The 144,179-nt window shown below is 38.1% G+C and overlaps 8 protein-coding genes and 2 pseudogenes across 9 annotated transcripts; 5 read left to right on the top strand and 5 right to left on the bottom strand.

Annotated features, from left to right (window-relative positions):
• The first annotated feature begins 10,038 nt into the window (after positions 1–10,038).
• Positions 10,039–12,502, top strand: LOC110710137 (annotated as a pseudogene).
• A 56-nt stretch (positions 12,503–12,558) lies between these two features.
• On the bottom strand, positions 12,559–17,630 carry LOC110710135 (protein KINESIN LIGHT CHAIN-RELATED 2-like). The gene is made up of 3 exons (XM_021888389.1): positions 17,176–17,630; positions 14,582–16,499; positions 12,559–13,269 (listed from the first exon to the last, which is right to left on the bottom strand). The coding sequence occupies exons 2-3, from the start codon at positions 16,495–16,497 to the stop codon at positions 13,047–13,049; spliced, it is 2,139 nt and encodes a 712-aa protein (XP_021744081.1). The 5' UTR covers positions 16,498–16,499; positions 17,176–17,630; the 3' UTR covers positions 12,559–13,046.
• Positions 17,631–27,599: 9,969 nt separating this feature from the next.
• LOC110710343 lies at positions 27,600–45,079 on the bottom strand (annotated as a pseudogene).
• Positions 45,080–53,535: 8,456 nt separating this feature from the next.
• On the bottom strand, positions 53,536–58,855 carry LOC110710410. Its single transcript, XM_021888703.1, has 2 exons — positions 58,413–58,855; positions 53,536–53,614 (listed from the first exon to the last, which is right to left on the bottom strand). The coding sequence occupies exons 1-2, from the start codon at positions 58,853–58,855 to the stop codon at positions 53,536–53,538; spliced, it is 522 nt and encodes a 173-aa protein (XP_021744395.1).
• A 12-nt stretch (positions 58,856–58,867) lies between these two features.
• LOC110710412 lies at positions 58,868–61,417 on the bottom strand. Its single transcript, XM_021888704.1, has 4 exons — positions 60,467–61,417; positions 60,103–60,345; positions 59,958–60,013; positions 58,868–59,858 (listed from the first exon to the last, which is right to left on the bottom strand). The coding sequence occupies exons 1-4, from the start codon at positions 61,415–61,417 to the stop codon at positions 58,868–58,870; spliced, it is 2,241 nt and encodes a 746-aa protein (XP_021744396.1).
• An 18,113-nt stretch (positions 61,418–79,530) lies between these two features.
• On the bottom strand, positions 79,531–89,384 carry LOC110710476 (auxin response factor 19-like). Of its 2 annotated transcripts, XM_021888783.1 has the most exons (14): positions 88,607–89,384; positions 88,074–88,186; positions 85,769–85,867; positions 85,591–85,647; positions 84,957–85,112; positions 84,797–84,881; positions 84,495–84,585; positions 83,846–84,010; positions 83,653–83,775; positions 83,403–83,478; positions 83,181–83,319; positions 80,795–82,548; positions 80,527–80,717; positions 79,531–80,423 (listed from the first exon to the last, which is right to left on the bottom strand). In XM_021888783.1, the coding sequence occupies exons 1-14, from the start codon at positions 88,674–88,676 to the stop codon at positions 80,288–80,290; spliced, it is 3,255 nt and encodes a 1,084-aa protein (XP_021744475.1). In that variant the 5' UTR covers positions 88,677–89,384; the 3' UTR covers positions 79,531–80,287. The 2 variants fall into 2 exon arrangements, with proteins under 2 accessions (XP_021744475.1, XP_021744476.1); XM_021888784.1 differs by lacking the exons at positions 88,074–88,186; positions 88,607–89,384 and having other exon boundaries at positions 79,532–80,423; positions 85,591–85,643; positions 85,769–85,863.
• A 46,876-nt stretch (positions 89,385–136,260) lies between these two features.
• On the top strand, positions 136,261–136,998 carry LOC110710413 (glutathione S-transferase T3-like). The gene has a single exon (XM_021888705.1). It carries the CDS (start codon positions 136,261–136,263, stop codon positions 136,996–136,998), a length of 738 nt encoding a protein of 245 aa, XP_021744397.1.
• A 2,308-nt stretch (positions 136,999–139,306) lies between these two features.
• On the top strand, positions 139,307–140,044 carry LOC110710414 (glutathione S-transferase T3-like). The gene has a single exon (XM_021888706.1). It carries the CDS (start codon positions 139,307–139,309, stop codon positions 140,042–140,044), a length of 738 nt encoding a protein of 245 aa, XP_021744398.1.
• A 2,340-nt stretch (positions 140,045–142,384) lies between these two features.
• On the top strand, positions 142,385–143,377 carry LOC110710415 (glutathione S-transferase T2-like). The gene has a single exon (XM_021888708.1). It carries the CDS (start codon positions 142,385–142,387, stop codon positions 143,375–143,377), a length of 993 nt encoding a protein of 330 aa, XP_021744400.1.
• A 293-nt stretch (positions 143,378–143,670) lies between these two features.
• LOC110710416 lies at positions 143,671–144,135 on the top strand. The gene has a single exon (XM_021888709.1). It carries the CDS (start codon positions 143,671–143,673, stop codon positions 144,133–144,135), a length of 465 nt encoding a protein of 154 aa, XP_021744401.1.
• Positions 144,136–144,179: the final 44 nt, after the last annotated feature.

A 144,179-nucleotide genomic window follows, 5' to 3' on the forward strand; every position in this document is an offset into this window, starting at 1 on the left:
TTGAGCTACTCAAGATCCAGTTTGTTCACATTTGATGAATACAGTCATATTCTTTAATTTCAAATTCTTGTGAAAACGTTGAAGTAATGAAATCCTCTTTAGCTTTCGGAGTCAATTGTCTATACCAAGCACAATACCTCCTTTCTTTGTCAATTTCAACAAGTATGACTTGCTTGCCTTTGAACAATTCCAAATTGATTAACTTTCAAGATTCTATCTAATAGAAACTTGAGTACGTTCTTGTCGATGTGACATTGCTAAAGATGTTTGGAACACAAATCATATCCATGACTTGAACCTTGTGAGTTTATATGTTAGGGAAATGTTTGTTTATAATCAAGCATTCTTAACTCATGGCCTAAACAACCTGGCCATTCAAATAAAACCAACAACTATTGTTCTTTTACTTTGAATGTGAGTCTTTCTGTGTGTAAACAGAACATTTGCTGATTATGGAACATAATAATTGTTATATGTTCCAGCCTTACTTTTAAAAGGTCTTTAAACAAAGCAGATGACCTTACAGCTGATGTAGCACCTACTTGCTTCATTCCAAGCTCGTAAGTCAATAACTTAGCTTAACTTCATTGGTTTGAGGTTACTTTAAAATGGAACACTCAAGCAGTATCTGATACTTGTGAAGATAATGAGTTGCTAAGTTAACTACAATAACATGAACTCATAGGTAGAATTGGAATCTCGTAATCCCCTTCTATGTTCCTTTGTTTCCTATATTTCTTATCATACATCATCTCATAACTTTAAAAACCACTTCTTTAAGTGTATTGACTTTTACACTTTGTTAGGAATATGTAAGCATCTAATGCGCCATAAAACAAAGTTCCATCTTTTCCAATAAATTCGTACTTGAATTACTACATCAATGAGTTCTACTCATTAGTGTATAAAGCGAAAAGATATGTTGGTTGTCAACTATTGACAATTTGAGTTTTCAACTCAATACTTCATATTTATCAAAACTACCTAGTATTTTGAATACATGATGTCCAACCGTCCTTTCGGACTTAGCCATAAAAGTCATTTATGAGAAGTTGTATTTTAGAAATGTCTTTTCTATCTTTGAGAACCATTCTCAAAAGATTTCTATAACCAATCGTTGAAACAATATAATTTGATTTAGAATTCTACAAATATAAGTGCAAAGTATAACCATTTATCAAGATAATAACATAATAATAAGCTTTGAAATACATGCAAAACTAGTAATTTCAATCAACTTATTAATGTTTTATTCAATTTAAAATTTGTCCCATACGATTAAATAAAACGATTCCAAGATCCCAAATATCAAAAAGTGATTAAGCATGTTTTGGCTTGTCGTAACACTTAATATTTTAAGGTAAGCAATCTAATTTCTAATAGCTCTAAGTAATTCTTGGTTCGATAAATCGTCGCATCCAATTCTTCCTTTGCCACGACATATAAGGACTCCTTACTGATATCATTGAGTTTAACCAAAACTAACGTGTATATGATGTCTTGCTTTAGCAAACCCATCAACAGACCTTACTTCCCTAGGAAAGTAGTGATGCCTTGCTTTGGCATAGCCCATTACTATTCTCATTAGTTCCATAATTGTCATTTTGGAATGGCAATTTTAACTCAATATTCTTTGGGACTTAGAGTTCTATGTTGGTTGATTTAAGTGAACTAAATTAATCATTCAACATTCGAAATCCTAAACATGCATCTAATATCGCAATTATATATAAGACATAAATAAAGATGCATTTGGCAACTAGTATGACCCCTTGAAACTTGAATCTTCAAATCTTCAAGGGCCTTCATTGCAGCTTCTTGGCTTCGTTTACTTAGAAACACTGTCGTTTAGACATCTCCACCAATTATGCAACTACTAGAAAATCTAGGACTAATCTAAATAATTTAAGTACAAAAAATACTTAACAGCACGCAGTCCATATTTAGATTTACAAAAATACAAAATGGAACGCAGTCCATATTACGATCCTAGTTGGGGCCCACTAGTTGCCATTTTGTAAAACCTACATTAGAATATCAATTCCATTCATCCATTCACTTCTAAAGTGAATGGCCCATGCATTTTACAAATAATTCAAACAACAATTCAAAACGAGCGCAAAAGAGAAACTAACTTTAGGTGGTTAATCCAATTAACACGCCTTATTAAAACTGGTCAAAGTAATTATTCGATTATGTGAATTAACACAATAATAATAGCTCAAAACTATTAATGAAGCTCCCACTAAATTCCACATCCAACTTAATTAAAATAAATCCAATTAAAATTAATTAAGCCGGTTAACCTAAAATTTTGCCAAATAATTTTGCAAGTTCCGGGAAAAACCGAGGCCTAACCTCATGTTATTTAAAACAAAAAACCACAAAATAAAACGAGAAAAATATGCCACGAGTCGCTCAAGCCTAGCAACCCCCAGCCCTTGTACGCACGCAAGTGCTGGGTGCTGCCTAGCAGCCCCGGCCTTGCGTGTCGAGCTACTGTCGGGCGTTGCCTGGCAACCTACACGCCCATGGTGCTCTCCTAGCTGCTGCTACACCATGGTGTTATCTCGCACGCCCACCCACACCAAGCTACTGCTCATTCGCATACACTCATGCTCACAGCCACACGCACACTCGCACATGCCTTGGCTCGGTAGAAACATGTGGGCTACCGCAAGTAGCCCAGCTAGCCGATCTTAGATGCTCGAAGCATCGGCTTTGATTTTGCGCTTGTTGTGCATCCGGATTTTATTCCGAATTTTTTGTGTGACATAAAAATTAGGAAAAATTCATGGCAATAATCCGACCTTTAGCCCATTCTTTTTTAATAATCCGACCTTTGGGGTCTTTAATTTTTATTGGTCCCAACCGGTCATGTAACCTGTTATAATAGGTTACATGACACGTGGTGGCCTGTGATTGGTAAAAAAAAAAAAAAAAAAATCAAAAAAACAAAAAAAAAAAAAAAAAAAAAATTAAACCAACCCCCCACCCCTGGCAGCAGCCCCTGGCAGCCACTCCCCTTCTCAACCCCACCTACAAAACCACCTTCTCAGCCACTCCCCTTCCCTCTCCCCCTGCTCTTGCCCTACCATCACTAGCAGCACTGAACCACCCTCGCATCTCCCTCACTCACAACCCTGCTCCCTCACTGCCACCACAGCAGCCACAATCAGCACCACCTCACGCCACCCAGCAAACAATCGCAGCAGCTCACTTTGCTGCTCTCACACACACCACCAGGCAGCAATTAAAGCCACCGATGCACCGTCACTTCACGACCACCACTGCACCCCTTTTCCGGGTTTCGAGTTTTCTGAGTTAAACCGATTTTTTGGTGGTGTTAGGTGGGGGAATAGGGTTTATGGGGGCCGAAAAACATGGTAAGGGATGGTTTCGGGGCTGCGATGGTCAGGAAGGGGTGGAATCAGATGTTCGTGAAGGTGGAGGTTGGTTGCGGTTCTCGCGGGTTAGGGTTCGTTTGGATGGGTGGGGCGACGGTTAAGGGGAGGTCGGAGTAATAGGGGGTGGGTCGGCCGGCGGTGGGTGAGCTGGACGCCGGCCGGCCGATTTGTGGGCTGGGGGAGCTGGAAGCTGACATGGGTGGAGGCTGGATCGCTGAATTGGATGGGGTTTCGTGGGCAAGGCCGCATCGTGTGGGGTGGCTAAGGGTTTGGCGGGCAGAGGAAGGGTTGGGTGGGGTTCGTCGGCCAGAAGTGGTGACTGGGTGGGGTTTTTCCGGCAGGGGTGGGTCTAGCTAGGCCGGGTTCGCCAGGAAGGGTGGAGTTGCGTGAAAGGGAGGAGGAGAGGGAATGGTGGCAGGGGTGGTGGGGAAGGTCCGTGGTGGTAGGGGTGATGGTTTTTTTTTAATTTTTTTTTTTAATTTTGGACAAATCAAATTGTGACACATGTAAATTAAACTTAAAAAAAATAAAAAATTTACCTCTTCAACCGGTTTCTGGTCAAATGGGACCAATAAAAATTAAAGACCCCCAAAGGTCGGATTATTAAAAAAGAATGAGCTAAAGGTCGGATTATTGCCATGAATTTTTCCTAAAAATTAATTCTAAATTGATTTTAGAACTAATATTGAGCAATATTGAAAATAAAACAAGTCCAACTTAATTAAATTCAATTTTAGTGCACAAACCAAAATTAATTCAAAAACCATTCTTTAAATTATTTTTGGCTCAACTTGATGCTACAAAAATTGAGGGCTATTCTCACAATTAATTTAACCAACATAAATTAAAAATGAGATTTGACAAAAATAGTTGAATAAATAATCAATCATCCAATGAAATAATTTATCCAACACTTACTTATGCACATTTAAATATTGTAACCTTCCAATATGAAGAACAATAATATTTCAAGCACAAGTATGAACATTTAAGATTTTAATCAACTTCCAAAATGATTAAAACCAAAAATTTGTTCATTATGGACTTTAGTAAGCTAAGTTCCAACCAAATAAACAATTAAAGATTGAATCTTTAACATTTTAGGGCTTCAAAAATCATCTTCGCCATAAACTTTCATACTACAAGCAATTTACACTAGGCGAAAAAGGCAAATAAGCACCGGTTCAAACCCCCCCTTTGGCACCGGTTTTGAACCGGTCCAGATTTGAGGGATGCTAAAAATAAAAAAATTAGCACCGGTTCAAAACCGGTAGGAAAAGTAAGAATTAGCACCGGTTAACCGGTGCTAAAAGTGAGTCCTGCGATTTTTATTTTTTGGTTTACACCTTAAAAAAAAAAAAAAAGTTGCGACTTTTTCCCTCAATTTGAAGGAAGCAGACAATGCAATGAAACAAAACACCAAAATCCATCAAAAATAAAACACCAAATCGTATCATACATTAATCACACACACACACACATATATATATATATATATTCATCAAATTAATTGTTATTTTACAATTTTTTTTTTTAAAAAAAAGCAACAATGAACAACAAAACATGTTAATCTGAATCTTAAATCCGTAGCTTCTTCATTCTATGTGGAATCTTTGTAATTTTTTTTTGAAGTAATAATACTACCTGCATCATAAAACACCAAAATTAATAAAACCAAAAACCAGAGAAGAGATGAGAAAGAAGAATCAGACATAAAAAAAATAATAAAAGAAAAAGAGAAAAGAAAAGAAAAAACCCTGAAAAAACCAAGAAACCCAGATCGAAAAACCCAGAAAATTAATAAAACCAAAAACTAGAGAAGAGATGAGAAAGAAGAATGAGACATCAAAAAAACAAAAAAAAAACCCGAAAAAACCAAGAAACCCAGATCGAAAAACTCAGAAAAAAAAAAACCAAAAAAAAACCCAAGAAAAACCTAATAATCCAAGAAACCTAGAAAAACCATAAAAACCCGAAAAAAACCCACAAAACCCAGAAATTTTGAACCCAAAAAAAACCTAAAAATGTCGAACCGAGAAACTTTGAACAAAAAAAACCCAAAAAAATTCTGATTTTCTAATAATTGACTGAGAGAACATGAATAATTAACGGAAAAAACCCAGAATCAAGGCAATTTAACATAAATAATTGAACCAAAACGCAAAACTAAAGAAACCAGAAACCCTAACCTCAAATTATTTATTTTCTATAATTAATGGAGAGAAGAACGGCGGCTGGTGATTGCATGAACGGCGGCGGCTGATGGTTGCATGAACGGCGAAGGCGATGGTTTCGAAACGTCGAATAAGGTTTCGAAAATGAGGAAGAAATAAAGAAGAGAGAACAGATGAGGAAGAAGAAGATGAGAGATCTGAGAACGAGAAATGAGAGAGATCTGAGAATGAGAGATGAGAGAGATAAGATAGAACGAGAGATCGGAAGAACGAGAGATGAGAGAGAATATGAGAAAGGCGGATTATGATAAAGAGAGGGTCTGAGGGAGTATAAAGGGTAGGTTTAGAGAATATAAGGGTTTTTGGCACTGGTTAACCGGTGCCTTTTCTTATTTTTTTTTTTTTTTTGGTTTTCATTTTCTAAAACAAAGGCATCGGTTAACCGGTGCCAACACATTTTTTCCCACCAGTTTTTAAGAACCAGTGCGAATTCCTCGGTGCCCATTTGCTTTTTTCTACTAGTATTATCTGCAAGAATGTGAAATTTCAAGTTTATATGAAATTAAGAGCTCACCAAATTAAGCACCAATATGACTTCATAAACATGCTTAATAAGGTGTAAAATTGAAGAAGATTAATGGTATAATCAAACACATAATCCAACAATTGCATGCCATAATTAATCAAGGTTTAAAGATTTAAAAAATTTCGTTCCAAACGAAAAACCCCTAAAAAACACTTTCTGGGTGGATTTTTGCTTCTGGAAGGTCATTTTTAAGCACTTTGTGAGTAAAGAATGATTTAGAACGTCGATTCCACCCAAAAATCACTATTTTTGAGTCGAAATCGGGGTTCGTAAGCCAAAATTAGCATAAATATGATTTTAATCTAATTAAAAACGAGCACCTAATCTAATTAGGATGCTAAACCAGAAATTTAAATCCATTTAAATCACCTTAATTAATTTTTAGTTGTAAAAATTAAATGCAAGAGGCTCTTATACCGCTGTTGGGTTTTGCGATGTCCGACACCGCGCGGAAACAAAACCCGAAAACCGGATCGCATGCATAATAATTACAACATAAACAAAAGCATGCAAATGAACAAAACACGAACACATAAAGAGGAGAAAGAAAGAAACTCACCCTAGACGCGTGCTTCGCTCACTCAATGAGCTTGGACTTGAAAGCTTCAAGCTCTACAAGTGCGAAACCTCTGACGGCTCACACCCTCGTTCACCGAACCAGAACCGGCCCCTACTCGTAGCTTAGACGGGGCTAGAGCAAAAATAACTTAGAGTTTACGAACTAAGGTTTTTTCGCTTTTGGAGATCCCTTAGAGTTCACCAACTCAAGTTAGTATTCCCAATACCCAAGGTGGGTATTTATAAGAAAATACTCCCAAGAGTTTCCATCAACTTTCCATGTGTGAGAGTTAGTGAAATAAAAAAACAAGCAATTAATTTAATTCCAAATTAAATTAAATAAGCTATGCAATAGTCAAATGACAAGTGTCAACATGAGGGAGGGAGTAGGTAAGGACCACAAACCCATCCTTGGAGAGCTAGCATAAACCCACCAACCCCATGTGCATGGCACACCCCAAGCCTTGGGCCTCAAGGCATGTTGCGTTGGCATCCTTGGCCCTCGGGTGGGCCTACCTCGCAAGCCCAGCTAGTTGTTGGCGCTTGCAATATGGCGTGCTAGCCTCGCTGGCTGGCAGCGCACGCAAGCGTGCTGGGCCAGCAGCCTTGCTGCACGCAATGGCGTGCTAGCCTGGCGCACTTGCTATGTGCTTGCGGGCTGGCATTGCTAGCTAGCCTGCCTGACCAGCTCGCCCAGCCAGCACACAAGCGTGGCTGCTGGGCTTGCGGTCGAGGCTAGCGCAGAGCTAGCAGCTTTGCTAGCCTTGCACGCCTAGCCCTCGCTTGGCTAGGCCAACGCGAGGCTAGGTCTTTGCACGTTGACTTATCGTTTGACTTATTTTCTCGTCTTCTTGATTCGTTGAATCGACTTGACGTTCGACGCTCGGCTTCAACGCTCTAAGCTCGGAATCCAACGTCTTAGTTCGTAAAATCTCTATCGACTTTTTTAATCCTCCGGATTAATTCGTCGCCTTGGTTCGGTTACATGATTGGGTGTGACCCAAAGGGTTCAGTGAAGAGCAAGCTGTAATGTTAATTATTCATTATTATTACTGATTTGAAGCAGCCTCCAGCTAGGCATTCCGATCACTTGAACTCACTGAATAATTAGCTTTCCTAATTAATTCTGAACCCTCTATCGGAATAATACACTTTTTCAAAGGACACCATCCCTTTCACTTTTCTTATTTCTTTTACTCATTTTTATTTTTGAGTTCACCCAAATCTATTCTACATTGATTCCCCCACCCCCCTAGCCTTTTCCATTCCCTTTCCTTAGCCAACACTACACCACCACCTTCCTACATTCCCACACTACCGAAGAACCCAGCCACCGCATCGCCCCTCTTCCCCCACCCTTCGCCGCACCGCCCCCGCCCCTCGTCGCCGCCCTGCCCCCCCCCCCCTCATGCAAAGCTCTCCTTCCCTAGAAAAACTTCCCCGTAGCCACAAAAAACCCTAAAAATGCTAGGGTTTCCAAGGTGGGGGGGGGGGGAGGCGCGCCTGATTGTTTTACGAGGAGAGGAAGGGTTTTTTAGGGTTTTTCGGGGCTGGGGGAAGTTTTTCGAGGGAGGGAGAGCTTTGCGAGGGGGAGTGGCGACGAGGGGTGGGGGAAGTGCAGCGAGGGGCGACGAGTGGTGGGGGAGGTGCGACGAGGAGTGGTAAGTTGGCTGGGTGGTGGCTGGAAAAGGTAGGAAGTGAAGGAAATAGGTGGTTGTGTAGTGGTGGGACTGGTGCTTGTTTCCCTTTTTTTTTCAAAACAAACAACAAGTAAATGCAAGGGTTTTTCATTCCATTCTCTTTATTTCCTTTAGTTCATTCTATTCCGTTTACCCCGTGCAAACCAAACGACCTCTTATTGTTTTATTGTAAGATTTTGTTTTTCAATGTTATTTTCATCACATTGCACATCCAAAAAAAGATGGTGGTAGACATGTTACTCATATATATTCAGTTTGATTAGGACCAAGTTGTCTAGTTCGTATATTGGTGATGATATCATTTTTCCAATTTGATCTGTGTGTGTGTGTGTTTTGGTGAGGAGGATGATCGTATTAGGAGTGAGAATGTTAGAAAAATGCATCATAGAATGAGCTTAGTGAGATTTGACCTTTAGCCATACGTTTGAAAGTCCAATATTACTAGGATAACCTGAAATCTGGAAGGAAGCTCTAACCATTTGAGCTATCCCTAACTCTCATGTTTGAGAATATTTATAATTAGTAAATCAATTGTAGACTGGGTGCGGTAAAACTATTTATATGAGTAAAACTAATTAACTTGTTTAAACTTTTTTTTTTACGAAAAACTTGTTCAAACTTGCATCAAAGAATAAAAGGGGGTATGACTGACCTATGACCCTAATATTACTAGGCTTATAAGTGGTTAAATTCTTCTTTGACGTGGGGTTGGTTTAGCCCAATGAAGAGTTTCATGAACCAGAGCAAGTTATGCTCCTAGCCATTATGTTAGTCCCAAATAGGAACCGTAGAGATTTTGAAGATTAGTTTGGAAGTAAACACCAACATAATTGATCTTATTTATGGAACTTGGAAGTATATAAGAAGGTTCAATGAAGGTGAAAATAAAAGGGAAGGTAATTGTTCATAATGTCCTAATCCAACAGTTAAATTGAATAGGGATATTAAGGTAATTATAGGTGGATACCAAGATCTCTCCCTTGGCTAGTTGGCTTATACTTTCTATAATAGAGATTTGTAGTCTGTTAATCTGTAATACTCTCTATAAGCATTGAATTTATTTATGTTAATTTTACCCTAAGATATTAAATGTTACTCCCCTCGTTCCTAAATGTTTACCCTATTTTTCTTCTTAACCCATCCCTTTGATCTTGTCCCATACTACGTTAGTAATAAAGGACCATCACTTTACTCTCACACCAACTACAATTGGTAATGCAATTTTATCTCTCATCCATTTTCGCTAGATTTGAGAGTGAAGGATAGCTCAAGTGGTTAGAGCTTCCTTTTTTATTTCAAGGGATCTTGGGATCGTTTCTCATCATCCGCGCTTGTGGCTTTATAAACACCAAAAGAAAAAAAATCCGCCAGATCTCTCAACTCGGCTAAAAAAAATGCCCAAGTTTAGGTAGAAATTTTTTTGGCCCGAAATTTAGTTTCGGGCTAGCTCAACCCAAATTTTTAATTTTATATTTATGGTTTTGCGCAGCCTAAAATTAAATTATTAATGTATTTATAATTTCGGCAAAAAATAGCCTGGAAAGTGCGCTATTTTTTGCACGAACTTGAGCCCTGCCTAAAATGAGTCAACTTTTTTCACCGAAGCCGGCCGACCCAGTGGTCCCAGCCCCTTAACATAACCCCACAACTCCACAAGGCCACAACCACAGGCCATAGGATACGGGGCTCTGGGAAACAGATTGATAAGAAAGCGACCTTGCTTATCTAACACAAAGGTGCTGCAATGGCTACCACTTCCTCGCCTTTCCCCCACTTCGTAAGCCTTCTCTTTCCCTCTTTCTCTCTCCATTGATTTGCTGCTTTTAGTTTCTTATATTCATTTTCTCAACAGAATTTCTCTTTCAAATTCTGCTCCAACAACTCTTCAGCAAGCCGTTCAACTGTAAGAATACATTCTAATTCCAAGGCAAGTTTTCATTTTTCATCCTTTTCAATGCTTCAATCGCGTCAAATTCTTATCTCAGTATTTGAATTTGGGCTCTGTAATTTGTGGGTATAAAACTATAAATTATTGTGTTCTGGGTATTAAAATAATATATTTTTTTTTTTTAAAAAAAAATTATTGGAATTGATTAGAATTTTTGCTTTATTGGTACCATTACACTTATTTTTTTAGTCAATTGTACCAAAAACACACTAATTAGTACCGAGTCTATTTTAGACTTCTTGTGTTGCATTTTGGGTGTATAGACTAATAAGCATTTTTAATCTGTCAAGTATGAATTTAACATACTCAGTATTAGTTTATAATATGAAATATTGAGTTTATTTTTCAATTGTGTAACAACAATTCAGTCTTTGAGGCTTGTGACATTAGCATGATCTGGAAATGTGGTTTTAGGCTTTTAGCTTAGGTTGTTGATATAATACTTACAATAGTACCCATGTTCTATGTATATTGGCTGTAACAACTACTCGTACTCGTGAACACTTTGGTTTAACAACTATTTCAGCCCATGTTCTATGTATAGTACCCATGTTCTACTTACAATTGTGACATTAACAACTATTTCAGCCCTCCAACAAGGTGCTGATCTGGCTGTTCAATCCACTCATAAAGTGTTGTGCTCTCTTACTCAGTCATCAATGTTACATCTATCTGGAAAACTTGTCGATAGGGAAAAACTTTGCAGATGCCTCCAGACCCTTCAGAGTACTAGCCCAAGTTACCTGCTTTTAGCCTCACTGAGTCACTGGGTGCTGCTGCAGGTCAACTTAGAGAGAACCCATCAACGATTTTTGAAAATGCAATCCATCTGGCAATGGAGGCCAAGAAAACGATGGAACAGATCCCGGGCATCTCGATCCTTAATTTTCCTAATTACGATGAGTTTCCTGCCATCGATCCGTTACGGTTGACTCTTGGCTTCTATGATCTTGGTCTCAGTGGCTATGAAGCTGATGACTTCTTATTCAAGGATCAAAGAGTAATTTCTGAGCTCACTGGGTCTCATTCCATTACATTTCCATTTACTCCAGGAACTTGTAATGAGCATGTCAACAGGCTAGTCTTAGGGGTCAAGAATTTGTCTTCATCTTCCTTCCTGCGTTGGAGGAAGAAGCAGGGAATGAAGCACGCTGATCTGAAGCCCTTAAATGATATCAGCATGCTACTGAATCCACGTGAAGCCTTCTTTGCCAAGAAAAAACGGGTGAGTATCAAGGACACTGTCGGAAAGATATGTGGAGAGTTGATATGCCCATATCCACCTGGTATTCCAATAATGATTCCTGGTGAACTGGTCTCAGAAGGAGCTTTAAATATCCTACTGCAAGCTAAAGCCTTAGGTGCTACATTAAGTGGAGCCTCTGACTCTGGTCTTACATCAATGGTTATATGTGATGTTTAAAACAGGCCTGGACTCACTTGTTAGATGCAAAATTAAGTCAAAAATTCTACCGTTACAGTGGACAAAGTCCAGTTCAAAGTGAGTTGTTTTAGAGTCTTCTGCGAAGTAGAAAGCTGTGCAATTATGCATAGTTGTACAAATAGAGGTTATATCGTGCATTGGAGCAACTGGATGGAACTTACAGCTCGAGAAGCAAATTGAGTCCCTGTAGTTATCAGCTGCGTAGATTGTAGACAAAGTATGCGTTAATTATCTGGACCGGCATCTAGCAGGGTTACATCAAAGTGATCAAGATGATCTGGTATGGTAATGTCGCTTATTGCTTACAGTACCTATTTGGACAAGCATCTGTACACTCTCCATCAGGGACAATCATATGGCGAGTTTTCTAAAGGTCAAATGTAGTAATCAGAGGTCAGAACTGTTTTTCAAGTTAAGTTGATTTACAAGATTATTTCAATCCTTGCTAAAGCTCTCTCTATGTTGTATAATTCTATAGAGTTGGTTATGTGCACAAGATGCATATGAATCTTCTCTTAGATCTTCCCTTAGCTAGACTTGGCAAAACTAACTTGTATCCATTTACTGGACCTAAACCAAACTGTACCTAAATCCGAAATGTATTTGGAGGTTCATGATTTGAATTTGTCCTGTACCAATCTTGGCCATGTGACCTACATTGTCATTATAGTAAAAGTTTTGAATACTCCTTATTTAACTTTTTTTGGCTGTTTTTTCTGTTACCTTGATTAATATTGACATAGAAAACTCCCGTATCTGTTTTAATCATAAAATCATCTCAAGTAAGGATTACTCTAGTCTATAACTGGTTGTAGTTGCCTATAGCTAATTTTAACATCATAGAAACATATTCATGTCAGTTTCAGGTTTATCCGAGTATGCAAGAATGCCGACAGTAATCTGAACACAAATTTAAAAAAAAAAGACATTTCCATATCTACCTTCCCTTTATACATTTTACAAACCTCTCCTCGTGAGAAAAACATTCCATTTCGACCGTTAGTTTTAATACAAATATTACTATACATGAGCGGAACAAACCGACAGAAAACTTATGAACTCTGTTAAGCATTTCATGGCTAATATACAGTCGTAACTTGAGAAGCAGCAAGCTTTTAAAATACTCATTGGAGTTAGGCTCATTGCTGCTCTGAGATACGAAGTCTACAACTGGGGCAGAACAAAATCTTCTCCTGAGCTGGAAAAAGAATGGAATGTAGACAAGAAGTCTACATCCCAGACAGTTGTTTTTTTGTACCTATCAGACCACTCTGCATATTTTTGTCTAGGAGTGTTTCTAGTGACCTAGAATATCTTCTTCTCGCTTTCCCTGCTTCGTTTAGTAATTCTGCCAACCTCCTCTTTTCCTCATCCACAATAGGATCAGCTGTTCCGAGCTTCTCTTCTCTCATCACCACCACGAATTCCAATAGCTCAATTGCATCATCCCATCTGTTTTACATACAGGGTAATGTCAGAGAAATTACATAATGAAGTTTAAATCAAATGTAGATAGAAGCTATTGATGAAAAGAATGTTTTTGTCTAATAATAATAAGTTCCTTAGAGATGAGAAAGCCATTATCATCCTTCAATACTGATCTTGATCCCAAATAATCACTTCTTTTTGTGGTGCTTTATAAACTAGAAGTCCTTGACAAATTAATGTAGTAGTTACCTGCTGTTTCAATCCAATAGTTTAAAGATACGTCTACTACAAGGATTGTGAACCATATAATGGCTGATAACTTGTTTCATTCTTGCTAATTCTAGTGTCAGGGGCCGTTTGGTTGGGGTTAATAATCAAAGGGAATCGGAATGAACTGATATCATTCCCTTTGTTGTTGTTTGTTTGACACTTTTTTGATTCCCTTTACCCATTTTTATTTTTGAGTTCACCCATTTTTAGTCTACATTGATTCCCCACCCCCCCAGACTTTCCCATTCCCTTTCCCTAGCCACCATACCCACCACCATTGTACTTGCCGGAACTAGCCCAACCACCTCGCCACGGACCTAGTCCCCACCGCCGGACTCGCCGCACTTCCCCCACAACTCGCCGGAGCCCGCGCACCTCCCCCACCTCTCCCCTCGAAAACACCTCCCCTCCCCGGAAAAACTTCCACCACCAAGCAAAAACCCTAGAAAACACCATCCCTCCCCTTAAAAACGCCGGCCGACCTTCCCCCCACCCTCGAAACCCTAGCGGCTAGGGTTTCGAGGGCGGGGGAAGGTTGGCCGGCGTTTTTAAGGGGAGGGATGGTGTTTTCTAGGGTTTTTGCGTGGTGGTGGAAGTTTTTTCCGGGGAGGTTAGGGGCTGCGAGGGGTGGGGGAGGTGCGCCCAGGGCTGCCGATTTCCGTCGACGTTGTGGCTGGGCGATGGGGTGGCTCCTGGTGGCTGGAAAAGTGAAGAAAGGGGATGTGTGGTGGTGATGGTGATTCCCTTTGTTTATTGAAAACCAAACAACACAGTACTTGGAAAGGGTTTCATTCCATTCTCCTACATTCCCTTTGTTCATTCCATTCCGATTCCCCCGCGCGAACCAAACGGCCCCTCAGTATAATTGACATGTCATTTTTAGACGGAAAGTTCAATGACATTCAAGGATGATTGCCAAGGTGAAACTACTTTTACAATCACAGAACACTAAAGTGAAGAAAGTACAGGTTACTAGAGTGGAATTTGTCATACCTATGGGCTCTTGCCACTATAAGTGAAGAACCAATGTGGTATATTATGCAAGAGTGGGAGGATGGATACATACCTACCAAGGGCGTCATAAGTGCCTGCAAGATTACTGTAAACCCCTAGAGTATCAGGGTGAAACAATCCATATTCTTGCTCTAAAATACTCCTGGCTTTGTCGAAGAGCTCAGCAGCCTCAGAAATTAGACAGAGCTGTACACAGGTAAGGCCTAGTTGATTCAAAGTGATCGCGTAAAGGGAAGACTTCTTTTCCCCTGAAACCTCAAACTTCAAAACAGAACTCTTAAGGAAGGTATATGAATCAGAGTAATTCCCTAGCATAAAATTTAACACCCCCATTTGAGCTTCGATTCCAGCAATCTTGCTCTTCTGTGATGCCTCATCACTGTGTAGTTCAAGTGCCTTGTTCAGTAGATTAATGGACATGTCAAGCTCATTCATTGACTCATAAATAGCAGAAAGATCAGTCAAACCATTTGCAATATCCTCCACATTGGTACCCTTGGGTGGTGGCTTACAATAGATCTCAAGGGCTCTTTCACAATATGATACTGACTCGCTGAATTTCCCTATCTTGCTGTAAAGCTCACCCAAACGAACAAAGACTGAAGCAACGGTTGGATGGTTCTTGCCTTTACTAGACGTGAAAGCATTGAGTGCTTTTTTGTAAGTGAAAATTGCATCATCATATCGAGCCAAGGCTAAATATGCATCTCCAATGTTACAATCAACAGCTGCAACATCTGATTCCTGCCCATTGCAATGCATGGCCACGCTTGCTAATACATAATGTTCAAGGGCAGCTTCATAATCGCCCTTTGAATCACAAATTAAGCCCATCAATCTTCTGTCTGCAGCTTCTTTGATTGAAGGGGGACAGCCATTTTCTTTATGGATATCCAGAGCCATTTTACAAAGCTTCTCGGCCTCATCAAATTCAAGTATTTGAAGATAAGCCTCTGCTACATACCGACAGGTCTCTCCAAAACGGGGGTCCTTTACTCCGAGAACAGCTCTTTGGATCTCTAAACCAACTTTATAGAGATTAATTGCCTCCTCTATTTGACCCATCATTGCATAAATGTCACCCAACTGCATGCACCCCACAAATTTCGCAAGGGCATAGCTTTGGCCTAGCTCTATGTTTGGAATTTCTATGGAATGTTCTAGAAGAGGAATGGCTTCCTTGTGTTTTCCTGCAGCACAATGCATTGAAGCCAACAGGTGCAAACAACTTACATAATCTAAATTTGGCCTCTTGTCAGAATTAGCACAACTCTCAAATGATTTCTTTGCTCGAAGGGCAAACTCAAATGCCCTTTTCGGGTTGTCTCCCAATGTATTTATATCCCGTGCTTTCTTAAGTAAATATGGCCCTAAGTCCGGGTTGTCAATTCCTTTCTCCACACCTCCTCTACCAGTTGCATTATGGTTCTTAAAAAACTTATCTTCACATGAAGAACCTGATATCGATCTTCTTGAGGCATTCCTTTTGCCACTAGGAGGCTTCTCACTAATCATTTCAACATCATTATCCTTCCACTCCACTTTTCTTCCCTTATTAATCTTCCTCGACTTCTTCTTTTTCTTCTTCACACTTTGTGGTGTTTTATCATGTTGCTCTTCCACAACAACCTCCTTTATATCCTCCTCAGTATCCACAACATTATCAGCTCCCACAAGATGTCGGAGCTCAGAATCAATCCTCGATTCATTACCATAGCTTGTCACGCTATGAGTTGATTGGGATTCATCAGAGCTTTCCATATCACAGATATTTTGGTACAATTGTTCGATTGAGTTGTCAACAACATTAAGGACTGCTAGATCAATTGAACCAATACTAGCAGAACCAGGACTCAGAGGACTTATTGGTGATGCATGTTGGTTCTTATGGCTTCTTTTGAAGTTATATAAGCTCCCATTATGGCTTGAATTCCTCTCTATATCATCATTCATATCCGATCCAGGCATTCCTATTTTGAAAAATCGTGTCAATCCACATTCTAATATACAATGTGCAATTAAATTCAAGAAATACCGAAACACTTACCTTAAAAATGAAAATGAAAATTCTACCCACATTTTGTTCCTAAATAAAAGTCTTGCTTTACTCAAAAGTCATAATCCTAATCAAAATCTCATATAATTTCTTCTTCATTCACTTATACTTTATCAAACATGGTTTTTATATCATTCATTTAATCAATCAAACCTCACTTATATTAAAAATTTAATTCGCCATTAACCAACCGAACCCACTAATTTCATATTTTATACACCTTTCGTAAATGTTTCCAAAAGACAAATGAAATTTTATTAGATATCAAAGGGAGTACAGCATTTCTCTTTTCTCCTATCAAAACAGGAAATCAATGAAACAGAATACAGGCAGAGTGTAATTTAGCAAAATCCAATAATACAAATTTTTATCCATCAAAACATCTAAAATTAACACAAAATCCACAATGGCAAAGTTCCAACATCATATGAAAATGTATATAATTTATTTAAACAAACAATGAACCAACACAAATTCAATAAAAACCTGCAAATATAAACAGAACAACAAAAAATCATGTACATTATGCAAATATAACAAACAACACCCACATTGCTTAAACAAACACGAAAACTAGAGAAATTACACACCTTAATTAATAAGAAATCTTCCAAAAGCTTCCCTCGAATGCAAGAATGAATCTTTTTTCTGGGTTTAACACCCAGAAAAAAAATAAAATGAAATAATTTGAGGAGGAAATGTAGGTATGAAAAATGAACCAAAAAAATTAAAATTTTGAAAATAGAAATTTAATGGGTATTTATATTATTATTTAAAAAGGGGGTTAGCAGAAGAAAGGGATGGAACGGTAATTAATTTTGAAGCAAAATAAAGAAGGTGACCTTTCTCCCACCACCATTTGCCAAATTTTTTTGTTAATTTAATTTCCTATTTTGAAGGAAATAAAATGAATATTTTGGGTGGTTTGCTTAGTTTACAGGTTGGCGCGAATAACGAATTAGGAAAAATGGAAGGACATTCATTCTTGTTGAGTGTATGAGAGTTTCTAAGTCTCTGTATGTGCGCTTGTATGCACATGGACGGACATTACTTGTAGATTTTATTATCTCTTTGAGGCTTATTTTGCTATGTATTCAGTTCGCCCATGTGTCATCCACTTGGATTTGCTTCGTCTTGGGACTTGTGAGTTCGAGGTGAATATTTAATGCAAAAATTCGAGAAGATAGAAGAGTACTCCCTCGAAGAGTACTCTATTCTCTCTTGATATTTGGCCCACATTTTTTTAAAGTCCGTTTTTTCAAATTTGTTTTATAATAGTTTTGGTTGTTGGGTTCATATCTTACTCTCACAATGTTCTATTAACCCCACAATATTTGATATGAAACAACCAAAATAGAGGGGAAAATCAACTAACAACAATTTCAAATAAACAACACAAAATAAACTTATCTCAAAAACACCAAGATTTATGAAATACGGGTTTTTAATCAAAGCCACCACCAAGTAAGGCTATGATTAAGATGTAACCACAAAGATTACAAAGTAGCAATCACAAAGAAAGCAAATAATCACTGAGATTAAAAAGAAAGAAAATCTCATTGATTTCAAAATTAAGCAACACTTGTTCCTCAAAGCAAGCTTAGCATTATTTAAAGACTTTACAAACAAACTTAGAGTTCTTGAATTACACCCCTTGGATTACAAATAAAAGGCCAAGATTAAAAAGCAAGTTAAGAAAAACAAAAAGAAAAAAAGCTGCTACGAAATAGGGGCTCTAGTGCGGTCGCTCCGCTCGAGCAGAGTGGTCGCTCCATAGAGGGGAGCGATCGCTCCAAACCTTCGGCCAAAAATCCCAATTCCAGATGGAGCGGGCGCTCTAAAAGGTGGAGTGGGTGCTTCAGCGGTTCTGTCTGGACAGCTAAATTTCAAACGCTCATAACTTCTTCATTTCTCCCTCAATTGGGCATGTGACCTGTCATTAGAAAGCTCTTGTACTCTACTTTCATCTCTAAATTGAATCATCTGAAAATTCCTTGTAGTTAAGAAGAGCTGATTGAATTTGAGTTATCCATTTTTGGTTAAGTACAAGCCTTTCTTTTTTCATCCTTGATTCCATGCTTGATCTTCAACCATCAATTGTAAAATTACGACACAATGATCACTTTTATTCACCTAAGCCACGTCATAACGTAGAGAATTTATTCAAAAAGTAGATTGAGCTATAAATGCCACTAAACGAATCATATAGCCATACAATCTGTAGGTTTCAAGGATGCTCCCCCATCAATGTTTCTCCCCCATTAATTTCTTTCAACCAAAAATTAAAAAAGTAATCATCCCTCAATGGCGCTAACAAGGAGGACGGAGTGAGTATGGGTCAATCGCTGACTTAATTCGAAATAAAATGAATGAATCTAAAGTGGCTTGACGCAAATTTTAAGTTGGTCCTGTGACCAGCCATAGTTGGTTGGTCCTCCCCAACAAAAAGCAAGCCCCACTTTATAACATAGATAAAGAAATTATGTTTATCAAATGACATTTTTGTAAATAAGTTGCATTGAAAATTGTGTTTTTTGATTAAAAAAAATATATTTTTATTGTTTGTAGGCCACAATGACAAGTTGGACACATTTTTAGAGTTAACACCGTTAACTCACCGTTTGCTACTATTCATCATCTTATTCCTCCCACCATCTTCTTCCTCGTGTTCATCTTCTTCCTCCCCTTCATATTTTTTCTTCCCACCCACCTTAATCTTCTTCCTCCAATCTCTGCCCACTTTCACCTTCTCTTTTAAGTCCGTTCGACACTATTTCCGTCGGCTTTGTGGGGGAAATTAAACGAAAACCCGAATAACAAAACAAGCATGGTTAACCCTAAAGGGTAGATAAACTATTCTTCCTCCATAGATGTCACTTGTTCGATGTCATAGTGAAAAGGTGTACTTTCCACCATTGAAATTGAAGGTTGAAGGAGGAGAGAGAAAACAACAAAAGGTTGAAGGAGGAGAGAGAAAACAACAAAAGGTTGAAGGAGGAGAGAGAAAATCAGAAAATACCAAAAGGTTGAAGGAGGAGAGAGAAAATAATAGTTAACCAAAGTTAGATGTAATTTACGTATACACCCCTTGATAAACAATTTTTGTTTATCAAGGTTATAAAGTTGTATTTTTTCATGAACATTTACTAAAAAAAAAAATGAACATTTAGTAACTGAACATATTTGAAAAGTAATAATAAAATTGCAAATGCAAATCAGAAAATTGAAATGATCATTTTCATTAAATAACAATAAGCATTTTTTTTTTTTATGGAAAAAGAACTCCAAATCAAAAGAAAGAAATATCTAAAACTTTTAATTAACATTGCAATATATAAAAATGAACATTTTTAATATAAGGGTAAAATAAAGAGACTTAAAAACTAAAAAAAGATTGTAAATCTATTGTTATATAATTGAACATTTCAATGTAAATAAAAATGAACATCTAATGTTGTTGCTTATTGGTAAACATTTTTACAAGCTTCAAGTGCATGCTACTTCTTCTTCAACAATATTTTGTTGTTGAGCCACGCACTTCAACTGATGCCGCTTCTTTGGTAGTCTTTTGTTCATTATCCTTCTTTTTCAGCATCTTTATCTATTGAAGTTTTCTTTTTGAACTCGTTCGTTTTTTGTTGTTGCTTTTTGAATATGTTTAGAATCACTCAATGCCTTAAAATTCTCCTGTAAAAAAATTAAAAAAAAAAATCTTGGCATTGTATCGAATAAGATTAGAATGTATTAATAAACATATAATACAATAAATATGAACATTTTTATTTAAAGAAATATAACATTTTATAGGAAAACAAATTAAACTTTATTAGAATAGAACTTATACTGTGAACGGAGTACTTGAAAATCAACAAAAGATATTGTACTTTTTTAGTGCACATATACATTTTAGATAGCATTAGAAGTGAAAATGTAATCTAATGATTATGAACATGTAATTATTTGAATTGTTTTCTTTTGTCAACTCCTAATTATTGAAAGGAAATTTTGTATAAAACCACCTTTTTAAAACTTGTTTTTGTAAAAAACCACCTTTTAAAAAAAATGTTGTGAAAGACCACCTTGTTTAAAAATTTTGTTGCAAAATAACGCCACTTGCCGGAAAGTTGCCGTTGACCATTAAATTCCGGCGTTGACCCAGTCACATGCGAAGCACGTGACTTTTAATTACCCAGTTTTTTTTTTTTTTTTCTTTGAAGCAGAATTTTTAAACAAGGTGATCTTTCACAACATTTTTTTTAAAAGGTGGTTTTTTACAAAAACAAGTTTTAAAAAGGTGGTTTTATACAAAATTGCCTTATTGAAATGATAATGAAATAAGATTACATAATGTATGTAATGAAAATGCACATATAATATTAACGAAATTACATAAATTTCACATAAACAATAAAGGAAAACTATCTAAAATTGCAATATGTTGAAATGAACATTCACAATTATGACTATGAACAATATTTTTACTGAAAATTAAACATTTAATTCTCATACATGGTTAGTTACTGAACATTTATAGAATACATATATGAGCATAATAAAAATGAACATTTATTATTGTGATTGTGAATATATTACAATATAAAATTTGAACATCCCAATTAATTTCTCTCTAACAGTAAGTAGTTGCCAAAAAAAAATTATACTCCCTCCGTTTCCATATGATAGTCTCATATAGAATCGATCACATAAATTAAGAAAATGAGAATATTTGAAATATAACATTAAAGTACAAAAACAATACATAATTAGTTTTGTCTTATTTAATTTTTTTTTTATTTTTGTGGTAAAGCATCAGCCATAATTGCATGATTCAAGGGAGGAATTTTCTTACTTAGAGTCATGTCATCAATACATAATCAGTTAATTTAACAAATCAGAATTTAATATGTATAAAATAGGAAATAAAAAAAAAGTACAAAATGGTATACATTCAATATGGGTATTTTTTTTTTAAATACCCAAAATAGTACATGGGACTAATAAATAAAAACGGAAGGAGTACATTTTTTTTATAAGGGTGATAAAAATGAACATCCAATTTCATGATACAAACTTTTATTAGCGTGATACAAAAATAAACACACACTTTATGAGCATAATACAAAAATGAACATCTCCTTCTACAATTTCAAACAACTATTAATATTTATTTTGAACACCACTAAACTACTATTAAATAGTAAATCAATGAAAAATGAACATCCAAATATATAGGAATGAACATTTATTTATTGGTGTTTAGTGAACCATATGCTTTTTTTAATCTATTATAGGACTCTGCTTTTTATATAATGAACCAAAAAAATCTTTCTAATACTAAATTAACATACATTGAATAATACTTGTATGTGCATAATACGAAAACAAATATATATATTTGTGCTTATGAACATCTAATCTAATTATAAAAAATGAACATTTATTATAAAAAATGAACATCTATAATATGTGAATATAAATATGAAAATCAAAATGGAAGTGAGCATTTATCAGAATGAACATCCTATCAAATGAAAATATTTAATTACTAAGAATGAACATCCTATAACATGTGAATAAGTTAAAAAAAAAAAAATTAGAATAGAAGTAAACATGTATCAGAACGAATATCCTATCATTTGAAAATGAACAACCAATGTCACGAATTATAGACATCTAACAAATGATGTCCAGAACATCCTTCAACCAAAAAAAAGTTAGGGTTTCAATTTTTTTGGCATCAAACAATATAATTAGTAATAAATAACTTACAATTGTATAATTTCTTCATTTGTTATCGTGCATTCTGAAACCGATGTTGAAAATTTTGCTCTAAACAAAATGTAGTGCAAAATTCAACCAAAATAGAATACATTCAAAGTCTTAAATAAGTCAAGCAAATTTTTAAAATTATGGAATACATGATCAATTAAAATTTCTACATAAGATCTAGTTTGTAATTGAACAAATTTACACTATTAGTATGAAGTTTAGAAACAAATTGTAAAATTAAATTACTTTTTTTTTTTTTTTTTGAGACCGTCTTTCATTTTCTTCTAGTGCACCTTGAATATTTCTTCTCTAATATTCATGTTTATGCAATTCTAAGCTATGAAAGAGTGATAATAGTGGTTTTGAGAGAAAATAGAGAAAGTAGAGGTTAATTTTAGTGAGAGAAAATGGGTTTAGTGGTATTGGAAAATGAAAAAAATAGAGATTTTTGGTTTTATAATCTATATTATGTACATGGTGACGTCACGTGTTAATGTCACATGTGTTTCTATTCAGTTTATTAGCATTAAATGTGTCGTTTAATAGCGAGACTATACTATAATAATAGTCTCGTGACTAGCTAATAATAATTGGTGACTTGATTTAGAATTTGTTTTGCATAGGATATAGATGGCTAGTTGGTCGGATTGCACGTGACCCACCTTAACCCGCACACTGGTGACCACCGGGTTTGGCCCCGACTCGACTTGGCACAACTAGGGGTCATGTATGGTTGTTTTATGGGTTCAATTTTTCCATACCAACTCACTTCGATCCAAACCACATAACCCGGCACAAACTACCACAATCCACCAAACCCACAAACCCACCACCCATACGACCCACTGAACACACAATACACAACTTAGTAGAGTACGGGGTATTTTATTTATAAGTATCAACATTGTTGCAGGGCTTTTTGTCATGATAGACTTTTTTTTCTTCGATGGCCCAATCCTTTTTGTTAAGCATATTCACTTTTTATGGCTGTTTCAATTAGAGCTCAAACCGGAAAGCCATTTTTGCACCACTACCTTAAAATTCCAAATTGAAAATAAATGACAATACATATAGACTGTTATTGGCTAGGCCATAAATTTAATCTCATGGAAAGTTAATCTAAAACAATAAAGATAGGGTACCCTGAATCGGAAATGGTTCCGGTTCTCAATTTCCAGGAACCTGTTCAATAAGTTTCGATTTCGGTTTCAGTTCCTATTTTGAGGAACTTGTTGCAATAGGTTCTAGTTCTGGTTCCACGAATTTTAACAGGATACCTTGTTATGCTCACCCCTAGGACGAACTACTCTGTGGTATTTAAGGGCCCCTTATCTATTGTTAAAATACATCTTTTGATTAATTTAATGGAAAAATACACTTTATTTTAATAATTTCAACTTTGCCTAAAATACTTTCAATAATCCATACTTTCGATTATTCTACAATAATCTCAACTTTCACAAGTGTTTTCTTTCTTCAATCCCGATTATTGGTAACCTGGAGATTGAAAAGGTTAAATTTTTTGTAAAAAAATATAATTGCCACGTGTCGCTTGTTAATTGGTTCAAAAAATTTTAATTAATTTTCTTAAAAAATGAAAATTAAAAAAAAAAAAAAAATTTAAAGCCTAGGCCTGCCATGATCATCGTTGGTGGCCACGGCCTCCCAAGCAAAGCCCTATTTCCGACCCTGATTTTCGATTTTCTGCACCCACCATCAAGTATCAACCATGGTTAGGATTCAACCTAAATCTAGAAATTGGGAACTACTCACACCTATTAACAAATTAAAGCAAGGACAATAAATAATAAAGAAAACATTATTAACAATTAAAAGGAAATTAAAGAGACGAGAAAAATACCAAATCTTGAACTAATAAGACAGCATAAAATGTCCAAAATACAATATAGTAAAGCTAGAAAGAAAAATAGGGTTTTAAACCTGAGTAATTAGGATAACTAAGGAAATAAACAGCTCAAAAACTGCCTAAGTTTGACCAAGCACACGGACGTGCCACCATGAGGGCACAGACGTGACGTGCCTTGCCACCATGAGGCATAGACGTGACGTGCCTTGCTGATGACTCGCATAGCTCATCTTAAATCGGTCATAACTTGAGTTTCGGAGCTTTGTTTGAGGCATGTAATATATCATTCGAAACCTCTTGAGTCTTGAAGTCTACTTTCCAACCCAATTAGAATCACTCCATTGTCATTTGTAAATTTAAATTTATGAGTAAAATGGTGGACGAGACTCATATTCGTCATGTCTTTCATCAAGGTTTTACTTCATTATATCTCAATTTCATCCCGAATATATGAGTTGAAATCCTCGAGCGAGATAGCTTCATATTCCATGATTATTATACTCAAATTTAGCCAACCATTATCCATTCTCATCTAAATCACCTAAAAATCATCAAAACACACAAACGGAGCGTAGTAGAGCACATACAACTAAAGCAAATAATATAAGTATGCACCCAAGACCTCTAAATTTATAAGCAATTGAGAATAGATATGCACCTAAAATGTATATAAATTAGGACTTATCAACTTATTTAATTTTAAAATAAGTAGAAATTAGTCCAACAAAATTAGACTTCATCATTATAGAGGCTTTAGGAGAAAAAAATATTAGGTACAATAATAAAATATTAGTAATTATGTATTGTTAACTACATTAATAAGTATGCTTCATCCATTCTTTAACTATTACAACATTTTATTTATTTAATTTTTTTTTTGACAAAACAGAGGAAATCTTATTAATTGGGCAAAGCAGCCAGATCAGTTACAAGAGCCTCATGACATTCGTGAGGATAATCTTTAAGCCATAAACGCATTTCCTCATGATAACTACTCAACTTAGCTAAACAATGAGCTACTTGATTTCCTGTTCTTTTGACAAAAGAGTAGCTAAGAATATTGTATTATTTCCCTACTTAACTTAACTATTACAACAATCACTTTTTAAGAAGTTTTACAAATATTGTATTTTTTCCCTTTATTATTTTTAACACACTTAAAATACCTAATATATCCATACTTACATTTCTCACGTTTCTTATTCACAAGAAAAATATTATTAACATATCAACTTATTAGCTATAGCTACGGAGATTTTATTTATAGTATCTATTATTTTTGTAGGGCTATTTGTTATGACAGCCTTATACTCTTTATAGGCCCAATCAGCATTGTCTAGATAGATGTTTTCACTTTGATGGCCCAATCCTTTTTGTCAAGCATATTCACCTTTTATGGCTATTTTAATAAGAGCTCAAAAATGAATATACTTCTCTAGCCTCTCTCCTCTCAACCCTAACCTCCATTGTTGATTTTTGAAGGGGCTTTCATCAGTTTTTATTAGTGGAAAGCCCCATCTTTGTTTTTTGTGTGCCTTTCACTACTAGAAAATAACTCATTTTCGATGGAAAAATTCCGTTGGAAACACCTTGTTTTCAGTCAGGAAACCCTTTTCCGACGGAATTTCTGTCGGAACCAGTTTTCGAAAACGTTTTTGTAGGAAAAACAACCTTTTTCGATGAAAATTTCGTCATAAACACTTTACTAACAAAATTCAGTCGTCGGAAGAGATTTTTCGGCTCCGAATAAGTCCGTCGAAAAATTCCGACGGACTGTATTCCGACGGAAATTCCGTCTGAAATTCCTACCCAAGAAAAAAAAAACACCCCCACCCTTCACCACCACTACCCCCCACGGCCTCACCTCACACCAGCCCCAACCTCCACTATCCCCCAACACTCCACCAGCCCTAAACGCACACCATGACCACCACCAGCCAAAACGTCACAACTACCGTCCACCAAAAAATAAATCGAAATATACCACAAATAATACGAAATTAGCACCAAACCAAATGGAAACCAGTAGATGTAATTTCGAATTTAATTAAAAAAAAATTGAAATAGGGGAAACAAATCGAATTGCAGTAAAATACAATAAAAAAAAGATGAAAATTAAATTAAATAAATATACAATTATCTCATAAAATTTATATCCTAATATTACAATTACTTCAAAAATTAAACATAATCAGAAATTTATTAAAAAATAAAACTAGATCTACAATCTAACCTAAATTAAAACAAGATCTACAATACTTGTGCAGTTGACGATTCTCGCGACGGTGGCTGTGCAATTGATGTTGTTGCGCGTTGCCGGTGTTGTTGTGGTCGTCGTTGTTGTTGCACGGTGGTTGTGGTGTTGTGGTCTCCCTTGTTGTTGTTGGTTACGTTGTTGGTGATGGCGGTGGTGTTGGTGATGTTGGTTGTTGTTGTTGTTGGTCATGAATAGAAGAAAGAGGGGAAGAAGAGGAAAGAAGCAAGAGGCGGACAGAGAAGAGAGGAAAGAAGGAGAAGAAAAGAGAGGAAAGAGAAGAGGCGGACCAGGAGGAGAGAGAAAGAGAAGAGAGGAAAGAAGGAGAAGAAAAGAGAGGAAAGAGAAGAGGCGGACCAGGAGGAGAGAGAAAGAGAAGAGAGGAAAGAGGGAGAAGAGAAGAGGCTGACCAGAGAAGAGAGGGAAAAAATAAAAGGGGCGGAAGAGAAAAGGGGGTTAGGGTTAGGGTTTAAAGAAAGATCCTGTTTTTCTTTTTTTTTTTTAAGTTATTTTCCGACGGAAATTATATTTTTCTGTCAGAAATGACCTTTTCCGACGGAATATTTCGTCGGAAAGTACAAATATTCCGATCGGAAATTTCCGACGGGTTGTTTGAATTTGTCGGAAATATACGATGAAAAAAATTCGTCGAAAATTTCAAATATTCCGACGGAATTACGTGTCCGTCGGAAATGGGCTGTTTTCTTGTAGTGTTTTCTCTTTATTTTTGTTTGTTATAACCTTATAGGTTTATAATAACTCTTCCTCTTCCACGAGGAACATTTCTCCCTCGAAAGAAAAGACTTTTCTTTTTCTTGAGGAGGATTTTTCTCCTTCAAAATAAAAGATTTTTATTCTCTCTTTTAAGGGAGGATTTTCTTTTATGTTTTGATGGATTGATGTAGAGTTGTTTCATGGGTAAAGATTTGTGCGGGATAAAAAAAGAGGTTAATCTTTCGATTACAACCAAACGAATCAGGCAAACAATTTCTTCGCGGCTACAACAGATCGATAGACCCCCTTGTAAATCATATAGCGATGTGAAAGAGGGTATAAAAAATGTATGATTTGTGAATGTGACAACGATCGTAGCTTTTCTGAAAGGTTGTTTTTATTTGATTCAATTGTCATGTATTTGTTATATATAAATCTCTTTGTAGATATCGTATGACTTTTTATTTATGAATCAATCTTTATTAAAAAAAATATAAAAAAAATAATAAGAGCTCAAAATGGAAAGCCAATTTTGCACCAAAACAAACCAAATTGTCAAGTTGAAAATAAATGATAATACTTGTAAATTATAAATATATATGCCATAAATTTGATCCTATGGAAAGTTAGACCTAAAATAATTATAAAATCATGTCCACAAAATCTTGTTTCACTTATTGATAAAATACCATGGGATTATTGTTATTGCTATATGATTTTAGGATAGAATCTTCTTTGATATTGTGAAGTAAATAAACATCGTTTATCTCGGTGACGGATGCAACCCAAGCACATATTTAAATAACATGTTTAAACGTCACATATAAGTATTGAAGACAGAAGAGGATCAAAACTCCCTATTACTTTAGCACCATCAACTATAGATTGTTGCAAAGTATCTATAACTCTGTCTGATATAACTTCACCAAGAGATAGAATGGGAAATCCAGGTGAGAATGGACATATCAACTCACCACATATTTTTCCAATAGCATCTTTTATATCTACCTTTTTTTTCTTTGCAAAGAACGCCTCTCTTGGTGTAAGTTTCATCTTGATATCACTCCATGGTTCGAGATCAACACCTGCCCTTCCATTGTTCTTTGTATTATGTTGGATGAACGACGATGATGACAAGTGCTTAAACGCCAAGATTAGCCTATTAACATGTTCTTTACATGTTCCGGGAGAAAATGGAAGCGTGACAAAACGCGATCCAGAGAGCTCGGACACTACCCTTTGATCCATATATATGAAGTCATCAGCTTCATATCCTGAAACGCCAAGATCATAAACTCCAACAGTGACTCGTAAAGGGTCCATGTAAGGATGATCCAAGATGGCGATGCCAAGAATTTGAGTGTGTTTTTAGCCTCATTTGCTAGATTTATTGCGTTGTCAAAAGCACTTAAAGGGTTTTCCTTCAATTGAGTTGTAGAAGCATCTAATGAAGCTAAAAGAAGTGAACTTGGACTAGTTGTTTGAAGGGTTTGAAGGCATTTACTGATTTTATCCTCGTCAATAATGTTATCTCTAGATGAATGTAACATAGAGGATTGTGTAAGAGAGAGTAGCACTTTATGTGTGGATTGAACCACCAAATCGGCCCCCTGCTGGAGGGCCGGTAAAGGAAGGGATGGATGAAATCCGAAGTGAGCACCGTGAGCCTCGTCTACAATAAGAGGGATGTTGTGTAGGTGACATAGTGTAGAGATCTCTTTTATGTTGCTGCATATACCTTGATAAGTAGGGGAAGTAATGAAAACTGCACCTGGTTTGATGCCTTCTACTTCTAATTCTTCAATTGCCTTTTTTACCTGAGATTGAGTTAAATTATACTTCGTATTAGCAAACAATTATCCAATCATGAACAAAAGTTAAGCGTAATTAATTATAGCATATTGTGATACATCAAATGATCAAATTTCACCTCCTTAAAAAATTAAAATATGGGTTTATATTAAATGATTTTTTATTTTTTATTTTTTTTATTTTTTTCTCCATATATCTACCATCTTTAGAAAACATAGTTTTGACTGTCAACAAAAAAAAAAAGCAAACATAGTTTTGAGTTTAACTACTAGTAATTGAAATTATTCTTCATCTAATTTATCACTTTAATTATTATTTTAATTTCATTTTATTTTGCACCACTTAACAAATTCATCATACATGGACGGAAGCTGTCTAGTGGTGGTTGTTTGGGGTAAAAATACCCTAAACACGTGGCCCAATGGCCTAGTGACACGTGGCATCCAGCCGTTGGTCAGCAGGGCTCCAATCCTCTGCTGACACGTGTCCTCTAAACCCTAAAAGGGGAACCATCCCTTCCCCACTATAAATAGTGGAAGGACCCTCATTAATGGGGGCTGGAACATTTGTTGATCACATTGAATACTCCTCAAAAAGAAACACACTTACCCCGAGCAATATTAATTGCGGAATTCTCCCATTACGCGAGAAGTAACTTTCACATTACGTGCATTCTACCTCCCGTATCTTTACTAACTTGATCGTCGGAGGCGGAGCTCCTACCCCCAGGAGTCTTCGTGATTTTGCAGGCACAGGCGTCGAAGGGCATTCTCGGAATTGTAACTCTCCCGCAGGACACATCAAAAAACCCCGAAACATTTGGCGCCGTCTGTGGGGAGAGTACTTCTAAGATGACTTCTGATACTGTGTCACCGAATCAGGGCAAACGGCCTGTGGTCGAGCCTGAGGTCCAGACGGACCATGAAAGTGGCGACGAAATTGAAACATATGTGGCCCCGGATGGGTCTTTCAGAACGAAGCACCCTCGTGCTAAAGATAGAAGAGAACGGGAAATCAGCCAAGCTGCTCCCAACAACCCAGCCGGGCAATCGGCTGGAATTGCCCAAACGGTGGAAGGCTCAGCCCCCGTTACAAGAAACGAACTCATGTCTTTCATGAATAGTTTCAAGGGTGAGATCAAGAGCCTCATCCGGTCAGCTACTCCAAAGAAGGGTCAGCTGGCCAAGAAGCCTTCTGGAAAGAAGGCGGTCAAAGAACGAGTTCCTACCCCTCATCCCAAGCCAAAGGAGGGGGAGGGCTTAAGGTTTGATCCAAGCAGACTCCGTTTTCCTCAAGGGGAGCTGCGAAAGGCCATCCGGCACGTACAGCCGGATGGCTCCAAGAAAACATTCTCAGACGCCCGCACATTTCTCCAAGAGAAGCGAGGTCAGGCGTCTGCGTCGGCCTCAACGTCGACCTTCCCGGACAGTTTCCATGACGTCTCACACAGGCGTGCGGGAACGAACCTTAGGAGCCAGACGGGCGAAGCTTCTGCCCGGTCTGGACCCAAAGTGATCCAGCCTGGCCTATTCGGCACACCGAATGGGTTGGGTGGATCCCCTTTCATGTCACCGGGTCTTTTCGGTGGGCAAGCGCAACATCCGTTCCAACCCACGGACTGGCAGCTGCGCCTGCTAAATTTGGGGGAACAGCCAACGGCGTTCTCACCAGAGATAACCCAGGCGGCACAGCCGCCTAAGATCAAGAATGTTTTGGTGGGGGCCTATGATGGCACCACCAACCCAGAAGACCATCTAATGGCCTACTCTAACCTCATGTACCTCCAGGGGTTAGATGATGCCGTCTGGTGTCGATGCTTCCCGGCTACCCTCAAGGGCATAGCTCAGCGGTGGTTTGGTAACCTACCAGCCGGTTGCATCAACAGCTTTCGAACTTTGGCGTACTTGTTTACGTCAAATTTCTCAATGAATATTCCTGCCAAAAAGACTAGCCTCGACCTAGGGGCAATACAACAGGGCGACCGGGAGGGCCTCCGGTCGTACGTCAGACGGTTCAATCTGATGAGGATTCAGATTCCAGGACTATCAGACGAAGTGGCCTATATAGACTTCTTTCGAGGTCTGAAGGATGGGTCGACCTTTAAGTTTGACCTCGTCCGGAAGAGGGTTGCTACCCTCCAAGAGGCGTTAATTGAAGCTGAAGCCTATATACAGGCGACGGAGCTTTGTGCTGTCAAGCAGCCGTCAGATTATAAAAAGTCTGACAAAAAAGAGAGCCGGCAACAGCATCAGCCGGCAAGAAAGGAAGAAAAGAGAAAAGGGGTCTGGGCAGCTGACCGATCAGGACAGCCGGCCCAGAAGATCAGGCGGAAGTCAGAACCATATGTCCCCAAATACGAGTTCACAAAAGATTGCTCCACCATCCTCTTGGAAATCAAAGACCGGATGTCTCTCGACAAACCGGCTGAAATGAAAAGCCCCGTGAATAAACGGGACAAGAGCAAGTATTGCCAATACCACGAGGATGTTGGCCACGACACCAATGGCTGCTATAGCCTCAGGCGGCTATTGGACCGTCTGGCAGATGAGGGGGCCCTAAAATCCTATCTACCCAAGGCTAAGGGTAATACCCAGGCCAAGAAAGGGCAGGCGGCAAAAACCGGCCCAGTAAACTCCGAGACGGATGAAGAGACCATCTTCACCATAGCAGGCGGTTTTGCCGGAGGGGGTCCCACCATCCGGGGCACCAAAGACAACATCAGGAAGCTGGTCAACTCAGTGGATGAGGGCCAGGCGTCGAAAGACATCTTCCCTGAGGTCCTTATTTCTGAAAAGGACCGGGGCAAGGTCAGGCGGCCTCATGATGACCCCATCGTCATCGAATGCAAGGTTGCCAACCAGAAGGTTGGCCGGATCCTAATAGACACCGGGAGCTCGTCTGACCTAATCAGTTATCAGTGCTTGACCAAGCTCAAGTACACATCCGGTAACATGCACCAGGCTCCTCACCCACTAGTCGGTTTTGGGGGTGGAGTAGTGCATCCGGTCGGAAGCATAGATCTTCCGATCCGGCTGGGTGAAAAGGGGCAAGGACGCCACATGATAGTCAAGTTTTTAGTTGTGGAGGAGCTGTCCGCCTACAACATGATATTTGGCCGTCCTACCCTCAACGCATCTAAGGCTGTCATCATCCTGTCCCTCATGTTGGTCAAATTTCAGAAGGATGATGGTACAGTCGGTGCCCTAAGCGGGGACCAGAAGACGGCAAGAGAGTGCTATCTCTCTGACGTCAAGACAACTGTGGGTGCAGCCGGCCAGGGCGAGCCCATAGATATCGATAACTGCGACCCAGCAGTCCCGACTCCAAGGGCAGCCGGTATGAAAAGAAAGGCGGACCAACTGGCACCCGTCAAAAAGGAGAAATAGCAATCACTAGCCGGGGAAAGGTCAGATGACCAACGACCTCAGCCGGCTGGTGACTGCCTTGATGTCATCCTAGATGACAGCCGTCCTGAAAGAACAGTCAAGGTCGGGACGGTAGCCTTCGAACGGTTGGGAGAAGGCTTGCTCCAGCTGCTAAAGGAATTCAAAGACATCTTTGCCTTTGAAGTGGAAGAGATGCCAGGCGTCAGCCCGGATCTTGCTGTCCACAAGCTAGCCGTAGATCCCAAAAAGCAGCCGGTTAGGCAGAAAAAGAGGGATCATGGTGGAGAAAGATCTCAAGCGGCAGCGGCTGAGGTCAAAAAGCTGTTGGATGCTGGATTCATTAGGCAATGCTACTACCCGGATTGGGTGGCAAATGTCGTTCTAGTAAAGAAGCCGAACGGCACTTGGCGGATGTGTGTGGATTACACAGATCTGAACAAAGCATGCCCAAAAGATAGCTACCCGCTTCCAAAGATTGACAGCCTAGTCGACTCAACAGCCGGCCATGCGTTAATGAGCTTTATGGATGCTTATTCCGGCTTCCATCAAATACCTCTCTAGAAGAAAGATCAGGAGAAGACGGCTTTTGTCACTGATCAGGGGTTATTCTGCTATACGGTGATGCCGTTTGGGTTGAAGAATGCACCGGCTACATTCCAGCGCATGATAAACACCGTTTTTATCAACCAGATTGGCAGGAATGTAGAGGCGTATATCGATGACATGATAGTCAAATCCAAGCTACAGACGGATCACCTAGCAGACCTGCGAGAAACCTTCACCACACTCAGGCGGCACCGGGTCATGCTTAACCCAAAGAAATGCGTATTTGGTGTTGAGTCTGGGAAGTTTCTCGGATTCTTGATTGACCAAAGAGGCATCGAAGCTAATCCGGACAAAATACAGGCGGTAATTGACATGAATTCTCCCCGCACTGTAAAAGAAGTCCAGAAGTTGACCGGTTGTCTGGCGGCATTGGGGAGGTTCCTCAGCCGGTCAGGTGACAAGTGCCTCTACTTCTTTCAGGCAATCAGGAAAAGGTCAAGGTTTGAATGGGGTGAAGAAGCAGAGGCGACATTCCAGAGGCTTAAGCAGCACTTGCATTCTTTGCCAAGGCTAGTGATCCCCCTACCCCGGGAGGTTCTGTACATGTACCTAGCCGTCTCTGATCACGCCCTTAGTGTCGTTCTCCTCGCTGAGAGAGACGGCATTCAGCTGCCGGTGTACTTCATCAGCCATGTCTTAAAAAATGCTGAGCTCCGGTACCCCATGATCGAAAAATTTGGGTTGACCTTATTCGTAGCAGTCAAGCGGTTGAAGCCTTACTTTTTGGCACATCCGGTTGTGGTATACACAGATCAGCCGCTCAAGCGTACGATGACTGCTATAGAGTCATCCGGTAGAATGATCAAGTGGGCTGTTGAAATACAAGGCCTTGAGATAACTTTTGAACCCAGGCGGGCAGTGAAAGGTCAGGCGTTTGCCGACTTTATTGTCGAGATGACTAGGCCGGTGCACCCGGAAAACCCTGATCAGGTCTGGAAGTTATTTGTAGACGGCAGCTCTACGATGAACGGCTGTGGTGCAGGTGTTATCTGTCATTCCCCGGAAGGGGATAAGTTTGAATATGCACTACGGTTTAAGTTCCAAGCCTCCAACAATGAGGCAGAGTATGAAGCCCTGCTAGCCGGATTGCGCATGTGTAAGGCAGCCGGTGCAAGAAAGGTCGACGCCTGCTCAGATTCACAGCTGATCGTTAGCCAATACCTTGGTGACTACGAAGCCACCCATCCGGCTATGATCAAATATTTGCAGGCGGTCAAAGAGGAGGCTGGGTCCTTCGATGAATTTCATCTGCGACAGGTGCCCCGGTCTGAAAACAATCAGGCGGATGCCCTCTCAAAGTTGGCATCATCAGCCTCCGGTGATGCTCCTAAGACGGTCTTTTGGGAAGTCATTGAAAAACGAAGTATTCAGAATGATCCCATTGGAGTCTTGGACAGAACTGCTACTTGGATGGATCCCATCCGGTCCTTTTTGACGGATGGTACCTTGCCGGATGACCCTTCAGAAGCATCAGCGCTCAAGAAGCGTGCTTCAAGTTTTGTTATGCATCAAGGGGAACTCCTCCGGAAGGGATACCTGCAGCCGTTTTTGAAATGTGTAACCCCGGATAGGGGGAGAGAAGTTTTGGAAGATCTGCACGCGGGGTTTTGTGCCTCGCATATTGGCGGCAGGTCCCTGGCCAGAAGAACCAGACGGCAAGGGTACTTCTGGCCCACTCTTGAAGCGGATGCCATGGATCTAGTAAAGAGATGCGACAAGTGCCAAAAATTCGCTAAGTTGATACATCAACCGGCAACAGAACTCACGGCAATCCATAGTCCGGTTCCGTTTGCTAAATGGGGCATGGACATTTTGGGACCTTATACGCCTGCATCAGGCGGCCGCCGCTACATTCTTGTAGCAGTAGACTACTTCACCAAATGGGTTGAGGCAGAGGCAGTGAAAGGGATTAAAACGAAAGATGTGATTTCTTTCATCTGGAGAAACGTCATCACCCGGTTCGGGGTTCCAATGTCCATGGTTTTCGACAACGGACCGCAGTTCGAAACGCCTGTCCTGAAGACCTGGTTGGGAGACCAAGGAATTTCCCATTGTTTTGCATCCGTTGGCCGTCCTCAGGCAAACGGTCAAGTTGAGGCTTTTAACAAGTTGATCTCAGACGGGATAAAGAAGAAAGTAGAAAGAGCCGGTGGACTATGGGCAGAGGAATTACCTCATGTCCTTTGGGCTATCCGGACAACCGAAAAGGGGGCAACCGGTGAGACCCCATTTCTCATGACATACGGCACTGAAGCAGTTCTTCCCATTGAACATTATGAGCCTACTCTACGCATTATGTTATATGATGAGGAGGCTAACTGGGAAGCCATGCGGTTGGCATTAGACGCTCTTCCAGAGCGAAGGGGGAATGCTGCCTTGCGTCATGAGATCTACCGTCTGCGTATGACTAGAGCCTACAACAAGCGGGTTCGTAAAAGACCTTTGAAAGAAGGAGATTTTGTGCTTCGCAAAATGGAGGCAACCGGTAGGGCCAATGAACAAGGCAAATTAACCCAAAATTGGGAGGGACCCTACCGGATCTTTGAAGAAGTACGAGACGGCACTTACCGCCTGGAAACTCCAGACGGAAGAAAGTTGCCTAGAACTTGGAATGTAGATAACCTCAAAAAATACTACTTCTAAGCATTGTACATCTTTTGAAAATTTTCAAATGATTAATGAGAATTACATTCAATTTTGTATACAGCCGCCATGTCTTGTGCCTACCACAAGCGGCACCAGTAACTAATTTTTTCATCCGGTGACACCCATACGGGTGAATTCATCGAAGAGAAAATCTCCCATTTGGGTGGTAAATTGTTCTAAGCGATCACACAGGCGGACAAATCCGCCTGACGATCCTACGCACCAAAAAAGGGCAGGCTAGCAACCCCAAACTTGCAGCCGGCTCACTTTTTGGACAAATCCGCCTGACTCTCTAAGAGCAGGCCTAAAATCATCCGGTGACACCCCTACGGGTGAATTCATCGAAGAGAACATCTCCCATTTGGGTGGTAAATTGTTCTAAGCGATCACACAGGCGGTCAAATCCGCCTGACGATCCTTCGCACCAAAAAAGGCAAGCTAGCAACCCCAAATTTGCAGCCGGCTCACTTTTTGGAAGGACAGCCGGTACTCAGTACCGCCGCCTGACTCTCTAAGAGCAGGCCTAAACATTTGGTCTAGGCCATAATTCATTCAGGGGTATGCTTGCAAAAGCCCAACCGGTGAATGGACATCCTAATCTGGCGTGATTCTTTTGCGAAGTCCCGACCGGTAATTCAGTATAAACCGACTGGCTCCCGAATCTAATGTTGGCACTTAGTGTATATTCGAGCTATATCATATGGATAGTCGCCTGGCTTGCAAAGACCCAGACCACTATCCAGGGGCAATTACCCAGACGCCATCCGGTTTGGTTTTGGGTCGAAATTTCTTCGCCTAGTTTGCGAAGACCCAGACGGCAGTGTTACCGGTGGGGTCTTCTTGGCAACCCTTGCAAATTTCTTCGCCTAGTTTGCGAAGACCCAGACGGCAGTGTTACCGGTGGGGTCTTCTTGGCAACCCTTGCAAATTTCTTCGCCTAGTTTGCGAAGACCCAGACGGCGGTGTTACCGGTGGGGTCTTCTTGGCAACCCTTGCAAATTTCTTCGCCTAGTTTGCGAAGACCCAGACGGCAGTGTTACCGGTGGGGTCTTCTTGGCAACCCTTGCAAATTTCTTCGCCTAGTTTGCGAAGACCCAGACGGCAGTGTTACCGGTGGGGTCTTCTTGGCAACCCTTGCAAATTTCTTCGCCTAGTTTGCGAAGACCCAGACGGCGGTGTTACCGGTGGGGTCTTCTTGGCAACCCTTGCAAATTTCTTCGCCTAGTTTGCGAAGACCCAGACGGCAGTGTTACCGGTGGGGTCTTCTTGGCAACCCTTGCAAATTTCTTCGCCTAGTTTGCGAAGACCCAGACGGCAGTGTTACCGGTGGGGTCTTCTTGGCAACCCTTGCAAATTTCTTCGCCTAGTTTGCGAAGACCCAGACGGCAGTGTTACCGGTGGGATCTTCTTGGCAACCCTTGCAAATTTCTTCGCCTAGTTTGCGAAGACCCAGACGGCAGTGTTACCGTTGGGTCTTCTTGGCAACCCTTGCAAATTTCTTCGCCTAGTTTGCGAAGACCCAGACGGCAGTGTTACCGTTGGGGTCTTCTTGGCAACCCTTGCAAATTTCTTCGCCTAGTTTGCGAAGACCCAGACGGCAGTGTTACCGGTGGGGTCTTCTTGGCAACCCCTACAAATTTCTTCGCCTAGTTTGTAAAGACCCAGACGGCAGTGTTACCGGTGGGGTCTTCTTGGCAACCTTTGCAAATTTCTTTGCTGTTTGCGCAGACCCAAGCGGTAGTGTTACCGGCGGGGTTCTTTTGGTTATCCTCGCAGAAATATGTATAAAAAATAACAAGAATTCTAATATTGGAGTGCAGAAACATAAAAAGCATTCAAAAGCCGGCTCAGCCGGTGAAAATGTTTATATTCAAAATAAAAATTATTACAGCCTAGCCCATCTCATCCGGCGCTATTACAAGATAATGCTAGGCTCGCAGGCCGGGAAGTAGTTGCTACTCCAGGCGAACAATGAGCCGGTCCTATTCCGGTTGGTTCTGGGTTGGATCAGGGTGAGTGGCTGCGTCGGCTTCAGGAACGACTTCTTCCTCTTCAGCAGCCTCCGCCTGCCGTCGCGCAATCTCCTCCCTAACCCAAGCGTCATAGGGTCCGGGCCCCGGCTCGTTCGCCTCCTCGGCCAGAATGGCAAGATCAGAATATTTGAAGGCGAGTTCCCAGACGGTGAAGTCCGCCTCCGGGTGGATGAGGGAAAACGCCCGTTGCATCCGGTTTGCACAGTCATGCTCATTCTCTTCAATGAGCCTCTCCTGCTCCGACACCAAGGTGGCCTTGAAGTTCTCATTGGCAGCAGCCGCCTCTTTGCGCAGGCGCTCATTCTCTTTGGCAAGGCGGCCATTTTCAGTCTCCGCCTTGCTTAGCCGTTGGAGGGGCTCAGTCTGTTCCTCCAACTTTTTATTGGCATCATCCAGGGACGCCTGCAGTTGGTCAACTTGGTTTTTCAGCTGATCAATCTGCTGTTGGAGGGCTTTGGTCTTCTCCGCCTGTTCCATGCGTATAGATTTAGATTCTAAGCCATGCATGTACAAAGAGTAGTCAGCAACATTATGGGCGTCATCAACAACCCGTTTGCTTCTCCTTACCTCCTCAGACTTGCGGGTATAAGCTCGTTTGAGCCCCTCTACGCGCAGCATAGCCTGCAAAAATACAGCCGGTTAATACTGCATACTTAAAAATGCACGTCAAGAAAATTACCGCATGGTTGTTGGAGCATACGTCGGCCAGGTCGACCAGCACCCGGTCGGCATTAAAGGAGTTGATCCCAGGGATCGCCTCCTTCTCGTCCCTGGGGACGGCTTTCAGCATGGCCCGGGCATATTGTGCCCCGTCTGGCCAGCGGGGAGAATTATCTGCACCAGAAACAGACGGTGAGAAACTCGCATATGCTCTGCCTATAGATTGCCGGCTGATTGGAGAATCCCCCGGCTGCGATCGAGACTGTGAATAAGACTTGACCCGCATGGGCAGATCAAGCAGTGTAAGGTCGAAGTTACCTTGGCGGCCCGAACGGCCTTCAGAGGGACCGGTTGCGGTCCTCAATGGGATGGCAGAAAGCACATCCGCAGATCCGAGCCCGTCTGGGACCCTTATTGATTTACCGCCGGTAGTTTGCCGGTCGGCTGTCTTCTGCACCTTGGATGCAGACTCTTGTTGGGTCGGCGGAGGCCTGACCTGTTTTTGAAGGGACCGGGGCATCTGCTTCCCGTCCTGTAAACGAGAAAAATATAAGTTATGGGATAAAAGGATTGACATAAACGAGAAGGATCAGACGGTTATACCTTCTTCGCCGCCTGGGCAGCAAGTTTTTTCTCGAGATTGGCTTTCCGGATGTCGGCAGCCGACCTAGCCGGTGTCTTCTCGGTGGGCAGCATTCTCTTGGCTTCTTCTGCAGAGGAAGGCACACGGTTAGGATAATAAATAAGCAAGGAAATAAAAGCATCCGGTTCGAAAGAAACCGGCTGAGTTCCGAATACATACGTTTTTTAAACATGCTGCTTAGGCCACAAGCGGACAAGAAACATTCGTCCCTAAAAAATTCATGTTTGGGCACCCAGTTTCTAGGTACCCTTACTATCTCTCCGGATGAGAGGGTGTCAGGAACTAACTCAAAAAACCCGGAGTCAAGGATGGTCTCTCTATCATCCTCCGGGACAGGGGGCAGGCAGCACTTGGTCCCCAAGAGTTCTGGTTTCCGGTTGTAGATCCGGAATTCTCTGTTCTCTGCCGTAGTTGGGGCCTTAACCAGGTAGAACCGGTGCTTCCAGTCCGACCATTTGGATGGCTTGTCCAAGGTCATAAGGTATTTGGGCTGGGTGGTCAAGGTATACCAGGCTCTCCAGCCGCCTGGGCTCCTACTCAAGTAATGCATGTGGGCAAACGCCTCCCAGCCGGGGTTGAGGCCCTGCATCTCGCAGGCGGCGATATACCCTAAAATATTTACCCATGAGTTGGGGGTTAGTTGCCAGAGACCTAGGCCATACCCCCTAAGTATGGCTTTTATTGTGTCGTGGAGAGGGAAGCGGACTCCGGCCACGAAGGCCGCCTCGTAGCACCCGAACCAAGCGTTCGCGTTCGGTTGTCCATCCTCCCACCATATTGTTCCCAGAGCAGCCGGGACTTTTATTGTATAGTCACCACCCAGCGGCCGCCGTTTGATAAAATCTGGCAGCGCAGCCCGCATGAGCTCGCGGTCCTTGGAGGAGACGGCGATCATGAGAGGATCGTTCCTATTATCCCAAGAAGGCCTCTCCGCCTCCTTGCTATCCTCAGATTCGGTTAAGTAGCTGCTACTGCTACTTTGAACGTGACCGGCATCAGAGCCGGCTTGGGAGTTGGAGACCTCCTTATCAGAGCCTACCTGCTCTCTGGTCTCCTGGAGGGGAGCACTCTCTTCGTTTAAAATGCTATCACCCGGGGTGCTAGGAGCGCCCCCGGGTGAGCCTCTCTGCTCTACCTCTCCATGCTCTACTTCACCGCCTGAAGCTGGGACCTCAGGCGGCTGCTCATCTGAGCTCCCACTTCTGTAGTTGGGATCTCTGGCAGTAGACCGGATTCTGGCCATTGTGTCCTGCACAGACACAAAGTCGGTCGATATGGGTGTTGAAAAAGGGTTGTCCCAAAGAACAGAGGCGGCAGACCCAGTTCTAGACTCAGCCGTACTAATAAACCGGCTGAGTTCACAGCTAGGTTCCGGGTATGGGTATAAGGGGTCCATCTACTTATGGGACCAATGAACAAAAATGCGAGTAAAAGACTCAAACGGAAATACATGAAAAAGCTAGAAAGTATAGAGACGGTACCTAGAAGAAAATCTGGAAATTCTCTGGGATGCTTGCGAAGACGCAGGCGGTTCAAAATCCGGGTGGGTTTCTCTGGTTACCCTCTCGAAAACCTTTGGCTAGCTTGCAACGACCCAGACGGTCTGTAGACCGGTTGCTCTCAACGAATCTCAACTCCGAATGCTCTCAACTCTCAAATTGCTGGTTGCTCTCAAATCTTCAGAAATTTGGCAAAGTTTGTAAATGAGAGCTCGGGGGACACCTTCTCCTATTTATAGAATTTGTCCCAGAAGGTGAAAAGTCGTGACTCTTCGCCTTCTGCTTTTCCATCCTTCAAAAGGAATCTGAAGAGTAAAAAAAAAAAAAAAAAAAAAAAAACCTTTCACCGGCGCCACGTGGCACCCTGCCACGTCAGCACCAGTGAGGGGCAAATGTTTGGGGTAAAAATACCCTAAACACGTGGCCCAATGGCCTAGTGACACGTGGCATCCAGCCGTTGGTCAGCAGGGCTCCAATCCTCTGCTGACACGTGTCCTCTAAACCCTAAAAGGGGAACCATCCCTTCCCGACTATAAATAGTGGAAGGACCCTCATTAATGGGGGCTGGAACATTTGTTGATCACATTGAATACTCCTCAAAAAGAAACACACTTACCCCGAGCAATATTAATTGCGGAATTCTCCCATTACGCGAGAAGTAACTTCCACATTACGTGCATTCTACCTCCCGTATCTTTACTAACTTGATCGTCGGAGGCGGAGCTCCTACCCCCAGGAGTCTTCGTGATTTTGCAGGCACAGGCGTCGAAGGGCATTCTCGGAATTGTAACTCTCCCGCAGGACACATCAAAAAACCCCGAAACAGTGGTAAATTTTTTTTTTTTTTTTTTAATTTTTTTTATGCTAACACTTTACGGGTTAATGACAAAATTTGTGCGGATTAAATCTAATTATTTCTTTTTTCATTTTTTAAGATTGTAAAAAAAAATATAAAAATTGAATAGAGATTTTACGGGTTATATAAAAAAATCCAAATCTAAGTTCATATCATATCACTAATATATAAAGCCGGTCTCGCAGCCAGGCTATGAGACAACGACACGTAGGCGAAATATAAGTATTATTGTGTCACGTAAGATGCTAAGTAAGCGAATTTTGGATAAATTTTTCTAAGATAAAAATATTTTATAGTGTTTAATTATCGATATACTTCTAATATTTCATATATACAGAATTAATTATAACTTTTAATCTTAGTACTATTTTCATCATTATATTCGTTTTTAAAAGTTCTTTAAAACGAGATCCATTTATAATATATTTTAATAGAAAAATAGAAAATACGTAAAAATAAGTTTTAATCAAAAAAAATAATTTTAGTTTGGTAAAAATACTTTTAATTCATTAGAAATAATTTAAGTTCAATAAAAAAAATATCAAATTAATAATAACATAGATATTTATTTACAAATAAAACTACAAAAACTACAATATTATATAAATATAAGCGATATGATATCGTATGCCTTAATACTTTATATTATCAAAAGGGGTTATTATTAATCGTATTTAAGCTAAAAAGTTTAGGACAATTCGTGCATCGCCAAGGCAAAAAACTAGTATATATATATAAAGGGGGAGTTATTTCCCAATATTTTAGAGAGCCACCTAAGATTTTGATTTTAAAAAATTAATTAGAGCTCCATGTAGGATTAGTACTTTTAGAGCATTACCTATAGGATTATGCCACGATTGTATTTTAATGCGCCATGTAAGATTAAAATTAAAATTTTAAATTTATTATAAAATAAAATGCTATCTTTTTAAATTGGAAATTTTATCTAAGAGAAAATAAACAATTTATTTTATTTATATATAAAAAAATACTATTAAACTAAAAAAATAAAATTTATGTTCAATTGATATTTTAAAAAATTGGATTAGATAAAAAAAATGAAAATATGACAAGTGATTATAATAATATATTTTATAAAAAATATACTAATAAAAATATGAAATCACGTTCAATTAGGAATAGTATTTTTAGAGCATTACCTATAGGATTATGTCACGTAGCATTGTTATTTTAAAGCGCCACGTAAGATTAAAATTAAATATATATCTAAAAAAATAAAATACTGCCTTTTTAAATTGGAAATTTTATCTAAGAGAAAAGAAACAATTTATTAAATTTTGTATATATAAAAAAAATACTATTAAACTAAAAAAAATAAAATTCACGTTTAATTGATATTTAAAAAACAAATTGGATTAGATAAAAAAAATAATGAAAATATGACAAGTGATTATAATAATATATTTTATAAAAACATACTAATAAAAAAATGAAATCACGTTCAATTATATAAAGGAGAGTTTTTTGCCAAGATTTTAGAGAGCCACCTAGAATTTTGATTTTTTAAAAATTATTAGAGCGCCGTGTAGGTTTAGTATTTTTAGAGCTTTACGTATAGGATTATGCCACGTAGGATTTTTATTTTAAAGCGCCAAGTAAGATTAAAAATTAAAAATTTAAATTTATTATAAAAATAAAATAAAATCTTTTAAAATTGGAAAATTTATCTAAGAAAAAAAAACAATTTATTTTATTTCGTAAACATAAAAAAAATACTATTAAAATTTTTTTTTAAAAAAAAAAGAAAAAAGAAATTCACGTTCAATAGATATTTAATAAAAAATGGATTAGATGAAAAAAAATTGAAAGTATGACAAGTGATTATAATAAAATATTTTATGGAAATATACTAATAAAGAAAATGAAATCACGTTCAATTAAAAAAAAATATAGTTGTTTCTAAAAAAAAAAAAGGTTTTAAATTAGATACAAAAATGAGAAAAAATCATTGAAATTAAAAACATATCCTTTCTCTTTTTCTAGCCAAAAAACAAAAAAAAAAAAAATTCATCATTTATCATTTATTCATGTCAAAGATTAAGTTTTACGTTAATAAAATTTATCATATCTTATAATAAACTTTATTATGAATTTATTTCATCTAATGATTTGTTATTATTATAAATAGGCATTAATTCCAATTAGATAAGAGATTTGTGATTTCTTTTAGAATTAAATAATTCAAATTCCATAAGTAAAATTGGCGAATGAGATTTTAAAGTTTAAATTAAATAAATATAAAATATCATCTTTTGATATTAGGAATTTGTGAAAGTTTAGACAAGACAAAGAGAATATACCTTACAAAATTATGATACATTCTCAAGTTATTTTAAAATAAATAAAATAAAAATATTAAATGATAACATGATATACTACGTACAACGAATAAATAAAGTAACAAATTTTATTACAAACATACGAAAAAATAAGTTGTAAGAAAATACAAATAAACCGTGCATCGCACAAGTTTCATGTAGTGTATAACTAATACTAAAACAAAAGCCGCTACATTATTATTGTTCAAAGTACGTGACAGCTTTTCATTAATTTTTAATTTTCCATTTAAAAAATTATACTCTATTTTACTCTGTATTATTCAAAATACTTATGATTCTACACTTTTTCACACACATTTATTGCAAAAGTTCTACGAGTAATTTCCAAACACTCTCAATTGATTTTGCTTATTTTATCAATACATACTTCTTATTCAGTAAATTATATATAGCTGCTAAATAAATTCAATTTGTAAACAGAATTTAATTTTTTCAGTAATTCCAATCCACTTCAGTAGTAGACAAGATTTAGCTTAAAGAGTAACAAAATGAAAAGACATCAAAAAGTACACAAAACTATATGAACTCATTTTAATGTTCATTAAAAAGATGTGAAACTTACCTGAAATGGAGAGACAATTGTAGGTAAATCCCAATCAAAATCATACTCAGGAAATATATACTTCGGAACCAATCCAGATAAAACCATTGCAGAGGTAGCCGATTTATGAGAATTGCGAGGAATAATCATGGTGTCTCCAGGATTACAAGCACCCATTATAGCAGCATGAATTCCACAAGTTGTACCTCCTACAAGAAACCATGTTTTCGACGCCCCGAAAACCTCGGCTGCTTGCTTTTGTGCTTCGAAAAACGGGCCTTCCGGGTTACTAAGGTTGTCTAACTCGACTAAGTCATGGAGGAAGGGTTTCGCCAATGAGTTTAGTTATTGATGATGGTGTTGCTTGACCTCTGTTGTGTCCTGGGAAAGTAAAAGTTGCAAGATCTTGTTCTACCGCGTTTTTTAAACCATTTACTATCGTAGGGGGTTTTCGCCATTTAGAAGGCTCGATACGATAGTACTGTTTAATTGTGAGGATCAAAATTGTGTGTTAACAAGCATGTAATGTAAAAATAAAACGAGTAAATAATTCACGAATTAAGTTGTTCTTACGTACCCCTCCTTTTAGGAAACCGTTTTGTTGATTCCTTGTCTCATGATTGTTATGTTCCTGCAAGAAAATACAGATTTTAGGCTCAAATAATGTGATTTTAAAGCAAAGTATATTCATTTAAGCTAATCGATTTCGATTTCTTACCTCCATACAAGTCGATATCTTTTTGAAGCAATATGCGGAAAATGAACAGAATAAAAATAAAACGTGCAGCAAATAAAAAGGAATGGAAATAGATTGGAGAAATTATTCAATAGACGAATTATAAGTACAACTTACCTACTACTACTACTACTAATAATAATAATAATAATAATAATAATAATAATAATAATAATAAAACTGAATTTAAAGCATTAAAAGGACATGGAGGGTTGAGGAGCTTCAAATTTCAGCTAAATCTCCAACCACTTGCAGTCTTGCAGATATGGAGGGTCCCAAATCTAATTTAGCACATTAAAAACTTGCTACATAGACTCTGTGTGCGGTGTGCCTGTGTGGTCATGAGGTGTCACTGGTGTGTCCATCCCAGACCCAATCCCAGCACTTTAAATTCTTTATTAATCTTCTACTGCCCCTGAAATTGTTGTCAGAGATAATTAATAAAAATTTTAAATTACTCCCTCCGTTACATAATACTTGGAACGTTGGGGTGGACACGTAGTTTAAGAAAACTACATGTGGATTTATTTAAAATATTTGTTTATTATATAAAAAATTATCTTTTGTATTTTTATCTTACAAGAAAACAACAAGTGGGGTGACAGTGGGGTAGGTGAGGAGAGATAAAATGTGGGCAAATATTTTTTATTAGTGGTTCTATTCCATATTTAGTAACATGTCAGGTATTGTGGGACGAACAAAAATGGGAACTGTGTCAAGTATATGGGACGGAGGAAATATTTATTTATTGATTGACATCTATCACGTATTTCACAAATTCTTATATGTGATTGGACACACGGTGTGACTAGTCATCGTGAGATTAATTCATTAGTGTTATAGGGGTTACTCGGTCAATATTATAAGAGTTCCTTTGTAAGTATAACAAGGGTTACTTAGTATTTTAAGGGTTACTCGATAAGTATTATAGAGATTACTCGATCAGTGTTATAGGGGTTACATTGTTCTTTTATAAGCGGTTACATGGTGTCGCTAGCCGCACACAAAATGCGCTGTACATATTTTATAGGTGACCAACTATTTATTTGTTTTTATTTAATGATTGTCTATCACTTTAGGTTATCACCTAACATCATTTAGGTCATTACCTTACAGACAAAAATGTTCGTAAAAACTAGTTTAACTAATGATTTATGGATCAAAACTAGGTTGTGAAAAAATTTGAACTGTTGTCTTCTCTTATTGTCCAGTCGAAAAAACACCACTAAATGAGACCAAATCTCTATAACGCCAGCCACCACGAAGTATTCAAAGACTAATTCTTCCTTATCATTGTTATTGAAATATTGAATGAACTCCGTAATCATCGAAAATTGAAAAAAAAAATGGACACAATTAGTCTTCTAATCATTAGTGTCCTAATCTTGTTTGGAAACTTGTATGTCAATATATGACAATGTGTCAAACTAATCATAAGATTTCAAAGTTTCTCATTCATCTTCCACATATATTTATACAAGAGTATAGCTTGGGGAATAATCAACCTATCAAAAGATAATATCACACAATATCACAATATTTCCTAAAATATTATCATATAAGATATATTCTATCTTAACATCCTTCCTTAAGTTGGAACATGTAATCACTGTAACAGAGAAGGGCATGATGAAGCAGGTTGTTTTCAGCATATTGGGTACCCCGAGTGGTGGGGTGATCATGGCCGTGGTGGACCTGGTCGTGGACGAGGAGGGGGACGTGGCAGTGGGGGTTGTGGAGCACGTAACAGTGGTAGCAGCTCCACACCGTCATCATCGTCCTCCCAGCAGAGCCCAGTCCGTGCAAATAAGGTGGCTGGGGGCTCTTCGAATGGGCAGCAACCCAAGCTAGCCTACCTCGACTGATGATGCAGCCAGGGGCGGACCCACCTTTAGTCATAGTGGGTCCGGTGACACAGTATTTTTTTTTTAAAATAAAATATCAAAGAGACCCCTTATTATAGATAGGCGATCTCTTTAATGCTGCTAACATCAAAGAGACCTCTTATTAAGGTAGGCGATCTCTTTAATGCTGCTATTGCTACTTAAATATTAAAGAGACCTGTTATTTATATAAGAGGTCTCTTTGATGCTGCTATTGCATTTCGCAATTTCTTTGCGCTACTTTTTTTTTCATTAAAGAGTCCAGTTATATTTAATAACTGGTCTCTTAAGTTATCTCACTTTTTTTTGTATAATTTTTTAATAATTTTTTTTCCCTTTTTATATCTTATATTTGTATAACCGATTTTAATATTTCCCCATAAAGCTTATCAATTAACTAAAAAATCATAAAGTTAATTCAATATAATAATTTTATTGTACCATTTGTTTATAACATGTTATTTGTAGTATTTTCGACTTGTAAAATTGAATTCTTAAGTACTGTATTTGGTTGTGGTATGTATTTTTGTGTCCTATTTTTGGATTGAAATCAATTTGGTGAAATATGGAAAAAAAATTGTACTTTCACAAATGATCAATAATTGATGGTGACACACTATCTCGGAAATCTTGGATCCGCCACTGGATGCAGCAAGTTTGGTTGGTGTGAATGCTACCCAAATTCAGCAAATTTTGGATATTTTTATTAAATCCAAAAACGAGGCAATTGCATGGTAAGGAAAATACTATACCTTGGATTGTAGATATGGGGGCATCAAATCATGTAACATGTGATTTTTCGATGCTCAAGACTGTGAAGCGTGTTTAAAATTTCCCCGTGGGTTTACCTGATAGGAAGTCGGCTAATGCGGATCAATTAGGAACAGTGATATTGTCGGGCGGCTTACAACTTGATAATATTCTTTATGTGCCTCAATTAACTTGCAATTTAATATCTGTAACTCAATTGAGTGATGAGTTTAAATTTGTGATGCAATTTACTAACAAAATATGTGTTATACAGGACCTGCAAAAGAGGAGGGTAATTGGTGTGGCTGAAAGTGAAGATGGACTGTACCTTTTCTGTGGTGTTCCTCAAGTGAAGGTTTTAGCAGTAGATGGAGAGTCTTCGTTCGATTTATGGCATCAACGGATGGTCACCCTTCAGATGTTGAATATGATTTCAATTGTGAGTAGTTCTTCTAGGCGACATAATAATAAAGCATGTGATGTTTGTCCTCGTGCTAAACAAACAAGATGTAGTTTTCCAATTAGTGAGTAAAGATCAAACGAAGCAAAAGCATGAAATTAAACAATACTTAAAATTCACAAACCTACGAATTTCTTCTACGATAATATTAGTTGTTATTATTATTACCAAGGTACGTATAATACATAACAGTGATAATACTGCAAAAACAAAAACAAGCAAACAAAAAATTAAAAAATAAAAAACATAATCCCATCTAGGGTCGCATTTTGCCACTAAGAAAAAGAACTGATAGAGAGGAATAGTAGCAATGAACTTCCTATTTATTAAATGTATATTTTACCGTAATAACTTTACATTATGTTAATGCTGAACACCAATTATTAATTAGGTCAAAAATATATATGTTTTTAGGCCAAATTTAAAAATAACACCCGCAAAAACACCCAATTTTGATTATAACGCCAAAACATTTCGAAATTTTATTACAACACCACTTAAAATCCCAAAATTTTGGTTTCACCACCCACTAACGGATTTTTGGATGGAAACCGTTAGTGGGACCCACTAGGGACACGTGTCAATTGTTTATTGGCTTAAAAAGAAAAATTAATAAAAAAAAAGAAAAATTAATAAAAAAAAAAGAAAAACTCCTAAACTCTAACCCAGCCACCAGCCCCACCACCGCCGACCGTCACTACACCGTCGGAGACCCCCACTGCCGTCGGATTCCTTTCCTCCACCGGCGAAACCACCGGCCGTCACCCCCACCAATATCAGCCCCCCCGTAAATCCCCTTCCCCCTTCCTTCTCCCCGAAAAATCACCCCCACCCACCACAACCCTCCGCGAAAACCACCTAGCCCCTTCGCCTCCTTCAGACCCACAACCAAACCCCAAGACCCGACGCGGACCACCACTCCTCCTCTTACCCACGACCCATGACCCTCCTTTTCTATCTCCTCTGAATCTCCGAATCAGAAAGTGATTTCGGTTCTGGTGCGTGGGGGCTAGGTGGTTTTCGCGGAGGGTTGTGGTGGGTGGGGGTGATTTTTCGGGGAGAAGGAAGGGGATTTACGGGGGGGCTGATGTTGGTGGGGGTAACGGCCGGTGGTTTCGCCGGTGAAGGAAGGGAATCCGACGGCAGTGGGGGTCTCCGGCGGTGTAGTGACAGTCGGCGGTGGTGGGACTGGTGGTTGGATTAGAGTGTTGGGGTTTTTCTTTTTTTTATTAATTTTTCTTTTTTTATTAATTTTTATTTTTAAGCCAATAAACAACTGACACGTGTCCCTAGTGGGTCCCACTAACGGTTTCCATCCAAAAATCCGTTAATGGTTGGTGAAACCAAAATTTTGGGATTTTAAGTGGTGTTATAATAAAATTTCGAAATGTTTTGGTGTTATAATCAAAATTGGGTGTTTTTGCAAGTGTTATTTTCAAATTTGGTCATGTTTTTATTGATAAATAATTATGACACAAATTATTAAGAATAATTTATGAATTTGACAAGAACTTATATGGTTATTATTCTTTAATTACAAACAAAAAAAGACCATACTAAAAGGATGTGAATATTGAGAAAGTATTTTGGACATTTATGATGTAACATTGTAAATTTGTAATCTCTTATTAACTTACCCTTCACTTTTACAAACAAGGGGTATCCGGTTTTTTTTTTTTTACTTATCATTATCTCACTTATCAAATCAAGAATAATAAATGTCATACATGTTCTAAAATAATTTATCGCTAACTATATAAAATTAGCTTAACTAAATTACACACATAACAATAATTAAATGATAGACAATATATGCAGAATACTCGATCTCTATCATGAGATTGAATCAATGTTTAGGTGCAATAACGCAAGCAAATACTTTTGTTAAAGAATTACTTCATTTGATTTCTATATTGCCTGCACAAATTCATGCATATAATTCATTGTCTACATCACCACATGCATCACGTTATAGTAAATATTGATGATACTATTGACTCTTAGAAATATTAGTACAATAGTATCTGTCTCTAGTCGATTTCAAATTAATGATGTCTGATCTACGTAACTAACTAACGTTAATAATTGAAAAATAAAATTAATACAAAAAAATAAAAATAAAGAAAGAAAGAAGATCTACGTAAACTAAGGTAAGGAATGAAATCAACAAAATTAAATGTCAAAAACTAACTACAGTAAAATCTAGAATTTTTGAAAAAACCACCTAATAATAGATGTTGTAAGAAACTATCCAATAAATTAGTGGCGGATTTTGACGACTTTATTTTGAGGGGCCGAAATAAAGTTCAATTCCTAAACTTTCTTTGATTTTATACTGTTCACATATTACCTTGACGTACATATTGTTTTTACTAATATATATAAATGTTATCAATATATTATGTTGTTGGATTATTTATAACTTTTTTAAAAAAAAATATTAATTAATAATTATTACTAGTCGTAATACCCAATTAAAGATAATGATAGTCAAAGTTGTGTCTTGGCACATGTGTAACAAAGGAATTACTACTAAACAATAAGCTGATACATAGAATGCCATTAAATATTTAGAAATGCAAGTATTTTTAATTGTTTGTATGTATACTCGTACTAATTTTATAACACAGATTTTTATATAAGTAACTCCTATAAGTAACCCCGACCACACAGAAAAAGCACCGATTTTATAAAAGAGAAAGAATATAGAATTTGATGTAATTGTCTGACAAGTTTCATTGAAGACACTAACTAGTAAAGTAGTCTAAGTAGATAATAGATAAATTTTGGATCAAAATCTAAGGGGGGTCAAGCCCAGCCTTGCCCCTTAGAAGATCTGCCAGTGAATAAATGGTAAAATAATGTTCAAAATACTATCACTAGCCGATTTTCAATTTTTGATGACCTAATTTCTGGAATTGTCCCACCTCAAACACCCTTGAAACCACCCGTTTCATCTCCAAAACCAACAAAACCCGCTTGAAACTGCCTCCACAATGTCGAAACTACCCTCTAGCCCCCAAACCACCACCTCTTACCCCGTATACCACCATTCCCTCATTAGGTCAATGCCAAAAAATTGCTCAACGATGGTAATCCGGCTAGCTAGAGACAGTCTTTTGCAGCATTTTACGTTTTATTAGGTATTTCTCACAAATTTTAGGTTTAATTAGGTAGTTTCTGACAAAAAATCCTATTAAAAATTGTTTGCTAAATTTATACTAAATATGTTAATTTATTAGTATTTCTCATTTGTTTTTTAGTATTGTCATTATTGCATATCTTTGGGCTTTGGCTAACAATATATTTAGCTTTGATAGATATTATATTATGATAATATTTGTCATAGCTTAGATTTAGGATATATTTTGTATCCTTTTGTAGTAGGTTTCGTAACCTGATTAGAACTACGTAAACATTAAATATATTGATCAATAGTACACACTCCAAATTGAGGAGTTTTCAAGCTTGACACCTACAATTTAAAATAATAAAATAAAAAAATGTATTTATATATCAAGATAAATCTAACAAGCTCTCATTATATATATATATATATATATATATATATATATATATATATATATATATATATATTTATATATATATATATATATTCTAATTTAAATTTCTCTAATCAATTTAATTGTCAATCACCTTTGCAAAACTTTCAACTTATTACTATATAACCCTTAAGATAAAAAAAATTACTTTTTATGATATACCATCTATAAGATTCGTATTGATGTATACTTTTGAATTTGACATTTTTAATGTTTTAACTACGAAATTAAACATATTTAATGATAAGGAAAGCTAATTGAACCTATACCAAGGTTTAGAAGATCTATATCCTATTCGTTAGACTATGCATGGATGCTTTAGGTTCCGATTTTTTTTTTCGCATTTTTACTTTAACACATTATTTGTATTGGAAAAACATACGTAAGATGGGACAAGTTAAACTGCATATTCAACTTCGTAATGCACTAATTAATACTCCCTCTATTCCTAGATAATTCACACGTTTGACTTTTTTTTCATTATTCATATACTAACTTTGACCCTCGTTTTTTAGTAACATATAAAACACAAATTGTATCATGAAATATATTATTAAATATGTATTAATATTAAGCTTCGTGATATCAAGTTTTTATTTAGTTGATTCGTTCAATTTAGGCACTGATAGAGGGTTTTAACACGTCATTAAATGCTTAAATCCCTATCAACAAAATTTGTAAACACTCAACTAACCCTAATAAGAGTATAGAGGTAAGTCAAGAGTGATCCATGAGGAATGGGAGAGAGGTTACAAGAGCCTAAGGTCAAGCTACTTTGAAGCAAGAAAGGTGTTGAGTGTGGAAGCTATGGTATTAAAACAACTAAATCACTAAAGAAATTAAATATCAAAAGTATTAGGGATTAGGATCCATAAGATAGAGATGCTAATTGAGAGGAATCGATCAACCAAATAACGTTGCAAGGGAAAATAGTAATCGCAATCGAAAGAACTCAAAAGATTATCTCCTAGAAGTCAAGCTAGGTTTCCTCTATGAATGGCTAACAAGAAGAATCACAATTCAAATTCAATCAACAAATGCAATCCATAAATCAAGTAGTCATCTCATTAAGAATCACAGTGCAATCTAGCTTGAAAATCAATGTTAGCTACTCCTATCAATCCAAACACATGCACAATTCTATCAACCAATTAATTACAACATTCAATCAATCAAATTCCTTCAATTAGCAATGATCCATCATTCATGCATGCTTCACCATCACCCTAGCAAAACAAACTTATCACTAATCATTGTGAATTGAAGAAGCAAAACTAAGCTAATCACCATTAACATCATCATAATTGCAATGCAAACTAATCAAGATCAAATCAACCAACAAACTTGAAATTGCAACAACTAACAAAATCAAAAGCAAAGAGATTGAATTAAGAAGAAGAAGAACCTTAAAAACTTTTATCAAGTTTAAGAAATTGTGCTTGCATTCAAAGTAGAAGAAGATCAAAAGTAGAAATCACCAATTTCTCTCTCTAAAATCTAATATAAAATTATGGAAATTGAAGTCTAACTCTAGTTGTTCATCAAAAATAGAAGGACATAACTATGTATAGTATAACTAATTAGGGAGGAATAAGGAAGAATTCCAAAAATAGACCCGTCCGGGCGCGCCCTCTCACGAGTAAGCGCGCCCGTGACGATCTGGGTACGGAGTAGGAAACCCAGGTGGTGCGCCCGCACGGAGGAGAAGCGTGCCCGCGCTGGTGGGATTCGCGCACACGCCACTGGAGCAGGGGACTTTCCTTGTGCGCTCGTGATGTAGGTGGTGCGCTCCTCTTGATCGTCACTAGATATGGCAGTCCCGAAATGGAGTTACGGTGGGTTCAACACCATATTTTCATGCGAGCGCAATCACCAAATCTTGAAGCTAGCCACTCCTTGCCTTTTGAGCTAATTAAAAGCTTCTACCTTGCACTTTGAGCATCCTCCAACCCGAGAAATCATCATGAGGGGTCTCGGGATTCACCTTATACCTACAAACAAGGAAAGCAGAACAAATAAAAGAGAAAACACAATAAAATCTACAAAAGTAGAAGAAAAGGTAAAATAACCAAGAAAAAGATAAACTAGAGAGTAAAAGGTCAAAACTAAGAGAAAAGATAGAAAGAAAGCTATAAAAGCCATAAAAAAAAACATTCTAAAACAACACCATTTGAGTTCCATAAATGACACTCATCAAATTCCCCCAACCTAAACTTTTGCTCGTCCTCAAGCAAAATAAAAGCAAGTAAGGAAAATGAATGGCTTATTCAAATAAAGAAAAGAGAGAAAAGGGGATTGGAATATACACTAACTCACTATCGTAGGAATCACGATTGTTTTTAGCTACAACAAGCCCTTAAAACCCCGTCCCAAAGTCGCCAATGAGGATGAGTGAGGTCTCGTAAGGGTTTCCAAAAGAGCTTAACCCATAACTCTCAAAACAAAAATGAGGCAAAGCATGAAAATTAAATGAAAAAGAAGTAAAAGGAAAAGCACATGCTAATGAAATGGACTTTTGCAAATGACCAAGCACAAATGGATGCAAAACTTCCTAAACAAATAAGGGAATGCACGTTCCAAAATATCCAAGCTTGGTGAAACATAAAATATGCTAAGCATAGAGAACTAATGAAACACAATTCACCTTTATCCCAAACAACCTTACTGCGCTCTCCCTACTAGTTTCAAATCCACCTCTAGTGAGCATCTCAATGATTCCTCGAAGGAACCGGAAAAGAAGAGATTTTAGGGCTACCCAATATCTAGACTATGCAAACCCGCTCCATAGGCTTGACTCTTATCTCCCTCCACCGACTTGTGACTCAACCATAAAGGTCAAAAGGTCTTGAAGGGTTGTAATGTAAGGGCGGAAAGGATAAAGGTAGGCTAAAATTTGAAATTTGGTGGTATACCTAATTTGTGAAGCAAGGGTGATTAATCCTCAACACCATAATCAAGTTATTACCAAAACTCAAACAAAAATACCAACACCCCCAAACTTATTCAAAGAAAAATCACAAACATATATACAAAAAGCGTAGACACGCTTCCCCCCAAGCCTAAATGAAGCATTGTCATCAATGTTTTAAATTAGGGAGATCACACCTACATCAAAATATTTTTGTGCTTTTCATTTTCCTCTTTTTTTAATGCATATGCTTTTGCTTTCTTTCTTCTTTTTATACTTTACTTCTTTGTCCTCGCCTCTTGTAACTATGGACGGCATTTTCAACTTGCAATTGCCTTTATTCACACACTATATACAACACATGCTTGCTAATCAAATGAACCAAATATCCATACTTTAAATCCAATAATCACCAACAAACTAAGGACCATAACCTTCACAAAAATCAAAGATGGAAACAAAAATGAAACAAATGGCTAGAGAGTTAGAAATTTGGCTAGAAATGAAGGTATAGGGCTCAAATGGTTAGCAAGTAGGCAAATGTAAACCCAAAAACCAAAAATATATGAACGAAACCTAGAAAAAGAAAAATAACCACCCCGTAAAGATGTCTTTGTCCTTCCCAAATGGTTCAATCGCGATCTCAGGATAAGTCAAGTTCTAGATAAAGTAAGCGATAGTTAAGGATCCATGTGCCGCTCAAGAAAAGTAGGTTGAAGGCTAGAAGAAAGAACCTCACATAGTTGTAGCAAAAACTCACTATAAGCTTCAAATCAACTATAGGAAGCAACACCTTCTTACCACAAGCAAGTAGACTAGAGCTTCAAGATCCCAAAAGTTCTAAACACACAACCTTAGCATAGACTATCCTAGAATCAACCGAGCATACTCTCAAAACGTGCTTACCGTTAACATTTAGGAAGACATACATTCAAATATACAAGTCCAAATGGTATTATGTCCAAAACAAAAGCAATTATAACATGAAACACAAAACTTAGCCTCAAACAAAAATCTTTTGGAATTTTCATATTCAACAAAAAATAAAGAAAGAAAGGAAAAGAAAATGAAATGAAGAGTTTAAAGGTGCATGCAAGATCATATATATATATATATATATATATCCTAATCGACTAACAAGTGGTCATTCGACTACAACACCAATGGCCCCAAACACCCTCAAGGTGTTGAAAGCAAAAATTCTCGAACCGTTCAACTCTTCCTAATCAAAACCTACCTAAACTATACAAACAAGAAATAAAATAAGAGGGACAATAGAAATATCTCACCGAGCGGTACAAGCTAAGCTAAGAGAAGAAGCATAAAGAAGTTTATGTTGGGTTTTGCGGTGTAAGACACCACGTGGAAACAAAACCCGCAAAGGATCGCATGCATAATTAATACAACTAAACAACCTAACATGCATTTATTAAAAGCAATAAACACATAAACACATAAAGAGGGAGAGAGAGAAAGTAAGGAAAAGATTTCCTTACCCTTGAAGCGTGCTTCTTACGAACCCCGAGCACGAACACGAAAAGCTCTAGACACGTAAGTGCAAATCCTCCTTCTTTGAACACCCACGTGCCCGAATGGGTCCCTACTTCGTAGCTTAGACAAGGCTAGACCAAAAGAAACTAGAGTATTACGAACTTAAAGGCTTTCTCACGTATTTGGGAGATACCTTATTGAGTTCAACTCAAGTAAATAATCCCAACTACTCCCAAGGTTGGTATTTATAGGCAAAGGCTCCCAAAAACTTAAATCATCTTTCCATGTGGGAGAAATGATAAGTGAGAAAAAGTAAGAAATTAATTTAATTCTAAATTAAATTAAATAGCATAAACAATAAGCAATTGACAAGTGGCAATGCAAGGGAGAGGTTAGGTAAAGACCACAAACCCTCTCCTTAAGGAGCAAGCAAAACCGACAACTCACCCTTGGTCAACACAAGGATGACCTACCTCAAGGCTTGGGCTCCAAGGCACGCCTAGCTGGCGGCCTTGCCCTTGGCTGGGCCTGCTAGTACACCGCAAGCCCACGCGAGATGAGGACACTAGCGGGCTGCCGCTAGGCCTGCTTGCGTGCTTGCGGGCTGATGCTAGCGCTGCTAGCTCGCCCAACATAGCCATGCTTACAAGGCCATGCATTGCCCACAGCTAGCTAGCTCGGCTTGCATGTCCGGCCAGTACACATGCGTGGCTGCTGGGCTTGCGGACGAGGCTAATGCATGGCTAGCAGCCTTGCTAGCTTATGTTAGCTAGTCCTCGATTGGCTAGGCCAATCCGAGGCCGGTCTGTGCGCGATGACTTGTCATTTGACTTATTTTCTCGTCTTCTCAATTCGTTGAATCTTCTTTACGTTCGACACTCTAAGCTCGGAATCCGACGTCCGAGTTCGTAAAATCTCTATCGACTCATTTAATCCTTCAAATTAATTCGCCGCCTTTGATTCAGTTATACGATTGGGTGTGACCTGAAGGGTTTAGTCAAGAGCAAGCTGTAATATTAATTGTACATTACTATTACTGATCGGAAGCGGCCTCCAGCTAGGCATTCCAATCACTTGACCTCACTAAATAATTAGTAATCCTAATTATTTCCGAACCCTCTATCGGAATAATACATTTGTTCGAAGGACATCATTCCTTTCAATCTCCCACTTATCCTTCCGAACAAGTGTGATGTATGTGTATAGCCTTTTCCTATGTCACTTAATGCCTCTTCATGAACTATAAAATAAGATTTATCGTCATCCTTATTACGTCTAAAAGTGTTCCTCGATTTCCGAGTTTGACTATCAAGAAAAGATGATTTCTAAAATCCATCTGAGCACGGCCATGCATTTTCACAGTCTCGCTCTTCAAGAGGCCTTGTAAACAACAAAGACATGTTCCTTACTGTTAATAGGAGGACATTCACAGTCTTGCATTATTAGCTTCCCTTACTAAGAGACCCTAGCCACCTGAGTGTTGCCTTTATAATCCCTTTGTACGGCAGATGTTTGACAACATCAAAACGGTCTAGTACTCAAATAAGAGAACTTACAATATTCATGGTTGAGGAAAGAGGTTCCGGTAGCCATAATGAGTATTCTCATAGGTCGATCTGGTATAGTTCCAAACTAATACCTGTGCAAATGATTTATGAAAATCTTGTCCTTGTAGCATAAGAAACGGTGATATAAATCATACTACACACTAATCTCCCGCGGTCATTAGTCGTCCAACTTTTAAATAACCTCGATTAGGGATAGTTTCGATATGATATTCAATATTCACTTAATAGGTGTTTCTTTATCCAAGACATTGTCTTGATACCCTATTTTGAATATCATCATATCGAATGGGCTCATTATTTAATTCTAAACCACAATTTAATAGTTTGTGGAATTATTAGTAAAAAATTTATTCCAATATGAAACTTTTCAACATTTCATCTTATGATAAATGGTTTTCCCCAAATGTTTAAGAGTAATACTCTTCACAAAACATTTATAGAAATAACACCCATATCTAATATGCTTGTTTTTTTTTTTTTTTTTTTTGAAACGGTAATTAAAAATTCCATTAAAAAACGAACAAAACATACAAAACAATTGTCCAAGCAAGCATAAGGGGGGTGCAAAAGCATCATGGATGACCACCCTTTCCACCTTCTAGGAAGGGTTCAAGGGACCATCAAATCCTCTGCAGCACCCACCTATAGACATTAACTAAGCAACCTCAACATCCAAGCTTTGTTTCTATCGCTGACTCTCCTAGGCATTACCCCAACAATCCTAAGCATACACAAATTCTTAATATGCTTTACAACAATTTTAGGGTGACACATCTTAGCATTTTCCACATTACATCATTCCGTTGCGCCCAAATATAATACACTAGAGCACAAAAGCAACTCCTGATCACGCAGCTCTTAAATCTACCAACTAGAGGCTTCTTCATCCAACCCGCCAACTGATCTAGGGAAGAAAATTGTTGTTGCAAGCCTAGCTCCTCACACAGCAACCTGCTGCATTCAGCAGAATAATCGCAAGCGAAAAAAAGATGAGCACCTGTCTCTGGCTCCTTGTTGTAAAGAAGGCATCGATCATCACTAATCCTACCAAACCTTTTTAGCCTATCTCTTGTATTCACTCTATTCCACATAGCAATCCAAGTAATGAAACTCATTTTAGGAATGTTAAGCCTATTCCAGATCCACGAGCTCCATTCCACCTCCGACTTGTGATCCCTCAACCACTCATACCCAGCCGCAGCATTATAGACATTCTTACCAAATTTCCATTGGTTATGGTCATAGCCTCCTCTGAAAGTATCCATAATCTTACACAATTACTTCCAATACCAGCTTGCACTTGGAGGAACACTGTAACTTTTCCAATCTCTACCTCTCAGATACACATGATTCACCCATTTGACCCACATATTATCCTCTTTAGAAGCAATGCTCCACACATATTTCCCCAACATAGCAATGTTCCAAGTATGACTCTCTTTAAAACCCAGACCACCCTCTCTCTTAGGTCTGCAAACCAGATCCCATGCAATGGGAGGACTTTTAGTAGAGAAGGGTTCACCTGACCACAAGAAATTCCTACACATAGTTGTAACTTGATCAATAACTTTCTTTGGTAGGAAGAACATGGAGGCCCAGTAGCTATGGAGATTAAGCAGAACAGTATTGACAAGCTGAGCCCTACTAGCATAAGATAAGTGTCTAGCACCCCAGGATTTAATCCTAGCAACAATTTTATCCACCATGAAGTCACAATCATTAGCGCTCATCTTCTTAGCATTGATTCTCACTCCCAGGTATCTAAAAGGAAGACTCTCCTCAACAAAACCAGTGCATCTAAGAATTTCCTCCTTAACCTCCTCATTCATATTACAAGTATACAAAGCAGATTTACCGTTATTAGCAACCAAACCAGAGGCTTGAGCAAAAGTGGTAAGAGCTCTCATATTAAGCATGACAGAATATTTCTCTCCTCTAAAAAACAAGATCAAATCATCAGCAAATACCAGGTGATTTAACTTCAGAGAGGAGCACCTATAGTGGAATTTATAGCCTTCCTGATTCCCAGCATAATGCAACAGCCTAGACAGGTACTCCATGCAAATAACAAACAAAAGTGGAGACATAGGGTCACCCTGTCTGAGTCCCTGCTTCCCCTTGAAAAAGCCATGATTCTGCCCATTAACAAACAAAGTGAAAGACGGAGTAGTGACACATGCCATAATCCAAGAGATAAATTGATCGGGAAAGTGAAGACTCTCTAACATTTCCTTGAGGAAATCCCATTGAACAAAGTCATAAGCTTTCCTGATATCAATTTTTAACAAACATCTAGGGGGGAGGATTTTCTATTGTACATACCTACAATGTCTTGAATGATGCTGACATTGTGCACAATTTGCCTACCTTGAATGAAACGAGATTGAATAGGAGAAATTAGACCAAGAAGGACTAACTTCAGCCTATTGCATATAATTTTGGTGATGCATTTATACAAGGTATTACAACAGGCAATAGGTCTAAATTATGCGACACAAGTAGGATGATTAACCTTAGGAATTACAGTGAGCCTAGTACAATTTACTTCCTTTAGCATCTTACCATGTTCAAAGAAATCTCTAATAGCTTCACATACCTCAAGGCCAACGATATGCCAAGATTTTGTGAAAAAAGTTGAATTATACCCATCCGGCCCAGGAGCCTTGGTGCCAGGAATGGAGAACATAGCCTGCTTGATCTCTTTATCTGTCAATAATCTCTTGCTGCACAGGAGTTCTCTGTGCTCCAGCAGTCCCTAACAACTGGATATAATACTGCTTAAACGCCTGAGCAATACTCCTTGGACAACTCCTCGTCACACCCTCCGCATCTTTTCTTTCCAAAACCCGCTGCCTATATTGCCTGGCTTAGATCACCTTGTGAAAATATTGGGTGTTTTCATCTCCAGCTTTCAACCAATGCGCCTTTGCCCTTTGCGCCAAGTAACTAACATAAGCTTTCTTGGTTATAGTGTATCTCTGAGCAACCTCATACTCATATTGACTAACCATGGGATCAGCAGGAAAATTGTGCATAACCTCTTGGATGCTATTCAGCTCAGCGTTAACCTGCATAAATTGTTCTTCTATCTGATCAAAATACCTCTTTTGCAAGCTTTTTAAACCATTTTTAATCTGTTTCATCTTCTTAACCACCTTATACATGGGCACTCCTCGAATATCACTACTCCAACCATTCTCAACTGTTCTATAAAACAAGGGGTGATCTGCCCAATAATCAAGAAATTTAAACCCAGCCTTACCTTCAATTCTCTGATTATCCAAGTGAACAACCACAGGGCAATGATCAAAGGCTCCTTCTGGATGGAAGTGAGCATAAGCACTAGGGAAGTCCCTGACCCAATCTGCATTGACAAGGCATCTATCCAACTTGCTAAGCACCCTTTTGGAACCATATTGCTTGTTATTCCATGTAAATCTCGGACCAATAGAGCTCATATCAACCACCTCACAGTTAATAGTGGCATGCTGAAAGTCTCTGATCTCCGCAGGAGAGACCTCTCTTCCAATTCTGTCCTCCAAATAAAGAGGAGAGTTGAAGTCCCCAGTAACAATCCAAGGACCTTTCACACTCCTATGCAAATCACACAAGTCATTCCACAAAGGTTTCCTACTCTCATTGTCATTAAAAGCATAAACGACCGTGATAGTGAAGTCCCTCTTCATAGCCACATTCTTAACATACAGATGCACACATTGCGCTGACACATACAAAATATCAACGATGAAATTACTATCAAGCCAGGCTACCAATATTCTACCCCCTTTATGAAGGTGGAAATTAGTAGATATACTCCAATTCTGCATACCAATATGCTTGATTTCTTTTGTGCAATTGTGAATGTTGTGGTTCACTTATTGAATAGGTTTAGATATTAATACTTTGCAAATCTTAGCATCTTCTTATTGAACACTTTCATAATAAGATGATAAAATTTGAGTGTGTTATGGATTACATGTGATCTAGGATTTATTGCCCAAGTGATGGCTCCCACTCATTTTCATGATTTGAGACCTTCAACTTGGCAACCAATAATCATCAAAGTTCAACAACGAACAATCCATTGAACAACATCCCTTTTATTGCCTTTAATGCAATAATGTTCTGAACATATATTTTAGTAGATTTTCTAATGATGCTTTGCTTGGATTTTACTCAAACCAGTTCACAATGATTTGGGATCATTTGTGATTATAGAATTTTACCTTAAATTTTCGCACAATACGCATGGACATAAGTCCATGTTGCATTCTCAAGCCACGACGCTTCAAACCTCATGCTTATAAATGGCTTCCTCATTAAGGATCTAATCCTTGTTAAGGTTGTGCTCGCAACATCAATACTCAAATTATATTTGTTTCCATGTATCAAAAACTCATCCTTTTACTTAACCAAGCACTTTGGATGTTCTTCATCATAATCTAACATTCCGTTATTTAGATTCAAGTCGATTGGTACTTTATGCTTGTCATGCTCTAAGCATGCAAGTCATGTGACGATTTCATGTCGTAAGCATACATGATGGATTCAATTGCAGAACTATTCCCATTTCATCCTATTCATGTGACTTTTAGCTTATCCAGTTCCACTGAGTCTTGCTAAACTATTTGATATATGATACGGTTGAAAGTCTCTACTAAAGTCTTTCTTGTTTGACTTAGTATTTTCCTAGCTTATACTTAGTTCAAACATTTGCTTAGTTTTAAATATATGGGTCGAAAGCCTTTTCAAGTCGTTCATGTTTAACACGGTAAATTCCTTTACCAATTCAGACATTTCATTAAGTCTATTCAATAGATCTTAATTCTCACTATGTACTAAGTGTCGTCTTAGTTTGGTCCATTATTGAAAAATTCTTTCAAATCTAAGCATTTAGCATTTGAAAGTTATTTAACAATGAGTTCTTAAACTTCTTATTGGACCTTAAAAAATTGACTTTAGCTCCCACTAAACTTCTTTATTCAAAAAATTTCCATGTTTCTCAACAAGCCAAATCTTATATTAATTTTATGAGAAAACCCATTCCAATTCCTACTTGTTTCCCTCAAGCTACCAATTGATATCTTGAGCTTTCTTTCAAATCTAGCATTATTTAGATTTACAAAACCCTTAGACTATATCCATAGTCTCTTCAAAAATACCATTTTTAGGAAGGCGGTTTCGATATCTATTTTTCCATATTTAGAATAATCACGAAAAGACTTAAGCATTCCGATTAGTGAATAGGTTTTATTAAATCAACGTCATGAATTTAATTGTAACCTTTTCAACCAATCTAGCTATGTATGCATATACATTTCCATATTTGTTAGTTTTCTCCTTGAAAACTTATTTGCAATTGATGGGTCTTTACCCTTCATGCAAATTAATCAAGTTACAAACATGATTTTCAAACATGGAGTCTGTTTCAGATTTTATGGCCTCTAACCATTTCCGAAATTCGGATTTGTCGTAGCTATCTTATAAGACACTATTCCCTTACTATCCAATAGTAAATAGTATGCTTGTAAGTCTTAGGTTCATTTCTAACTTAATAGGAACTTTACAGGATTCAATCTAAGGCTTTTAGTGAATTCTATATCTAAATGGGGTAATTGCATCAAACACCGAGTTTCAAGGCGCTTCTAAAGCCTTTTGATTGTTTTGATACTACTCCAACACTTTTAAAGTTTTTTAAGTAATGAATTCTCTTTAAGGCACTTGTAAAGTCCTTTGAGTATTCTTGATCAATGATTCTCATGAAGCCTTTCTAAGGTCTTCTGAGATTCTTAGTTCTGGTTTGTTGCTCGTCTCGATGGTTATCGAGTTCATTTTCCTCCCACTTGTCGTTTTGGAAATGTGTTACTTTCCAGAAAGACATCACTTAGAGCAACAAGTACTATGTTCTCAATTTTGGTATTGGAAGTAGTGCCCTTAGTCTCACTTGACTGCTTACAAAGAGACTTGTATATTGGCTTTGGGTAAAAGTTCGTTGTGAAACAAACAGTTAGCTCCCACTTGAGCTACCTTATCCCTTATTGAGCCACTTAGCTCCCACTGAGCCAATAAGCTCCCACTGAGGCTAAGAGCCCTAGACATAAACTTGAAAAGATTGTAGAAACTATTTCTATACATAACTGAGTATGGTGTCTTTTCTTAGCTTCGACAATTTTGTTTAATGTAACAGTAGTCATTTGTGCATATCTCTAAGAACGTTATAGGAAAGGATGTGATTCATCATCGTTCGATTCATTTCAAAATGGCTTTGAGGTCTCCGTCAAGATATACTATATTTTTTGTGGAGCTAATTATGGAATTCCAATTTCATAACCTTGAGATGATCACTCTTGGCTCAAGCAAACTCGGTCTAATCTAGACTTTTTGATATCTCGCCAAGTCAATTCTATACTTCACTGAACTTTTGAGCTATTTAAGATCCAGTTTGTTCACATTTGATGAATATAGCCATGTTCTTTCATATTCTTGTGAAAACGTTGAAGTAATGGAATTTTCTTTTATCTTTCGGAGTCAATTGTCTATACCAAGCACAATAGCTCCTTTGTTTGTCGGTTTCAAAAAGTAAGACTTCCTTGCCTTAGTACGATTTCGAATTGATCAACTTTCAAGAGTCTATCTAATAGAGCCTTGAGTATATTCTTGTTGATGTGACATTGCTAAAGATAGATGGAACACAAATCATGTACATGACTTGAACCTTCTAAGTTTATGTTAGGGAAATGTTTGTTTATAATCAAGCATTCTTGACTCATGCTTAAACAACCATTCCATTCAAATAAAACCAACAACTATTGTTCTTTTACTTTGAATGTGAGTATTTCCGTGTGTAAACAAAACGTTTGCTGATTATGGAACATAATAACCATTATTTGTTCAAGCCTTAGCTTTAAAAGATCCTTAAAACAAAACAGATGACCTTACAGCTGATGTAGCACCACTTGCTTTTTCCAAGCTCGTAATTCAATAACTTAGCTTAACTTCATTTGTTTTAAGGTCACTTCAGAAGTGGAACTCTCAAACAGTGTCTAATACTTGTGAAGATAAGTTGCTAAGTTTAACTATGATAACATGAACTCTTATGTAGAACTTAAATCTTGAATTCCCTTTCTTTGTTCCTTGTTTCCTATATTTCTTATCATACATCATCTCATAACTTTAAGAACCTTTTATTTAAGTATCTTGACTTTTACACTTTGTTAGGCATAATTAAACATCTAATTCGCCGTAAAACAAATTTCTTTTCTTTTGATTCGTGCTTGAATTATTACATTAATGAGTCCTACTCATTAGTGTATAAAGCGAAAAGATATGTCGGTTGTCAACTATTGACAAATTGAGTTTTCAACTCAATAATTCATGTTTATCAAAACTACGTAGTATTTTGAATACATGATGTCCAACCATCCTTTCGAACTTAGCCGTAAAAGTCATTTATAAGAAGTTGTATCTTAGAAATGCGCTTTCATTCTTTGAGAACCATTCTCAAAAGATTTCCTTTTACCAATCGTTGGAAACAATATAATTCGATTTAGAATTCTAAAAATATAAGTGCAAAGTATAACCATTTATCAAGATAAAAAATTAAGCATTGAAATACATGAAAAGTAGCATTTTCAATTAACTTATTAACGTTTTATTCACACATTCATAAGTTTGTCCCATTTAGGCGAGAATAAAACAATTCCAAGATCTTAAAAATCAATAAGTGATTAAGTATGCTTTGGCTTGTCTTAACACTTAAATTTTAAGGTAATCAATCTAATTGCTAATAGCTCTAAGCTAATTTTGGTTTGATAAATCATCGCATCCAATGCTTCCTTGACGATTATCTCCTTTGCCACGACATCATAAAACTAACGTGTATACAATGTCTTGCTTTAGCAAGCCCACCAACATACCTTACTTCCCTAGGAAAGTAGTAATGCCTTGCTTTGGCATAGCCCATTACTATTCTCAATAGTTCCATTAGTGTCATTTTGGAATAGAAATTTTAACTCAGTATTATTTGGGACTTAGGGTTTCTATGTTGGTTGATTTAAGTGAACTAAATTAATCATTCAACATTCGAAATTCTAAACATACATCTAATATCGCAATTATATATAAGCAAATATATAAAAGATAATTAAAGACGTATGGCAAACTAGCATGACCCCTTGAAACTCGAAGCATCCAATCTTCAAGGTCACCATCGCATCTTTTGGCTTCGTCTTCTTAGAAACGCCGTCTTTAGACTTCACCTTCAAGCATGCAACTACTAGTAACTAGGACTAATCTGAATAATCTAAGTACAAAAATACTTAGCGTCATGCAGTCCGTATTTAGATTGACAAAAATATGTAACGGAATGTAGTCCGTATTTACTATCCTAGTCAGGTCATACTAGCTAGTTGCCTTTTGTAAAAACCTGCATAAGAACATTTATAATATTCCATTCACCCATTCACTTCTAAAGTGAATGGCCCATGCATTTTTACAAACAACACAAGCAGCAATACAAAACATAGTATCAAACGAGCGCGTACTAGTTACTAACTTAGGTGGTTAATCCGATTAACACGCCTAATTAAAACTAGTCAAGGGTTTATCCAATTATGTGTACTAACGCAATAACGAAAAGTACAATTAAGGCTTATTCAAGCTCAAAACCGATTAATGAAGCTCCCACTAAATTCCACATCCAACTTAAATTAAATCAATCCAATTAAATATTAATTAAGCCGATCAAGTCAAACTTTTTCAAAATTTTGCAATTACGTGAAAAGCCGAGGCATAGCCTCATTTTAAACAAAATCGCAAAATAAAACGAGGAAACATCAAGACTAGAACAAAATCGGGCCCTTAGATTCCACTTAAAAATGAGTGCTGCTAGGTTGCGAGGCCTAGCGCCATGCTAAGGCCACGAGCTGACGTTGCCTAGAAGCCCTAGCTGCTCGCACGCACGTATTGGGTGTTTCCTAGCAGCACTGGCCTTCCGTGCCAAGCTGCTGCTGGGCGCTGCCTGGCAGCAATCATGCACATGGCGCACACGCGAGCTGCTACTGCTGGCTTGTCGCGCCATGCTGCCATCCCCGCATAACCTCTGCACCAAGTGTGCTTGCAGCCACACACACATGCACGCACCTGACTCGGCAGTAACATGGCAGGTTGTACAAGCAGTCCTGCTAGCCGAGCCTTAGTGCTCGAAGCATGAAGCTTCAATTTTGCATTTTGTGCTTCGGGATTTTACTCCAATTTTGTGTGACTCTAAGTTAATTCAAAATTGAATTTTAGAACTAACATTTGAGCAATTTTGAAATTCACTAATGGAATAAACACTATTAGCAACTGAAAAAAATGACTTTTAGCAAGTGGCTCATGGGGCTGTTGTTGCGGGGGCTACAAATAGGAATATTATTAGCAACTGGCATTTGCTAGCTGCTAATAGTCATTATTCGCAACTGGCGTACTTATTAGCCAGTGGCCACTAGTCTTTTTTTTAACTTAAAAAAGTATTATTTGCAATTGGCCAATAACTAGGCACGTTGCTAATAGTACCTATTTTGCAACTGGCATATAATTCAGCGAGCTGCTAATAGTATGTATTTGCAGCTGGCATGTGATTCGGCTAGCTGCTTATAGTATGTATTTGCATATGCATGTCATTCGGCTAGCTGCTAATAGTTTATATTTGCTGCTGGCATATAATTCGACTAACTGCTAATAGTCAATTTTTTTAAAAAAAAAAAATAAGCCCAAATTTATGTACAAACTGCTACGTATATCATATACTTATAGATGTTACTATTGTAACAAAATTTATGTTAATTTTGCATTATATACAATAAATACAAATTTTTAAAAATTACAAGGCTAGCAATATACACAACAAAAAATAAAAATAATAATAAAAAATAAATAAATAAATAAAAAATAGTAGCAACATTGTCCCGGAGCGACTTGATTTATGAGATGCAGCGACTCAAATCAACTACATTAGCCATGGATTATCCTGCTAAACATAAAAGTAAAATAAAACGACAATTAATTAGAAATTCCTCTAAACATAAGTAAAATTGAACAAAAAAAAGCACCAAAATCTGAGGGGAAAGAACTTGAATGCTAAAGGTTCAAGTTTTAATGAGAGAAATACACACACTGAATTTTACTATGAAATACAACAACAAAACATCAATACATACACTTAAAACATGTATAATACTAAAGTTCATACTAAACATCAATACATACACTCACAACAAGCTAGCTAATTTCTTAGAGAACCTTACTCTAAATTAACAATTCAAAATTTAAGTGCAAGTAACCATCATCAATCAATAAATTTATTCTAGTTTGTACACCATCAAAGGTCTCTCGAAACTTTCTTAACATACTAACATAATGCAGATTAGGTAATGCCAAAGGAATCGAGCTCATAAGAAAATATGGCAATGATTAATATAAGCCAAAGCAAGTAAGAAATCAACAAGTTAATTATCAAAACTATGCTGCCAGAACGTTCACTAAATGCTAGCTAAAGCACTTCAGATTTTCAGATTATCTTAACGACAGTAGCACAAAAACAACATATACAAGGATTCTAACTCCTTAAATAGCTTCTGCCAGAGACTTCTAAAATAATAATTTAGCATACATAATTCAACTTTAATAGTTCTTTTATCAGGTTTCTAAAATAAGATTAATACTTGCAAAAATTTAGGCCCGAAAACAAGCAAAAATCCACTATAACTCACTAAAAGAACATTTTAATTCCCACTATTTAAGCAAGAATTTAGAATAACATATTAGCTAAAATATTCATAAACATACCAATCAGGTTTATAATTGATTATATACACTTCACTTTCCAAGGTAACACAGGTTAACAAGCATAATTTGGCTTACTTCTTTAGCTTTAACCTCACTATTTTAATCTTTGGTATGGTTAATCTTAAAAATAAACAAACACTAGCCTTCAGTGCTTACACAAACTAATGCGCTAAATAACCACAGTGGTCTACAACCGATTAAACAATATTGTAACCTTGTCTGTAATTTGATGATCGAGATAAAATAGGACAGTAGGTAGCAGAAAATTATGCAAGAGTCCTAAATAACAAAGAAAGAAATATTAGCAGAAAATTATGCAAGAGTCCTAAATAACAAAGAAAGAAATATTTCACATTAGGGGCTCTTTAGTGACTAATTAGTATTGACTTAAAACCACCAGCCTCAAACTATAATAGATTTCCTCAAGGATCATTTCAAAGCATCATAGAATTATGTAGTGAGACTAAAGGAAAATCCTCAATAAAAGATACAAAGAAAGAGTTATCGTTAATGATGGGTGAAGAGTGAATTATTAGTATCTAAATCACACTTTGTACTCACAAAAATGTACACAGAAAAACATAAAATTATACCCTTATGTTTCACAAATATATCATTGAGATAAAAAAAAGAGTATACTAGTGGTTTTCATTACTTGCAACATCCTTTCCATCATAAACAACCTTATAGACAAAACCATGTGCCATGGCCGCAAAATTAATTTTCATATTGAGTTTTTCCATGTCGATTTCCCACTCTTATTTCTTTGTGGCATTAAGATCTCGATCATGAGACCAAACCCAACTCAAATTTTTCACCAATTGAATATGCCAGCTCTAGAAATCAATCTTATCAGCCCTAAATTTCATTTTTTTTGCACTCAAATTCCTTGATTGATACTCTCACACAACATCAAGAATAACCCACCAAAAAACCCACCACTTTTACTCCCCGGTTGAGACCCACCACCAGTCGTTTGAGCATACCCATAACCCCCCATCTGCAGGGCCCCATTAACACCAGCACCACCCATTGTCAAGCCTGGATGATCATACATAACCTGTGGTGGCGGCGAAGAAACCCGATTTAACATAATCCCAACACCTTCAATCAAAGCGAGAAGAACCTCACCAAAAGCGGCGGAACCCTAGACGATGAAATCGCCAAACCCTAGATGAAGAATAACAACAATAATAACGGGGACAATGAACCCAAAATCGACACAACAAATCAAAAATAGATACACAAGCAATAAGGTCTCCAAAATCATTATCAATTCCGACTCAAGATTCATTTTAGCGCAACTCAACGAAAAATCAATTCGCAAAAAATTAGCAAATCAACATATGTTGAATGAACAGAGAATAGAAAGCAGCAAATTACAAAGAAAGAGATTGGAAAAATGGTAGGATTACAGACCTCTGAATCGAAGCCCTCGAAGAAGATGAAGAACGAAGGAGGAGAGAGAAACCGAGGAAACATCGAGAGAAAATAAAACCCAGGAGTACTCTACTTTTGATTTTGAAAAAAAATAAAAATGAAAAATAGAACATAATTTAAAGAAGTAGGTGTTTTAGTAGCGGGCCTTTTAAGGCCAGTTACAATTAGTACAGGATATTTGTAGCTGGCGTTAAATAGGCCAGTTACTAATAGATATTTTATTATTAAATTAATTATTATTTGCAGCGTTCATTGTTACGCCAGTTGCGAATGTCGTAGTATTTGCAACTGACACTAGATAGGCCAGTTGCAAATAATAATTTTGACTTTTACCCATCAATTACTAGCAACGTGCATTTCCATGCCAGTTGCTAATGACATAGTATTTGTAACTGGCATTATTTTAGCCAGTTGCAGTTAGTATTTTAGCAACTACCATACATAACGCCAGTTGCTAATAGGGTGCTGCTAATAGCATTTTTTCCACTAGTGATTAAAACAAGTCTAACTTAATTAATTCAATTTTAGTGCACAAACCAAAATTAATTCAAGAACTATTCTTTTGATAATTTTGGCTCAACTTGATGCAATAAAAAATAAGGGCTTGTCTCATAATTAATTTGACCAAAATAAAATTAATAATGTGATTTGACAAAATTAGTTGAATAAATAATTAATCAGTCACTGAAATAATTTAACCAACAATTACTCATGCATATTTGAATATTAAAACCTTCCAATATGAAGAATAATATTTCAAGCACAATTATGAACAGTCATGATTTTAATCAACTTCTAAAATGATAAAAACTCAAAATTTGTTCACTTTAGATTTTAGCAAGTTAAGATTCAACCATTTAAACTATTAAAGATTGAATCTTTAACTATTTTAAGAGTTCAAAAATCATTTTCAACATAAACTTACACATTACAAGCAATTTAATTGCAAGAATGAATAGTTCCAAGTTTATGTAAAATTAAGAGCTATTCAAATTAAGCAACCAATTTACATCATAAACATGCTTAATAAGGAATGACATTACAGAAGTTTAATGGTATAATCAAACACATAACCCAACAATTGCATGTCATAATTAATCAAAGTTTAAAGATTTATAATTTTTCGTTCCAAACGAAAAACCCTTCAAAAAACCACTTTTTGTGCAGATTTTGGCTTCTGGAAGGCTATTTTTAATCACTAAGTAGGTAAAGGTTGATTTAGAACATCGATTCCACCCAAAATTTACTATTTTGGAGTAGAAATCTAGGTTTGTAGTAAAAAAATTAGCAATAATACGAATTTAATCCAAGTAAAAACGAGGTCCTAATCTAATAAGGTTGCTAATCCAGAAATTTAAATCCATTTTAAATCACCTTAATTAATTTTTAGTTGTAAAAATTAAATGCAAGAGGCTCTTATACTGCTGTTGAGTTTTGAGGTGTCCGAAACCGCACGAAAAAAAAAATCCCGCAAAGGATCACATGCATAATTAATACAACTAAACAGCCTAACATGCAATAATTAGAAGCAATAAACACATAAACACGTAAAGAGGGGGAGAGAGAAAGTAAAGAAAATACTTCCTTACCCTTGAAGCGTGTTTCTTACAAACCCCGAGCACGAACACGGAAAGCGCTAGACCCGCAAGTGCAAATCCTCCTTCTTTGCACACCCACGCGCCCAAATGGGTCCCTAATTCGTAGCTTAGACGAGGCTAGACCAAAAGAAACTAGAGTATTACGAACTTAAAGGCTTTCTCACGCTTTAGGGAGAGACCTTATTGAGCTCAACTCAAGTAAATAATTCCAACTCCCAAGGTTGGTATTTATAGGCAAAGACTCCCAAAAACTTCAATCATCTTTCCATGTGGGAGAAATGATAAGTGAAAAAAAGTAAGCAATTAATTTAATTCTAAATTAAATTAAATAGCATAAACAATAAGCAAATGTCATGTGGCAATGCAAGGGAGAGGTTAGGTAAGGACCACAAACCTTCCCTTTGGGGAGCAAGCAAAACCGCTAACTCACCCTTGGTCAACACAAGGATGACCGGCCTCAAGCCTTGGGCTCCAAGCTGGCGGCCTTGCCCTTAGCTGGGCATGCTAGCACACCGCAAGCCCACGCGAGCTGTTGGGCACTAGCGGGCTGCTGCTAAGCGTGCTTGCGGGCTAGTGCTAGCGTTGTTAGCATCGACCTGCTCGCGTGCTTGCGGGCTGATGCTAGCGGTGCTAGCTCGCCCAACATGTACAACCATGCTTACGAGGCCATGCGTTGCTAGCTAGCTAGCTCGGCCAGCATGCCCGGCCAACGCACATGCGTGGCTGCTAGGCTTGCGGCCAAGGCTAGTGCATGGCTAGCAGCCTTGTTATCTTATGTTGCCTAGTCCTCGGTTGGCTAGGCTAATCCGAGGCTAGGTCTTCGCACGATGACTTGTCATTTGACTTATTTTCTCGTCTTCTCGATTCGTTGAATCTTCTTGACGTTCGACGCTCGGCTTCGACGCTCTAAGTTCGGAATCCGACGTCTGAGTTTGAAAATCTCTATCAACTCATTTAATCATTCGGATTAATTCGTCGCCTTTGTTCGGTTACACGATTGGGTGTGACCCGAAGGGTTTAGTCAAGAGCAAGTTGTAATATTAATTATAAATTAATATTACTGATCGGAAGCGATCTCCGACTAGGCATTCCGGTCACTTGACCTCACTAAATAATTAGCTTTCCTATTTAATTCCTAACCCTCTATCGGAATAATACACTTGTTCGAAGGACATCATTCTTTTCAGCTTACTCCTCCACGTTGCTCCAAGAAGCAAAGCTCGATCTACATGACAAGATTAGAAAGGAAAAAGGAAACAAACTATACACAAAACACACGTTAGTAACTTCAAAGTAAAAACAAAGAAATAAAACTATACACTAAGCTAAAAAGAATTTGGATTTCAAGGGTTTGGATTCAAGGGTTTAGATTGAAAGGGAGCACAATCATTATTATTCATATATCATAAAAATTCACCAAAAACCATCATCATCATCATCATCAAGAGTTATCAAAAATCATCATCAAAAATAAAAATCAACCTCATCAAGAAATATACGTAAAAACCATCAAAAATCACATCATCAAATCATCATCATCACAACAACCAACAAAATTATCAAGGACTAAAGGGAAGTATCATGCACAACAAGGAGAAAAGATATTAAGCATATCAACAATAAGCATGCACAAGACACACCCCCCCCCCCCCCACACACACACACACATAAATGATGAAAAAAATCCCCAAAGCTTAAATAAAATCATCTCAACATCCCATCATGAAAAACAAACAATCAACAAGTAAAGGGATGGAGGAAAAAACATAAATAGGGGACTATTGGCCACTAGAACCAACCTCATCATCAATAGGCTCCTCATCATCGTTATCTCCATCATAGGAGAAACCGGCCGGAGGGACATGAGGCTCCCAACCTTCGGTGTAACCCGGAGGCCAACCATAGTGACCTTTGTAAAGGTCAACTTGCCATTGAGGCAATTGGTCATATTGAGGAGGCAAATAAAGAGGGGCGGGGTGAGTGGGATCGACATAGGGGTAGTTAGGATCACCACTATAGTCACAACCCCCGGTTGCCTATAGTTATATGGGGGGTATTCATGAAATTTCTTCCCAGGTTGAGGAAGACCTTGCCAATAAGGCCAAGAATCCTCCTCTCCGAGAGCCCCCCAATAAGACACCGGTCCTTGTTGCGGCAAGAAATAAGGGTAGTTTACCGCCGGGGTAACCTCACCCTGCCTTACACTAGCATCATACATAGCTTGTTGTTGCACAAACATACCTTGTTGCATCTCTATTAGTCCTTGCATGCCAAGTTGCAAGCTTGCCATTTGATCTTCAAGGCTTTGCTTGCCTTGAGGATGCAATTGTTGTTGTTATTGTTGTTGATGATGTTGTTTTTGTTGTTCATCATCATCCACCTCAAGACCACCTCCCATGTTAGCACCTGGAAACCGATTGCTACGGGTGACATACCAAACATTAGGAGTTTTTTTTTTTAATAAAAAAGTTTGATAGATTTGGATAGACTTTGTAGAATAAAAAATTTAGTTTAAAGTTTTATTTTTAATAAAATTTGGATAGAATTGTAGGATAAAATTGTTAATTAAGAGTTTTATTTTCGATTTAATACCAATATTTCATATGTTAGATTAAATTATAATTTTATTTAAAAGAAATATATTAGATTTTAACTCTCAATAATTATCATCTAAATTTATTTTTTATATCATAATATTCGTGTTGAGGAGTACTTTAAAATAAATCCATTTATGATATATTTTAATAAGCGACATAAAAACTATTTCAGTCATTATATTATTGAATATATATAAAGTTGTACGATTAGTCAAGTCACAATACAAAAACACTTAAGCCATACAATTAATTAGCCAAGGAACGAGATATGGCATTCCAACTTTTCGTAAGTGTCGTGCCGGTAATAACTAAACATGAGTGTTTGGCTATGAGAGATTTGAGGCAAAAAGGAAGTTTCATGCAAATAGGGTTTATAATTTGAATGGTGGATTTTTTAGCAAAGCTGGGTATAATTTGTGAGTTAGGGGAACCTACATACGTTGCAATATCAATAAACAACCCGAGCATCGCTCGAGCACAAAACTAGTAACTAACATATAAAGATAAACTTTTAGTTGGTGGCTATTAACTGTTTATTAGATAATTTGTGGGCCAACAAGCCAAAAGCCAACAAAAAAAGCTACTCATAGCAGCTTTTTCATTTTGGCTGCCAGCTTTTTCGCTGAATAAAAAAGTCATTTACCAAACACTTTTTTAGGCTGTTTGACCACGTAAAAAACCTAAAACCTAACCAAAAAGCCATTTATCAAACATGACCTAAATATAAATTACAAGTATTGTTTGTACTTAAAAATGTAATTTGATTGAACCAATAGGTCTAATACAAAGTGCACTATATTAGAATACAATTGATTGTACATTTTCATGTTACAACTATAGTTATAGTTTTTGCATAGTAGAATTTTCAAAATTTTAGAAACCTATTTACGATCTTTAGTTTAATTTAATATGCTTTTTAGTTTTAGACTTTTTAAAAAAACATTTCAATATTTCTTATGTACATTAAAATCACAACTTTCTTCTAATTGCTATGATCATACTATTATTTTTTAACAAATTTCAAGGATAGACTCTTTTAATCCCAAGCTCTTTCCCAAATTCACACACAGCTTTATGAGCAGTAGTACTATTTTTTTTATTTGACAAGTATGATTGTCAAGTGGTTATTATTTTATGAGTAAAAAATTTGAATTACATAGATAATTTTCTCATATAGAGTATATATTTATATAATATATATTGTACTCTTATATAGATCAACACAAATTTTTATATATGGCTGACCACACTGTGCGTGTAGTCGAGGTTACTTATCAGGGGTTACTTAATAAGTAACCCATGACCGACTGGATAACCCATATACGTAATCCCTAACCGACTGAGCAACCCATGTACGTAATTCCTAACCGATTTAAGTTGCATCACTTCAGTTTTCACAGATTCCTAGGCCGTTTTTGGAATCCCAATTTCTTTCCTAAATTCACACACAGCTTTATGAGCAGTAGTACTATTTTTTTTTTTTTATTTAACAAGTATGATTGTCAAGTGATTATTATTTCATGAGTAAAATAAATAGGGCTTATGTGATATGAGAGATAGAGAGAATTTATTAGTTAAAAAGAAAAGTGATACAACTAATTTAAAACTTTCATTTTAGGAACTAAAAAAAAAATCACAATTTAATATGATTGTTATATTGTATTTCTGTACCGTGTACATAGTTTGTAATATTCCAAACTAAACTTTAGGACCGGTAGTAATATTTTTTTTATTTTACAGATATAATTATTAGTTGATGGGTAGATAGTTGAAATAACATAGAAATCATCGTACCAACTAAGCTACAACACCGTTGTTTTTCACATATGGAGTATGCTTCTATAATATTTGTTAATAGTATCCTATCTCAAAATCTTTAATATAATTTAAGAGTGAATTAATGAGGTTTCTCCAAAACCTCAATCCTCAACTTTCATTCATTTCTTTTTTTCTTTTTCTTTTTCTTTTTTTGGCAATATCCTTCAAATAACTTCCACTTCTACTATTTTTAATATCTTTCCTAATAACACACATACCATCCATTTTACTTAATATTACAAACAAAAAAAAACAAAAAAAAACAAACAAAAATTACACAAAAACTTACCTACTTTATTATATCATTAGAAACCACAAAATTACAAGCAGTCTATATTATTATTGCACATTTTTTTCTTTATATTTCCGCACAACACTTGAAAATCAATCTTTAAATTATGTGTACTTCATTCTTTTTAAAAATAAATAAATAACCACCATAAGGTCCACTATTTCCGTTAAAAAAAACACAATTGTTTTTCTCTTATATTTTTAAAAACAATCAATAACCACCTTTTTACTAATTCAATAATTATCAAAACAGATATGGCACGTTTTTTGTCTGGTATATTTTATTCGTTTGACTATATTTTATTAATGGAAAAAAATCTTAAATTATAAATGTAAGTATGTAACAATTTAATTAATCAACATATTTGCAAAGACATCATTGTGATAATCAATATCCTTAAGTATTAGTAATCTTTTATATAATTTAAGAGTTGTTTTTCTAACTTCTCACCAAATTCCTCCAAAACTCTCACTATGCAATTTTGTGCACTCTTCTTTTTTCTCTCTCTTATTTCTCTTTTCTTTTTTTTTTTGACATAACCTCCAAATAACTTCCTTTCTCCAAATAATAAAAAATAAAACTATAACTTTCACTTCTATTAATTTTTTTTCTTTCTAACTCTACATATTATGTATACTCGTGCGTTAGCACGGAGGCACTCTAGTATCCTAAATTGAAAAGGATTACGTTTTTAATAAAATATGATTTATTTGTATCAATGAAGTATATGTTAAGAGCTGGTATTGGGACAAAAAATTATCCGAGCATCGTCCAGGCACAACACTAGTAAGTAATTAAATGTGAACGTCAATACATGAACTATTAACAAACCGATCCGAAAAATGTACCTAAACCCGATATGACTCGACTTGAAATCAAACCGAGACCCAAATTAATCCAATACTTGTGACCCAAACCTAAACATGACCCGACTTGGAAATGACCCGACCTAATCATAACCCGCAAATAATTGACTTTAACCGAACCTGACTCTAACCCGAGAATGACCCTAACTCGTTTTAACCCGTTAAAACCCGACCTATTATTCACCAGATCCGAATGTATCCCAACCTGTTATTGACCTGACCTAAACCTGACCAAAACCCGATAAGATGTATGACGTACGTGACCTGACTCAAGCATGACCAAAACCCAATCCGCATAAGTTACGACATTAATCCGAATTGACCCGACTTGAGTTGACCTGACCCACACCAACCCGATCCATGTAATCGAATTGACAGCTCTAATCGCGTGCATAAAAGACGAGTTAGAAAGAGATGGTAAACGTATACCTTTCCCGCTCTCAGTTTCCATTTTCACTCCACTCCACGTTCTCCATTGATGTTGTTTCTCTTTGTAATCATCAAATATATAATTTCGCAATCCAGTGACTAGGGTTTATGGTTAATTTAATTGTTCGTATACTCAGATCAATTTAGGGTTCTTCTGAAGTTGATTCTTGAACTATTAGTAATGATTACTAAGGCTAATTATGTGATTTTTCCAGCCTAATCATTAAATTGCCGTTAATGTTAGGATAGAACTTTCCTTTAATTTTCTCCCTAAAATTGTGAGCCTAATTTGATAATTGAATCAAATGTGCTCCATTTCTCTTAATCCAAACATAGTGTAAAGTGGATGATTGAACTATTGGTATTACACTTGTTTCACAATTCTAGATTCACTAATGCCCACATAATTCATCGATTTCTGATTATTCACTACTTTAATTTCTCATAGAATTGATGATGGACAAAAACTCTTTGAAAAGGCCAAGACTTGATTGAAGAAACATGTAAAAAACAACGTAGCATTCGAGGTCGATGAGGAGAGTGATGACAATCATATCATAAGAAGGTGGGAAGAGATGGACAATGACATATTGGTTAGCATTATGAAGCGATTGAGTGAGCGACATCTTATATTTTCGATTTGCTTTGCGTGCAAGTCCTGGCTCAATGCCGCTCTGGACACTCTCTTCCCACCACGGGATGTATTCGATTTGTGTCATTACGGGTTCATGTATACTAATTACGTGCCTTACCTCGAAAGGTTTTGGAAGATGATTAAGCTTCATCTCAACCGCGATCAACAAAATCACTATACAAAACTTGCACTCCCTGATATCTTTTCCCGAATGGGTATTGCTACATTGCTAGAAGGTAATTAAGTTTTTTCCATTTCTATTACTATTATTGAATACAAATTTGTTGGTGGCTTCTTGATTAGGTGATAATTGTCTATTAAGGTGGCTTTCTTAGTAAAACAAAATTGTGGGAATATAATATATTTTGGGTTGTTTTTAATTAGCAAAACATTAGTAATACAATTTTGAACAAAAAATTGGTTCGTGTGTTTCATTGACACTAGTTGTTGCACCGCCCATATTGTTGTTGCTTGAATTATCTAACATAAACCCATGATCTTGAATTATCACACTAGTTGTTTGCCGACATTTATACTTGGGCATTGATCTACTCTATCTTAATCAAAATCAAGCAAAACTAAATTGAGTTGTTATAAATTTGGTAACATAATATAATTCCTCTATTTGCTTGAAACTTTAGTACAGAAAAATGCAAATGACTTTTGATCTAGCTCATTGATAAAGGTCCGTGTGGTTGTAAATCTACTTCATATAAAGTTCGATCATGTAGATAGATAAAATTGTGTTCCTTTAGCTTGTAGATAGATAAAATCGTCTTTCTTTAATGATTGATATGAATATATGGTGATTGCAGTGACTTAAAGTTTTGGCATTGCAGGTTACCTTCAATTAGGAGTGTGGTTTTTCGTATGGGTCGCGGAAAGGTATTTTATTTTAGGGCTTTTGCATCATGTTGGAAGGAACTAGTAGAAGTGGAGTGCAGTGCATCATGCGCTCAAGTTGTGGGTGTGATGTGGAATAATCAAATTCATACATTAAGGTTGGACGGCCATGTAAAGGTGGAAGATGCAATTGATGTTGCAAGGAATTTTCCTTGTCTCACACATTTGTCACTTAGGTATTGTACCTTAATTGACAATGCTTTATCACTAATATTAGAAAGCCATAAGAATCTCACATACCTTGACCTCTCGCGAGCATGTCTTCTTGAGAAAAATGTTTTCAAGGATTGGGATGAAGACTTTCTCTTAAAGGTGAGCACGACGATCACAAAGTTCGTCGGATGTGAAATGAGGAGATGTGGGAGGGATCGTTGTTGGTCTTGTCTTCATACTCCTCTTTGAAGCGTGATGCAGTTGAAATTGCTTGAAATAATTAATAGTGAACTACATAGGAGTAGTAATGTCCTTTTGTTTTAGATAATTAGATAATGTTAAATTATTGACTATGGAGTATTTACTATTTATGTTTCATCAATTATAATTATGTGGAGAGAAAAGAGTTGCTCATTTTCTTGTTTGTGTGTCAGGGTGCTTATTTGTTGTTCAGTTTGAATTTAATCCAATGTGCCTTGAAATAAAATTTGGTTTGTGGTAAAGGCTACATTGTTGTTGTTTAGAAAATAATATGTTACGAAGTATTTAGAATATAATACATTGGGATGATTTCAACAACATTCCACCTAAATCTTTTTTTTTTTCTTTTTCTTTTTGTTATATATATTACTAACATTGGTCAAAGAGGACAGGCGAAAAAGTCAGCATATAATGACTTTCTTCATTAGATAGAACTAAGACAGTTCCCAATGATTAGAGTGAAAATTGTCAATGCACTTGGTTGAATGAATTAGCCACAAAATTTTCAAGCCAAATTTCTCAAAGTGACTTGAACCGAGAACTTTGATTTTATAAATTAAGAGAGATTTACATTAATCTAGAACATACATCATTACAATTTTGAAGGCTTGCCAGAATACCATTGAAATCATAGGATGGTCTGGTTGCCAACTTTCTGAGCTCCCTGTCCTACTAGCCATATATGATGGATACCACAAGGCTTGCCCAAAAATGAGGGAAATGATTTCTAACTTTCTATATCAAGGCTAAAACTCGGCTTGCATCACAACAGCTTGCTGCAATGCATAAAAATCAGCACAAGTATATGCCAGGGGCTAACTCTATCCTCTCAATTTAGTCTTCTGCACACAATAACTGGTAGAAGCATGGCTCTAAAATTCATACATTTCCACCATCAGAACTACTACAGGTTTGATTCTGTAGAGAAGCATTCCCAAAATCACCATCAAGGCTCATTTGTTGAACTTCTTGAGGGGAGAGGATTTTTACACACCGAACACAATTCACGAAGTCACTGAAATTGAAACAGACAGAATATGAACTCTAAGAGCAGATTAGGTGATCATGATAATAATGATAAGGGAAGCAAAGTAATTTTAATTATGCCGGAGACTTACTCCCAGGGATCATCACCCACTAGCAAGACATCGTTCTCATGGTCCACATATACAAGTTTCCATCCAACTCTTCCCCGGTCTTCCATCTGTCCCTCTATGCCAAACATCCGAGCCAGATCCTGCTTGAGCTCCTCATAACCCGAGTAACGAGTAACATCTATAGATCTACCAACAGCTCCACGCTTGTAAACCTTCAAATAAATAACCAAGTCACTCATTAAAATTTTTATTCTAAGCCAGAGCATGAGAAAAGTTCTAAGAGTTTTACCTTTGTGTAGGTCCGCAGTCTCTGATATGGTGGGGGTGGGCCCCATGCTCCCCTATTCATAAAACTACCATCACTTAATGCAGAATCAATTGAATTGAATGCAACATCTGGTACACCAAATGACTGAGTAACCATTGAGGATGAGAGTTCCTGCTGAGCATCCTTTGAGTTTTCGTAAGTACTAAGCATACAACCAGAAGAGACGTTATTTGAGAAATCCTTATCAGACCTTGGTAAATTCTTTGTCATCATAGTATCTGAGACCAAGGATGTCCCCAGCTGCTCATTAATACTTGCCCCAGCGTGAATGTTGTTTCTAACATCAGCTTGTACCTCCACATCGTGACCTGTATCTCCTAACAAACTTGATTGTGGATTAGATAATGGATTGTTCTGACTTATGATATCATTCTGAGAGAGAGAAGCTGATGTTGCAGAGGATGTATCTAAATAATCCATAGGGATATTCTGATATGTTTGCCGGGTTAAATGTCCTTGGCTTTCAACCTTAGTAATGTTGACAGAAGGCTTGACAGCAGCTTTTTGATGCAACTCTTGAAACGAGTTATGAGCTGCCATAGTCTCTAAACTATTGGAACTCAAAAGATTAGACTGATTTATCCCTTCTCCCAAGGCATAATTTCGGTGACCTCTATTGTTCACGACTGTCTGAGTGACAATAGGACCATTGTTTGTCGAAGGAGAAGTTGAGCATGATGGAATATCATCAGTTAGTGCTGAATGCCCACCTGCAGCAGCTCCTACAAAACTGCTGCTTACTGCAGAGGAGGGATGATTTGACATAGGATTGAGTGCAACTCCAGCTGGACCATGCAGTTCCGGCATTACACCAGACTGCTGCTGTGGGAGTTTTGGGACCTGAGGTGTTTGAGAGAAGTGTGATGCTGTCAGACTACTGCTCCTAGATATCTGCTGTGGCATAACCTGGGACTGAGGGAGAGACTTCATTTGTGCTTGAGGCATATCCATCATTTGTGATGAAGGCAATGCCCTAGAAAAGCTTTGAGACACATCTGACTGAGATCTCTGCAGTTCTTGGAGTTGGTTCACGTGATTTATCTGCTGCAATGCAGACTGCTGAGATAAGAGCGAGTGCTGTTGCTGTTGAAGCCTTTGCAAAAGTTGAAGCTGAAGCTGGTTGTCAGTAACTTGTTGCAATTGATTTAAACTTGGTTGTTGACTGGGTCCTGGACTTTGCTGCTGCTGCTGTGGGGGTAGGTTTCCCAGGGGCTGATGGCTTTGAAGAGAAGTTGGCTGATGAAATGAATTCTGACTTTGTACAAGACCCTGAGACTGTACTAGCTGCGACTGGACATGGTTTGAAGATAGGGATTGGTTGATCAAGTTATGCATCGAGGATTGCTGAGAAACATCACATAACTGTTGCTGCGACTGTATTAGAGAGCTCAATGGGTTCAAAGCTCCTGATGACTTCTGGAGCTGATCAAGCTGCTGAACTGATTGTACTGGACTCTGAGCATTGAGCTGTAAGTTGTTCTGATGAGGCATCAGTGGTGCAGTAAATCCTAATTGACGGGACAGGTCAGCACCAGGAAGACTCTGAAGAGTACCAGGTAAAGTATTCAAAAAATTTGCCTGCATTGGATTAGCCAAGGATTGATTTTGTGGCATGTTCATCCACTGCATCAAGCTCATGCCTGTTAAAGCATGCGGATCATCTCCAAGCCATGGCATAGTTCTCTTGAATGGGTTGTCGACATCAGATTCATCATCTGCCACAGAGTAAGATTAGACTAACACCACTTAGAAAAAACAGTGCAACAAGAAAATGATCAATACAGTCACCACAACAAGGTAATCATATTAGGATACATTAACATGTTTTATCCCATTTTCGTTTTCTGTTGTTATTTGTGTTGACCTAAGAAAAACTTATGAAAGACAACTATTTCATTCCAATAGCGAGGCATCATATAGACTCACCCAACCCCGTGAAAATTGGAGGTTCATAAGCCATGTTGGAATAACACATGTAAAACTGTAAATTAGTATGGTATCATTAAAATTTCTCATAAAGGAAAATATCGGTTTTGTCACATGCCAGCAGGCAGCAGCAATATAAATAAATTATCAGAGAGTAGTATAAGTAGCAATCTTCATATAACCATCTTGTATCTTAAACAGAAAGTCATTTAAGGCCCATGAAAGCATTCCAGTAGGATAAGTTTCAAGTAAACAGGCATCCTGCCATGATGTGAGATAGCATACTAGCATGAGTATCAAATTGAATAGCTCAAAGAGGAGACGGGAGACCTAAGGAAAATTAGAAGAAATATAGATACCCTATGGGATGTGATTATTGGGAAATAGAAATCCCAATCTGGAGAAGTATAATTATATGTACCTGGCATTCCTGGTAGCCTTGGACGCTTTGGCCTAAGGAATGGTGGGGGACATATGAAAAATGGAGCTGTAACAGGTTCAATCTCCCAAACAGAAACTCTGTTACGCCTTTCTCCAGCAGTTGACTCATCCCAACCAACCTGAATGCAGATATCAAGTAATCTATCAACAATTAGATAAGATGCACAGATAATTAGTTGCAACAAAGGCAGCAAGTATTTACCTGCAAATTACGCCACTGAGAATTCTTCCAGCGCACAGGATCTAGATCACTAATACCTGTGATTGTACCCATGTACCTGCAAATTTGGTTGATTAAGTTCTCAATTAGTCAATTTGCTTAATACCAGATGATGAAAGATGAGTCATCAACCGAATGATTTCAATACAGTGATTTTCGAGATGGATTTCTTCTCTAAATTTACAGCGAGGTGAAACAATTTGACCCTCTCATACACAACATTCAAAATTACCTTCTAGTTCCTGAGTCTTCAGTTTCAAACATCATCCTGAATCGCATACCAGGAGATACTTGTTGACCATATATAGCCTTGTAGTACTTCGCAAGTGGGATCACAAACTCTGATGGGCTAGCTCTGCACACATCAACATCTAATGAGTCCAAGGATGCAGAGTGATGATTAAGAAGAGTGCAATGACACCCACCTTGGATTATAGAAAACTGTAAACGGACTATTATTTGCAGCCGCATGGGCAGCAGCTGCAAGGATTCCAATATGCATGCTATCACTAGAGAGCACTGATGACGATAAATTAGTAGGTTGTCGGTTAGCTCGCCTAATTCCTAAAAGAAGATGCTGCTTCTCATCTCTGCTCAAAGAAAGCACAAGTCACTACATTAATGAGTATAGCTTCTCAGATTGAACTCATAACAGAGAAACAGACCGCCATGGAAGTAAACAATTTTACAGCCAGTTTGATAGTCGGTTATATATAGCAGTAATGGGATGAGTTTCAAGTGTAATTATAAAATCAATATAACTTCTTAATGTTCTTAGTAATGCAATGGCCTCCCCAAACTTCATGTTTTTCTTCATATATGTTCACCAACACCCAATACCACCCCCCCTAGAGGTAACGGATGGTAATGGTAATTTGTGAAGAAAAGGATAGTTCGGGGTGAATTAGCATTACCATGGAAATGGAGATTAATTTTTTTACAGATTTATAAACAACTTCATTCCTATAACCACCATTTATCACCACTAACAAAACGGGCCATTTTGGCATTAGTATATAAAAGTCTTGCTTAATAATTTAAAATATAATATGTTTTTACGATTACAGTCCATACCTGATAAACAAAACTGAATCACCAGCAGAAAGTTTCTTCCCACTAACAAAAAGGCTCCATCCCGTTGTTAGCAGGTGCCGTTTTGGTTGTCCTGGTTGAAGATCAGAAAGAGAGATTAACAATCAATGCTGTCAACTGAACAATTTTGTATGTGTTCATGCAAATGTATTTTGTTTCTAAAGCTTTTGCTGCCTTCTTATCATATGAAATATTTTTTTAGGCTCTTGTCATTTTTTTATGAAATTTTTTCCTCAGATATTAAAGGTAAACTTGTAAAAAAAAAACCCAGAATCTGAACCTACCGCGATATATGTGGCGGAAGGTCCACACACTATCATGCAAGTCCCTGGCCACTAGTTCTTGAGCAGGTGGTTGCATGGAGAAATCCTATACATTCAAATGATGAGCGTAAACTATATTATCAAAAATATAGATGAGGAATTCTAGAGAAAGGCTTCTTACAAGAGGAGGGAAAATCTTTTCTGCTGCTCGTCTTGGTACAGAAAAGCCTCCATGGGTGCTTGTATCACTGGCAGTCAGAGTTTTGCAGAAAAACTCCGTCTGTGGTTTGTGTGCTTTTAATGAAAGATCAGACCTCAACAAAGCTTCCTTATCGAACTGATAAAAAAAATAATAAAACAGATCAAAAACATAAGAAAACGATTGAACTATATTATTTGCCTGATGTGTCCCCCACCCCCCCCCCCCCCCCAATGGTACTCTTTGGCCATTTTCTGTACACTATGTTCGGAACTTCAGATAGGAAGATAAACAGGAAAGGAAGAGGAGGGAATAAGGAGGGGAAGTCAGCTCCATTTTCCCTTCAAATCTCTCCGATATTGGAAGGATGGTGTTAATTAAAAAATGGGGGGAAACTGGATCCCTTCTCTTCCTTCCCACAACCTCTTATCAGAATAAGGGAGCTTATTCCCCTACCTTGTCCTACCTTCCCTTTCTCTCCATTCCCTCTAATCGAACAAGCGTTAGGGAGGGGTCCAGTAGGAAGAGCAAGAGGTATAAAGCAATTAGAACAGCCAATATTAAAGTGATCCTTTAAAAACAAAGATATGGTAATAATATCCATCAAAGTTCTTACAGAAGGAACTGGTTGGAGAGTCATCTGAGCGTATACTTCATCAGTTTCTGGATCTGCCTACAGAAAGAAATCAGTAAGCTGTCGTACTCAATCTGTCAATCAAAGTAAAGTCCATCCTTCTCTAAAGCAAGAGACCAAGAAAAACAGAGGCGGCGTGCAACTATACAAATAATCTTACATGCAATGTCACATTATGAAGTAGGCATAGTAACTTAGCAGGCAAATTCGTATAATTTGGTATCTGACCATCCACATCCTTCTTCAAAGATGCCGCCACCTATTCATTTTGAGATTCATGTCAGAATTATCAAGGAGATCAAGAATATTATGCAGACAGCAAGCATTGTTTTTCAAAAACTATACAGGCAGAAGCTATAATAATACTAGGTTTTCGACTAAACAGTATAAGGTAATAGATCTTACTCCACTAGCAATTCCCAATTTTAACCAAACTCTAGGAAGGGAAAGATTACAAAAATATTTAAGGTGTATCAGGAAGTGAGAAAGATTGAGAAGAAAACTTTATATGATGCCTGGTATTAGTAGTAAAAAAAGAAATTAACATCGGAGACTCAGAGAAGTTAAAGTGATGGTCAAGACTAGAATAGAAGAAAATGATATCTGAGTCTCATAGAAGTCTCCATTCAAGACCTGGCAGCACACATTGTGAGCTACCAATAGGCCAGACTCCCGTAATCTAATATTCTCATGTATGCTAAATATGCTATTTCACTGCGCTATTCTCTGATACATTGCACCCAAAATTACTCTATTTCAATTTCAAAATTATAGCATGTGATGTCGTGCTGAGGAAAAACTAATCAAAGTATACCCTGTAACCAGTAGGTGAGTAAAATTTTGCCATCAATAGGAAAAACTACGTGCAGTATACCATGTCTAGCTCAGGTGTTCTCGATGATGATGAGGATTATGTTCAACTTGTGTTAGTCTGCTTCTATTTCCTGTATATTGATCTTGTCCTATTCTATTGAATGTGGACATAAATCTATAAACAAATAAGACATATTGAAGCAACATGGCCCAAAACACACATAGCAGTCTTCCCCTGCTGATAGTGTTTTGACTGTTTTTTCCACTAATATATTTTCCGATATTGATTATATCATGTATCTCTAGCATATTTTTTAGAAAAAGAAAAAAAAAAAAGTTAATACAGGGGGTCTCCCAGCAAATTATCATTAAAGTATCTTGGCTTAGAAACTTGACCCTACAACTAATCAAAATTCAAAAAAGTGCAATAAGTTGGTTTGTGATGATTTATGATGATTAAATTACAAGCTAATTTCAAATAAATTTAACTGAGGAAACAAAAATAGATAGAGAAAGAGATGAGGAATGACTAGTTTGAGGAATAACAAGACAAAGAAATGAGAAAGAGAAACATGCCACAAAAGATGATCTTCAAAGTCATTCCCCATGGACCACACCTTGTGAAGTCAAAAAGATGGCAACATCACTTTGGATGAGAATATTACCAACCCATTACTTGTGTTACAGTCCTACCTTCTGGTGAAATTCTGTTTTCTAGGATAATGCTAAACTTAACCCTAAGGAGTATGTATAAGTAGCTAACATTAAGAATACAGAACATTATGGTGTATAATAACATCAAATGGCGTGTGATTTTATCATAAATTTCCAACTATATAGTTTATGAGAAATTATATATGAAGCTCGTGATTAAACTTTTTTGCCCTCTTTGGAATTTAGGGGTATATAATACAATCTTTATATTATAATTAAGCATGAATTATGTGGGAACTTTGAGGTTGGGGTTTAATCAACATCTTCCTCAATAAGGATAGGTGTATCTATAGGACTACCTCCATACACTTATCATAACAAAATATATATAAAAAAATAAAAAATAAAAAGGGTAAAATTAAAATAAAATAAAAAATGTTCTATCCATAAACCTATCCATATCCATTAAACATACTTCAGTTGCTCAAAATAAGAATACCCCCTCATGGTTATCCATCGGAATCATCATGAAACAAAGGGAGTAAATCCTAATCGGATTTAGTAACCTATTTCCAACCATTGGACTGACATTTCCATAAGAGTACCGGTTGTTGGATTAAAAAGAAAATAGCACTATGGACCATAATTAGCAAGAAATTCTACAATTCAACAAGTCTAATAATTACCAAAATGAGTTTAGTTAGAAAAAATGGACCACAACCAAAAGCAAACAAGAAAAAGACTAGCAAGTCACACAAACTCAAAGGTTTCCCTCAAAATTAGGGAAACAAAAAACAAATACTACCATATTAATACATTCCCCATTTCAACATCATTAACATTACCCAAATAGAAAAACAACCATATTAACTTTATTTTACTTACCAAATAATACTAGTAGTAGTCCAAAAAATAACAACAAACTATAACTTAATTACCATAATTAGCTAAAAATTTGTATGAACATTAAAAAGGGTGGTATAAGAAAGGCAGCAAACCTGTTCACTATGACCTTGTGGAAAATACACAACGTGGGTCCCAGCGGCCGGTAAATTCACCAAAGGCCCTGCACACGCCTGCCATAACTCCTGATTAATCGTCTTCTTCTCTCCTGCAGTCACATCCTCACACGTATTATCACCTCCGCCCCGTTCGATTTATTTTTTATTATACAATACAATTCATTTGGTAGGCAATAATAAATAAACGACAGTAATAAACAAGGTATAATTGACACTAATTGACTAATACAAAGTTACAAACAGTCATGTGATCATTTTAGATTTATTCCGATGTATTTATAAAGTAATTAACAAGCGTGAAAATCCAAACGTTGTAACTAATAATAAATGATGAAGTGGTGATTAATTCATTACAGAATAAAGTTCAGAAAATCTCTCCAAAATAACTCAAACAAAAAAAAATATACACAAATTACAGTCAAAAGACAAAAATGCGGAAATCTCCCAAAATCTTAGTAACCCACAAAAAAAAAAAAAACTCATCCCAGTTTCAGCAAGAGAGATCAAACCTTCAGAAGACGGACTATTATTAGTAGTCTGCGAAGCAATATTCACCGCCGTAGTCGTTGTAGATTTCATAGATATCAAAACAATCTAACCTCAGAATAGAGATAAAAAAAAGCTAAGAAGATCGGAGCTCCGGCAACCGAAGAAATGGGTTTCCGGCGAAGTCGCCGGAAAAGTTAAGCAACACCCAAAAAAGTGAAGTGGGGTTAAACCAAAAAAAATGGCGGAAAACGAGGAGAGAGAAAGAGAGCAAAAAAAGTTGGGAGTTGCTAAGCAAATGAGAGACCATATGCTGTAAGTATGCCCCCTAAAATCCCCTACAAACTCCAGACATTTTTTCTCTCTCTAAAAGTCTTCTTCTTTCTCTTTCTATGTTTCTCTCTCTAAAAAGATTTAATTTTTATTTATTTGGTGGCATTTTATTGCAGAAATAGTTTGTGAAAGAAGAAGAAAGGAAGAAGAAATGAAGGGGAGTTGAGTTTGTTTAGTTTCTCTCTCTAAAAGGGTAAAGGAGGGAGAAAGTTTGCTTGGTGGGATTGGGCAATTGGGGGACCAAAGAAAGTTGGTGGGGGCAAACTGAGTAAGAATTATTGCTACTACTACTACAACTCTTAACTCTACTAGTATTGGTGTAGCTTTCATTAATTCATTAAAAATTGGGTATAATCTTACATTAAAATAAACTAAAATTTTTTTTTTTTTTTTTGTGCAAAATATTGTAACAGGAATAACTTTTATAGACAAATAGAGTATCAGTGTTGACAAAAATTGACAACCCTCATGGTTTTCATCGAAAAAATAATAATAAAAATAACGTCCATGGTAAAGTTCTCACCCACGTGAATTAGTCTTCAAGTCTATTAATGTATACTTTGTATTTAACGATAATTAAATCGTTGTGGCAATCTAATTAATTCTTCTCGTTTTGAAAACACGAGAACTTGATGAGTGCATCCAATGTGATTTTGGGGCTTTAAGCTTGTTGTTACATAAATGATCGTATGTGTTGTTGAAGTTATCGTTCACGTGAAATTGTCTTTAGGCCTATTTATGTGTACATAACTAGTAATTAGACTGTCCTAATTAATTTGCTCCTTTTGAAAACACGAGAACTTAGTGAGTGTAGAGAATGTGATCATTGGGCACTAAGCTTGTTGGTAACTTATCATATTTGTTGTTGAAGATGTTCTCACCCGCATGAAATAATCTTCAAACTATTAATGTAGTGTAAGTAACCGAAAATTAGACCGTTGCACAGTCTTGACTAAAATACTCATTTTAAAAACACGATATCTTATTGAGTGTAGCTAATGTGATTTTATTTTAGTGCATTAAGCTTGTTGTTACATAACTTATCAAATCTACTGTTGAAGATGTTTCCACCCACATGAAATAGTCTTCAAGCCTATTAATTAGATCATTCTACAGTTGTAATGTCCTAATTTATTCTACTCCTTTTAAAACACAAGAACTTGTTGTGTGCATCCATTGTAATTTTGGGGCACTAAGCTCGTTGTTACATAACTCATCTTATATGTTGCTCTAGTAGTAAATTGTTTTGATTTGGTCGTTTAAGAAAATAGGCAAAATAAGTGTGATAGTTTTATTAGGACTATATAAGATATAGTGCAGAGTAAAATATCTGTGTGTGATTTGCTTACTTGTTAAGCATGGATTTTCTAGACTTTCAAGTAGTAATATGCTAATTTGGTACTTATGTTATTAGAGTGGTTTTTTTATTTGGATTGATCTCAACTCTTTCCTTCCTAGCTTTGGGGGTAGCAAGGAAATGTAGTATACTACCTACTACATGTATACGCATTTAGGATTTAAAATTATTTTCTAAGGCAGGTGATGCATATAGTTTAACTTGGCGTATTATGGAAATGATCGAATTGTATACCTTATTAAAGTGTTTATTATTTATTTAATGGTGATCGAGTGAGTGACTACATGAGTTCACTCTTTAATCCTAGTGCTATAACTCATACTTCCTAAGTACGAATGATACTAAGACCTTGTTTGGTTGATGTAGGAAGTAAATTCCCATGGAAAATTCTAATTCATGGAAAATTATTTTCTTTATTAAATTTCTAGGAATCGCATAAATATGTTTGGTTGTCATGTGGGAATTTGTAAATACTAGGAATTGTGAATGACTAAGGGAGGAGTGGGTAAGTAACTTCCCATGTTTTGTGGGAAGTGAAAATTCCCATGAATTGTGACTTTCCCCATTTTTGCTTTTTAATGTCAACTAAACAACATACCCAAAAAGGAAATTTATGGGAATTTTGAGTGCCCAGGAAAACTAAAGGCAACCAAACAACACCTAATAATGCAAGGAAAAGATGATATTATATATACTCGTGACAAATTGAATCGGTTAGAATTGATTACATGCCTAAACGGGGTTTCAAACCTGCTTGCAATAAAGATAACATAGATCAATGTCCAATAAATTTTTTCCCTTCTAATTATTGAAATAGTGAAACACAATTATAAACTATTTCGGTTTGTCTTATAAGGAGCTAAATATAGCATTCATCGATATTATTTATGTTTTGTAATTTTTTTATGAGATCAAAAACATATTGGCAATAATATCTAATAATTATTGTAATGATATTTTTAGTGGACATTTGAACAAATGAACATTGTCTAGTAATATAAGATATGAATACTATATATACTTGCATATATTCTGGAATGGAATTCCTTTTATACTTCCAATCAATAAGTTGCCGAATATGGTACTAGGTGAACAAATGTTGATGACGAGGCTTCCTCAATGTCTTAATGACCTATTGTTACACACTCCGTATAATTAATTGTTAACTAATTTAAAAGGTGCTTTTTACATTAGTCCGTCTTTCTATTATAGTCGTGATATTGTATTTTCACGGTCTCTTATACACGTGTTTGATCATTAATTATAATAAGTATGGAAAATAGGACAAGGTTGTTATTGATTTGGCCTTGAAAAAAACAATTTAATGTTAACAACCAATTGCGACTAAAGTATGATACGTGAAAGCAAAATCGTTACATACCACAAGTACGTAATAATCATTAAAAAAAATAAAATAAAAAATTTAAATTGTATTGTAAGAAAAGATTGTTTGTTATAGTTCTATCTCAACAAGTAATTGCTTGTTTGTTATAGTTCTATCTCAACAAGTAATTGCGACAATTATCTAACTAATGAAGATTTAAGCAGTTTGGTAAAGAAGTACTGTTATGGAATTTGGCATATCTTTCCTTTCACTTTCAAAAATACAGGCAAGTTCTTTAAGATCTCGTCTAAACTCAAAAGTAGATTTAGTAGGTAAAAAAATTGATACAAGTATTAGATTATAAGTAAATGTATGACTCATTGACTCCTCATCATGATTTAAAGTATGTTACTCACCGGTAATTGTATAAATTGTTACCATTTTACTTATTGATTTAAAATAAAATAAATTACCTAACATGGAATATGATAACTGCATAGATTGAAAGAAAAGACTAAGATCGAATTACTTCATTATTTTGAAGTAGTTGACACGAATTGGTTTTGACACTTTATAATCTCGATTATTTTGATAGTTTTGTGAGTTGTGATTTGTAAATATGATAAAACAGTCATCATGTAACTTTTATTAAAATAATATCATTGTATATTTTCATAATATAACTTTTTATAATTTTTTATAGTTCCATTAAATGGTGTAATGGTACAAATTATTTTCTAATGATACAAATAATTATGTAAATGGTACGTCAAAAAATATTACATCATTATGAGATATCATAGTCATAATAAGACAACCTATACTCTAATGGTATTAAGGCTTATTTTGTTTACTTTATTTCAGGTGTAATAAGTTCAGTCAAGTTCAAATAGATATGTGTAGGAAAAATAAGTCCTGATAAGAGTTATCCAAGTACAAGTTTTAATAAGGTATACTAACTTAAGATAAGTTCAGATAAATTCAAATAACATAAGTTCAAATAGGTGAATAAAATACGCCCTTATATATATTCATAGTTTTACACAAAATATGCCACTGCAAACCTAAAAAATGCCTTTATAGACCTCAAATTACTATTTTTCCCTCCTATGTATTTCCAAAACACATAAGACCTATACACCCAGATGCACTAGTGATTTGTTATGAAGTACATTTTTAGAATTATCCCATTTTATTGTATACTTGTATAATTGTACTTAACCGATAAATACCATTGATTTTTTAGTTGACGTAAATCTCTATTTTTCACGTTTGATAGTATATAATTTCAAGGATTTTTATCTTTAATTATCTATAAATAAAAATTATAAAATTATGAAAAATATGCATTGAGACAATTCTAAAAAAAAATTTATAATAATTATATATCACCAAATCTAATCAAATTAGAGCTAGAAAGAATTTCATAAATTAATGGTGGAGTTTTTTTTTTTTTTGAAATGGGTAAAATATATTACTCCACCGAGTAAATGTGTACCTTTTGCTCAAAACCAATTAAATGTAAGAATGTAATAGTTGAAATAAATGAAGTAGTAATAACTTGCTTTGTAAGCACATTAATTAAAGGTTGGTACTTGGACCTCATGAAAATTGATAATTGTGCATTTTTACTAAACAAAGAAAAACTCCTCTACACTGTACTCCCCAATCTGATGTAATTTTGGTTTTTTGTTAGTTTAGCCATTTCAATTTTTAAGTTCCCAAAATACCCCTATGTATAAAAATACTTTTTACAGTATTAAATCTGTATTTTGGATTCATGCTCTCAATTGGATGGGCCCACGTGACATTTCCTGATTCCTACATTTTTTTAATTGACCATTATTTGACCATCACATGGCTACCGTAAGTCACCAGCTAAGCTTTAAAAAAATAAAATTGTGCTCTTTTTATTTGATGATTTTAATTGGGCAAAAGCATGTTAAAAAAAGCCGAAAGACCGTGTGAAAAGGAAAAAGAAAATTGAAAAAGGTTGAATCCCCAAAAAGATTTGGAAGAAGATTTGTCTACATAATATGCATAGTGCCTCCATGTCCTCACTATCTACACAAGTGCATTTCTCCTAGATTTTTTTTTTTTTTATTTTTTTTTAAATGAAGTGTAATAACTAGGAATGTCACGGGCAGGATTGGAGCGAGTATAACTTAAACTCTACCCCTCACCATGGTAGATATGGTTTTTAGTCTCATCCTCGCCCTGTCATCTGTGAAATTGGGATCAATGGGACAGGATGGGGTGCGTCTCCTACTGAGACCCGCCCACTAATCCTTAGTAATAATCTTGATCCGACCTTAACATTCTATTAATCCTTTATACTCCATACATAAGTACTTGGTAGTGTAGGAAGGCAAGGGAATCTCGAGGATTTCTCTACCTCTATAATTTGACTTATAAATGACTCTTATAATACGCGTTAATATAAAATTATGTTTACATGGTTCATGCTATTATCTAAATATCAACAAAGGATGCTATTAATACCAACAAAACTTTTTGAATTTGTTGGTATTAATAAAGCATTCTTTTGGTAACATGATAATACCGTATAAAGTACAATTTAATACTAATGCGTGTTAATATTTAGCAATATTTGAACATTAAGGCCTTGTTTGGCTATTGGCTATTGGCTATTTCTCTTAGCTGGTCTGACCAGCTATTAGTATTGATTTTTAATGTTGGTTGTTTGACTGTTGGCTGTTAATAAATATGCTTGGTGAAGTTGGTTGTTGGTTGTTTTATATAAAAATGACTTTTAAGGGCATTGGTATATTTTATTATCTTTATAATATGCATTGCAAATAATAATAATAATAATTATTATTATTATAAATAATAATAATTATTATTATTAATTATAAACTATTAATTATTAATTGTCAATTATTAATTAATTGTTAATTATTAATTTTTAATTATTAATTATGAATTATTAATAATAAATTAAAAGTAAGGATAGAAAAGTAATTTTAATGGTAAAAAGCCAAAAGCTAATATCAAAAGGCTAGTAAGACTAGCTTTTTATTTTTGGCGGAAAAGCCGATTTTTTAGCCAACAAAAAAGTCATTTACTAAACACTTTTTTTGGCTGTTTGACCAAGATGAAAAGCTAAAAGCCAAAAGCCAATGCCAACCAAAAAGCCAAGCAAAATCCATTTACCAAACAAGGCCCAAATTTTTAACATATGAGGTAAAATCTTTACTAGTTGAGTTAAGTCTTTTCCATGATTTCTAACATATAATAGCAATCCTGCTTATAAGAAGGAGTTTTACAAATATATAAAAGTATAGGGATGTAAATAGAACAGGACAAATTTTGATCTTTCATTCTCCATCCACTTTCCTGTGGCAAGTCCAAACTTTATCTCCATCCCTACCCCGTGTGAGTACAAACCTATAATTACCCCTGTGCCCATGCCCCCCTCCCCCCACCCACATCATCTACACTCACTTAATCTCCACCTTCCCTTCCTCACAACCCACATAATCCCCTCCCCAAATTAAACTCACATACAGGGAGCTTGTCCTAATGGAGTTTCATTATGCATAGAGAAATGCAAACAAGGGACAAAGGTGTAATTACACATAAATGCATATTATGAATTTACAGTAGTACCATTGGGTGATCAATATTACCATTGGACGATCAAATATTACCATTGAACATTCAGTGGTACAATGTATGCATATAGTGATACTCACTACGTTTAGAAATAGTATCATTAAATAGGCAATAGAATTATATAAGCTTTCAATGATACATTTAAAAGTTGTCTCACTTACCTATCTCTCTTCTCCTTTCTCTCTCTTCTGTACATCCTCAGGTCTAGGTGAGTTTAACCTTGTCTCATCCCCGCCTCCAAAAAATAGCAATCCTACATAATACTTCCTCTGTTCTTTACTTGACCTGTTTCTTTTATCACGCTTGCCAATGCAAAACTTTAACAATCAATAACTTTAATTCTCCATAATTAAAAATTATAAAAGTGATATATTATGATAATACTTCTTGAGACGAATTCAAAGAGATCTCACATGAACGTGTTTTTCCTTACATATTATTCACAAAAGACGGTCAAATGAGGGGTGGTAAATAGTGTAAATGTCAAAGTGGGTCAAGTAAAATATAATAGAGGAAGCAGTATAATAAAAGTAAAAAAAAAAAAAAAAAAACCACTAAAGGCTTGTTTGGTTGACCGAGGGATTTATTTCCTATAGGCATTTGTATTTCATGGGAATTAAAATCCCACATCAAATTTCCTAGGAATTTACTAAACTTGTTTGGTTGTTGTATGGGTATTTACAAATCATGAGAATTTTGAATTACCAAAGGGGACCTTGGTAATTAAATTCCCATGTTTTGTGGGTATTGGAAAAATTCCCATGATTTTACACTTCCTACATTCTTACTTTTTATGGTCTACCAAACAAGCCTTTTATTTTCAAATTCATGGGAATTTCCAATTCCTCCATTTTTAATGTGCAACCAAACAACACCTAAAGTACAAGTTTTTCAACATAAGACCATCTCTATTGGTGAGACTCAGGAAGGTGGTAGGGGTACAAAAGGTGTACAAAATGAATCAGTACACTCTTCTCTCATTGGCTAAAAAAGCATCTATTTTTAAATGGGCCCTTAAAAATTTCATTCCAAATTTCAATCTAATTTTTGAAAATTTAAAATTTGAAATTCAAATACAATTTTAAACCTTCAACTACCTAATTAATGCCTTTTCAATTTCCCAAATTTAATACCTCATTTTTTTTTCCGGATCTTTTAACGAGTTCGTATTATTTTTTCGTCGGAGGTTAAGGACGGCAACGATGGTTCACCGTTTTGTGAGTCGGCAATGATGGTGCGGGTTCCGACTATCGCTTTGTAAAACCAGACCCATGTAAAAATGCTAGTTGATATTCGCATAAAATTTCAATTAAACATAATAACAATCTGTATATATAAAATATTACCCCGATATACTCCGATCCGATCAAATGGTTTAAACAAAAAAAATACTCCGATCAAATTGTGCAGTGCGGTTGGTCCAAATATAAATTTAATCTATTGAAAGAGATGACGTGCTGATACCCCAAGTGAAATGGATAGTGATGTGGTCCTGTTGTCCAGGTATCCGGGTTCGAATCCTGAAAATGGACAAAAACACAACACTTAGTTATTTTTTAATTCGTCACATATATTTTAGGCATCATTTATAATAACTTTGAATACTCACTATTATTGAAATAAGTTTCTGACTCCATTAAAAGTTATTTTGATTCAAGTTATTATTTTTTGATGCTGTTAATTATAATAACTTTGCATTATGTTGATTAAGTTAAATTATTTTCTGCCTCCATGAAAATGACTTTTAAATATAGTTAATACTTTTTGATGCTAAGAATTATGTTAACTTTGCATTTTGTTGTATTTCAACCACCACTTGTGTTTAGGGTAAAAATACCCCAACACGTGGTCCAATCCCATAGTGACACGTGGTCTGACAAGCTAAAGTCGTATCACCTAATCAAAAGTAATTCTTAAAACCACTAACTAAAATAAATAAGGAAGTTGGGTCGAATCCACAGGGAAACAAGTCTTTCTATTCCTAATTATTAAAATAATCTAAACTATCAAGTAACCAAATTGTTTTTAATGAGAATTAAACTAATAATTAAACTGAAGCAAATTGATTAATGAAGGAAACAATAATAAAAGGGCTAGGGTATAGGTTCACCAATAAATAATATTCTAGGGTAAGCACAACAATCAATCATCAATGCATCAATTAATCAGATCATAAAGGGCTTTCTCTACGTATTACAATCACAGAATTAATCTACCGGCATTAAATCGCATCTCTTGAATCTTGATTTAACCATTTACAAATTACCCTGCCTATTGAAACTAAGCCTAAACATCAATTCTCATCTCTCGTATCTCGAATCAATATTGCATAACTCATACAATTAAACCAGCGCTAATCTAATTGCATAGCAATAAATTAATCAATAGGAAATCAATCGAAGCATTAACAATCAACAATAATAAATTACCCCTTCATATTATTTATGGATCCCCACAAACCCTAGTATAAAACTACTCACGCTTAATTAAATCTAAACTAAGCAAAGCAATTAAACAAAGCATATTAAAATCAAAGCAATTAAATTATTGAAAATAAAAGGGGAAGAAATCGTTACCAAAATAAACGGAAATGATGAATTGTATAAATCAAAAGTGTAGGGAGAAAACAAGAGTATTCACTGAAAGCTAAACTAAAAACTAAGAATTTTTCTAATGAAAAAAAAAAACGTCATTCACTTCCTAAACAAAAACGTATTTATACTTAGGCTTAAAAATCTTGATTAAAGAAAACAATTAAAAAATGCCGAAGTTCCTCTCAGAAAACACACGCTCGGTAGGGCGGAGCTTCGCCCGGCCGGGCGCACCTTTTTCTCATATCTTCTTCACTCGCGCCCGGTAGGGCGCGAGACAGGGCAAGGGCTGCTTTCTTCTATATGCCTCGCTCGGCCCAGGGCGAGCTGGACCTCTTCTCTTGGGCTATGTTCTTGGCCCAATTCGCATTTCCTCTTTGGGTCTTTAAGACTCGGTCCAATGCCACGAACTCTCCTTCTTCACCGGGCCCTTAATCACTGGTTTGATTGTTCCAACGCGGTCTTGGGCTACGGAATATGGCCATAATTCTCTAATGCTCGTAGTGACTTATCGTAAATCCGGGAAAATGCTCCAAATCTGCAATTACCTATAAAACACTACAAAAAACTACGAAAACACTAGAAAATGCATAATAGTAATAAAAGTGGCTTCAAAGAGCCAATAATACTCCTAAATATGACCAAGGGACGGGGGTAAATCTCTATATAAAATGAACATATCATGACCTAGTCAAAGGGCGGCACGTGTCCCTATAGGAAGATGACACGTATCAAGAAACACAAAGAGCACCTGAAATGAGAGCAAAGGGCCTCCTTACATCAGGAGGCCCAAATCTCGAGAAAGCCGCATAACGGCGCCCCTCTTAGGACACGTGCCTGTACCTGATTGCGCCGCCAATCAAGGCATGAAATTCTAGGGTAATAACCCTAAAGGGGCACAATTCCACACCCCTATAAATACCCTAATCATTTACGATGGGAGGGGTGGATTAAGAGCTCCCACTTTTCTCTACTTTCTCTTTCTAGCTTTTCCGCTTCCGATCAATAACTTGATCGTCAGAGGCGAATATTTCGATAAACGGAATATTCGTGGTTTCGCAGGTGTCCACGTCCATCTTGTCGAGAGCGCGACTAGTATCCCGAGGGAATCACAAAAAACCCCGAAACATTTGGCGCCGTCTGTGGGGATACTCGTCCGTTATGGCAAAAGATGGTCAGACATCCAATACTGGTCCCGGTCCTGGTCAGGACGAGCATGTAGAGAATCTCATTGCTACAATCAATACAAGCGATCCTCTGACTTCTTCATTTCATGAGGCCGAGGATCCTCCGGTGACAGCTGGTTCCTTGAAGGTCGCCTTGAACAAGCTTCGAAGGGACCTTAAGAGTAAGATCCCTTCTTCTTCTAGACAGCTGTCCAGATGGGAAGGAGAAGGTGTTCAAAAGAAAACTCAGAGCAAGGTATTCAATGCGGAAGATGCTGGGAATACCCCATTCCGACGACATGTAAGGTCACCAAGGGTGCCTCGGACGAACTGGTCCAGGCTCCTTGAGAAAATACAGTTGGTTGGGGGCAGACCAAGTAGCCTCAGAAAGAGCTGAATGAGCCGTCCAGACGCTTGAGGGATGCGAGAGATTACATCCGGCACAAGCAGCGGGAGCGGGCAATCTACTCGGACATAACCTCCACTCCCACCATGCCGGATGATTTCTCTGACCATACTCTCTCCAAGCATACCATCTCGGCAAAGACAAGCAGAAGTCAAGCTCACCATACTCCAACCCTAGTTTCTCTAACTCAACCACTTTAATATCAGAATTACGGCACAATTCTGCCGCCTGCTCCCCCTCTCTTTGGAGAGTACGAGCACTATGGCCATCCGTACGACCAAGCAGCTTACTGTTAGGTTTTCAAGTAATTCTAAAACAAGAACTACTATAACAATTGTGGGAACAAAACCTAATTATGTATAATTGATAATGAATTATACAAAAATCCAAATACAATTCAATGTATTACAACCAAACACCAATTTATCAAAGTAGTACAGAAAAACACAATAAAAACACTAGTTGTGAAAGATAATTTACTTGCCTCTACTCCAAGCTATTACATCCAACATGAACATGAGAAAAACGGTGACCACTTGAGTCTTAATCCTTGACACACAGACTTAGGCGTATGAATACATTCCTAAAGAGTTTAATTTCCCCCACAATGGTGCTTGGGTTTGATCCGGAAATACTCTTTGAGAAACAAAAGTCAGCCCAATTGTTCTTTGCACTAAGAAACAAATTGAAGATGAATAATTCACAAAGACGACTAAAATCAAGAAGATTTCTCACAAAAGTTTGCAAGATTTTTGAGAGAAATAATGGAGAATTACTTAGGGAGAATAACAGAGAATAATGTTCTGTATTTTTTCTTTCAAAAAACTCATTCTATATAAAATAGAATCAACCGTCGTATAAAACCGCAAAACGGCAAGAAGCGCGGGCGCGAGCGAAGAGGCGCGGGAACGCCACCACAGTAGCGCGGGCGTGCCACCATGGGGCACGGGCGCACGCCACCAGCTCGCGCGGGCGCGCCTCCTTCTTTGCCTAAACCTTCAATTTTTCCAGAAAGTTAGCGCGATTTATGCGCGGTTTGGGCGCGGGTCGTGCCATGTCATGACGCGGGCGCGCCAACCGGAGGCGCGGGCGCGCCTCCAAACTTTTCCAGTTTTTCCAGAAACTCATCGCGGTTTATGCGCGGTTTTGTCGCGGGTCGCGCCTAGGTGGCACGAGCGCGATTCCATAGAGCAAACGCTCCACTCCGGCACTCTAAATTATCAACACTTACCTGGGCGGACCGACCGCATGACCTCAGCCCATTGATTGGAAAATGCGATTGTTGAATCTGGGTGACAAGCCGCCTCCGTTTTCTCAAGAAATTCTGAACTCTCCCCAACCAGCAAAAGTGAAAAGTGTACTTGTGGGTGTCTATGATGGTATAGGAAACCCAGAAGAGCACGTCACCTCATACAGAAACCTGATGTACCTGCAAAGTGTGGATGATGCCACCTGGTGCAAATGCTTCCCGGCCACCCTCAAGGGCGTGGCTCGGGATTGGTTTAACAGCCTGCCGGCCGGATGCATAATTATTTTACTATTCTTAGCCTTCTATTTGTTGGAAACTTTTCTTACAATATTCCACCACGGAAGACCAATCTTAACTTGGAAACCATAGTCCAAGGAAAGAACGAGGGGTTGCGTTTGTACGTTCAGAGGTTCAATCAAGAGAAAGCCCAAATTCAGAATCTCCCGGATGAAATGGCCTAATCAGAGTTCCTCCGAGGATTAAGGCATAATGGCTTTAAGTTTGACTTGGTAAAAAAAAGATTCGGACATACGCATGTGTTCTGCGGGAGGTCGAATCCTATATTGAGGCAGCTGATTTTTGTTCGCTTCAAAATCATAAGTGTCGACCAAAAGAGCTGAAAAGAAGCAACCATCTCAACAAGACTCGGCTGGCAAACGAAAGAAGGAAGCAACAAGTGAAAAGAAGTCTAGGTGGCCGACTGCCAACAGACAAAATCAAAGAAAGACAAGACGTACAAGCCCTGGTATGAATACAATAAGGATTGTTATTCAATTTTGACAGAAATCAAAGACAAGTTCGAGTTTGAGAAGCCTCAGCCTTTGAGAGGGCCAACTCATTACAGAAACAAGAACAAGTACTGTCATTACCACAAAGATGTGGGGCATGACACAAACAACTGCAACAATCTGAAGAGATTGCTTGATAAGCTGGCCGAGAAGGGCATGCTCAACTCATACGTTCTGAAGTCCAAGTTCACATACTCTTGGACAGACAACAAATCCGAGAAGAGGAAAAACAAAGAAAAAGATTATGACGGAAATAGTACCGACTCAGGGTTTGTGGTCGTTATATAGGCGGCTTTGCTGCAGGCAGCCCAACCATGAAAGGGATCAAGCACGATGGTTGGAAATTTGAGAATGTGATGCACATAGAAGGGTGAAGGCCGATCCCTTACCAGAAGTGACGGTCTGCGAAGCGGACCAAGGTGAGATCAAAGCCCCTCACAATGACCTTATGGTGTTCATCCTCAAAGTCGCCAACTTAAAGGTTGGTTGAGTGCTGATAAATACGCGCAGCTCGTCCGATATCATCAGTTTGGCTTGTCTGAAGAACTTAAAGTTCCCAGAAGATTCCCTCAAGGATATCTCCCACCCACTGGTTGGGTTTGGGGGGAGTATCATTCACCTGGTTGGACGCATTGATTTGCCCGTCCGATTTGGGTAAAGATGGGAAGGAAGGGACATGGTCGTCCGCTTCCTAGTTGTTAAGGAGCTTACGGGCTACAACGTTATCATCGGCCGTCCAACTCTGACATCAGCAAAGGTGGTAATCGTCTCTCATTTGATGCTGATGAAGTTTGAGCGTTCGGACGGGAAGATAGGTTCTATTCAGGGAAACTAAAAAATGGCTAAGGAATGTAATCAACTGGCTGTGAAGCCAACAACACGCAGATTAGGGAAAGCGTCCGAGCGAAATTTTGAAGAAGGGTCTCTCTAAACATACCTGGTCGGCCAGAAGCGTAAGTCGATTAAGAAAGAGCAAGCATAGCAACTAATGACCGTCGGTCGGCCAGAAGAGCTAAGACCACAGCCGGCTGAAGACCATAAAGACATAGTGCTCGACCCAGACCAACCTAATCGGACGGTCAAAGTAGGAATCATGGCTATGGGTTTGCTTGGAGATAACTTAGTAAAATTGTTGAAAGAGTATAGAGATGTGTTTGCTTTTGAAGTTCATGAAATGCTGGGCATTAGTCCAGACCTGGTAATACATAAGCTGGCCGTGAATCCAGCTATTAAGCCTGTGTAGTAGAAAAATAGAAATCATGGAGAAGAGAGGAATCAGGCGGCAGCGGCAGAAGTTAAAAAGCTCCTGGACGCAGGTTTCATTCGGTAGTGTTACTACCCTGACTGGGTAGCTAATGTGGTTCTTTTGAAAAAGCCGAATGAAACTTGGAGAATGTGCGTAGATTACACCGATCTCAACAAGGCATGCCCAAAGGATAGCTTTCCCTTGCCTAAAATCGACCGACTGGTTGATTCAACAGCCGGGCATGCCCTGATGAGTTTTATGGACGCATACTCCGGATTCCACCAGATCCCTTTGTGGGAAGATGATCAAGAAAAAACAGCGTTTGTGAACGAGCAGGGGCTATATTGCTACAAAGTTATGCCATTCGGCCTGAAGAATGCCCCTGCCACATTTCAGAGACTCGTGAATACGGTGTTTAGAGATCAGATCGGCTGGAACATGGAAGCATATATTGATGATATGATTGTTAAGTCAAAAAGGCCGGCCGACCATCTAAAGGACCTCCGAGAAACATTTACCGAACTCAGGCGGCATAAGATGAAGTTAAATCCAAAGAAGTGTGTCTTCGGTGTTGAGTCCGGAAAATTTCTTGGATTTTTGATTAACCAGCGCGACATTGAGGCCAACCCTGAGAAGATCCAGGCGGTCTTAGACATGAAATCGCCGAGAACCATAAAAGAAGTTTAAAGGTTGACCGATTGTTTAGCCGCACTCGGACAGTTTTTGTCAAGATCAGGTGATAAGTGCCGTTATTTTTTCCAAAATATCAAGGAGAAAGCTATGTTTGAGTGGACAAAGGAGGCCAAGGAAGCCGAGGAAGCCTTTGTATAGTGGAAAAACCATTTGCATACCCTTCCTTGGCTCGTCAGTCTGCTCAAAGATAAGAAGCTATACATGTACCTGGCAATTTCAGATCATTCCTTAAGTGCCGTCCTACTTGCTGAAAGGGACGACCATCAGATCCATGTGTATTTCATTAGCCATGTCTTGCACAATGCCGAGCTTAGGTATCCACCCGTCGAAAAATTTGGCTTGGCATTGTTCATGGCATCAAAGAAGCTAAGGCCACTTTCTTGCTCATTCGATTGTGGTCTACACGGACTAACAGTTGAAGAAGCCATTCATAACATTGGAGGCCAGTGGCCGAATGCTTAAATGGGCCTTAGAATTGAGAGGTTTTGATATTACATTAGAACCTAGAAAAGCAATCAAGGGTCAAGCCTTTGCCGACTTCTGGGCTAAAATGACATGGCCGGACTTACAGCCAGCAGGGGACCAGATTTGGAAGGTTTTTGTAGATGGAAGTGCAACAGCGACCGAATGTGCCGTTGGTGTCATTTGTTAATCTCCTGAAGAAGACAAGTTTGAATACACTTTGAGATTTCAGTTTCAAGCCTCTAATAACGAGGTCGAGTATGATGTCTTTCTGGCCGACCTCAGAATGTGTAAGGCGGCCGGGGCAACCAAGATTGATGCTAGCTCAGATTCCCAGCTGATAGTCAGCCAAGTGAATGGTGACTACGAAGCTAGGGAGCCGACCATGATGAAGTGTCTTCAGATGGTGAAGGATGAGGCCGAGAGCCTAGAACACTTCACGTTACAACAAGTCCCCCGATCGGAGAATCACTAGGTGGACGTACTCTCCAACCTAGCCTCCTCGACATCATGTGATACTCCAAGATCTGTGTTTTGGGAAGTTAAGGAAAAGAGGAGTATTAATGTCGAGCTAGTGCAATCATTGACAGAAGTTCCACATGGATGGACGAAATTATCTCCTATCTGAAGGGTGGAATTCTTCCGGACGATCCAAAAGAGAGCTGGCTGATGAAGAAAAGGGCGGCCTGGTTTGAGATAAAAGAAGGGGAGTTGTTCAAGAAAGCTTTTGTAAAACCATACTTAAAGTGCATTACGCCGGGAAGGGGGCATGATGTTTTGGACGACCTTCATCAAGGGCAATACGGATCACACATAGGCGGACGAGCCTTAGCTGAGAAAGCTACCCACTTGGGGTATTACTGGCCGAGCATGAATTCGGATGCCATGGAGATGGTGAAAAAATGTGATAAGTGCTAGAGATTTTCAACCCTCATCCACCGCCCGACAAATAGCTTGTCGGCCATAAGTAGTCCACTTCCCTTTGCAAAATGGGGCATGGACATCTTGGGGCCCTATACTCCTGCATCCGGACAGAGGCGATATGTATGGGTAGCTGTAGACTACTTCACAAAGTGGGTTGAAGCTGAGGCCGTCCAAGGAATCAAATGGATAGATGTGTCAGCATTCATTTGGAAAAGCATTATTACTCGTTTTGGAGTGCCGCAGTTAATGGTGTTCAATAATGGACCTGAATTCGAAACTGGCAAACTCAAAAATTGGTTGAGCGACCAGGGTATAACACACTGTTTTGCCTCGGTCGGACACCCAAATGCTAACATCCAAGTTGAAGCATATAACAAGTTGATCTCCAATGGCATCAAGCGAAAGCTTGAGAAGGCAGGCGGCCTATGGGCTGATGAGTTGGTCAATGTGCTATGGTCCATCCGAACTACAACAAAAGTTCAACAGGGTAAACTCCATTTTTTCTGGTTTATGGTGCTGAAGCCGTGCTCCTAATTGAAATTTACAAACCCACTCTCCGAGTGATGCTATATGATGAATCGGCCAATTGGGAAGCCATGAAGACCGCCCTAATGCGACACTTAGACATGAAATTTACCGCCTAAGGATGACAGGGGCATATAACTGCAAAGTGTCTAAGCGGCCGCTGAAGATTATAGACTTGGTCCTGAGAAAAATAGAAGCGGTAGGTCGAGTCAATGAAGATGGAAAGTTAACCCCGAACTGGGAAAGGCCTTACCTTATCAAAGAAGAAGTACGAGACGGTACCTACCTGAGAAAATATCATGTTTAAAGTTTTGTACTTAGCCAAAAGTTATATATACAACTAGGTCTAGACGACCGAGCCATGTAATTAAAGCCGTACGGCCAAAACAGTGTAATTTTGACGATATCAATGAAAAAGTCAAGCATTGATACTAAAACCTTGCAATTTATTTTGTACGTTTATTAAAGCAGAAATGCCGCTTAAAAAGAAAATCTAAGTTGCTTGCAACATAGCAACTCGGCCTTAAAGAAGGGCACGATCAAGCGGGCGAATTAAATGCTTAGCAAGGGCATCCCTAGTTAAGCTACTCGACAAAACAGGCTAAAAAGCTAATCGTTCCATCCGGCCATAGAATGGCCGGATGGGAGAAAAACAGGAAGCTCAAAAATTGCCTAAGGTATTTTTACCCAAAAAAGGGGCAAGGGCATGGCCAGGCGTCCGATCCCAGCCCACATTTAGAAATAATCAAGTTGAGAAATTACTTGAAATTTTATGAGAACGTCCGTGAGTTAGTATCAAAGGTTGACTCAGTATAAGCCAATAAAACGGCCGTCTAACCAAAGTTGATTCGACATTTACCTAGTCCAAGGGCAATCATTGTTATGATTTGATTAACTTATTAGTTCGCATACCCTTCAAGGTATAAAATCTATTAAGTTAATCAAACCCCTTAGAATATGGACTAGGCAAACGCCGAATAAAGGGGATACCCCCAGTTTCAAAAAAAAAACATTCATTCGTACGCAAAAGCATAAAGCATGAAAAAATTGCTTGAAAAATGCTAAATATGAAAATCAAAAGAAACTTGCATAGATCAAAGCAGTTTAAAACAGGCGGCAAATTAGAAAGAGTATATTACATGGCCGCTCAAAACAGGCTACTAGAGACGAGATTGTTCAAAGATAAAGAAATAAAATTACAGTGTAGAAAGCTTTAAAACAACTGCTGGAGGACCTGAGCTCTTTACTCAGCCGGTTTTTCACCATTGGCAGGCTCCTCCTTGGCCGACTTCCCGTTGGCGCTTGCAGCATCGGCTGGCTTCTCTACGGCCAGTTCATCCTCACCCGTTGACTTTAGCTCCTCTTTCTCCTCAGCATCATCTTCCTCCTCGTCTTCAGAGTTGGAAGAAGTCACGACAAGTTATGGAGGAGGTTGCCAGACAGCCTCGGCCTCCTCCTTAAGGCAGACGAAGTTGAGGCGCTTAGTGAAGCGCTTTTCATAGTAGGAAGTCGTGCCCTCTTCGACCATCATGGAGAAGGCCTCGTAGAAGCGACTCTTCAGCTTCCCCTCGGCCCTATGCTTGATACGGATGATCTCCAGGGGATTTGTCGGCTGAGGGGCCTTTAGCTGCTCGGACAAGTCCGCAATGGACTTGTTCAAATTCTCAACCTCAAGTATGAGGGATTCAACTTGATCCAGGGTCGTCTGAAGAGCTTCCTGGGACGAGGCCAACACATTTTTCAGTTTCTCGAAGGCTTCAAAGCCCTCCTTCCACTGAGAGGCATTAGCAACTGCCTCGTCCCGTTCCTGCTAAAGCGCCTGCCTGACCACCTGCTCTAGTCAGAGTGCATCAACAATCTTGACGATGTTCTCAATCTGCCGAGCTGACTTTTTAGAGAGAGCCTTCAAGGCCAGCTCGTAATAAATCTTCTGTAAGGCCAGGTTGCCGGTGTTTTTGTCTTGAAGCCGGTTGATGGTGGCCCAGGCCGCCTTGATCCTCTCATTTTCCTTATCCTTCCAATCTAAGAAGGCACTGAGCTTGAGGAAGATCTGCATTCGGACGGAAACACATCAGCAAAAGGAAACTAGGAAAACAATCTAAGTATAAAAAAAAAAAGCCATGACAAGTTTGAAAATGCTACCTCGGCACTGCAATTACTCATTGGGCCAAGGAAGCCCTCATGGATTTTGCGGAACTTCTCCCGCTGCTCCCTAGGGAAGGCCCGTTGCATGGCCTCCCTAATAGTTTTCTGGTCAACGCCTGTGAATGACTGGCCGGGTAGCTTCATAGGCATCTCCTCGGTAATGTCTGCGCCAAACCAAGAAACATTGTTAGAATGAGCAAACAAGTTCTTAAAATAACTAGTCAACAGCCGAACAAGGACTCAACTTACCGTCCGAGAAGGATGGAGGAGATGGAGGGTTGATGGAAAGAGGGGGTATTGGGACGTTCCCTTCCTCTTGTGAGCGGCTGCTTTGTCCTTCGGCCGACTGAGAAGCAGCTTTCTGCCACACAAATTTATCAATCCCCTCGACATGCGGAGTCGAGGCCAGGTTGCTAGTCGTTTTTGCTGGCCTGGGGACGACTTACCCCCATCGTCCGCATGGACGGACTTATTGTGGACCGCCTCAGTTTGTGGATCCACGGGCTTCGAGACCCCACTAGTTGACAACTGGGGTTTCTCTCCTTCAGATTGCTTCGAAGTAGTCTGCGGCGTGGCCTTGGCCGCCTTGGTGGAAGACTTGGCCCTAATGGCTATTGTCTTCCTAGTTTTGGACGACTGGCCGTCCTTAGAAGCAGAAGACGGCTGCTTTCTCTTCAACTGGGGAGTGGGAGTGGCCGCCTGAAAGAAACAAAATAAAGTCAGATGAAATGAACAAGTGTCTCGGTAAAATTGAGAAGGAACACCTTCCTAACCAGTCTACTCGGACAACACAGGCAAAAGACAACGTTCGAGTGAAACCGGATTGGATACCTCTTCTAACATACCAGCTCGGCACAAAAACATGTTGAATTGCATCCGAGTAAAATGGGGAAGGATTCTTCCTCCCACACACCAACTTAACAAAAAAAAAGGAGAGGAGAGGAGCTTGTCAGTGCCTTCTTTGCCTGGTTGTGTTGTTGTTGGCGGAGTTTGTACCGCGCCAGGTCCAAGTCAGACATGTCAACCTCCCTTTTCTGCTCTGGATCCAGCATTCCGAGAGCTACGTTTAAAGAAGAAAAAGGAGGAAAAAAATGTTAGAATATTTATATGTTGCAAATCGCATTCGAACGGCTAAGTCACAAGGTACCATCTTGAGAGTAGTTCTGGTATAGGCCACAGGCCGACATCAAAACTGGGTTCTTAAGCCACACGGCCAGCGGAATACAATTGCGCAACACGATCACCGTCTTTTCATCCCGGACTACCTTTCTGACTCCGAAGTAGTCCAGTTGGTGCATATAGTCAGGGTGGACAGGCGGCTTGCTGGGTTTATGCTGCCCACGGCCGAGCTGGATTGGATCGGTATTGAACCGATTCATCCTCAAGTTAAACTGCTCATCTTTTATCTTAATGCGGTAAAATCGATGTTTCCAGTCTCGCCACTTGAATGGCCTATCCATCACCACCATATAATCTCTCTAGGTTCTCAAGATAAATCACCAGTCCGTGCCAGCATCCAGGCGGACCATGAAATGCATCTCACAAAAAACTGGGACGTCCGACTTGAAGCCTTGCCGAAGGCACGTCACTCGATAGCCAAAAATATTTAACCAGCTGTTCGGCACCAGCTGGAAGATTGCAATGTTGTACTCGTCCAAGAGCTCCTAGACGAACGGATGAAGAGGGAAGCAAAGGCCCACTTCCAAAGCAGCGCTGTAGACGCTAAAGCATGTCTTCCACTTCCGCTTTCTCTCCCACGCGGCCACCGAGTAAGAGCGAGTGGGCACTACTATTACGTAGCCTTCTCCTAGGTGGAGGAACTTCTTGAACTCCTCAAACTTCAAGTGTAAGAAGGATAAGGCAGTCGCCAACCGTACAGGCTTACGGGTCCTTGAAGTTGTTAGCATTTGGTTCTTTGGTCGCCTGATCGGCGTTTGGGTTCTCGGCCTCTGCTTCAGCAGCTTAAGGGGCGGCCCCAAATTCGGCGGACAACACTATGTCCAGCACAGCAACCTCGGCCGAGCTCCTTCCCCTGGAGTCCTGGCCGCCTCTAGAAACGATGATGCCTTTAGGCACCAAGGGTTCCTTGCCCTTATCTTTCTTTCCCCCATCGTCCGCTGGTTTCTAGAAGGAAGAGCACAGCGAGGGGGCAGGTCGGATGGTTCAGCAATATGGATGCCAGTTCTAGGCCTGGCCGACCTGGTAGTTTGGATTGGGGGTCGTTGAGGATTTTGGACGGACGCCGCAACATCCGCCTAAAAAGGGGAAAGATGCCTTACAAAAGACAGCAGATCGGACGACATCATGACCGAGCTGGCAAATTGAGGAAGCGTAGTTCCGGATTTTTCCCGCACGCACCCATGGTAGAAGAAGTGCCTGGCTGATGTAGGCGCTCTTCAAAGGACGTGGTCACTTCGACCACTAGGCAATCACTACCGTTAACAGTGGTTGTATTTGTGGTCTCCCCGTCCGTATCACTCGGATTATAGGGGACTAAAGGGTCCACCATACTCCCATCAGGGTTGCTCAGGACGTCTCGTTCGTACGTTTGCCTCGTACGCGCCATGTTCGACTTTAGGGACAGAGAAGAATAGGAGGGGGTGAGTTGGTACGCACTAGAAATGGACCTACTCCATAAAGAGGAGGACTCGTCCCCGTCTACTCTAGACTCCTCAGTCCTAGGCGAACGACCGGCCTCATGAGGAGAAACGGACGAAGCCAAGTGTTAAGCCAGTTCGTGTTATAAGAGCAAAAACAAGTAAAAGAAAAAGGGAAGAAGTAAAGAAGAGCAGGCAATTACCTCCGTACGTGTAGAAAACGATGAAAGTCTTTGAAAGTCTTGAAGATTGACCGGAAAACTCAAAAATCTGACCGGAAACCTCAAACGTATGGCTGAGCTCTCGAAGATCTGAAGGAAGATTACTTTCTCTCTCTAAGGGGCTCTGACTTCTCTCTAAAATTCTCAAATTTCCAAAGTGCCAAAATGAAGTTAAACACCTTCTATTTATAGGCCGTATTTAGGGGGGAAAAATGGTAAAACCAACTTTCCCGCCCAAGAATTTAAACAGTAACTTTTCGAAAAAGTTTAAACGGTTAAAAAACCGCTCCGCCATCCAAGACGGGAAGAAATATGGACACTCTAATGGCGCGTCAAACTAGACGGCCAGATGTTCCCTCCGAAAAATACGGAGGACAGATGTTCCATCTCATGCCAGTCGGCACAACTCGTCCGCCCGATTTAAGACTTAAAAAGTCCTCTAAAAGAAATCAGGCGGACCAAATAAACCGTCCAACCCAAAGGAGAGATCTCTCTAATAGACAAACGTAACTGTCTGCCTTCTATAAATGAAGAGTGCTAAAAAAGCCTAACGTACTCGGACGTATCCGGGCAAGTAGAAGATCAGAGGAGGAGGCCTGTATGGTATGAGTCACCACCTTTGAGCGGCAAATGTTCAGGGTAAAAATACCCCAACACGTGGTCCAATCCCATAGTGACACGTGGCCCAGTCAAAGGGCAACACGTGTCCCTATAAGAAGATGACACGTGTCAAGAAACACAAAGAGCACCTGAAATAAGAGAAAAGGGCCTCCTTACATTAGGAGGCCGAAATCCCGAGAAAGTCGCAAAACGACGCCCCTCTTAGGACACGTGCAGCACCTAATTGCGCCGCCAATCAAGGCACGAAATTCTAGGGTAATAACCCTGAAGGGGCACAATTCCCCACCCTTATGAATACGCCAATCATTTACGATGGGAGAGGTGGATGGTGACATAACTTAAAAAAGAGCATTAAGAGCTCCCACTTCTCTTTACTTTCTCTCTCTAGCTTTTCCGCTTCTGATCACTAACTTGATCGTCGGAGGTGAATATTTCGGTAAACGGAAATATTCATGGTTTTGCAGGTGTCCGCGTCCATCCTGCCGAGAGTGCGATCAGTATCCCGAGGGAATCACAAAAAACCCCGAAACAACTTACATGTACAGGTAGCCTGTATGACAACGAGTCTGAGTCGGTTTGTTGAACTCGTGGGAAAATTGAATCAGACTCAAAAAACGTGGGTAGTGGAAATGGGATTTGGCAACTTGCTTTATTTGTCCATTACGAGGTTTGATCCGACCTTTATAAGGTTGATCACTTCAAGGTGTGATCCTGCAACTTGTTCTCTAAAAATGAGGGAAAAGTTGTCAGTGGTTGTGGATAGTGAAATAGTGGGAAGGGTTTTAGGTGATCTTGGTGGGGAATTTTTGTTTCAACCGGAAAAAACTAAGGTTGAAGACTTCGAAGAATTGAAGTTGGAGTACAAGGATTCCTCACTTCGCGGTGCCATTAAAGAGTCTAAAGTTTTTGCAAAAATATGTTCTGAGAAACACAATAAGGCCATGTTCAAGCGACATTTTCTACTTTACACATTATGAGCGTTGCTTTGTCCAACTTTGAAGAATACTTGGATAAGTTCTGCCCATGTGTATGTATTGCGTTATGAAAACAAGGCATACGAGTATAACTGGGGCAAGTACATGATTGTCTGGCTTATCAAGTATGGTGACAATTGGGAGGGGCAAGGTTGCGCAATACTACTACTAGTGGTATGTTTCCTTAACTACATTTAGCATATCAATATTGTATTTCTATCAAAGAAATGGTGATGTGACCTTGGTTTTGGTGCAGTTCATATACTTAGACCAAATTAGGCATGCAAGTGAGGTAGAATGGAATGGTGCAAGATCTGTAATTGGAAACAGGATAGTGTGGATTTGGCAATCAAATCTGACCAAGACTATAACGGTCAGTATGGGAAAGCCAAGGTTGTCGAAGGTGTTGTTTATGGAACTCCATACCCAGACAAGCCTCTATGCCAAACAAACTTATATAATTAGTCATGTCATAGTTAGGAGTTGTATGTTGTTGTAAAAGGATTATATATTGTTTCGGGTGAAAACAATGGGACCTTGCCGAAGGTCCGCTGAAATGGAGAAGGCTGGATTCGGTCCAAGTTATGTTGGGCCGAGGATTTCCTGCACAGTAAACACACGTAAACTAGCCTCGGGGGTGTTGCCGAGGAAGGCCCCTCCGATGCTAAAGTCAGTACAATGTGTAAGAAGAAGACACTATGCAAGAGAGTTTGTTGCTTGAGGCTTTTATGGAATATTTCAGAATATATGAATGAACATATGAATCTATGAATGAATCAGAATATGAATCCCCCCTTGAATGTATCAATATGATGGCTTTTATACCTCATCATACATAGAGAGGTTGGGCCTTAGCCCAATTGGCTTGCTTTGTGGGCTGACCTTTGACTTTAGCACAATTGGAGAGTTGAACCTTGACCTTGGGCTTTTAATTGGATCATTTAGTGCTTAGGCCCAATTGGACTAAATTGGACCCAAACAACTTGCCCCCCAGACCCGATTCGGAAGGATGACGGGTCGGGTTTGATTTAATTCAGAAAAGGAGGGAAGTAAATGATTTAATTAATCCAAAAATTTGAATTTAAACCGTAATTAATGAGATAACAACGATTAATGATTGTGGAAGTTGGACGGATAATGGGCAGTTTAATCACAAGATCATGTGTTTAACGGTTACTTAGTGGAGTATTTAAGAGAAATTAAAACGCAGACTCCTCGTATCCCGTACCTGGAGATATAAACAGAGGCGCGTCATCTCTCCTCACTTATTCACCAACACAAACCCAGAATTCTCGAGAGAGAAATCAAGAACCCGCATCAAAACTTCGCAAATTCCCCGAGCATTAAGCTTAGAAACTGAGACTTGCCACTACGAACTCGTAAATCGGCAACTTTCGCTTCAGATTAAGGTAAATTCCTTTGATTTCAGTTTATTTTTCTTCGAATTCGAACTCCTTCCCCTTTTCTTTCGACTTTTTTCTTCGAAATAATCAATGGCAAGAGGAGTTAGAGGTAGAGCCCGTGCTCCAAGAAGAGCAAGGCCGATTCCCGATCCTAGGAACAGGATTGGGACCTGGAATGGACAAAGGCCGGAGTCTGACCCTGCTGAAGGGATTAGGGCGACTCCCCTTTCCTCGGCTCCTCCTCAGAGAACGGAGGAGCCGAGCGCTTCTGGACGGGATGATGAAGTTCCCGCTGTCCTTTGGGATATCCTCCCCGGATTTTCAGAATGGGAGAATGCCGAAGTTGCTTCGGCCATGATAAAGAACCGCCCCTACTCATGGTGGGTGGAGAATGCCGATCAATATCGATTTGCCGAGCAAATTGAGTTGCACTACGGCATTTTTGAAGCTGATGGGTACTGGTGCCGAATGCCCTCGGCATCCGATAGAATCCATCGTCCACCCCCGGGGTATGTGGGGGTGTACACAAGACAGCTTCAGTACGGGCTGAGGTTCCCTTTGGACGTATTCGTCCGAGACTTGCTGATCCATTACAACATCTCTCTATGTCAGTTAACTCCCACCAGCATCCGAAGGGTGATGACTTACTTATGGGTCTGCAAGTTCTTCAAGTACGTGCCGAACCTGCACTGCTTCAAGAAGCTCCATCGGCTAGTGCCAAATATTCAAAGTGGGCACGGAAGCCATGGTTCTGGGTGGTACCGGATTGAGTCCCGGCCCCAATACCTAACCATGTGGCCAAACGACTCTTCAGACAAGGACTGGAGAGGTCAATGGATTTGGGTTAGGGCACCCACAGATCCGGGCCACCCTTGTGTCTTCAGCGCTCCCCGGTACCTCGCTGAGCCTGATCCCGAAATGGGAAGTCTAGGTCCCCCCGCAGATAACGGGGCGGATCCGAACCTGGATCAGCAACATATCTTCGGCAAGCTGCCGAACCGGGGGGGCAGTGGCCGAATGCAGCATATCCCGGAGACTTGGCTCCCCGATACGCATTACGTTTTCCAAGAGAACATGCTAGCAGCTGTTGGCCTCAGTCGAAAGTTTAAGGATGGTAAGCTTCTTCGGCTGGGGCCGAGGCTTTTTAACTATCTCTTTTTCTTCTCTCGCTTCGCTTTTTTATGCTGTGCCAACCTATCTGAGCTAACCTTTCCCCTTTCCTTTTTTCAGAGCGGGACGAGACCAACGTTGGCATGAACTACGCTCGTCTTGGTGTCAACCGAGAACGAGTTGTAACTGAACGGGCCCCGTCTATCACTGAGCCGAGGCATAGGGAAGTTCATCTAGACTCTTCCCACTTCCAAATTGAGGCTGTTGCTCTGTATCAGAGGCAGAAGCCTTGGTGGAAGAAGAGAGACCCCTGGTTTCAGCTGCTGGACGAAGAAGCTGAAGCTGCCCGCACAGCCGAAGAGGTTGCACGGGTTCTCGAAGCTTGCGAAGGAGGAGAAGGGTCCTCCAGAGCTGCTGAAGCCGAAGCTGCAGCTAGAGCAGCTGAAGAAGACGAGGCTTTGCTGAAGACCTCGGTGAGCTTTCAGACAACTTTTTCTTTTTTCTTCTTCTTTTTTTTTTTTTTTTTTTTTTTTTTTTTTTTTTTACTCACATTCTTCTTCCCCCCTGTCTGTTACAGTCTGAAGAGAGTAACAGACACAGAGAAGGCAAAGCTCCTGCTCGTCCCGAAGACCAAATACAAGGAGAGTCTTCAGACTCAGATATGGACGAGCAGCCCCTTCTGAAAAGGCGCCGAAGGATGGCCATCATCGGCCCTCATGACTTTCAGCGGAGGCCGATGACTATCGGCGTCGCAATAAGGGAACCCGAGGAAGGCAACGGATCGCCGAGGGTTCCCCAGCCACCACCCCAATCACCTCAAAAGACCCCTCCGCCACCTCCTGAGATGGAGGTGGATCAGAGAACTCCCGAATCTAAGGGAGGGGTCCAAGAAGAAATTAAGAAGAGTGCTGCTGAGCACGAAAATAAGGATGCCGTGATGTCCAGTGCTGAGGGCTTCACGGCAGACATCGCAAGAGAGGTTGAGGCTTTCGTCCTCACCCCTGAAGAAGAGGAGGTCATAGTAATTGACTCCTCTGAGAAGGATGATGCTGAGCCATCCAAAGCTAATCAAGCTCCATAGTCATCCTTCCCTTCTTTCCAGACTCTGCAATCTGGAGAAATGGGTTTCTCGGCCCCCGAATTCCAATCCCAGACCACATCTGGGATCTCATATGGGGTCAGAACCGAGAAGGAGCTGCAGCCTACTTCGGCGATTTTGCTGGCATGTCCGAAGTAGATAGGGCAAGGATCTGGTCGCTGAAGGCCACTGCTGGGATGGGCGAATCCAGCAGATCAGTTCCTGACCCAGCCAGGTCTAACCAACTGCTGATGATGCAGGTAATTTTCCTTGTCTTCATTTCCTCTGAAATTCAGCTCTATATATTTATTTATTTATTTATTTATTTATTTTTTTGTCTTCCTGTTTTCAGTTCGTGCACAATCAGACTCTCACTGTAGAGCTGATAGATACCCTACAAGATAGGGTAGACGCTGCTGTGCACGACAAAAAGGTGGCTGAAGAGGAATTAAAGCTTGCTAAGCTGAAGCAAGCAGCAGCTGAAGAGAAGCAGCAGAAGGGTGAGGAGTATGAGAAAAGAGCTGCTGAAGCCCTCAAAACCTTCTGCGACGCTATGGAGAAGGAAGTTTTTCCCCCACTGATGGAAGGGGAAAAATTCCTCCAGGAGCATATGGGAGTGGACGTCTCCAAATTCAAGGCTGCTGTTGAGAGCCGAATTCAGGAAGGAGCTGCTGCACAAGCTGAAGTGCAGCAACGTCTAGAGGCTCTTGAAGCCAGCCGAATGGCTGCTGAAGAGCTGCTCCTGGCCAAAGATGTCCAACTCTCAGAGGCTGCTGCTGCTGCCGAAGCCCAAAGAGCTAAACTCCTCGAGGCTGAGGATCAACTGATGACCCAGAAAGTCGAAGTGACCCAAGCTCAGACAAAGGCTTCCCGAGTTCAGCAGGAGCTGAATGAGCTGAAAGGTTCCTCCTCCAAGCTCGCTGATGAGCTGAAGAAATCCAAGGAAGACTTGGAGGAGACCCAGAAGAAGCTGGCTGATGCTGAGGCTCTACTCAAAGTCCGTGTCTATACCCAAGAGGAATATGAGATGGGTTTCAGAAACGGGTTCCGAGTATGCCGAAGAGTCTGCCTTCATGCTGAACCGAAGCTGGACTAGTCTAAATGTGCTGAGTGGGTCCAGAATCCCGAAGACCCTCATATGAAGTATGCAACTCCAGCCGAAGCTGAAATCCTTAAGGCTGAGGAAGCCGAGGAGGAAGCCGAGAGAATGGAGTTGGAAGCTGAACAGAGGGAAAGGGAGGCTCGGCAGAGTGCAAAGCCCGCTTCTTCTGCTGCTGGGGCTGAGGCCACCATGGGGCTCAACGCTGATCAGTCTGATCCTCAGGCTGAAGCATAGGAACTCGGGCAGTCGTCTTCAGAATCTTGCGGTTCATCATGTGCTTAACTTTAGACTTGCCGCTTTCTGAATTTTTTGCCTTGTTTTTTGCTTCAGCTTGCCTTGTCGTACAGCAGTTTATTTTTTTTTGCTTATGTACGTATTTCGGCAGCTGTTATTTTCCGCTTGTGGGCGGCTGCCGATACTGTTAAATTGAACTTGTAGCTCAATTTTTGAGCATGAATTATATATCTGATGCTCTTTTCTTCAGTTGCTTTGTTTTTGAATGCTTTACTGTTTCTGTTTCTTCAATTCTGCCGTACATACTTGCACTGAGAGTGCTTCTTGCCCCCCAGAAATTGAAGTATGACTTCAGCGGAATACGCAATTTCTTCACTTCAAAATGGGTATCCGAAACACAGGGCCAACTGAAGGCAATGCTTCTGGGATACAAGTCTTACTGAAGATTGACTTCATCTGAAAGTTGGATATCCGAAACACAGGGCCAACTGAAGGCAATGTTTTGGATATTAGCTTTCTGGGATACAAGGCTCAGTTAAGGCAATATCCCAGAATTGTCCATGGACTAATGTCTTTGGAGAACAAGTCTTACTGAAGTTTGACTTCAGCTGAAAGACCAGTGTTCTTTAAAAAAGACGCATATCCGAAACACAGGGCCAACTTAAGGCAATGTTTCGGATAATGGCTCTCTGGGATACAAGGCTCAGTTAAGGCAATATCGTCTCATACGAGGCCACGTGGTCCTTCGGATCCGTGGTCCCGTCATATGTGATGTGCGAAGGGATTTTAACCGTGGGTACGCGCTCTTCCAGTATCCATTGCTCGAATGGTGAACTAGCGGGTAGCATAACGGCCTTGCCCTTGTTCCTGGCCGAAGGGACCGCGCTCCGCCCTCTTAGAGAGGTAGGAGTGGTTTTCGTCCCTGGCTGGGAAGTCTGGGCCTCGGCTGCAGGGAACGAGAGGCGACTACGCACGCTCGGTTCCTGGCCGCCGAGTCGGTCAAGGACGCTTCTGCGAACAGTCTCAGGTTCTCGGTGAGTAGATTCTGGCCGAGAAGCTGAGCTGCTGCTCTTATGCGCTTCTGGTCTTGAGGATGAGGATCCTTTAAAAAATTGAGGGTTCTTTTTCCTCTGTTTTTCATTTTTCCAAGAATCCTCCTCCCACTCTTCCAGTTCCCGGAAGGAAGGAAGCTTCCCACCATCATGGTCTAACTTCCTCCGCTGATGCCGGGTATGCGGAGGGGTTCGATCACGAGGTGGTGGCATATTTTGTGCCCTCATCGCCTCCATGAGTACTGCCAGCGCTCTTGCCACCTCTTCCGAACTGGGCCCCGTCAAAGGGGTCCTCGGCCGAGTGTGGGAATGAGGCCGCGCAGCCGATGGTTGGCTTTGGGACACTGAATATGTCCTATGATCGGACTGACCCCTGCTAGACCGAGAGTGGCCCGGCCTATATTGAGAGTCATGAATTACGGGAGATAGGGAATCCTCCTTGTATGATCCTCCCTCCGAGCCGGCACCCTTGGGAGAGTTCCGGTCCGGTGAGGGCGATGGTGTAGGGGTTTTAGGCTTTTCGCCCGCTCCTTGACGGAGGCTTTTGCTCTTGCGGTTCTTAGCCATTGCTGCTAAGATAATTGCAAGATGATCTTGGTTAGGAATTTGGCTTAAAGATTTTTGAAAGTCTTCCCCACAGACGGCGCCAAATTGTTTCGGGTGAAAACAATGGGACCTTGCCGAAGGTCCGCTGAAATGGAGAAGGCTGGATTCGGTCCAAGTTATGTTGGGCCGAGGATTTCCTGCACAGTAAACACACGTAAACTAGCCTCGGGGGTGTTGCCGAGGAAGGCCCCTCCGATGCTAAAGTCAGTACAATGTGTAAGAAGAAGACACTATGCAAGAGAGTTTGTTGCTTGAGGCTTTTATGGAATATTTCAGAATATATGAATGAACATATGAATCTATGAATGAATCAGAATATGAATCCCCCTTGAATGTATCAATATGATGGCTTTTATACCTCATCATACATAGAGAGGTTGGGCCTTAGCCCAATTGGCTTGCTTTGTGGGCTGACCTTTGACTTTAGCACAATTGGAGAGTTGAACCTTGACCTTGGGCTTTTAATTGGATCATTTAGTGCTTAGGCCCAATTGGACTAAATTGGACCCAAACATATATTAATATTTTGTTGTTGTACTTTATATAATTTGTAACACTAAACCAATATATTGTAACTGCAAACCATGCTGTCTAGCTTTTTTTTTTTTTTTTTTTTTGAAAGAAATGTTGTCTAGCTTTATTATCCAAAAACCCAATCAATTTATCAGAAATGATTCTGTAAATAAATATATGATGCACTTTGATAATTTGTGTCAATTATTCAACGGTAACCTTAGTCACTATTCAAATACCAACGGTCTATGGTTGTTTATTTTGAAATTTTTTTACTTGAAATTAACAAACCAACGACAAACTTTGTTCATCTATATATAGCTAAACGAAGTTCATATTTCAACCCACGTCAATTCATCTTATGTAAGCTTCCAATTACCACTATTTTATTGAAGATGACTTTGGTAGAAGATAAGCATGTGTCGCCTGAATCTTGTTCTTCCTCTAGCTACCATATATAAATGCTGATCTGCAAGCTGGTTTTATTTCATGCAAGCACAAAGAACCAGCTAAACTTCAAGTTTGCAAAAATACTTCAAATGCCGGACGCAAGTTTTATTCGTGCTCATCTTGGAAGGTAACGTATCTGGATTATCGTTTAATTGAATTGATCTATTTCTTCACTTTATGATGTAATTTTTTAATTTTTTTTTTTTGAAAACAATTGAGCTTTATTTCCTCTACTCGTTCAATTCGCTTTGTCATTTTGTTCAGGCTGATGATTGTGGTTTCTTTTGTTGGGAAGATGAAGTGGGTCAACTCGAATCTTATTATTTAAGGGGGATAGCAGCACAACTTAAAGAGGAGTGCATGTCGTTGAGTTGTGAGGCAGAAAAGTTAAGAGTTGAAAATAGGCATCTAAACGACAAAATATTTGACTTGAAGACTAATGCAGATATTCTTAACCAAAAATTGTCCAAGTTCGAAAAGGCTAACATGGACCTTATGCTCAAGATTGCTAATCATGGAAGTGAACAGTTGTTTAGGGGTTTTTTTTGACAACATCTTTTATTATTTCGATTGCAATGTCTGCCTATAACTTACGTGTGTAACGCTGTTCTTTCTAAATGCCATCCTTTTATATGAAATGCACTATTTAAATTGTTGGCATAATAAGATCCCCTAGCTTCTGTGTGTAAGTCATTACTTGCTAAATATCAAAGACCCCATAATCATAATTATAGTAATTGTCATTAATTGCATTGTTAAAAATTTATGATGCAATAAAAATATAAAAGACCCCATAATTATAATAATTGTCAAATTGTTGGCATAATAAATTTTTTTTTTTTGTCTAACAACAAAAAAGTTAAAAGTGTTCGAAAAACTTAAAAGAGAAGTGTTGTTGATTCATTCCTTAGCTAAAACACAAAATATTAATACCACCAAATGTTTCATTCTTTAGCTTAATCGAGAGAATGTATAGCCTCCCGTTTTTCATTGCACAAATTGATTAAAGAAGTCCACATCATGTACTTCCGAAACAAATCCTCATTCTTCCCATACAGCTGTGTCATAACAACAAAAGGAAAATCAAGTTAAATTTTGTTAACTACAATCAATAAAACTTTAGGAAGTATATGTTGTTAAGACAATCAAACCTGTAGCCAAGAGGAAGTGTCATTGTTCAGACTGTATGGGAACAACACGCAAAGCATTCTTGTTTCTGCAAATTTTTCTTTTGGTAAGGCCATAGCCCTGACTATGGTATAGTTCTCCAGTTTTGGAATTTCCAAATACGCATCTAATGTCTCCCCAAGTATGCGTGCAGTGTATGTGGTCTGTATTTTACGTGCATATAAAGTAACTGTCAATTACCTATATATTTACTATTGGCATATAGAATATGGTAATTTGCACATAAAAGAACATACCAATATTTCTATCCTATCTAAGTGGATGCCGTCTTCCTTTAGTTCATCTTCTTCAGCCATATCCTTAAAATCTAGAATGAAGACCTTCTTGCGTGCTATGTTAACAACGTACACATACCAGGTTCCCTCATTGAACACGGGGAAAGCAAGCTTTGTACCCATGACACAAAATTTCAAAATTTTGATTATTAACAAGTATTAAACTTAAATAAACAAAATTAATTAGCTCCCTCAAGTCCTCACCTTTCGCTTGTTACGCAATTTCTTAGGCTCACTGAAGAAAAAGCTGTCTATTACATCGACTTCTTCTTTTATCAACTCGTCAACAGATTCACCTCTTGTGTTCTCCTCCAAAAGCTTAAACTGTTAATAGTGGTCACTCGTTCAGATATCTCAAAACCTTCATAGTTTATATATATGAGTTTCATTCCATTTGCATAATAACCAAAAATACTTACGACAAATTACGGTTGAAATACATACACACCACCGAAGTAAGTTGAACCAGAACTTTCATAGTTGGTTAGGGTTGCAGAAACTTCCATAATCTGGTTCCAACGGTCAAAACCAAATATGAAAAAAGTAGCATTATATTACAAATTCTTGCCACAATGAGTAAGAATTGTTATCACCGCTATTGGTGTTTTTGCTTTCCTCTTAAATGCCTTGTAAAACGTTTGACGATCGACAGTGAAATCTCCTGACTTGAACAAAACCTAATCCTTAAACATGCATGAGTACATAATTTAACATCAATTGAATTTTATCTTTAGCACATAGTATTATGCAAGTGATAAAAGTTCCACATTAACCTGTTGTTCTTAGAGTTATGGTGTAGAATTGAATTTATCATCTTTTGTTGAAATGCTTCAATCTTGGGTGGGGGGATCTGTTGGGTTTCGTAGCGTCCAACGCTACGCGGAAGAGAAACCTGCCCAAGACCCGCTCACTAATTAAAGCAACTAAACATGTAATCACATAATTAACAACATAAGAGAGAGAAAGAGAAAAGACATTCTTACCCTTGACGTGTGCTTCGCTCGATTCACGAGCTCTTACTTCAAAGCTCGAGCCACACAAGTGCGACGGCCTCCTACGGCTCGCACCCTCGACCCGACCCGAACGGTCTTAATCCCGAAGGTTAGTCGGGACTTGACCAAATAAAACTAGAGAATTACAAACTTAAAGGTTTTCTCACTAATAATGAGATGCCTTATTGAGTTCCACTCAAGTGATTTTTCCCAAACCCAAAACTTGGGTATTTATAGGGAAAGGAGCCTTGATCTCCCTTCTCCCATCAATGTGAGAGATTTGCATTTTTCTCTATTTTATTTTGATCAAAAACAAAATAAAAATGCAAGGCAATCAACAAGCTCCAAGTGTCACATGGAGGAGAGAGTAGGCGAGGACCACCAAAGAGGGGAACAAATCACCTTGCTCCCCAAGCCACACACCAATCCCTTGGACCCCTCCTCTTGATCGGCTGACCATGCCACATGGCTGGCTGGCAGCCTGCCTTGGTTGCCAAGGCTGCCAGCTGGCGCCTAGCACCAACGCTGGGCTGCCCAGCCAGCACGCCCACGCAAGCGTGCAGCTAGCAAGCCACGCATGAGGGCTGATGCTTCTAGGCGCTGCTATGTGCGTGTGCAGGTGTTGCTGCTATGCGATGCCTAGCACGCATAGCCCATAGCACAAGAACGCATAGCGTGCTGCTGTGCGAGTGCTATGCGCTGCCTGCTTGCGATAGCGAGGCCCAGCAAGCACTTACGTGTTGCTGATCTTGCGATGCTTGCGGGCTGTGCTGAGCCATGCCCAGCATGCTGCGATGGCTGGTGCTGCTATGCTAGCAAGCACGCCCAACCATGCATGCTCAGCCACAACACACACACGCATGGCACACATCTTGCGATGCTTGTGCCATTCAATGTGCGTGTGCTAGGCGATGCTAGGCACGCATGACACGCATGGGTTGGTGACCTCGCCTAGCCTAGCACTCGCATGGCTAGGCCAATGCGAGGCTACGGCTTGGCTCAAACTTGTCGCTTGTTGAATCTACGTCTTGTCGAATTCTAAATTCGACTCGACTTGTGACGCTCGGTCTCAACGCTCTAAGTTCGATATCCAACGTCTTTGTTCATAATAATCTAATGGCTCATCTAATCCTTCAGATTGATTCGTCGTCTCGGATCGGTTATTCGATAGGGGTGCGACCCGAAAGGTTAAGTCAAGATTAAGCCATAATATTAATTATGCATTAATATTATTAATCGGAAGCGGCCTCCACCAAGGCATTCCGATCACTTGACCTCACTGAAGAATTAGCTTTCTAATAATTCTGAACCCTCTATCGGAATAATACACTTGTTGGAAGGACACCATTCCTTTCAATCTCCCATTTGTCCTTCCGAACAAGTGTGCAATTAGTGTATAGCCCATTTCCTATGTCGCTTAATGTCATAAGTCGATCCGGTACAGTTCCAAACTAGTACCCGTGCAAATGATTTATGACAATCATGTCCTCATAGCATAAGAAGCGGTGCTATAAATCATACTACACACTAATCTCAAGTGGTCATTAATCATCCATCGTTTAAATGACCTTAATTAGGGATAATCTTCGATTAAAATATTCAATGTTCACTTAACATGTGTTTTTTTTATCCAAGACATGGTCTTGATACCCTGTTTTGAATATTCTCAGAAATCGAATGAACTCATTATTTAATTCTAAACCAGAACTAAATAGAAATGGAGTAATAATAAATTTGCGGAAAATTTAATTGCTCCAAAACCGAATGGTTCAACATAGTGTTTTACATTAAGTCATCAAGTTTAATTAAAACACATATACAGGGAAATCAAAGCCAATCTCCATCATGCTTGATTCCCATTGCCTCAACGTGCTTGTTGTGCTTCACTTGAGGCAAAGGTTTAGTCAATGGATCGGCTACATTGTCGTCCGTTCCAATCTTACAAATTCTGATTTCACCCTCGGACTTACATTCCCTTATCATGTGAAATCGCCGCTTGACATGTTTGACCTTCTGGTGTTCCCTTGGCTCCCTGGCCTGAGTAATAGCTCCATTGTTATCACAATAGAGGTCTACCGGACCCTTGATGGAGGGTACAACACCAAGTTCACTAATGAACTTACGAATCCAAACTGCCTCCGAAGCTGCCAAGTATTCGACTTCAGTTGTACAATATGCAGTGGTGCTTTCCTTAGCACTCTTCTAACTAAACGCTCCTCCATTCAGGCAGAATATGTACCCTGACTGCGAGTCGGAGTCGTCTCTGTCAGTCTGGAAGCTCGCGTCAGTATAACCTTCAACAACCAAATCATTACTACCACCATAGACCAGGAACTTATCCTTGTTCCTTTTCAGGTACTTTAGGATATTCTTGGCCGCAGTCTAATGTGCCTCTCCAGCGTCTAATTGGTATTGGCTCGTAGCACTCAAGGCATACGATACATCCGGCCTAGTACATATCATGGCATACATGATCAATCCAATAAGCAAAGCATATGGAATTTGACTCATCCTCTCTTGATCATCAGGTGTCTGTGGACACTGCTTCTTGCTGAGAGTTATGCCATGTGACATGGGTAGGTGCCCTCTCTTGGCCCCTTCCATGTTGAATCGTGCTAGTACCTAAAAAATATAAGTACTTTGGCTCAATCCAATCATCCTTTTAGATCTATCCCTATAGATCTTGATGCCCAATATGTACTGTGCCTCTCCCAAGTCTTTCATTGAAAAGCACTTACCAAGCCAGTCCTTTACGGACTCTAACAATTTAGTGTTGTTTCCAATGAGTAATATGTCATCGACATATAAGACGAGGAATGCGATGTCACTCCCACTGACCTTCTTGTAAACACAAGACTCATTTGGATTCTTTATAAAACCAAACTTACTAATGGCTTCATCGAATCGCAGATTCCAACTTCTGCTTGCCTGCTTTAGTCCGTAAATGGACTTCTTAAGGTTGAATACCTTCCCAGCATTGCTTGGATCAACAAAACCTACCGGCTGTGTCATATACACAGTTTCTTCCAAATTCCCATTAAGGAAGGTGGTTTTGACATCCATTTTCCATATTTCATAATCGTAATATGCAGCAATCTCTAGGATAATCCGAACGGACTTAAGCATTGCGACTTGCGAAAAGGTTTCAACATAATCAACACCGTGAATTTCCTGTAACCTTTTGCCACCAGTCTAGCTTTGTATATAGATACATTTCAATCTTTGTCCGTTTTCAACTTGAAAATCCATTTGCAACCAATAGGTTTGTAACCTTCGGGCAAATCAACCAAGTCCCAGACTTGATTTTCAGACATGGAGTCCATCTCGGATTTCATGGCCTCTTGCCATTTTGCAGAGTTGGAGCTCGTCATAGCTTATTTGTATGTCGCTGGCTCATCTCCATCCATAACTAGGATGTCTTGATCTTCGGTTAAGACAATACCAAGGTATTTGTCTGGTTGAGATCTTGGCCGTTGCGACCTACGCAGGGTAATAGGTTGAGCATTTGCATTGTCGGTTTGACTCTGACCAATGTCATTAGCTGCTTCTAAAGCACTTTGATTGTCAGTTTTGTCAGGTTGACTTTTTTGCTCGTCCTCTCGAACTTCGTCGAGTTCGATTTTCCTCCCACTTGTCATTTTGGAAAGGTGTTCCTTAACCAAAAAGACACCATCACAAGCAACAAACACTTTGTTCTCGGATTTGTTGTAGAAGTAATACCCCTTGGTTTCTTTTGGGTAGCCACAAAGAAACACTTGTCAGATTTTGGGTGAAGTTTGTCAGAAATAAATCTCTTGACATATGCTTCGCAACCCCAAATCTTAAGAAAAGACAACCGTGGAGGTTTCTTCATCCATAATTCATATAGAGTCTTTTCGACAACTTTTGACGGAGCACGGTTTAGTGTTAGTGCCGCGGTTAAAAGTGCGTGTCCCAAGAAAGAGATAGGAAATTCACTAAGACCCATCATTGATCGAACCATGTCTAACAAGGTTCGATTCCTCCGTTCGGACACTCCGTTCCGTTATGGAGTTCCGGGAGGTGTCAATTCCGAAAGAATACCATATTCTTTCAAGTGATCATCGAATTCGTGGCTCAAATACTCGCCACCTTGATCCGATCGAAGTGCTTTGATTTTCTTGCCAAGATGATTTTCAACTTCACTCTAAAACTCTTTGAATTTCTCAAAAGATTCAGATTTGTTCGACATAATGTAGACATAGCCATATCTACTATAGTCGTCCGTGAAAGTAATGAAATATCAACAACCATTCCTTGCAGGTGAACTCATTTGTCCACATACATCCGTATGTATTAGACCTAATAAGTCACTAGCCCTTTTTCCCAACTTGGAGAATGGCTGCTTTATCATCTTGCCTAATAGACATCCTTCGCAATTTTCAAACGACTCCAAGTTGAATGAGTCAAGAATACCCTCATGAAGAAGTTTCTTGATGCGTTTAATGTTAATGTGACCAAGAAGACAATGCCACAAGTAGGTTTCATTTGACTTGATGGTCTTAGCTCTTTTGGCAGTATCATTAATGTTATAAACTTGTGTCTAGAGAAAGCACATAAAGACCATTTTTTTAATATGCCTTACCATATAAAACATTATCGAAATAAAACGAACAACTATTGTTCTTAATTCGAAATTCAAATCCCTTGGCGTCCAATGCCGAAATTGAAATAATGTTTTTGGTAACTCTTGGAACACGATAACAATTGTCAATCTCTAAAACAAGCCCAGAGGGCAAAGACAAACTGAGAGTTCCAACGGATACGGCAGACATCCTGGCTCCATTGCCGACCCAAAGCTCGACCTCTCCCTTCTCTAGCCTTATATTTATCCTTAGTCCCTGATCATTGGAACAAAGGTGTGAGCCACATCCAATCTAATACCCATGATGTTTTTCTAGCGAAGTTTAAGTCTATAACAAAAATACCTGATACAGAAGCAACGGTGTCGTTCTTCTTATCTTCCTTGAATTTGAGGCAATCCCGCTTCCAATGTCCTTTCTTCTTGTAGTAGAAACATTCAGAATCGGTTTTAGAAGAGGCTACCTTCTTGTCCTTGCCACTCTTAGCAGCACTTGACTTAGGCGGAAAATTCTTCTTCTTTTTCCCTATAAAGGTTCTCTTCTTGCCCTAGCGCTTAAGTGGCTTGCCCTTTCTCACCATGAGCATGTCATGCTTCCCCTCATCCTTGAGGGTTTGCTCGGCCTGCTTCAACATACCATGAAGCTCGGTGAGGGTTTTCTCCATGCTGTGCAAATTATAGTTCATCTTGAACTGATCATAGCCTTTGTGCAGCGAATGGAGAATGATGTTAATTTCCATCTCAGTTGAATACCCAGCGTCAAGTCTTTCCATGTTCTCAAATAATCCAATCAATTTAAGAACATGCGGGCTGACTGGCTCTCCTTTCATGAGCTTGCTCTCAAGGATCTGCCTGTGGGTTTCGAACCTTTTAATTCGGGCCTGCTCATGGAACATATTCTGAAGTTCAGAAATGATCTCAAAATTCGTCTCCTTTTCAAAGAAAGTCTTTTGAAGGTCTAGAGACATAGTGGCCAGCATGATGCACTTGACATCCCGATTGGCACTTTGCCATCGGTTAAGGGCAGCCTGAGTGACCTCCTCATTGAGAGTGTCGGGCATTTCCTCATCAAGGACGTATTCCTTTTGCTCTTGCATGAGAACAATACGCAAGTTCCTTTGCCAATCAAGAAAATTTGGCCCACTCAACTTTTCCTTGTCGAGAATTGAGCGTAATGAAAACTAGTTGTTTGAGTTATTTGCAGACATGTTTCTACAATTGAAAGAATTTGAAATGAAAAACCATTCATAAAACCAATAAGTTTGAAATTTAAAGTGTTCATGCAAAATTTCAATCTTATTGAGCATTTTATCCACGCATTAACATTAGTCCTTTTTAGGCGAGAATAAAATGATTCCAAGATCCCAAAAATCAAAAAGTGATTAAGCATGCTTTGGCTTGTCTTAACACTTAATATTTTAGGGTAAGCAATCCAATTGCTAATAGCTCCAAGCTACTCTTGGTTCGATAAAACGTCGCATCTAATGCTTCCTTGACATTTTATCTCCATTACCACAACATCTAAGGACTCCTTACTGATATCGTTGAACTTAACCAAGACGACTTGTATACCTAGTATACCTTACGTTCCTAGGGAAGCGGTGATGCGTCGCTTTGGTGTATCCCATCACCACGCGCATTAGTTGGTAAGTGTTGTTCTTGGAATGACAAATTTGGCTCAATATTCTATGTTGGTTGATTTAAGTGAACTTAATTAATCATCGCAACATTTAAAATCCTAAACATGCATTTATCATACAATTCAAGCATATATAAACACAATATATATAAATCATAAGTATAAGATGCATTTGGCAACTAGCATGACCCCTTGAGTCTTCAAATCTTCAAGGGTCTCCGACGCAACTTCTTTCGCTTGCCTTCTTAGAAACGCCGTCTTCGAGACATCTCCGCCAAATATGCAACTACTAGCTACTACGACTAGGAATAATCTAAATATTAAGGTACAAAAATACGCAACGGTACGCAGACCGTATTTAGATTTACAAAAATACATAACGGATCGCAGTCCGTATTTACTATCCTAGTTGGGCCCCACTAGTTGCCATTTTCACAAAACCTGTGAAACAATATACATTCCATTCATCCATTCACTATATGTGAATGACCCATGCATTTTACAACAATAAACAAGTAACAATGCATAACACGTGCAAACTAGTAACTAACTTAGGTGGTTAATCCAATTAACTCGCCTAATTAATACTAGTCAAAGTTGTTAACCATTTTATATGATTAAAATGCATTAGTTCAAGTAATTAACGAAGCTCCCACTAAATTCCACATCCAACTTAATTAATCCAATTAATTAAGCCGGTAAACCCATATTTTGCCAAATTATTTTATAAGTGCCGGAAGAACCGAGGCCTAGCCTCGTTAAAATAATTAAATAAAATAATTAAAACGGCCCCAATAACGCAAAATAATAGCCCTCAACATGCCCAAAGTGCCTAGAATCAAAGTCACCGGGCTAGTCTTGCTAGGCACTAAGGCCGTGGCTTGCTTGCCTAGGGTGTTGGGCTGCCCACCATGGCTGCCTTGCTACCCCTAGGTGTCGTGGCTGTGCGTGCTGGCATGCCTGCCTAGCAGAGCACGCCACGCTTGCTGGCACTAGCAGCATCGCAGCAAGCTACGCATGCTTGCGTGCATGCTGGCGCTGGTAGCGTGTGCTGGGCTTGCTGGGGCTCGCATGCCTCGCTGCCCAGCAGCACTTGCGGGCACCTTCACACAACACACGCATCATTCTCGCACAGCCCATAGCACCAAGTGTGCATCACACTCTCACACACACCATACACTAGCGCATCTACAAGGCAAGGCAGCCCATCACGCACCTTGGCAGCCACAATAGAAGTTCATTGATATCTTCTTTTTATAAAGCAAATCAACTTCGATTCTTGAATAATCCAGCCCGGCTAGCCTAAGGGCGTGTCTTGGGCGATTTTGCCTCGATTTACGTGCACTTGCCTTCAGGATTTATATTCCTGATTTATGTGTGATAAAAATTAATTCTAAATTTATTTTAGAACCAATTTAGAGCAAAATGAAAATAAAACAATGCAAGTCCAACTTAATTAAATTCAATTTTATTAGTGCACAAGCCTAAATTATTCAAGAACCATTCTTTAAATCAATTTAGGTCTACCTTGATGCTACAAAATTGAAGGGCTATACTCATAATTAATTTAACCATACATAAATTAATAATGAGATTTGACAAAATTAAAGAGGTTGGAAAAATAACCCATTCATCTAATGAAAAAATTCCAACACTAACTTGTGTATAATTGAAAAATTACATCTTCAATATGAAGATTAATTAAATTTCAATCACAAGTTTTAAACTTTAGGACTTTAATCAACTAAAAAATGATTAAATCCAAGAATTAGTTCAACATGGAATTTAGCAATCAAAGTTCCAACCAAATAAACAATAAAAGATTGGATCTTTAACATATTAGGGACTTTAAAATTACAAATTCACCATAAACATTCACACTTGAAGCAATTTATTTGCAAAAATGTGAAAATTTCAAGTTTATGTGAAAAATGAACTCACCAAATTAAGCACCAATTATGACTTCATAAACATGCTTAATAAGGTTTATAATTGCAGTAGATTAATGATGCAACCATACATTTAATCTACCTTTAACATGCCTTAATTAATCAAGGTTTAAAGATTTAAAAATTTTCGTCAAAAACGAAAAATCCCTCGAAAAACATGTTTATGTGTGGATTTTGGCTTTTGGATAGTCTTTAAAAAGGGTCAAAAACGATTTAGAACATCGATTCCACCCAAAAATCACTATTTTTGAGTCGAAATATGGGTTCGTTGGCCGAAATTAGTAAAATACGAGATTAAAACTAATTAAACGAGCTTCTAATCTAATTAGAAAGCAAAACCAGAATTTAAATCCATTTTAAATCACCTAAATTAATTATTAGTTACAATAATTAAAATGAGCGTGGCTCCGATACCGCTGTTGGGTTTCGTAGCGTCCAACGCTACGCGGAAGAAAACCCACCCAAGACTCGCTCACTAATTAAAGCAACTAAACATGCAATCACATAATTAACAACATAAGAGAGAGAAAGAGAAAAGACATTCTTACCTACAATAGTTAGTATAGTAAGGCACATAAATGCGTAAATAAAGGTACTAGATAGAATAATTTTGGAGATCAGAAAAAAATTCCCAGCATCATAGTCTTCACAAAAACATTAAACCACAACTAATACGAAGTGCAGGATCTCTCAACTACCACCTAATACAAAATCATCGCAGAAACATTGGATGAACGTGCTGGATACCATTTGACTGTTGCGACATGCCATATTGCGTACTGTGCTGCGAATTCATGGTGTTTGATCTAGGATCACCTCTACCAGCGGATTGTAAGTTCATTGTGGTCCCTCGATTAGGGTATATCTGACCATGGCTTTGATTAACTGTGCCCAATGGATTATGCCCGAAAAAGCTATGAGGATCATACGACCCATAATTAACATACCCAAAGCTATAACTACCATTAAAGTATTGCGGAGGTACTCCATAATATGAGCCTGCATCACCATACATTGGATTGGCTTCACCAAAATCATCTGCTTCCCCTTTGTCATCATGTTCCTAATACAATATACATTCAAAAGAAATCATTTATAAGAAATCAAAAATTTTACTTAAAATTAACAATACAAATACAATTTTTAAATCTTACTTGTTCATCTTTCTTCTTCCTTTTCCGCGTTCCTTTTTCAGATGGGTGCTTATTTCTCGTTGTCTGAGCCCTTTCGCATCCTCTTTTGTCTGGTGGGTCCTTTATGTTTATCTCTTCTGGGGGTTTAGCGCTGCGTTAAAGATTGCTCTTGATTGTTCTCCTTTGGTCTTAGCCTACGATGGCCAAACACACTATTTGCAGAAGTGTCAGACCAATCCTGTCCGTCCAAACCAACGTTGCTACGAATACCAAGTACGACTTCTAGAGTTGCAAGAATATTATCCGTTACTTTCTTATACAATTGCAGTGCCTCCTCATTTTGCAAAGCTAATGTTGAAAGGTAATTCTGCCTCATTTGTATTTCATTTTGCTTTTTGATTTTGATCGATTCATTAGGGTCATAGTACGACACCTTAATGCCTTTGTAACCCCTCACAACATTCTTCCTCCATCGATCCAAAATATATTTTGAAGGAATATAATCGATATCTTCAATCTCAATGACACTTATGATATGCCTACACAATATTCCACAAAATTCGAACAACTTGCATGTACAAGAAAATTCACCTTTTTCTTTATCAACTGAAACCTTAAAAGATTTACGCCTTGCTTTCCATACAGGAATCGGGATCTTTTCTTCTGCATCGTAAATTATTTTACTGGCATCATTACCTGTCTTCAACACATTTACGTGCTTCAGTGCTATAACCTTGTCCCTCACCTCCAGAAACTTGGTATTGGTATAAGCCTTGCTAAACACTACCTTCGCAAGAATGGTATTATCATAACCAAAGGGCTTACTTTGTGTGATGAAATTTAACTCCTTGTCTGCAACTTTCTTTTTAATTCTTTCCTCGTATTGGGTCATGAATTGCAGTAGCCCAGTGTTAAGGCTCACATATCCCTTAATAGTATGGTTCTGACCTTCGCTCCACTGAGTCGATGACATCCCAGCCCAAAATGTATCCCGCCAAAATCCAGGAGCCCACTGATGTCTAATTTCATAAGTATCATTAATCCAATTGTTTCCTTCTAACTTGTATTTTCTTACAAAATCCATCCACACATCCTCAAATTCATCTACAGACAACGAATCATGCACAACAACTTTCAAATCTTTCTTAATATCCTTGAATGCCTCTAGTTTTCCCAAGTTATGTGCCATAAACATAACCTATGGGGCACATAAGGGAATACTATTTGGACTGCCTTGCCTATCGCTTTACATTGGTCGGTGATTATACCTTTTGGAGGTTTCCCCATACATTTCAACCATTGTTGAAATACGCACACGAATGCATAAGAATCCTCATGAGAAACCAAGGCTGCTTCAAATATAATCGACGACCCATGATGATTGCACCCAACAAAAGGTGCAAACGGCATTTGGTACCTAAGTAAATAAAGAGATACAAGATTTTTAAAAACAGTATATATCAAATAAACAATAAAATTAACTTATCTAATGTCACATTGTAAAACAGAAAACAACAAATGATGCTATAAAATATAAAAATAATAATAAAGTATACACGTGGTAAAAATAAACTTATATAATGTCACATTGTAATCAAATAAACAGTATATATCAAAACAAACACAAAACAACTAATGATGCTATAAAGTATAAAAATAATAATAAAGTAAAAGAAGTTATAAACATAAACTTATCTAATGTCACATTGTAATCTAATATACTCAAAAGAATAAATTGATCCTTATAATTAAAAAAAAGATTATTTAAAATAAATAAACAAAAACACGTAATGATGACTAACTTTAACTTACCTGTTGCATAAGAAAGTTGTATCAAATGAAACAACATCTCCAAAGTCTCTGTACTGCGCTCGACACCGAGCATCAGCCCAAAATACATTAAGAAGTTTTCCCTCATTATCTGTTTGGATCGCACTGTAATACTCCGAGTTTGCCTCTGCCATCTTTTCAAAATGCTGTTTTACGGCGTCAGCATCCCCACCAAAAATAACACGTCGACGATGAAGGTTCACAGCATTTCTCAAATCCTGTTAACTGAAGGTCACATTCTCTTGTCCCCCTCTAGTAATCACTAGTGAGTTGTAGCTCTTAGCCAGTGAGATTCCAGTTGAGTCGTTTGATGACATTTGCTCATATGAACCATCGTTAATACTCCGATGGTTAACCATGAGCTGGCTATAATCTGGAAATTACCAATGATTGTGAGACAATTCACATTGTGTAATAACTAATCCACCATCACAGTGACGTGTGTCTATATAAACTTTACATTGTGGGGAAGCACTTGCGATTTTCCTTCCGGTTTTGTTTTTCCTCCTATCTTTTGTACCCATCTTGCAAACCAATCTAATACGAGACATCATATGGTTGTTTGGCTCCTTTTCCCCCACACCTTGTCGAATTACTCCTCCTTCACGATACTCTTTCAATAGTCTATTTGACCTAATATAAAATTGAAACCCTTTATCGTATGCATATTTATGACAAAACCTAGCAAATTCCTCACTGGATTCAAATAACATACCCACAGTGGGGGTACAATTAGCATCTTCTTGTCTGGATTCAGCTTCTTCATCACCACCGTCAGCATTATTATTAACTGAGTTTGTAATTGCATCACCATCCTGATCATCACCTTGATTCACATTACCCATGTCTTCATTATGTGCCTCTTCATTCAAGTCAAAATGAAGGGGGATATCTTCTATTGAGTTACTATTTGTATCTGATGTGTCTTCAACTGAGAGTAATACATCTTGGACCACTTGATTGAGGTCAATATTGACATAGGATGACTGATTTTCGCTGACCATTTCACTGCCAACATTTCATACATAACTGATGAATTTAGATTCTTTAAATATATTTCAGATGCTATTAAAAAAAAAAAACTAGACATAAAAAATAAGAGCGTTTACAAAAATACTATTAAACATTATTCTTATTTCTACAAAAGTACGACATTAAACAAAGAGGAATTATAAGGTTTAATATTACTAATTGGGTACAAAACTTAGATAATGAATCGAATATTAATCAAACAAAACGAATTAATTTCACAAATCAATTCTAGCTTTTTAAAATATATAACATTATAAATTATAATACAAATCCTTGAAACCCTAGATTGTAAAAAATATGTAAATTTCAATTTTTGGGGATAAAATCAAGACATAACCAAATAACAAAAACAACGATACATACCTATCTTGCTCGCGCAAACAAAAATTGCTTCTCTAACAATTTGTTTTCAGAAAATTTAAGTGTTCTTCATCTTTTTCTCTGATCTTACTTTGGGGAAGAAGACGATGAATTTCAAGAAGGTTTTTTTTTAGTCTGTGTTATCATTAGTTGCTTAGGCTAATGTTGGCGCCTAACTGAAATTAATCCCGCCTAATGATAATTATCCTGCCTAAACTGAAGCTATTCCGCTAAACACCGAAAGATATTCCCGCTTAACACTCCCTTTGTTTTTTTTTTTCATTTCCCTCCATTGCATTATGACGTGGCAACTTTTAATTGGGGGTGTACAGTTTTTTTTTTGTACACCTTTGGTACCCCTAGCTTTTCCTGAGATTTAACTTTGAGTTTTGAAATACAAAATGTGTTTTTTTTTTTTTTTTACCTCTAATGGTGATACCCAACCCACTTTTTGATATAGCAACTCACGTGAAGTCTAATTTTCCAATAGTGAGACTCTCTAAAGCATACTAATGTCACTTTTAATTTATGGCCCACTAAATCCATATTGTAAGTTTGTTTTTTTAAAAAAATAAAAATTTAAATTTAAATAAATTACAAAATATATTATAATATTGATAAGGGGTCCACACTTTTTATCAAATGAGAATCAAAATTGGGTATCTAAACTTAACAACTTTTTTTTAGAGTTGCTAAGTTTTAGATACCAATTTAAATTGGTATCTTTTGCAAAAAATACTCTCCCTCTTAAAAAAAAAAAACTTCCGGTTGTTTTTCAAGGGGTAAGGTGGTCCTTAATCGGACCATATAATTTCGGGTATAGTTCGGATTTAGAGCATCTTTAAGGGTGAACATTTTAATAGTTCACAATGAGTGAACAAATAAGGTGGTGGCTTAATGGCAAACTCTTTAATTGTTCATGTTGAGTGGTCATGGGTTCGATTGCAGGAGCAAGCACTTGCATGAATTAATTCGCTGTGGGCCCCACCAATATTTTGGACTGATATTCATGCAAAACGACGTCGTTTTGCTGTTAAAGGTCAGAAAAAAAAAATATAAATCAGCGGCTGGGAGCGCGCCACTTGGCCCAGCCGCTGCTTGACACGTGTGTACTGTTTTAAATATATCCGTTGTAATTTTACAACGGATATATTTTACAAAATACAAATAAAAAAAAAAAAATTACCAACGACTCTATTTTTTTCCTCTCTATAAATAGACACCCATATTGATATACTTTTTTCAACTTTGAAAATTCATTTTTTTCTACTATATTTTTCTCTTCAAAAATCCCCTCTATAATTACCAATATTATTATTATTTATACCAATATTAATATTATTATTGTTATTATTATTTTTAATTATTATCATTAATATTATTATTATCGTTACTATTATTTTTATTATTATCGTTATTATTATTATTATTTTTATTATTTTTATTATTATCGTTATTATTATTATTATTATTATCGTTATTATTATTATTATTATTATTATTATCGTTATTATTATTATTATTATCGTTATTATTATTTTTATTATTGTTGTTATTATTATTATTATTATTATTATTATTAAATTTTTATTCTTTCCAAATATAAATTATAATTATGGATGCTAATACCAACCCCAAAACAAATAGAAAGAAGAAAAAAAAATTGGGTCAAAATATGATCCCGAATCAAGCCAATTTTCCTCCAATTCACCCAAATTTTTCACAAACACCTACAAATATTCCCCATAATTTTTCTGGAGTTTATCCTCAAATACCCCAGTTAAGTTTCCCAAATAATCCACCAAATTTCCCTCAAAATTTTAATTTTTCTCAAAGCAGTTCAAATTTCCCACATCCATCCATGATACCAATGGGTTACGGTGAATATGGTGCTGCATCTGGTTATTTTCCGTCACAACAACCGAATCCCAATATTTGGGAATCGAGCAATGTCTTATCTGAAGAAGATGAGGCAAATGAAGAATGCGAGGATGATGGTGAGGGAAATGAAACTCCTTCTCCCCATCAAAACTTCACTCAAATGTTACAGCAACCACTCCAATCAACTCCGGAATTTCGTGTTAGTGGTTCAAACAATAGAGGTTGGTCGCGATCAGAAACTGCGGCTCTTATATCCGGCTACATGAACACCGGCACCGACATAATTACCGGCACAAATCAAAAGAAGGGTGTATTTTGGAAGAGAGTCTTGGACGCATACGATGCTGCCAAGGAATCGAATGCAGATGAAATATCCCTACGAACTATTAGTAGTTTGAAGGGAAGGTGGATGCGAATCTCTGAAGCCGTGTTAAAGTGGTGCGGAAGCTATGATAAGGCCCGGAAGCGAAAGGGAAGTGGCTATAACGAAGATGATGTTATCCAAGAGGCCCACAAAATCCATGAGAACTCATTCGGACGATTCACCTTCTACGAGGAATGGATCCAATTAAGGAAGTGGGACAAATTCCGGTCTTTCTTGGACCAACAAACATTCAAGCCTTCGGTGGGACGTCCACATTCAACTCCACTGACAGATGAGTCTGTAGGGAGCGGAAGTAGTGGGAAGAGGACACGGGATGAGAGTAATACATCTTGGACCACTTGATTGAGGTCAATATTGACATAGGATGACTGATTTTCGCTGACCATTTCACTGCCAACATTTCATACATAACTGATGAATTTAGATTCTTTAAATATATTTCAGATGCTATTAAAAAAAAAAAACTAGACATAAAAAATAAGAGCGTTTACAAAAATACTATTAAACATTATTCTTATTTCTACAAAAGTACGACATTAAACAAAGAGGAATTATAAGGTTTAATATTACTAATTGGGTACAAAACTTAGATAATGAATCGAATATTAATCAAACAAAACGAATTAATTTCACAAATCAATTCTAGCTTTTTAAAATATATAACATTATAAATTATAATACAAATCCTTGAAACCCTAGATTGTAAAAAATATGTAAATTTCAATTTTTGGGGATAAAATCAAGACATAACCAAATAACAAAAACAACGATACATACCTATCTTGCTCGCGCAAACAAAAATTGCTTCTCTAACAATTTGTTTTCAGAAAATTTAAGTGTTCTTCATCTTTTTCTCTGATCTTACTTTGGGGAAGAAGACGATGAATTTCAAGAAGGTTTTTTTTTTTTAGTCTGTATTATCATTAGTTGCTTAGGCTAATGTTGGCGCCTAACTGAAATTAATCCCGCCTAATGATAATTATCCTGCCTAAACTGAAGCTATTCCGCTAAACACCGAAAGATATTCCCGCTTAACACTCCCTTTGTTTTTTTTTCATTTCCCTCCATTGCATTATGACGTGGCAACTTTTAATTGGGGGTGTACAGTTTTTTTTTTGTACACCTTTGGTACCCCTAGCTTTTCCTGAGATTTAACTTTGAGTTTTGAAATACAAAATGTGTTTTTTTTTTTTTTTTTTTTTACCTCTAATGATGATACCCAACCCACTTTTTGATATAGCAACTCACGTGAAGTCTAATTTTCCAATAGTGAGACTCTCTAAAGCATACTAATGTCACTTTTAATTTATGGCCCACTAAATCCATATTGTAAGTTTGTTTTTTTTAAAAAAAATAAAAATTTAAATTTAAATAAATTACAAAATATATTATAATATTGATAAGGGGTCCACACTTTTTATCAAATGAGAATCAAAATTGGGTATCTAAACTTAACAACTTTTTTTTAGAGTTGCTAAGTTTTAGATACCAATTTAAATTGGTATCTTTTGCAAAAAATACTCTCCCTCTTAAAAAAAAAAAAACTTCCGGTTGTTTTTCAAGGGGTAAGGTGGTCCTTAATCGGACCATATAATTTCGGGTATAGTTCGGATTTAGAGCATCTTTAAGGGTGAACATTTTAATAGTTCACAATGAGTGAACAAATAAGGTGGTGGCTTAATGGCAAACTCTTTAATTGTTCATGTTGAGTGGTCATGGGTTCGATTGCAGGAGCAAGCACTTGCATGAATTAATTTGCTGTGGGCCCCACCAATATTTTGGACTGATATTCATGCAAAACGACGTCGTTTTGCTGTTAAAGGTCAGAAAAAAAAATATAAATCAGCGGCTGGGAGCGCGCCACTTGGCCCAGCTGCTGCTTGACACGTGTGTACTGTTTTAAATATATCCGTTGTAATTTTACAACGGATATATTTTACAAAATACAAATAAAAAAAAAAAAATTACCAACGACTCTATTTTTTTCCTCTCTATAAATAGACACCCATATTGATATACTTTTTTCAACTTTGAAAATTCATTTTTTTCTACTATATTTTTCTCTTCAAAAATCCCCTCTATAATTACCAATATTATTATTATTTATACCAATATTAATATTATTATTGTTATTATTATTTTTAATTATTATCATTAATATTATTATTATCGTTACTATTATTTTTATTATTATCGTTATTATTATTATTATTTTTATTATTTTTATTATTATCGTTATTATTATTATTATTATCGTTATTATTATTATTATTATTATTATTATTATCGTTATTATTATTATTATTATCGTTATTATTATTTTTATTATTGTTTTTATTATTATTATTATTATTATTATTAAATTTTTATTTTTTCCAAATATAAATTATAATTATGGATGCTAATACCAACCCCAAAACAAATAGAAAGAAGAAAAAAAAAATTGGGTCAAAATATGATCCCGAATCGAGCCAATTTTCCTCCAATTCACCCAAATTTTTCACAAACACCTACAAATATTCCCCATAATTTTTCTGGAGTTTATCCTCAAATACCCCAGTTAAGTTTCCCAAATAATCCACCAAATTTCCCTCAAAATTTTAATTTTTCTCAAAGCAGTTCAAATTTCCCACATCCATCCATGATACCAATGAGTTACGGTGAATATGGTGCTGCATCTGGTTATTTTCCGTCACAACAACCGAATCCCAATATTTGGGAATCGAGCAATGTCTTATCTGAAGAAGATGAGGCAAATGAAGAATGCGAGGATGATGGTGAGGGAAATGAAACTCCTTCTCCCCATCAAAACTTCACTCAAATGTTACAGCAACCACTCCAATCAACTCCGGAATTTCGTGTTAGTGGTTCAAACAATAGAGGTTGGTCGCGATCAGAAACTGCGGCTCTTATATCCGGCTACATGAACACCGGCACCGACATAATTACCGGCACAAATCAAAAGAAGGGTGTATTTTGGAAGAGAGTCTTGGACGCATACGATGCTGCCAAGGAATCGAATGCAGATGAAATATCCCTACGAACTATTAGTAGTTTGAAGGGAAGGTGGATGCGAATCTCTGAAGCCGTGTTAAAGTGGTGCGGAAGCTATGATAAGGCCCGGAAGCGAAAGGGAAGTGGCTATAACGAAGATGATGTTATCCAAGAGGCCCACAAAATCCATGAGAACTCATTCGGACGATTCACCTTCTACGAGGAATGGATCCAATTAAGGAAGTGGGACAAATTCCGGTCTTTCTTGGACCAACAAACATTCAAGCCTTCGGTGGGACGTCCACATTCAACTCCACTGACGGATGAGTCTGTAGGGAGCGGAAGTAGTGGGAAGAGGACACGGGATGAGAGTAATACATCTTGGACCACTTGATTGAGGTCAATATTGACATAGGATGACTGATTTTCGCTGACCATTTCACTGCCAACATTTCATACATAACTGATGAATTTAGATTCTTTAAATATATTTCAGATGCTATTAAAAAAAAAACTAGACATAAAAAATAAGAGCGTTTACAAAAATACTATTAAACATTATTCTTATTTCTACAAAAGTACGACATTAAACAAAGAGGAATTATAAGGTTTAATATTACTAATTGGGTACAAAACTTAGATAATGAATCGAATATTAATCAAACAAAACGAATTAATTTCACAAATCAATTCTAGCTTTTTAAAATATATAACATTATAAATTATAATACAAATCCTTGAAACCCTAGATTGTAAAAAATATGTAAATTTCAATTTTTGGGGATAAAATCAAGACATAACCAAATAACAAAAACAACGATACATACCTATCTTGCTCGCGCAAACAAAAATTGCTTCTCTAACAATTTGTTTTCAGAAAATTTAAGTGTTCTTCATCTTTTTCTCTGATCTTACTTTGGGGAAGAAGACGATGAATTTCAAGAAGGTTTTTTTTTTAGTCTGTGTTATCATTAGTTGCTTAGGCTAATGTTGGCGCCTAACTGAAATTAATCCCGCCTAATGATAATTATCCTGCCTAAACTGAAGCTATTCCGCTAAACACCGAAAGATATTCCCGCTTAACACTCCCTTTGTTTTTTTTTTTCATTTCCCTCCATTGCATTATGACGTGGCAACTTTTAATTGGGGGTGTACAGTTTTTTTTTTTGTACACCTTTGGTACCCCTAGCTTTTCCTGAGATTTAACTTTGAGTTTTGAAATACAAAATGTGTTTTTTTTTTTTTTTTTTTTTACCTCTAATGATGATACCCAACCCACTTTTTGATATAGCAACTCACGTGAAGTCTAATTTTCCAATAGTGAGACTCTCTAAAGCATACTAATGTAACTTTTAATTTATGGCCCACTAAATCCATATTGTAAGTTTTTTTTAAAAAAAAAATAAAAATTTAAATTTAAATAAATTACAAAATATATTATAATATTGATAAGGGGTCCACACTTTTTATCAAATGAGAATCAAAATTGGGTATCTAAACTTAACAACTTTTTTTTAGAGTTGCTAAGTTTTAGATACCAATTTAAATTGGTATCTTTTGCAAAAAATACTCTCCCTCTTAAAAAAAAAAAAAAACTTCCGGTTGTTTTTCAAGGGGTAAGGTGGTCCTTAATCGGACCATATAATTTCGGGTATAGTTCGGATTTAGAGCATCTTTAAGGGTGAACATTTTAATAGTTCACAATGAGTGAACAAATAAGGTGGCGGCTTAATGGCAAACTCTTTAATTGTTCATGTTGAGTGGTCATGGGTTCGATTGCAGGAGCAAGCACTTGCATGAATTAATTCGCTGTGGGCCCCACCAATATTTTGGACTGATATTCATGCAAAATGACGTCGTTTTGCTGTTTCATGTTGCAAAACGACGTCGTTTTGCTGTTAAAGGTCAGAAAAAAAAAATATAAATCAGCGGCTGGGAGCGCGCCACTTGGCCCAGCCGCTGCTTGACACGTGTGTACTGTTTTAAATATATCCGTTGTAATTTTACAACGGATATATTTTACAAAATACAAATAAAAAAAAAAATTACCAACGACTCTATTTTTTCCCCCTCTATAAATAGACACCCATATTGATATACTTTTTTCAACTTTGAAAATTCATTTTTTTCTACTATATTTTTCTCTTCAAAAATCCCCTCTATAATTACCAATATTATTATTATTTATACCAATATTAATATTATTATTGTTATTATTATTTTTAATTATTATCATTAATATTATTATTATCGTTACTATTATTTTTATTATTATCGTTATTATTATTTATTTTTTTATTTTTATTATTATCGTTATTATTATTATTATTATCGTTATTATTATTATTATTATTATTATTATCGTTAATATTATTATTATTATCGTTATTATTATTTTTATTATTGTTTTATTATTATTATTATTATTAAATTTTTATTTTTTCCAAATATAAATTATAATTATGGATGCTAATACCAACCCCAAAACAAATAGAAAGAAGAAAAAAAAAATTGGGTCAAAATATGATCCCGAATCAAGCCAATTTTCCTCCAATTCACCCAAATTTTTCACAAACACCTACAAATATTCCCCATAATTTTTCTGGAGTTTATCCTCAAATACCCCAGTCAAGTTTCCCAAATAATCCACCAAATTTCCCTCAAAATTTTAATTTTTCTCAAAGCAGTTCAAATTTCCCACATCCATCCATGATACCAATGGGTTACGGTGAATATGGTGCTGTATCTGGTTATTTTCCGTCACAACAACCGAATCCCAATATTTGGGAATCGAGCAATGTCTTATCTGAAGAAGATGAGGCAAATGAAGAATGCGAGGATGATGGTGAGGGAAATGAAACTCCTTCTCCCCATCAAAACTTCACTCAAATGTTACAGCAACCACTCCAATCAACTCCGGAATTTCGTGTTAGTGGTTCAAAAGAAGGGTGTATTTTGGAAGAGAGTCTTGGACGCATACGATGCTGCCAGGGAATCGAATGCAGATGAAATATCCCTACGAACTATTAGTAGTTTGAAGGGAAGGTGGATGCGAATCTCTGAAGCCGTGTTAAAGTGGTGCGGAAGCTATGATAAGGCCCGGAAGCGAAAGGGAAGTGGCTATAACGAAGATGATGTTATCCAAGAGGCCCACAAAATCCATGAGAACTCATTCGGACGATTCACCTTCTACGAGGAATGGATCCAATTAAGGAAGTGGGACAAATTCCGGTGTTTCTTGGACCAACAAACATTCAAGCCTTCGGTGGGACGTCCACATTCAACTTTACTGACGGATGAGTCTGTAGGGAGCGAAAGTAGTGGGAAGAGGACACAGGATGAGGGTGACAATTCCTCACCTACCACACCAACCAGCGTGGGTGTCGGTGATGAGAGAGTAGCTCGTGCTGAAGGTATTAAAAAGGCTAAGTCGAGATTGAAGGGTAAAGCTCCATTAAGTCAAGCATTTAAGGAATTAGAAACATTCAACAGCCGATTGCAGCTACTTGGGGATTCGATGAATGTGTCAAACGAAGCAGAATTGAAGAGACTTGAAATACAGGAGCGCAAGGAGGCAAGGAAACAACGGAAAATTGAGCTAGAGCAATATAGGATCAACTGGGAGCAACTATCTCGTCTAGAACAGAAAGTAAACCGAGAACAGTGGGAAGACGAAATGATAGTAATACTTCGGAACAATATTCAACGTTTCAATAATGATGCTTAGTGTCCTTTATTTTTATTGTAGTTAAGTGTGTTCAATTCCTTTGTTGTTCTTCATTTTCAGTAGTGATAAGTTTTCAATTCCAGTTCAACCTCTTGTACTCATTTCCTTATGTTTGTACTTTATCAATTAATCAGTAAAATGGATCTTTTCCACTTTCCCATTTTCATAGCCCATGTGATCTTTTCCACTTTCCCATTTTCATAGCCCATGTCATCGATCCCCTGTGTTCGAAGACGTCTTAGAGGGTCGAACACCTCCTGTGAACTTCGTAGTCAATGGTCATCATTATACGAATGGGTATTATCTTACTGATGGAATCTACCCTAGATGGGCTCACTTTAACACAAACTCGTCAGGATCGTTTATTCGCAAAACACCAGGAAGCTGCAAGGAAAGACGTTGAACGCGCATTTGGGGTCCTTCAAGCTCGTTTTGCCATTATTAAAAAGCTGTCTTTGGCGTGGGATACCGACATACTCCACAATATCATGCTCGCCTGCATCATAATACATAATATGATCGTTGAAGATGAACGAGAGACGTATCAAAATAACGTTAATACCAATGAGTTTATGAATGCTGGAGGCAACGCTAATGAGGACACTACCGAGTACCGTACTGATCGTATTGTGGATATCGGCTTATACTTGTCTCGTAGAATAGAGATTGAGGATCAACAGACTCATTTGCAGCTAAAAAACGACTTGGTCGAACATATATGGAATAAATTTGGTAACAACGAAAACTTAGGCAACTAGGTTTACAACAAATGGTTATCCCTAAGGACATCTTACAAAACGAT

Source organism: Chenopodium quinoa, unplaced genomic scaffold, assembly GCF_001683475.1.
Source record: "Chenopodium quinoa cultivar QQ74 unplaced genomic scaffold, ASM168347v1, whole genome shotgun sequence".
Classification (NCBI taxonomy): Eukaryota; Viridiplantae; Streptophyta; class Magnoliopsida; order Caryophyllales; family Amaranthaceae; genus Chenopodium; species Chenopodium quinoa.

Bases quoted from the DNA above. Each gene is read 5' to 3' on its own strand.
- LOC110710135 (XM_021888389.1), bottom strand. From the start codon at position 16,497: ATGCCTGGATCGGATATGAATGATGATATAGAGAGGAATTCAAGCCAT. The intron at 13,270-14,581 runs GTATGTATCCAT...TATGTAAAACAG, and splicing joins ACTTATGACGCCCTTGGTAG to ATGGGATGATGCAATTGAGC.
- LOC110710410 (XM_021888703.1), bottom strand. From the start codon at position 58,855: ATGGATACTTTCAGAGGAGGCTATGACCATAACCAATGGAAATTTGGT. The intron at 53,615-58,412 runs GTATTATATTTG...CCTTGTTTGTAG, and splicing joins AGTTGCTTTTGTGCTCTAGT to GTATAAGGTGAATCCCGAGA.
- LOC110710412 (XM_021888704.1), bottom strand. From the start codon at position 61,417: ATGCAGAATTGGAGTATATCTACTAATTTCCACCTTCATAAAGGGGGT. The intron at 60,346-60,466 runs GTGATCTAAGCC...TCCAGTTGTTAG, and splicing joins ACACCCAATATTTTCACAAG to GGACTGCTGGAGCACAGAGA. The intron at 60,014-60,102 runs GTTAATCATCCT...TATATGCAATAG, and splicing joins GGCTCACTGTAATTCCTAAG to GCTGAAGTTAGTCCTTCTTG.
- LOC110710476 (XM_021888783.1), bottom strand. From the start codon at position 88,676: ATGAAATCTACAACGACTACGGCGGTGAATATTGCTTCGCAGACTACT. The intron at 83,479-83,652 runs GTAATTTTGAAT...CCAAATTTGCAG, and splicing joins GAAGACTCAGGAACTAGAAG to GTACATGGGTACAATCACAG. The intron at 80,424-80,526 runs GTAAGTCTCCGG...TTTCAATTTCAG, and splicing joins GTGGGTGATGATCCCTGGGA to TGACTTCGTGAATTGTGTTC.
- LOC110710413 (XM_021888705.1), top strand. From the start codon at position 136,261: ATGGGTTACGGTGAATATGGTGCTGCATCTGGTTATTTTCCGTCACAA.
- LOC110710414 (XM_021888706.1), top strand. From the start codon at position 139,307: ATGAGTTACGGTGAATATGGTGCTGCATCTGGTTATTTTCCGTCACAA.
- LOC110710415 (XM_021888708.1), top strand. From the start codon at position 142,385: ATGGTGCTGTATCTGGTTATTTTCCGTCACAACAACCGAATCCCAATA.
- LOC110710416 (XM_021888709.1), top strand. From the start codon at position 143,671: ATGGGTATTATCTTACTGATGGAATCTACCCTAGATGGGCTCACTTTA.